The sequence below is a fragment of the Carassius auratus genome, chromosome 20 (assembly GCF_003368295.1).
Source record: "Carassius auratus strain Wakin chromosome 20, ASM336829v1, whole genome shotgun sequence".
Taxonomy (NCBI): Eukaryota; Metazoa; Chordata; class Actinopteri; order Cypriniformes; family Cyprinidae; genus Carassius; species Carassius auratus.
Genome location: NC_039262.1, coordinates 28,011,542 through 28,155,720, shown reverse-complemented (window position 1 = coordinate 28,155,720; position 144,179 = coordinate 28,011,542). Strand labels below are relative to the sequence as shown.

The 144,179-nt window shown below is 39.5% G+C and overlaps 5 protein-coding genes across 8 annotated transcripts; 3 read left to right on the top strand and 2 right to left on the bottom strand.

The window, feature by feature from the left end:
* Positions 1-28,857: 28,857 nt before the first annotated feature.
* On the top strand, positions 28,858-33,679 carry LOC113037715 (uncharacterized). The gene is made up of 2 exons (XM_026195059.1): positions 28,858-31,880; positions 33,144-33,679. Exons 1-2 carry the CDS (start codon positions 29,101-29,103, stop codon positions 33,250-33,252), a joined length of 2,889 nt encoding a protein of 962 aa, XP_026050844.1. The 5' UTR covers positions 28,858-29,100; the 3' UTR covers positions 33,253-33,679.
* Positions 33,680-42,679: 9,000 nt separating this feature from the next.
* LOC113037737 (interferon-induced protein 44-like) lies at positions 42,680-49,226 on the top strand. The gene is made up of 7 exons (XM_026195081.1): positions 42,680-42,864; positions 46,073-46,106; positions 46,191-46,389; positions 46,984-47,130; positions 47,323-47,491; positions 47,694-47,794; positions 48,315-49,226. The coding sequence occupies exons 1-7, from the start codon at positions 42,843-42,845 to the stop codon at positions 48,507-48,509; spliced, it is 867 nt and encodes a 288-aa protein (XP_026050866.1). The 5' UTR covers positions 42,680-42,842; the 3' UTR covers positions 48,510-49,226.
* An 18,513-nt stretch (positions 49,227-67,739) lies between these two features.
* On the bottom strand, positions 67,740-69,834 carry LOC113037714 (protein yippee-like 5). 2 transcript variants are annotated; one of them, XM_026195057.1, is made up of 3 exons: positions 69,700-69,834; positions 68,495-68,640; positions 67,740-68,239 (listed from the first exon to the last, which is right to left on the bottom strand). In XM_026195057.1, the coding sequence occupies exons 2-3, from the start codon at positions 68,633-68,635 to the stop codon at positions 68,015-68,017; spliced, it is 366 nt and encodes a 121-aa protein (XP_026050842.1). In that variant the 5' UTR covers positions 68,636-68,640; positions 69,700-69,834; the 3' UTR covers positions 67,740-68,014. The 2 variants fall into 2 exon arrangements, with proteins under 2 accessions (XP_026050842.1, XP_026050843.1); XM_026195058.1 differs by having other exon boundaries at positions 68,495-68,714; positions 69,700-69,795.
* Positions 68,240-116,187, bottom strand: LOC113037712 (monocarboxylate transporter 10). Of its 2 annotated transcripts, XM_026195053.1 has the most exons (7): positions 115,587-116,187; positions 86,271-86,415; positions 84,188-84,617; positions 80,070-80,213; positions 79,771-79,999; positions 77,909-78,175; positions 68,240-68,257 (listed from the first exon to the last, which is right to left on the bottom strand). In XM_026195053.1, the coding sequence occupies exons 1-6, from the start codon at positions 115,807-115,809 to the stop codon at positions 77,955-77,957; spliced, it is 1,392 nt and encodes a 463-aa protein (XP_026050838.1). In that variant the 5' UTR covers positions 115,810-116,187; the 3' UTR covers positions 68,240-68,257; positions 77,909-77,954. The 2 variants fall into 2 exon arrangements, with proteins under 2 accessions (XP_026050838.1, XP_026050837.1); XM_026195052.1 differs by lacking the exon at positions 68,240-68,257 and having other exon boundaries at positions 76,592-78,175; positions 115,587-116,186.
* On the top strand, positions 88,937-92,881 carry LOC113037713 (zinc finger BED domain-containing protein 1-like). Of its 2 annotated transcripts, XM_026195056.1 has the most exons (4): positions 88,937-89,880; positions 92,012-92,290; positions 92,473-92,563; positions 92,713-92,881. In XM_026195056.1, exons 1-2 carry the CDS (start codon positions 89,019-89,021, stop codon positions 92,086-92,088), a joined length of 939 nt encoding a protein of 312 aa, XP_026050841.1. In that variant the 5' UTR covers positions 88,937-89,018; the 3' UTR covers positions 92,089-92,290; positions 92,473-92,563; positions 92,713-92,881. The 2 variants fall into 2 exon arrangements, with proteins under 2 accessions (XP_026050841.1, XP_026050839.1); XM_026195054.1 differs by having other exon boundaries at positions 92,012-92,563.
* Positions 116,188-144,179: the final 27,992 nt, after the last annotated feature.

Sequence of the window (144,179 nt, the reverse complement as noted above, 5' to 3'; positions counted from 1 at the left end):
GATGTGTGTGTGTGTGTGTGTGTGTGTATATGTGTGTGTGTGTGTATATATTTCTCTCAAAATGTCAGCTGATTGTGAACTGAATGATTTTAGCTGTGGAATGGCACATTCGGAGTAGGATAACATGCACCTTTTATGTTAGACTCTACTTAGCGTAGACCTGCTATCATTCCACATAGTTTCTAGATGTCATGCAACTGGGCAACATCAGTCACCATAAAGTTTAGTGCAACAACTCTGTATAAACGTTTTTTTTTTTTTTCTTTCTTTCTTTCTTTCTTTCTTACTTAAAAATCTAATAGATTGATTTGTTTAGAATATTAGGCCTATGCATTGGGCATTTGCGGGAGCCAGTTATAATTTCTAAAATGTCACTTGTCTAATTTAAAGTTTAGTCAAATACTTTTTTGTTATTGCTCTTTGAGAAGAGGATTGGAAAATTACCTTTTAAACAAAATGGAGTGGCCAATATTTCTATTTTCTCAACCATATATATATATATATATATATATATATATATATATATATATTTTCCTATTGTACATTTAGATACCCTTTTTTTCCCCCAAAGAGCTTAGCATTGTTGTCAAGCATTCAGTTGTGCTTTCCCCTAGTTGGTTACAGAAACAGTCTTACTATGCCAAATCCAGCTCCATGTTTATCCGATTGGTGAGTCAAGTACTCACTTCTGTCTGTCAAAATATTTTTTTCTTTAAGACATAAGGCTGGACTGGAACCTATTGAAAAGCAGATTGAGAATGTTAGTAAAAACACTCAATTTAAAGAAGTGCTCCGAGACAAGTGAATAATCAAGATCAATATAGTTTGACACTGTCACACAGGACACGTTTTAACCTGCTCAATATATTTTAATGATTTTATGTGTATTTGAGTTTTAATATTTATTTAATATTTATTAGTTTTTAATATTTATTCCTTTTAACTATTTTAATATATGTCTTTAAATGAGTCTGGGTTTGAACAGTATAAAGGAGGCAGCATGGTAGACAGACAAGGTCTTTGACCAAAAGCTGGATGAGCAGAGCCGGATTATCCATAAGGGCACTTGGGCCAGTGCCCAGGGGCACCACATGACACAAGCTTTAAAAATATTTGTCGTAAATTGTTATTATTAACTTGAAATTCTTAAAAGACCATGCATAACTCATTTATGAACACTAACTTAACTTATAAATAAATAAAGATTACATGACCACTATCAGTCCCCCCCCCCCCCCTCCCGTCTCCAATCTGTCAGAGTTGAGTTGGTCCACAACAAGTACGCGCAAATTTAATGGCTACAGAAAATGAATCAAAAGGCACAGACGTCAATTGAGTGATTTTGCAAAAAGAAAGTTAAAGACAAGGACGCTAGACGTTTAGCTACAATTCAAAATGTTCCAGGGATCGAAAGATTTTTTTAAAACGAGTAAAGAATGAGCTCAGGACGACAATGACACAGAAGCGATTGACTGTACTCTCCCTGTTTACCATTGAAGTTAAAGTTAAAACATTACCGTCTACAGCCGTGAGAGGGCGCTCTGTGCCGTGCTCAGTGCTCCTGTAGTCTACCCTGAAGAAATGTGACTTATAGTCCAGTGCGACTTATACGTATATGTTTTTTTTTTTTTCTTGTCAGGACGTATTTTTGGACTGGAATTCTTAAGGACTGTATTAATGGTATGGAAAGACTATGTGCTTTTAACAGCCTAGAATTACTAGTTTTATAGTGTTTTTTTTAAGTCTCTTGTGAACATTGTAAATACATATTTGATTTTCACTTTTAACCTTGTTGTCTGACCCATCTTTTTAAACACTCAAAACCCTCACACGGTTTAGGCTGACCCTATTTTAAATTAATGTAATTCGGCTGATAATGCTGATCGTTACAATAGTAAATAAAATAAAATAGTTAAAATTTGATGCAGTCTCTATAGTGTTCATTGAATCTGCAGCACCTGTGCACAGAAGGGATGGAAGTCCTTCTGGTGACATCATCAGCCTGGGCTGTTGCACTGGGTCATCAGTCTTCAAAGACCTGATGTTCTGGTGTACGGTCTCCATTATTTCTCTGCTTCTCAGTCTAGCTTTTGATTGCTTTCTGCCCGAGTTTTGAATTTCATGATGTTCTTTTCACCCTCAGGAAAAGTCTCAAGTGGAAGATTCACCTTTTCCTGCTTTAATTCAGTCTTTCTCCATGGTGAAGAGAGCTCTCCTCTTTCAGGAGGGTATAGCATCCATCAGCCCCTCCCTCTTCTTCTCTCTGCAGCTGTGCCTCTTAACCACTTCTAGACAGATTCCAGTTCCTTGCTTCCCTTTGTCAAGACACTGTTCCAGATGTCATCTGGAATTTAAACACTCAGAGACTGCATTAATCAAAATGAACCTAGTAACTTCTGACAAAATTGTGTCTGAGCAATCAGCTCATTATTTAATTTTCACTTTTCAACCTTCTCTTTCAGTGGTCCCTTAATGAAAACAATATAACTTGGTTGTACACAGCAGTTCTCTTTTTATAGTTTACTAAAGCAAGTTCTTCATTGCAGAAAAATAGCAAGCATTTTTGTCTTTGTAAAATGGAGAAATCAGCTACCTTTATTATCCAAGTATACTGCAATAAAACAAGATAATCATTCCTTTTATAACGGCATGATATGCATATGGTAAAATAAATACTTCAATCATAATTTTTATTCTATATTTCTATACATAATTCAGAATAATCTGGTATTGGTGAATTAATGCTTCCCAACCAACATAAAAAATCATCATAAAAAAACAACATTTTTTTTTATATAGTACTTTTATTGAAATATTTAACCAGTTCTATTCCTATTGTAAAATGCCTATGACTTTTGATTCAATATTCTTATTAACTTGGTCACCCAATCTTGCTCTCATTCAACATTGCACTACACAAGTTATTTTTTAGTTGACTCAAGCTCAAATCTCTTAAACTCTATAATGTAACTCATACTGTGTCCCAGTGATAACAAGATCAACATTTTAGATGTCTTCACATATTAGATATAAAGTTTTAAACACATGCAATCTTTTAAATTCATCTATTAATACAAGTTACTAAATAATAAATGCATATTATTTTAATATTTCTATATTTTGCACAGTCCATTTCTTGGAACATTATTTTTTCTCTAAAACAACATTCATACAATTCACTTTATTGTATTACATGCACTCATCCTTTCTTTTCCAGTGTAACATCAGCCACGCCCATCTCCTTAACCTAATCACACTTAAGTGATTGTCCACCAGAGTTTTTCTCATACAACCACAGATACTTACATTAAAACATACATTAAAACAGACTACTCTACACTTCTCCAGAATGACCTGTCAGTTCTACTCGCACTTTCACTGATGCACTTCCTCAACACAGTAAAGAAGCAGTACTTAGCAGGAATTTTTGCCTTTCTGTGCAGCCTTCTATATCTCCCTTACAACTTCTACAGAGCGGTATCCAAAGGACTTTTCTGTGCATTTCTACACCTGTTTCGCGTTTATTGCTGTCCTTCTTAGGCTCAGTCTTCAATAAACATAGACCCTTATGCAATGTATTTCTGCCTACACCATTTAGTCTTAATTTATATAGGCCTTCCTAACATTAGACCAAATATTTGTATGCAGATACAATTTTCAGTATCAATACAAGATACCTTTTTCTTTTTGTTCTTTAAATTTGGAGGAGCATTTTCGAGTGTCTATACCACCACCAGCCAACTCTGGCAAACAACATCAATTATATAAATAAAAAACCATCTACCATATTGTTTAGTGGCCACTATTGATGTTTTTCATCAAGCCAGCACAAAGTGGTCCTCCACCATCTGCTCCTTTCCATCCCCACGTTGGGCGCCAAATGTGGTGGCTTCTGCCATGTCTAGAAGAATCACTCTCAAAGTCTTGGGGTTTTGATGCCAGAATTTAGATTTTATTCTCAAGAGAAAATAAAACTAAGAAAGCTCTGCAGAACAGTCTGTCGAGTCCGTGTCGGTAGTCTATTTTATACAGTGCTTCTGAAGGCTTGCCCATGTTTAATACATTTCATACATATGGTTCTGTTTATCAACTCTTTTACCTTTTTTGGCTGTCTCTCAAACTTGCTTTTAGGATGTAGAATTTATTTAAAGTGAAACAAGGAGGCCTAATCATATATTTTGTCTTGTGTCCAAATAGGGTGTGCAGTTGCACCATATACTATAACCCTGTACTCTCTGCACATTCCATTCTCATGCAGGCCTCTACACACAGGCAAAATACTGATCAGCTTTGCTTTAACATCGTACACCCGACAGGAACTTTTGGATATCGGTGAGGACTTTTCCAACCATTTGATCACCAATCTTCGACTCATCCCTGAGATCACCAGAACACCCGAGGCTATGCACCCTAACCGGCTGGGAAGAAGTGCTCGCACGCAGCGTCGAGATTGTAAACAAAGGTGGGGGAAGTGCAGAGGTCTAAGAGATAAGCTAAAGCTAACACCGCTCCGGCTCTCTTTACCCAGCATTTTCCTTGCTAATGTGCGGTCACTGGTGCTCACAAAATGGACAGGTTACGACTTCGCATCACCCACAGAAAGAGACTTTTGGACTGTAATGTCATGGTTTTCGCAGAAACATGGCTACACAGCGATGTAACCAATAATGCTGTTGAGCTAGCCGGACGCTACACGCGTCAGATAGGACAGCAGATGACTCTGGCAAGACCAGAGGCAGTGGATTGTGCATTTGTCAAAAAAGCTTGGTGTACGAACACTGTCATTGTTGGAAGACACTGCTCAGCTAACCTAGAGTTTCTCACGTTTAAATGTAAACATTTTTATCAACCGCAGGAGTTCACTTCTACCATAATAACCAGTCTATATTCCACCGGATGCTAATGCCAAGCTTGCTTTCAAAGAACTTCATTCAGCCATTATTACTTCATAATCTCTTCACTCTCTGAGGTAGTAGTCTCCAATCTCATCCTTTCTTATCATCCTATTACTTGCCCGCTTGATCCAATTCCATCTCATCTCCTTCAAGCCATTTCTCCTGTTGTACCTGCACTCACTTACATTGTTTTTTCCTCATCATTTAGACAGGCTCGTATAACTCCACTACTTAAGAAACCCAACCTCAACCCATCTCTTTTAGAGAACTACAGACCAGTTTCGCTTCTTCCTTTTATTGCAAAAACACTTGAACGAACTGTGTTCAAACAAGTCTCTACATTTCTCACACAGAACAACCTCCTTGACAGCAACCAATCTGGCTTCAGAAGTGGACATTCAGCTGAGACAGCCTTGCTCTCAGTTGTTGAAGCTCTAAGACTGGCAAGAGCAGAATCCAAATCTTCAGTACTTATCGTGCTTGATCTGTCCGCTGCTTTTGACACGGTTAACCACCAGATCCTCCAGTTCTTGGACCACTCTTCTCTGTCTAGATGGCATCATTAGGTTCTGTCATTCAGAAACATGGCTTTTCATACCACTGCTATGCTGATGACACTCAACTCTACCTCTCATTCCATCCTGATGATCCGACGGTAGCTATTCGCATCTCAGCTTGTCTAACAGACGTTTCTTCCTGGATGATGGACCATCACCTTCAACTCAACTTTGCCAAGACAGAACTGCTTGTGGTTCCAGCAAACCCATCGATTCATCACAATTTCACCATCAAGTTAGGCACATCAACCACAACTCCTTCAAAAACAGCTAGAAGCCTTGGAGTTATGATTGATGATCAGCTGACTTTCTCAGACCACATTGCTAAAACTGTCTGATCCTGCAGATTTGCTTTATTCAACATCAAGAAGATGAAGCCCTTTCTTTGGGAACATGCTGCACAACTCCTTGTTCAAGCTCTTGTTCTGTCCAGGCTGGACTATTGCAATGCTCTCTTGGCAGGTCTTCCAGCCAGCTCTATCAAACCTTTACAATTAATCCAGAACGCGGCAACAAGATTAATTTTTAATGAGCCAAAAAGAATACACGTCACACCTCTGTTTATCAATTTGCACTGGCTTCCAATAGCTGCTCGCATAAAATTCAAGGCATTGATGTTTGCCTACAAAACTACCACTGGCTCTGCACCCATTTACCTAAATTCGTTACTTCAGACTTATGTGCCTCTAGAAGCTTGCATTCTGCAAGTGAACGTGGCTTGATTGTGCCATCCCAAAAAAATCACAAAGTCATTTATGTACTTTTTTTTATTAAATGTTCCCTCCTGGTGGAATGACCTTCCCAACTCAATCCCAGCAGTTGAGTTATTAGCCATCTTCAATAATCGGTTTAAACACATCTCTTTTAATCTTTTTTTGACTCTGTACCTTTAGCAATTCTTATTCTATTCTTTAAAAAAAAAAATGAACTACCTTTCTAATCTTTTTGTATTCTATTTTCTTTTCATTTATTGTACAATTGTGTGTGTGTGTGTGTGTGTGTGTGTGTGTGTGTGTGTGTATATATATATATATATATATATATATATATATATATATATATATATATATATATATATATATATATTTAAAAGCCTTTGCTACGTGTACTGTGTTATGCTATCTGAGACTTGTTATAGCACTTATATATAATTGCTCTTTTTTTTAGTTTCTGATTGCCTCCACTGTCCTCATTTGTAAGTCGCTTTGGATAAATGTGTATGCTAAATGTATAAGTGTATGACTGCTCACCCGGAGTCAGATTTTTTCGTGGATGAGTTTAATCACTGCAAATTAAAGACAGTGCTCCCCAAATTCCATCAGCATGTTTCCTGCCACACCAGAGGAGAAAAATCTTTGGATCATGTTTACACAAACATTGATGGAGCTTACATCGCAACCCCCCTCCCCCACCTTTAAGTATTCACCCAATCATCAATGATGTAAAGCCATAAGTGAGGTCCATCAAAGTGTGGCCAACTGGAGGAGAAGCTTCACTTCAGGACGGATTTCATTACATTGACTGGAGTATGTTTGCTTCTCAGGCTGCCTGTGGTTCTCACATGGACATTTATATCTATACCTCCTCTGTACTGGATCACATCAACACCACCATTGACAGTGTAACAACAGAAAAACAGATAACAACATACCCTAATCAGAAGCCATGGATGAACAAGGACCTTTCAACACTGCCTTCAGATCAGATGATGCTCCGGCCTACAGCAAATCCAGGGCTAACCTGAAAAGGGGCATCAAAAGGCCAAGTACTGCTACAAGCTGAAGGTAAAGGAACACTTTTCCAACTCTGACCCCCGACGCATGTGGCAGGGCATCCAGATCATCAGTGACTACAAGTAAAGTAACTCCGCTCCAACGGTCACGGACGTCTCCTTCCTTAACAAGCTAAATGACTTTTATGCTCACTTCAACAGCGACTGCCACCAAAATCACATCCTCAGCAGAACATCAACCTCTCAAACTAGCCTCCCCAGATGTCCACACTGCATTGAGCCAGATGAACGCATGCAAGGCTGCTGGCCCTGATGGCATTCCTGGACGTGTGCTTAGGGCATGTGCAGAGCAGCTTGCAGGGGTCTTCACAGACATTTTCAACCTGTCTGAAACCGAAACACTCCTCCCCGATGTGCCTGAATGACTATTGCCCCATAGCACTCACACCCATCATTATGAAGTGCTTCGAGCGACTGGTCATAGCACACCTCAAGGACTGCCTCCCACCCACATTGGACCCACACCAATTTACCTACCGTAGGAATAGGAGCAGAGGATGCAGTATGCACAGTGCTGCACTCTGCAATGACACACTTGGAAAATAACACGCATGTTAGGATTTTGTTTGTTGACTTCAGCTCAGCATTTAAAACCGTCATTCCCTCCAAGCTGACCTCAAAACTTGGAGACCTGAGCATTAACACCTCCCTCTGTAACTGGATTATGGACTTTCTGACGAACAGACCTCAGCATGTTCGGTCAGGCCACACCCACTCCACCACGTCACACTTAACACCAGCGTACCACAGGGCTGCAAGCCTGCGCATGGATCCAACTCCATCAAGTTTGTAGATGACACCAGGGTGATTGGCATCATCAGAGACAACGTTAAGACTGCCTACAAGGAAGAGTTACAGCACCTGGCCATATGTTCCGCATCTGCACCGAAATAACCCGGAACATTTGTACCAGGAACTTTTTTCCCAAGGAACTTTTTCCCCCACAGACCTTTTTTATTGTATAAATTTGCCATTTTATCTTTATTTTAACATATAGATAAATTGGATACAGACCAAAGATAAACTGTTAGATTCACCTAAGACTAATTATGTTATGTTTAACCACTAAAGAGACATCAGAGCCAGCGGCACACATCAGAAGATCTAGCCGAGCTGAGGCTGCTCTCTGTGGATACATGAGGACTGAACTCCCGCTGATCGAGTGGAGCTCACCGTCGCAGAGATCGGCGAAACACATTTCTAAATAGGCGCTGTCTTTATAAATAAACCACAGATTTGAGTTTTAAACAACTACATTCTCTCCTGAAATACTTTTAAAATGACATTTCATGACACAATAACAGTAATATTTTGAAAATGATCCGAATAAATGGTGGTTGAACTCAACCAATGCTGCATGAACTCAACCAATCAGCATGTTTAGTGCCCAAGTCCCGCCCAAATGTTTCGGAACTTAGAAAAAGTACTACCTCGCCAGCAGGGACTTTCTGAGGGGCATTTCTTTACCTGGAACTTTATTTAGTTCCTGGTTCCTGCGGTGGAAACACACCAAGTACCAGCCCGAAATCCCTAGTTCCTGGGGAAAGTTCCTGCAGTGGAAACGCGGCAATGGTTCACTGACAATAACCTGCTTCTTAACACCAATAAGACCAAGGAGCTCATTGTGGACTTCAGGAAGAAGAAAGGAAGCATGCATGACCCCATCCACATCAATGGGATGGTTGTTGAACGTGTCTCCAGCTTCAAGTTCCTGGGACCACCATCTTGGAGGATCTACAAACTAGACTACAAACACTTCCAGCCTGGTCAAGAAGGCTCACCAGCGCCTTTTCTTTCTCAGGACACTGAAGAAGAACCAGCTGTCTTCAGCCATCATGCTGAACTTCTACTGGTGTGCAATCGAGAACATCCTGACCAGTTGCCTCACAGTCTGGTATGGGAACTGCTCAGTGGCTGACCGCAAGGCACTGCAGAGGGTGGTGAAAACTGCCCAGCGCACCACAGGGACACCACCTTCTGCTATTGAGGACATCCAGAGGAAACGCTGCCTATGTCGAGCTCGCAGCATTCTCAAGGACTTTTCACACCCTGACCATGGACTGTTTAACCTCCTCCCCTCCGGGAGGCGCTTCGGGAGCCTCCGGACAAGGACCACAAGATTCAGGGACAGCTTTTTCCCTACAGCTGTCTGCTTGCTGAACCCTTCCCTCTGACACCCCTCAACACCCCCCACACCACACACACAGACTCCTCCCCCTCCTTATCACTACATCTGACGGATTCATTTATTTACACAAAGCAAAAAACAGTAAACTTGTTATTACTTGCACTACTGTCTTTTCATCCAGACACACTGAGTAATCCATTAGCAAACTGGAATATTTTCTATGCTCTAGTGTAAATGATGTTCATATGTTTATAGTTCTGCCTATAGTGTACATACACTTTTACATAATCCATCTGTATAGTATCTTCGTAGTTCACCTATCTGTATATCATGCTGACAGTATTAAAAATCTGTAAATTATGTCCATAATACTTATCTGCATAGTTATTGTACACATTGTAGACCTTGTATATTCTTTACTTACTGCTTATTGCACTTCTGGTTAGATGCTGCATTTTGTTGCCTTGTACCTTACATATGTAGTGTAGCGGTGGTGGCGCTAAGAATTTTTCTATCAGATTAAGGAGATAAATGTTAAATATGGAAAAAAAAATTACATCAATAATCTGATTGGATTAGTTCGGGCGCCAGACAAGATCTGTCTTGTCAAATATAATACTTATCCAGAATAGCTCTTTAAGCCACCGGTTACAAAATTAATCTGAATGAAATGTCCACACACAATAAAGTGACCTGCATCTCTCTGCTAATTACTGCTGCGCGCTCCTGCAGCTCCAACTTAAATACACATTTCCCTAATTCCAGATAAATAATTTCCCTCCTCCACTCATCCAGAACACATTAAAAGTCCTTGTTTGATTTTTCATACTGCCACAGTAGTGACAAAGTTGAATCTAATCTAATCTAAACCCTATGGCAGTCTGCATTTGTCCATTTGCCAGCATAAAAGTTTGCCCTTTACTGGACTTCCACTATTCTCTATGATACAACTGCTTCCAGCATGACTCTTGAATTAATGATAGCGCACTTCCTGTATCTACTATGGCTTGAAAAAATCTGTTACGAAGCAATATGGGTAGGGTGATCATTTTGAACGGTGGTTGTACAGGTTGTTGGACACCTGTTAACAAGTCATGTCTTGAGACCTGTATCCTTATTAGAAAGCACTTTCTTCTTTTGAGACTCTCTGTTGACATTACTCCAATATCTTCTAGCTGCCTTCTCCAAAGTCTCTTTCAATTTGGGTACCAGTTCTCTCTAACTCTGCAACATTCTGTACTGAACTTCGTAGCAAACTAGCCAACCGAGGGCTACCATTTCTCAGGATAGCTTGCAGTATTTCCCGCTCAGGCATATTCCATTTCAATCTCAGACAGAGGCCTCTGTAATGGAAAGCATAATCTCTTATACTTTCTTGCGCCCCTTGCTTCCTTTCTATCAGGCGTCTAGCTGTTTTGTCTGCATAGTCTTCACTCAAGAAGGAACATAAGAAAACATTTAAATTCTTGCCATTGGTGAACGTTTCTTCTTTCAGCAAGCCAACAATCCTTTCAAATTTGCTTTTCTTCCACTTTTCTGCATTTACTTTCTATTTCAGACTGAGGAAAAACATAAATTTTTTAACAGTCTTCCACTTCCACTTCCAGTCTTGTTTGTTGTGACTTGATCTATTAATTGTCTCAATTGTTCTGCAATAGAAGCATTTGGCGTGAGCTCAGATCTTTCTTCCATTTCAGGAGGAGGTGGTGGGAAAGGATCAACCTCATCAATATCCTCGGCATCATCCACTGCTGCCTTTTTTCTCTTCAGAATCAATGTATAACTCACTGAATTTGTTAATGATTTCTTTGATTGGTTCTCTTCTAACTAAAAATGGTTCAGTGGTGAAGTCCTGAATGGGCTGGTACTCATCCCTGTCTCAGAGTGTTGGCTTGCCATATCCTCACCTGCTTAAACAGCAAATAAATGCAAAACTATAACGGTCTCATGTTTTTCTAACACAAAACTAGTTATATAACTTAATTAAGGGGGAGTCGGTTTGCCTAACAACAGTTTAAAAGGTGTGTAAGTCAGTTCTTAGATTATTTTTGTGAAATAATTCGTCCAGTGTAAGTGCTGCTGGTAACAGTGCAGAAGTGTCAGCTAGTGTGTTAGTGTATCACATCAATGCAATTCATGAGATTATGTTCCAGCTCAAAACTCACTTTAAAACAGCATAGAGTGTTTGAAATGTCTGTTTTCTTATCTCAAGATGAGTTAGAAAATGAGTTCTTACTGAAATACCTGAAATGCCTTGAAGAACACAGATAAAACCAACCAGTTGTATGTCTATTGTCTTGGTTTTATCAGCCAAAGCCTTGATAGCTGAAACATATTATTTTTTATTATATATATTTATATATCAAGATATTATTCCTGTGAGCCTCACTTGTGTGTTTCCCGCGCGAGGGCGCCCTCCGGCGTCGAGTTTGAATAAAACAGGCGTTATGAAAGCGTTCAGTGATCCATAACGCTCACAGACTCATCTCAAACTATATCTGAAGTATTCATATGAGAATCGAACATCGATCGATATTTTCCTATGTGCACATCTTTGGGATTTTTCTTCAGTCTATTGAGGCTTGTGTCTTATATTAAAATGAGCTTTTGTTCCTCTTTTGTCAGATTAGATTACATGTAAAAATAACGGACACATGAGGATATCAGTGAGGTTTCTTTAAAAAAGAAGACAGAAAACGTTACACAATTTCCTGAAGTTCCCTCACGCGACGAATTGAAATAATTATTAACAGAAATTATAATCTATCAGCAATAGATTAATAATGAACAATTTTAACTTCATCTGATTCATTAACCTCCACAGATTTAGATCATCTGTAATTGAATAATCACCTCAGAAACCTCCCAGTATCACCTGAAAGGACCAGCGAGCCATTATTGAATCCAGAATAACTGACAGCTCATTAGTTATGCAACATCACAGCGATCTCATTGGTTAGCTTTTATGTTTGTTTATTGTTTAAATACCTCATAATCAAATCGATAAAAACAACATGAAGTAAATTTCACACTTGGTTTATTCACCAGCATCTACAGCTGCCACTCGAAAACACTAAAATTTATGTAAAATATCCTTTAAATATAGTGCAAAATCTTTTAATTTTACAGAAAAAAATATATTTTTCCAGAAATTATTAGGACAAAACACTTTAACTGTAAAAAATTATCAAATAACTGCCCACTATGGTTACAAAAATAAATAATAATAATTTAAAATTTTAATTAAGTTAAAATAAATAAATAAAACAGAAAAACTGTTGTTTTACAGGTGTTTCCTGAATTATTAAAAAACACAAATCTCTAACAGTTGGCATGAAACAGCATGCATGAACCAATACAACTACACAGTTAGTGTCTTTTGAATAAATCAACAAGCATCATAACGTCAACAGTTCCTCTTCTTCTGCTAAACTGAAGCACAGTGTCTAGTCTTCAGCACAACACTAACCTCACAAACTTACAGAAACACTTTACATCCCAACAGAACAATAACACTAACAGATCTCAGCATCTTCACTTATTACAAACCAGTTTGCCCTTTTTCTATCATATAAAAGATAAATAACAGGGTTAAGATGTTGATGTTTTACTAAAAATAATAAAGTTTGATGTCACCATCATGGTGATCAGTGTTTGCTTTATTTGAGCTCCTGACCCTTGTTTTGAGACGGGGGTGGCTGCAGTCTGGAGTAATGGGTGTGGTGAAAGGAGTTTTACTGTGTTGACCAATCAGTGGTGAATATACATTTATGTCATTTCCTTTAGGAAAATGGTTTATACTTGACTAACTGGGGCCCAGGTCAGGAAGCAGACAGACTCCTGGCTAAACCGACCGTCTGCTAGCTGCCTCCCGTCACAGAGGTCAGTTAATTCTCAGCACATAGAGACTCTTTCACCTAGATATCACACTATAAAGACTGTGTCTGTTCCCCGAACTAGAAAATACAAAAAACGTCCAAACCAAGTTAAGGTTAACAATTTAATTGAGGTTCAACAAATAAAAAACAAATGCAATATGGATAAACAAATGATAAAGATTGGCTTATTGAATATCAGATCCATTTCAACGAAAACACTTTTTGTAAATAATATGATAACTGATCATAATATAGATGTGCTCTGCTTGACAGAAACCTGGCTAAAACCTGATGATTACATTATTTTAAATGAGTCCACCCCCCAAGATTATTGTTATAAACACGAGCCGCGTCTAAAAGGCAAAGGGGGAGGTGTTGCTTCAATTTATAATAACGTTTTCAGGATTTCTCAGAGGGCAGGCTTCAAGTATAACTCGTTTGAAGTAATGGTGCTTCATATAACATTATCCAGAGAAACCAATTTTAATGATAAATCCCCTGTTATGTTTGTACTGGCTACTGTATACAGGCCACCAGGGCACCATACAGATTTTATTAAAGAGTTTGGTGATTTTACATCCGAGTTAGTTCTGGCTGCAGATAAAGTCTTAATAGTTGGTGATTTTAATATCCATGTCGATAATGAAAAAGATGCATTGGGATCAGCATTTATAGACATTCTGAACTCTATTGGTGTTAGACAACATGTTTCAGGACCTACTCATTGTCGAAATCATACTCTAGATTTAATACTGTCACATGGAATTGATGTTGATAGTGTTGAAATTATTCAGCCAAGTGATGATACCTCAGATCATTATTTAGTTCTGTGTAAACTTCATATAGCCAAAATTGTAAATTCTACTTCTTGTTACAAGTATCGAAGAACCATCACTTCTACCACAAAAGACTGCTTTTTAAGTTATCTTCCTGATGTATCCGAATTCCTTAGCATATCCAAAACCTCAGAACAACTTGATGATGTAACAGAAACTATGGACTCTCTCTTTTCTAGCACTTTAAATACAGTTGCTCCTTTACGCTTAAGAAAGGTTAAGGAAAACAGTTTGACACCATGGTATAATGAGCATACTCGCACCCTAAAGAGAGCAGCCCGAAAAATGGAGCGCAGCTGGAGGAAAACAAAACTAGAGGTATTTCGTATTGCTTGGCAGGAAAGTGGCATATCCTACAGAAAAGCATTAAAAACTGCTAGATCTGATTACTTTTCTACTCTTTTAGAAGAAAACAAACATAACCCCAGGTATTTATTCAATACAGTGGCTAAATTAACGAAAAATAAAGCCTCAACAAGTGTTGATATTTCCCAACACCACAGCAGTAATGACTTTATGAACTACTTTACTTCTAAAATCGATGCTATTAGAGATAAAATTGCAACCATTCAGCCGTCAGCTACAGTTTCGCATCAGACAGTGCACTATAGACCCCCTGAGGAACAGTTCCACTCATTCTCTACTATAGGAGAGGAAGAATTGTATAAACTTGTTAAATCATCTAAACTTACAACATGTATGTTAGACCCTATACCATCTAAGCTCCTAAAAGAGGTGCTTCCAGAAGTCATAGGTCCTCTTCTGACTATTATTAATTCCTCATTGTCATTATTATATGTCCCCAAAACCTTCAAGCTGGCTGTTATTAAGCCTCTCATAAAAAAGCCACAACTTGACCCCAGAGAACTAGTTAATTATAAACCAATCTCGCATCTCCCTTTTCTGTCCAAGATACTAGAAAAGGTGGTATCCTCACAATTATATTCCTTCTTAGAGAAAAATGGTATATGTGAGGATTTCCAGTCAGGATTTAGACCGTATCATAGTACTGAGACTGCTCTCCTTAGAGTTACAAATGATCTGCTCTTATCATCTGATCGTGGGTGTATCTCTCTATTAGTTTTATTGGATCTTAGTGCTGCGTTTGACACAATTGACCACAACATTCTTTTGCATAGACTTGAACACTTTGTTGGCATCAGTGGAAGTGCATTAGCATGGTTTAAATCGTACTTATATGACCGCCATCAGTTCGTAGCAGTGAATGAAGATGTATCATATCGGTCACAAGTGCAGTATGGAGTACCTCAAGGCTCAGTACTAGGGCTGCTACTCTTCACGCTTTATATGTTACCCTTGGGAGATATCATCAGGAAACATGGTGTTAGCTTTCACTGTTATGCTGATGATACGCAGCTCTATATTTCCTCGCAGCCCGGTGAAACACACCAATTTGAAAAACTAATGGAACGCATAGTCGATATAAAAAATTGGATGACGAGTAATTTCTTACTGCTAAATTCAGAAAAAACAGAGGTGTTAATCATAGGGCCTAAAAACTCTACTTGTAATAACCTAGAACACTGTCTAAGACTTGATGGTTGCTCTGTCAATTCTTCGTCATCAGTTAGGAACCTAGGTGTGCTACTTGATCGCAATCTTTCCTTAGAAAGCCACGTTTTCTAGCATTTGTAAAACTGCATTTTTCCATCTCAAAAATATATCTAAATTACGGCCTATGCTCTCAATGTCAAATGCAGAAATGTTAATCCATGCATATATGACTTCAAGGTTAGACTATTGTAATGCTTTATTGGGTGGTTGTTCTGCATGCTTGGTAAACAAACTACAGCTAGTCCAAAATGCAGCAGCAAGAGTTCTTACTAGAACCAGGAAGTATGACCATATTAGCCCGGTCCTGTCCACACTGCACTGGCTCCCTATCAAACATCGTATAGATTTTAAAATATTGCTTATTACTTATAAAGCCCTGAATGGTTTAGCACCTCAGTATTTGAATGAGCTCCTTTTACATTATACTCCTCTACGTCCACTACGTTCTCAAAACTCAGGCAATTTGATAATACCTAGAATATCAAAATCAACTGCGGGCGGCAGATCCTTTTCCTATTTGGCGCCTAAACTCTGGAATAACCTACCTAACATTGTTCGGGAGGCAGACACACTCTTGCAGTTTAAATCTAGATTAAAGACCTATCTCTTTAACCTGGCATACACATAACATACTAATATGCTTTTAATATCCAAATCCGTTAAAGGATTTTTAGGCTGCATTAATTAGGTAAACCGGAACCGGGAACACTTCACATAACACCCGGTGTACTTGCTACATCATTAGAAGAATGGCATCTACGCTAATATTAGTCTGTTTCTCTCTTGTTCCGAGGTCACCGTAGCCACCAGACCCAGTCTGTGTCCAGATCAGAGGGTCACTGCAGTCACCCGGATCCAGTACGTATCCAGACCAGATGGTGGATCAGCACCTAGAAAGGACCTCTACTGCCCTGAAAGACAGCGGAGACCAGGACAACTAGAGCCCAGATACAGATCCCCTGTAAAGACCTTGTCTCAGAGAAGCACCAGGACAAGACCACAGGAAACAGATGATTCTTCTGCACAGTCTGACTTTGCTGCAGCCTGGAATTGAACTACTGGTTTCGTCTGGTCAGAGGAGAACTGGCCCCCCAACTGAGCCTGGTTTCTCCCAAGGTTTTTTTCTCCATTCTGTCACCGATGGAGTTTCGGTTCCTTGCCGCTGTCGCCTCTGGCTTGCTTAGTTGGGGTCACTTCATCTACAGCGATATCATTGACTTGATTGCAAATTAAAACAGACACTATTTCAACTGAACAGAGATGACATCACTGAATTCAATGATGAACTGCCTTTAACTATCATAACTATCATTTTGCATTATTGAGACACTGTTTTCCAAATGAATGTTGTTCAGTGCTTTGGCGCAATGTATTTTGTTTAAAGCACTATATAAATAAAGGTGATTGATTGATTGATTGATTGATTAGGCAAGAAAAGGTGGTGGTGATAAGACTTGGTGTAATTATTCATACGTTTATCTATGCTTTATATACTACAAATATGTATATTATGATAGTTTGATACTGTACGAGCATATGCATCGGTGAAGCCCTCAGAGTTGATAGTTTATATCATTGTCCTTTTTGTGCAATACAGTACAGAATACATCATGTAATTATAATAATTATCACCACCTCTGCTATTACAACTGTACTAATATCAATTCACAATCTATGAAGATGATTAGACAAAAAACAAAAACAAAAAAAACTCTAATTTAGAGTTTGTTTCTACTTCTCTGCTAGGTTTCCATCTAATGCAGAGTATATTCAAGCTGCCAACACACTGGTTGTGAGGAACCCTTTCCAGAGAAATATAGAAAGTAATGACTGTGTAAGTTGCATTGTTCTTAATCCGTTGATTTATCTCTATCAACATAATCACACACAATACTGTAGTAACAATATATTGTAGTCTTTATTTGCTGGAAAATGACAATCAGTCAAATTTAAAGCAGAACGTGCACCACTTGCAGGTTTGTGTCAAAAGCCAGCTAGTGTAGCAGATGTAAGCACATTGCCTATGCATCCTTTATTTTTGCACTGTTAATCAATTTGACATTTTCACTTAGTGCAGGTCAATGTAAGGAAGATAGTACATACATTTAGATCTTTTTTGTATATACTCCACTTTTTCACTGCCTGACTATCATCTTAATGTTTATGCAGTTCAATGTTTATTTTTTATTTGTATTTTCTTATTTCTAAAGCACCTTGTTCAATAGGAATTTAGATGTTTCGCATCTGTCTTAGCTGTCATTATCTGTCAGGGTCTAAGCATTATCTGTTTCTGTTGTTCTTTTAGTTACAAAATGACTGTCTCAGTGAAGAGTCAGCAGTACAATTGTATTATAATATAATGGAGAAGGGTCTGCCTCTCAGACACTTGCGCATCTGCTAGTGACAACACTTCCAGTCTTTTTTATTTGACATTTTGTTCTACTTATTGGATAATTGTTTGAATATCTCAACATTTTTTTTCTTGTGTAGGTATGGTTGACTGGAAGTCTGAATAATATATATATATATATATATATATATATATATATATATATATATATATATATATATATATAATTTTTTTTTTTTTTTTTTTTAAATGGCAACTCAAACTGAAAGCTAAATAAACGTTTTAATGAATAAAGCTGTGTCTGTTTGCTTAATTGGTTAATGTCACTTAACATTAACAAGGTTACTAAACTCTTGAGTAATTTAAAATTTTTACAATTTGGGTGCTAATTGTACCCAAAAATACACACGAATTAGATGAAATTACTGACAACATGGGCACTATTTTCTCTAATACATTAGAAGCTGTTGCCCCAATCAAATTGAAAAAAGTTTGAGAAAAACGTACTGTACCATGGTATAACAGTATGAAAAACAGTATGTCCAGCTATAGACAGGCTCTAAAAACTGCTAGGGCAGAGCATATACACAAACTCATTGAAAATAACCAAAACAATCCTAGGTTTTTATTTAGCACAGTGGCGAAGTTAACAAATTACCAGATGCCACCTGATTCAAATATTCCACCAACGTTAAATAGTAATGACTTTATGAATTTCTTCACTGATAAAATAGATAACATTAGAAATACAATAGCGAATGTAGATTCTACAGCGTCTAACACTTCAGTTTCATCCATCGCACCCAAAGATAAACTGCAGCGCTTTACAACCATAGGACAGGAACAACTAAATAAACTTATCACTGTATCTAAACCAACAACATGTTTATTAGATCCTGTACCCACTAAATTACTGAAAGAGCTGTTACCTGTAGCAGAAGAAACGCTTCTCAATATCATAAACTCGTCGTTAACTTTAGGACACGTCCCAAAACCATTCAAGCTGGCGGTTATCAAGCCTCTTATTAAGAAACCAAAACTAGATCCTAGTGTACTGGCAAATTATAGGCCTATTTCAAATCTTCCATTTATGTCTAAAATTTTAGAGAAAGTTGTGTCTGCTCAATTGAGCACCTTCCTGCATAAAAATGATATGTATGAAGAATTTCAGTCAGGTTTTAGGCCCCACCATAGCACAGAAACTGCACTTGTTAAAATTACAAATGACCTGCTCCTTGCGTCAGACCAAGGCTGCATCTCATTTCTAGTCTTACTTGATCTTAGTGCTGCGTTCGACACCATAGATCATGACATACTCATAGATCGATTACAAAACTATACAGGTATTCAAGGGCAGGCTCTAAGATGGTTTAGATCCTACCTGTTCGATCGCTACCATTTTGTTTACTTAAATGGGGAGTCATCTCATTTATCATCAGTAAAATATGGAGTGCCACAAGGATCCGTCCTAGGTCCCCTTCTATTTTCAATATATATGTTGCCCCTTGGTAATATTATTAGAAAATACGGAATTAGCTTCCACTGTTATGCTGATGATACTCAGCTATATATCTCAACGAGACCAGATGAAACTTCCCAATTATCTAAGCTAACAGAGTGTGTTAAAAATGTAAAAGATTGGATGACACACAATTTTCTCCAATTAAATTCGGATAAGACAGAGATATTAGTTATTGGACCAAAAAACACTACACAGAATCTTGTAGATTACAATCTGCAACTAGACGGATGTACTGTTACTTCCTCTACAGTCAGAAATCTGGGTGTTATATTAGACAGCAATTTGTCTTTTGAAAATCATATTTCCAATGTTACAAAAACTGCATTCTTCCATCTTAGAAACATTGCCAAGCTACGAAACATGTTATCTGTTTCTGATGCAGAAAAGCTAGTTCATGCATTCATGACCTCTAGACTGGACTATTGTAATGCACTTCTAGGTGGTTGTCCTGCTTCTTCAATAAACAAGCTACAGGTCGTCCAAAATGCAGCAGCTAGAGTCCTCACCAGGTCAAGAAAATATGATCATATTACCCCAATTTTACAGTCTCTGCACTGGCTACCTATTAAGTTCCGTATCAGTTACAAATTATCATTACTTACCTATAAGGCCCTAAATGGTTTAGCTCCAGCGTACCTAACTAGTCTTCTACCACGCTACAACCCATCACGCTCCCTAAGGTCACAAAACGCTGGACTTTTGGTCGTTCCTAGGATAGCAAAGTCCACTAAAGGAGGTAGAGCTTTCTCACATTTGGCTCCCAAACTCTGGAATAGCCTTCCTGATAATGTTCGGGGTTCAGACACACTCTCTCTGTTTAAATCTAGATTAAAAACACATCTCTTTCGCCAAGCATTCGAATAATGTTTCTTTTTAATTGTGAGTGTAGTTGCATCTGTTCAAAGTTGCATTTTTATTCATTAGCTTGGGTTAAACTAATTTTACTTTGTTGGATCAGCAGCTATGCTAATGATGTCTGTATTTTGTTTCTATGTTTCGCCACGGGATTTACATCCGATGGTAACTAGGATTTACACAAGCTCCAGTCTGGATCCAGAACACCTGAGAAGAGATGATGCTGACCCTCAGAGGACCCCAGATGATGCTAACCTTGAATCAACAAACAGAACTAACAATTATTGCTAAATGTGTGACTGAATCATATAATAACTTAATAATATTGATAGTTCATCGTCTAGCTGACTACGTCTTGTATTATTATTATTATTTTTTCTAAAATCCTGTCAAATGTGCACAAACTACTAGCTACTACTAAATATTGTAGAAACATAATTTTCTGTAAAGTTGCTTTGTAACGATTTATTTTGTAAAAAGCGCTATACAAATAAACTTGAATTGAATTGAATTACAATTTAGTGTTTTTTTAAACTAATTTTTTTTTCTCTATCAGACCAAACCTAGTTTTCTAGGGTAACACTTTACAATTTGTTGACACTGATGTATTAAGTAAGGAATAATTGACTCCGGTCCGTTGAATTATTAGAAAAATGATGCACATCTGAGGTGGTGATGCGGCCACGACTTAAAGCTGGTAATGGAGGCTTGAGCCGTTGATAGCATTCTAATGCAGTTATTAATGAAGTAATTAGAAAGAGAGAGAGAGAGAGACAGCGAGCTTGTGTGAATTAGGCTACCTCGTACGTCTCTAAACAGTGCTGTCTCCTCGCTAGTGAGAAATGTGATGTGTAGTCTTTAAGATGCTACACTATACAGTCTAACTGATAAAATCATCAGGGCAGCGCTGACAACAATCTTTCTGTGCAAACTGTCAGAGTCAGACCGTTATTACAGTTAACTATGTGAAGTGATATGGAACTGTATGTTGAGTGTCATCAGCAGCAGTGATATGATAAAACCAGGTTACGTACGTAACCTAGATGTTAATATAGTTAAACCATGGTAAACACAAATTAACCATAGTTTTGGCACACTAACCATAGTTTTACCATGGTATTTGTATTAAAACTGTGGTTACACAAATCAGTCCACCAAAAAAACATGGCTACTACACTACACAATACTATAATAATAATGGTTAATTGATAACTGGTTAAAGGGAAGTGTTATTAAATTTAGTAGTTCAGTAAGTTGCATAAAGCAGCAAATCCTGCATGCTTTCTGAACAGACTAATAAACACATTTTAATATCCACTAGAGGGCTACTGAACACCAGCCAGCCTCCTTTATTCCAGTGAGATCCATCTGCTCATGTAAACACCTCAACGGGACAATCTCTGTGTTGTTTCTGCAGTTTTTATTAATTATTTTATTAAACAGTGTAGTTATCACAATATACTATTTGAAATTGCTATAGTTACTCCACTATTTAAGATTGCTAAAGGTGATGGGGTGTAGTTTACTGTAGTTTATACTGTACCATGCACTGCCCACATTCAGTTTACACACAGCAAACTGACACTCGATTTCAATCTGATGCAGTAACATACAAAAAAAAAATCTAAATTTTGTACCTCTGCATTTGCATTATGGCATATTTGTATTGCTTAATATATATTTTTGTTTATCTCCAAGTCTTAATACTGTGTTGCATCTCAAGCAGCTTCAGTTTACTTGAACAGTGAATTCAGAGATAGGAATGTTATTGTTCTAAGAACGTTCTGGGAGTGTTTTCAGTGGCAAGTTTTATTTTAGTTCCCAGAAATATTCTGCTAAAAGGTAGAATATGATAACATTCTTTAAAAACATTCTAATAATGTTTATTGATAACATTATTAGAACATTACCCCCTAACATTCTAATTAAGATTTAAGTGGGAAACTTTCCATTGGACATTGGAATTTTAGTTGAAAGTAAGGTAACAGTAAAATCCTTAGTGTTAAAATAACGCTGCTCTGAGCTTATATGGTCCCACTCTAAAAGCGTGTTAGAGTAACACTGAAGCAGTGTTAAAGTTAATGAGATAATTATGTGATTAATTAAGTGCTGATTGAGCATTAGTGATGAACAACTGCTGTTAACAAACAGAATCACTGAAGAAAAGAGAAACAAAAACTACAACTGACTTCAGACACAGCCTTAGATGAAATCAACTGAAATAAAAGACATTACATTTCTCAAGATCTCAGCAGAAGATAATTAAACAACATCACCAGCTTCATGCATTACTAACTAATTTTTACATTACTAACTAGACTTTTTTTGTCATGTGTCTAAATATTTCTTATTAAGAATTAACCGAAGTTTAGATGTTAATGTTTATTTAAAATAATAACATTTGAAGTCACCATTATGGAGATAAGCATTTGCTTTAGTTGGGTTCTTTACCCTAGACTTTTTTTTTACTTTAATTCTACTCTGGTTACTGTAAATGTGTTTATTTAAACACATTTGTTATGGTTTTTGTGATTTTTTTTTTTACTGCTCTTTTCAAAAATAATAGAAAAATATTCAGACTTGTTTGTCACCATTGCTGAGGTTTACATGCTGATTTTTCATGTCTATGAGTCCATGCCAGACTTGAAACTTCTTTTTAGATAAAAGATTTAATGTCTTTTATTTCAGTTGATTTCATCTAAATCTGAGTTCAGCCTGCATGATTTCAGCCCAGTTTTTGGCTCATTCTGGGAACTAAAACAAAGCATGCCGCTGAAAACACTCCTAGAAAATGAAACATTTCTAGATGGGAAAGTTAACGCTTGGGCCACATTCCTTGTTTGATTAAAGTCAATGATAAAAATATTAAATGTCACACAAACATATCTGCTCACATTTGTTTTAATTTCACAGCTGTTGTTGAGTGAGGAATCATGTATATCCAGCTTCACTAAATTCTCTTTTGTTCTGCTTTTAAAGAACTTGAAGAAAATAAAATCCCATTCCTGGACCCAGTCCAAAGACTGTTGTATTTTTTACTCTGCTGTAAGCTCATGCACATCAGTCAGAAAGATTGGTCAAATATAACTTTATCATGTCAACAATAGTATCATGGGACGATGATGCTAATGAGGACATATCCACTGGTAAAATGTGACAGGAACTTCAATAATTTAATCTTGTGATGTTTGTGATGAATGCACATGACAAAATATGGGCACAAACATTTTCCAAATCTTTGTCTTTATCAAATAATCGGTTTCTCTGGGAAAATGTTCCAGGAGAAGGAAAATGAGCGTGTAGTGAAATTATTTTATTGTGCACCCACTCAATTGTTTTCAGATGTTTAATAGCATTTGTACATTTTATTTCAGTTCAGGTTTTGAACTGTTGTGTTTAGGCTCCTTAGTAACATGAAAGATATGATATGAATCTCCCCATGAAGTTACACATAGACTTACTTGAGAACAATGACCTAAGACTGCATGCAATTTTGATGGATTTATTTATTATTTTATTTTATTTTTCAAATGTTGAAAAGGAAGAGTGAAGGGGACACTATCCAACTATAATCAACAGCAGAACTCAGAAAACCTAATCTTGTGTCAGTGTTTTTTGTGTAGCAGTTATTTGAAAGCAACACCTCACTGTTCAACTGATATTAACTGGCACAACATGACCTTTCACAAGACTGCAATAATGCAGTTCAGCAGTCGTTAATATTTGTAAATCCAAGTTTTTTTATTTTGATTTACATTACATTGTACATTTACATCACATTTATAACACTACACTTTGAGTTCTATCACCTTTGAATCAAATTACAGATAAAATGTTATCAAACATTTTTTCAACTAAATTTTGATTTAAAATTCAACATTCTAGGAACATTAATTTGTAACATTCCAAAAGAATATACATTTCTGATTTCCTCAATATTAGTAGAATGTTATTTAAAGGTTAGTATGATGTTCCTGAAACATTCTTTCAATCAATCAAACACCTGCAGTGAACAAACACTGTAAAACACAAACTACAACTTTCTTCAGCCACAGCTGAAGATAAAAGACATTAAATCTCTCAAGATCTGATTAAACAACTCCACAAACAGCATTTCCAGCTTCAATTATTACTACCAAGATTGAGTATTTCTGTCAGACATTTTGTTATTGCTTTAGTTGGGCTCTTGACCTTTGGCTTTTATTGAGCTGCTACTTTTACAGGTATTTTCAGAAAACATTTCTGTATTGATAAAACAGATCAACATGTGTGCTTTAATAAGAGACAAAGAAGTGCATTGTAGTGGTTTAAATAACCATTATGAAAACATACTATATTGTTATTGTACTCCAAATGCTAAACATTGATGTTTGGGAGTTCATAAATACAGTCACTATTAAAACTATAAAACATATTTTGTGTCATTAATACAATCACAGACATCAACATTTGGCCTATGAAACACAACAATGGTGATATACTCCATACCAGCATACAAAACACATTCATGGAATGCATTGCTGCAATTTTATTTTATTTTTATTTATTTATTTTCACAGAAAATTACCCGGAACATTTGTACCAGGAACGTTTTTCCCCAGACCTGTTGCTTTTTGTGTTTCCACCGCGGTGTAAAGTACCGGGAAGATTAGGCAAATAGACTGGTGACGTAGGTCTGCATGTATTTCTCAATACAAAGTACGCTGATTTTAGATTTGCATCCTCGGTAGTTCAGACTTTGCACATCTGACTTGGGAATGTGATGTCTGCGATGACTTAATTCTGCAAACAGCAGCAGACTTGATAACATCAGTCAGCTTTCCTTTGCTATTGCAGTTTTGCTCGCTATATATTTACAATAAAATGAAAAGGGGTATCCAACATCACTGCCTCTTTTCATTTTTATTTAAACATAATAGAAAGTCCCTGCTGGCGAGGTAGTACTTTTTCAAAGTTCCAAAACTTTCGGTGCGGGACTTAACATCCTGGTTGAGTTCATGCGGCATTGTGATTTCAACCACCATTTATTCGGATCATTTTCAAAACGTTACGGTTATTGTGTCTTGAAATATAATTTTAAAAGTATTTCAGATGAGAATGTAGTCATTTAAAACTGAAATATGTGGTATTTCTTGCAAGCTCACATCAAATTTACTATTAGCCTTTCTTTTCTTTTTTCTTTTTTAATTTGTCTATAGATGTGCATGTATAAAAAAGTAGTTGAATCCTGTATTTTTCTGTTACAAAAAAAAAATAATAATAATAATGAGGGTTTGTAAATATTGAAGATCTGGAAAGGTTTTTACCGGTTTTTATATCATTATACTGTAGCTTGATATGCAATGTACATATGTCTACACTTTCCTTACTTCAAACTCAGATTAGCCTGATTGGCTACCAATTCAATATAAAATAGATATAACCATTTTAGTCATTACATTTACAAGATTACAAGATTTGCATTGTAGACCCTCCCTCTATTTCAGAGTGAATGTCTCCAAACATATTATCAATGTCTTTATGATTGTCAAATAAAAAAGAATAATAATAATAAATGTTCATTTCAAAGTCTAAACCAGAAACTAAGGGAGGTTTAGCATTTGCTGTTTGGGCACCTAGATTTTGGAACAACATCCCATGGAGTTTTAAGGAACTTTTAAAAACCCTTTTGTATAAATTGGTCTTTACTTAACCCTTAAACAGGCAAGAGTGGAAAATGATAAGCAAAAAAATATTTTCATGTAATTTTTTACATCATCTGAGCTTAAGTAAAACATATCCCAAATAACTTTTGAAATATTTGATATATTTTGGATTTTATGAGTTGTGACTCCCAGTTCACGTTGCCTGATTAGGGTATAAAAAAGGACCAAGTCATTAATCTGTTAACTTTTACTGGCCTACTTGCCACTGCATGCTTAAAACAATTATATCCTATACTTTACCTGATGTAATGTTGATAAATTATATATATATATCATTCAAAAGCTTACAAACTCAAGATTCAGCCTGTGAAAAACATTTTGAAATCATTACCATAAAAATGGTACTCTGTTACCCCCCATTTTTTAAATAGGCATTAAAGTGCACTATCCAAACTTGAATTGCTGTAATTTATGATCACTTTGGAATATAAACCTAAGGTTGGTCTCTTTTTAAAGAAGAAAATGCAGATTTTGGCAAAATTGGAATGTTTTCAAGAAATTGAAGTATCAAAAAGTTATAGAAGTTTAAATGTACTGTAAATAATATGCGCTATATTAATTTTATTATATTTTTTTATTATAAATATTTTACATAACAGCTTTTACTCTAAAATTGGTATAAAATTAAAGCCTTGTGTCTAAATAAGTTATGTTACAAATTTGAAGTTGATATGAAAAAAATTGAGGTTCATGTGAGATATTATTTAGGGCGTCATACCACACACATCCACTGGGAGTAATCAAAACTATTTTGAATTTTGCTTAGTTATATTTTTCTCTAGATTTCTCTGTGAATTTTACTTCTATCTCAAAATAACCACCAAATATGAAATCATGAGACTCATGTTTTCCCTTTCATTGATACCTTTCCAATGATATGTTTGTTGCCAAGAATATAAAAAGTTATGGTTCTAGAAGACCGTAATGCATTATGTTTTATGACACTTGACCCTGCTCACTAAGGTGGAGGTGACCGCCATTAGATTTTAAAGTACCATTTCCATGACAAAGCAATGTCCGATACCAAAATGGTTTTCACAGGATGAATGGGCTTAATTTTGGGTTCATTTATTTTACCAAGCTCCTCACCTAGTGGGTGGTGTCAGGTTTTGTATTACACAATTTATTTGAACTTTATAAAAATAAAAAAAATGTAAAAACTTTTCTAATCTTGACAAAACACGTATCATCGAAAAGTTATCATGGTCCCATCTGCCAACTATTTTTTGATATTGAGACTCAAATGTATAAATCTGATACAGGAGAATGCATAAAAAAACACCCAGTGGCTATTTTTGGTACAACGCCTAAAAATCTCATGGGAAGTTACATTTTGTGATATCAAATTAAAATTTAGAACACAAATTAGTTAGACATATAACTTTGATTTGATAGTAATTTTAGAGTAAAAATGATCTTGTAAAATATATATTTTATATAAAATAATTAGAGTACATTTGATTTACAGTAAATGTAATCATTTTTTGAAGTTACTTTTTTTTTACTTTTACTTTATTTTATTTTTTTTAACAAGACCAAACTTATGTCTATATTCCAAAATATTCTTAAATTACAACCATTTAAATGTAGTGTAATGTTACATATATTCTCAAAATACTCAATATTCTCTTTTTTATACCCTAAACAGGCAACATGACTCAGGAGTCACATACATTTCAAAACGTGCTAAATAACAACATAAACAACATATGACTAAATGTTTTTCTTCAGCACCCTAAGACAATGTTCAGAATTAATGTTAGCAGTAATATTTTTTTTTTCCAAAAGAAAAGTAAGTTCAATATATAATTAACTACCTGAAAATTGGAATGTTCTCCACAACTGGCAGCCATGTTGGATTTAGATCAGTGTGACTAATATACCACTGAAAACTTGAAGCAAATCATGTGACCAGCACACTTGAGACAAACCAGGCATTGATAAATGATAAAATGATTTAATTAAAAAAAAATTCTTATGCCCCCAAAAAAGACAATAAAAACTATGTGACTCATGGGTAACGTTGCCTGATTTAGGGTTAATATCATTATATTATATTTGGGGTTCTTGTGTGTGTGTGTGTGTGTGTGTGTGTTGTTGTTGTTTGTTAAGATTTCCCCTTTGCTTTGTTTTGCTTTATTCTGTGAAGGACTATGTGACAGATTTTCTGGAATACTGCTAAATTACTTTATTTCTTGTAATAACAAAAATTATCAACCCCACTCACACCACCGTTGCTTCATCTGGTCCATGGCACAGATATAGCACACTTATTTTTGTACAGTGTCTTTACATTTAATAAACAATACAGACTAATTTGAGTTTCGAACTTTATTGCTGTTATCAGTGTCTGCTGGATCATTCTGTTTAAATCCTTGCCTTTGCAAGCATATTGCATACATTACTGGTCCAGGGTGATTTCAGTCAGAAGTAAACAACTTGAAATGCTCCAGCTCCAAGCCATTCTGAACTTAATTTAATCTGTACTACTTTTGTTTGTTAAAAGCATAGAAACTAAATTGAAACAGTGACTTAAACTTTTTTTTATGAATATGGTAACCACTTTAGAAAAAAAAACTGAAGTCACTTCACATTTTTACAATAAATTTTGATTATAACACTCACATACTGATAATTCATCCAGAATTCACCAGGAGTAGGCTACGAGGTAATCTAATTAGCAAGATGAGCTTATGGTCTTAAATAAAGCGCATGCGCTTTATTCCTGTAGCGTTACCATATGTTCATGTGGGAAAGACTGGAAGCTTCAGTCCTGTTTCTCAATCTTGGGCTCTCTATGGCATACAAAACATCAACTGGTCAGTGGTAAATCGAAAACGGTCAAAGAAAAAGAGTAGGATAGGAACTGTGGGACTCTGACAGTTAAGGATTTTAAGGACAATTGGTAAGGTGCGCAAACAAAAACCAAGTTGAGGATTTCTGACACAACACTTTTAAACCTGCAGTCGATAAAACTGATAAAAAGGAATAGGTTATTCCCATCAACATGGGCTGCTCTCCCTCTAGAGGTCAATTTTTCAGTAAAAAAGCTACACTGTCTGCATCACCAGAAAACAAGAATGCAGAACTGCTTTCTGATGGGGCACAACTTGTAATCAAAGCAGAGATAAGCTCAGCTACAGAAGGACTAACACCAACTGAGGTACAAGAAAATGAAAAATATGTGCAAGGTAAGAGATCCACAGTAGTTGATGTAGTTTGTGATGCCACTGTGACAGTCAAAGACGATGCTACTGAGCAGATGCTAGATATGCTTCACTCTCAGGATGGACAAAGTGCACAAGAGGGTCTCTTAGAAAACCAGAGAGAAGGAACTGAGAAAACAAGGACAAAAGTTAATCAAGGAAAGCGGAGGAAGCAAAGGAAACACAGACTGAGAAAAAATTCCTACATGCAGTCAAAGGCAGAGTTCATACTGAAAGCCCACCAGGCAGCCTATGCGTACCTGAACCCCAGCATATCAAAATATGAATCTCTTTTAGGGCTCTTGAGCCAGGCTGCTCAGACCCATCTCTCTTTACAGACCACAGCAGCATCACTAGTCTTGCACTATGAAGAGATCAACCAGGCTTTGGAGGAAATGGCCTCTGAGGGTGAGCAGCTACTGAGGGAACACGGACACAACATGACATGGCCCGCTTCACTTAAAGACTATCCACCTACAACAACCAAACCCAGCAATGAACTAAACCTCTCCCAGCTTCCTTCTGAACTGCTGCAGCATATGCTTCTTCACTCCACAGCTAAAATGATCTCTGTAGGAGACTCTGTGAAGTGCCTGAGTGACTCAGCCTTACAGGAACTATCTGAGTACTATGGGTCTCTGTCTCAGACATTAGGAGAGAAGTTGCTTGCTAAGCATGCGGCTGAGGAGCGATTGAAGCAGGTCTTGTCCCATGTGGAAGCTGCTGCTCTGAGGAAACCATGTCCAGAAGATTCTGCTCTTCACAGTGAGGACAGTGGCATAGGTGCAGACAATGAGTCTCAGAATGGCTCGGAGCGTCTCCGTCAAAACAGAGGGAGCTCTGGGTCTGGAGAAAACACTGGAATAATATCTGTCTTTACCACCAGTTGCTCTCCTGACCAGCCGTTCTTTAACACCAACCAGGAGGTTACAGACAATGATGATGATGATGATGATGAGGTCGACGATGAGGAGGAGGATGGAGAACTTGAGAATGAAGTCAGTGGTAGGTTGACCGACCAGACAAGGGGAACAATGTGTGTGTCTTCTGAGCCAGAATCCACCCATCCTCCAGTTCAGGGTAGTCTTCAAAAGCAAGACCAGGTCAAGACCAGAAAAATCAGACGTCCCAAAACTGCAGACAATACTTTTCAGCTGAAACTTAAGTACCGGCTTTTAAGGGGACCAAAGCGTTCACAATCCACTGAGTGTCTGTGTAGCAAAGCAGAAGGATCAGATCCAAATCAGCAACAAGAAAACCCAAGGAACAAGCAAACCCCTCACTGGAGAAGAAAAAATAACTTGTCAGAAGAAAGTGTACATGGGGGTCATGTTTGGACAAAGATTAGAAGAAGTGCATCAGGAGGACAGTGCGCAGCACGGTACTATGGGCTCCAGTATGGCAGCAAAGGGCCTTTCAGGGCAATGCCACCAAGCTCTCCTCCAAAGTTTACTCCAGAACCACCTGGGCGAAATGCTGTCAAGAGGCTTATTAATACTTTTAGCCAAGGGGTGGAGGACAATTCAAGACAAAGTCCTTTAGACCAAAAACCAACAAGAGTCAGGGCCAGCAAGAAAAGCACTCTCCCACTGCTACAGAACAGCAGAGGAGCTCTCACCACCAGCAGGAATATCAAGAGTAGCATCCATCCGCTTCAGCCCAGACCTGAGCAACTGGACATAGACAGCCTCCCACCTCCACCCCCAGAGATGCTTATGGACAACTCATTTGAGAGCAGTTTAGGGTTGCCTACTGAGGAGGGAGCTCACAATGTGCAGTGCAGAGGACAAAGACTCTGTACTTCAACGCAAAAACTGACTGTGCTCTCCAACCAGACAAGTACGCAGCAAGGCTCCATGAGCTTCTCAACGACTCAGCCTGTGAAGCAATATGCTTTGCCGGGTTCATGCATTGAACAGAAATACAAAAAAGTGATTGAGGTGAATTCTGAAAGAGATTCAGCACACACCCTTGACCAGAATTGTCACAAAGCTGTTCATCTGCCGTGTGGAACTTCTGCAAGAACAGCCCCAGCTAATGCAGGTTTGCATGGTTCCACGCCTTATCAAGAATGTGAAAACCACAATGAGGGCGAGACTGCAAGTATTCAAGCAAAAGGTTTTCACCCAACAACCCCACCTTTCTCGAGGGCACAGCTTCCAACCTCATGTCTCACTGTGCACCACACAGTGCCAAGTCCTCCATCCACAACCAGCCCCCCTAGTGGGAAGTGGACTCCATCCACAACATCTGCCACCTCAAGTATACGCAGATCTGCAATGGCTGAAGAAAACAACATTCCTGTTTCTGGGTCACAATCATTTTTTGAAGCTCGGGCTGTGTTCTGTCAGGAGAACAAATTCCACCCTCACAAATGGACACATTCATGTACGTCTACTTTACCTCGGCCATGGGGAGAACCTGCCAGAGGTAGACTGCCAACTACTTGTCTTCAACCTTCTCTTATGGGACACAGTCCATCGGGTCAAAGGTCATCCCAAAGCGAGCAGCCACTGTCATTGCCTAATGCCAAAAAACAACAGGACCAGGACGATGATGTCAGACCATTGACCAGTGAGGGGTAAGTATCTGTCACATGTGATACAATACATAGCAAATGTATGGCATGATATAGATCTGAATAGTTCAAGGATTGAGTGCAGCAGGTGGCCTACAAAACAGATGCAACAGATGCACCTAATACAAAAACAGTAGATGATGACCGAGCCTGTAAATTAAATCATTTTAAATCTGAACCACCTTCATCCACCCATCACCATTTACAATGTTAAGAATCCAGTGTTTCCCACACATAGACTTTACTATAGAATTTATGTGTTTCTGTGAACATAAACTAGTCATTTTTAATATAAATTCTGTTTGAATGAGTTGTGTTTGTGCTGCCAACCTCACACCTGTAAAACATATTTTATATTATTATGTAAATTTACCATATTGCCTGGAAACTGTAAACAGTGTAGAGTAACTGCAGTTAGCCAACTGTATTTCTTGCTAGAAGGAATGTATATTCCAACTACTAATGTTTGCCAATATAACTATTTACTGAACACTGTGACCCGTCATGAAAGCACAATGACTCTTTGTAGAACTGATAATGTCTTTGTCTGTCAACCTCAATCTTTCAAAGGTTTCTGAGAAAAAAGAAAAATAATGTGTAACTGCATGTAAACCATCAAACTTTTAATATTTCAACTTCATATGAAAGTGATGTTAGTCAAGGGGAATAACCTGCAGAAAGCCAGAAGAACTGAAGGAATCTGTTATGACTGGAATTGTCATAATCACAGGTTACAATGACACCATGTCAACAACAACAACAATAAGAGGCTCTCTGAGATGACAAGAAAAATAAAGATGGGGAAGTTTTAATGAAAGGAGAATTGCTCACGTATTTATTTCATAGCACAAGTCTTATATGACAGAAAATGTCTGAAATGAGGGTTTGTGAGTCTGGAGAACTCTTTTCATGTTAATCTCATCAGCAGTGTTAATCTGAGAGAGGCTCAACTCAATCCCTGTAGATTAGCACCAGTGCACCTGTCTGGAGCCCTGAGCTGAGAGATCTACTGACTCACCTGTCCTGATGGCCTACATTAAGAGCAGATACAGTAACTGGCGCTAGCTGTCAGCCCCTAATAAAGTATACTGTAGAGCTTAAAGTATTCAACTAACCTTCAAGTTTCAAAGCCGTTTAGACATTTTGTAGACAGACAAGGCTTTGACAGATCAGTGTCACTGTTTCTAAAAGAGTTTTCTAACACCATTTGGTTTTTGATTCCTTTCTTGAGTTTTCCTACTATGTTTGTTTTGTGTGTTTTCACAGGACAATCACAGTGTCTATGAGAGCAGGCGACAGCGGCACACACTCCGAGCCGTCCACTGCTGATCTGAACACACACAGTGGGTTTGTGGGAGAGGAGATTACAGATTAGCTGGATTAAGGCCTTTTCTCTCTCCTGAGAGCTCTAACATAGATATACATGGAAACATTTCCAGTAAATATAAACACCATTCGTTCTTCTGGTTTTGATACACAACAAAGGATTATTAGGTTTATCAAAAAGGAAAGTTATCTTTTTGTATCCTGTAATTGATTAATCAGAGCCTGTTACTACTTGTTAAAAATACCTAATTGTGAATAATTAAAATATCATTCCACAACTGTCTTTTATTATGTCTTACACATAAATGCTTATTTTGTGGTCAAACCCCGGAGAAAAAAAAGTGCACTTCCACAATATACTTAATGTGCTCTATTTTCACACACTAATTTTGTAAAAATTATTTTTTTAGTCCTTTTTAAGTGTACTGTGCTATTTTGGGACACCATTAATATGAATTAAATGTGCTTTTAAAATATTACCTCTGTGTTTAAAAAAGTGTTTAGTTTCCACTTGTAGTACACTTGAAACCATATTTTTTTTATATACTCTAGTACTCTCAAATGTACAAGTTGTAACTAAATACTTTTCTTATTATTATTATTACTGAGAAAGTTTAGTACGTTAAAAGCACATTTTTATTCATATTTATTGTGACCAAAAATAGCACAGTTGAATTTTTTGTATATTAAGTTCAAAATTGGTGTGTGAAAATGAGCACTAAGTACATTATGAAAGTGCAAGTGCAATTTTTTCCTCCTTGGTAGTAATCACAGTGATTCAGCATTCATGTCATTAATGTGGAAGACGCCTGAACCCTTCAGATTTCAGCATGAACTGTTTAAAAATGTAATCTGATATTAAAAATAAAGAATGTTTCAAACACACACACACTTTTGCATTGTTTGATCTACCGTCATGAAAAAATAAAAATACAAAAATGTTTACTAGCTGCTGGTAAAAGATTTCAGAGGACCTCAGAAAATGAGTTATTAAAGGCGAAGCTAAAAATTATTTATAAATTTATATCAATTTAAACCTTTAAAGGCTATGCTTGTTTTTACAACACAAAAGGAGAATCTGAAGAATCTTAACATAAATCTTTTCCTCAGAGCCACAAGTTTCAAACACCAAAAGTAGCCTACTGTAACAATCACAATAAAAGCATCATACCTTAATCACAATGCCATGTCCACGGATCTTCAGATGAGATCACTATACTGCTGAGGAAAACAAATGTCTCAGAGCAGCACAGTGTAGAGAGCTGAACAAATAAAACTGAACTACTCTGGAAACACATACCATAATGCACCTTTACAAACAATGACCATGGGAACTATACAGTCACCATGATACATGATGCACAGACTGATCGACTAGTCAACTATTCGACTTTAATGGTCTGCCATGACGCTTCATGCTTGATGTCAACTAGTCGCTGGTCCTATAGAGGGCGCAACAGGATAAGAAATCTTTGAAGGACTTCCTCATTTACGCCATTTCCAAACACTTAAAATGACAAATAAATGTATACTCTGAAAGGTCTTTATCTGTATCTGATTTAGAACAAGCAGAAATCTGTGAGAAATAAAATGATCCAAAGGCAAAATAACTGATAAAAATGAGCTGTTATAGAAGCAATAGCCATGTGGGCAGCACTGTGTCATATACCATAGCTGTGCACAAGGTGTTTTTCACAGCTCCAGACTTATTTGTCCATTAATGATGTCATCAGCGACTAGTCAACTTCGACTCGACTTTCATCACATTTAAAGTCGACTTAAAAAAATCTGAAGTCGTTCAACCCCTACATTGTAGAGGTGCTGATGAGCACAGTGTCAAACCTAGCATGAAGACAAGCTCTGAAGGACACTAGGAACCAAAGAGCGCCTCCTAATGGCCAGCAGTGAGAAACACTACTGTTTTGAGAAGGTTACTGTTGCAGACTACAAGAACATACTGGGGCCTGAACTTTTGCACTCGATGGCATATAGCCCCCTCAGGCGACCGGTGATTGTACTGGATAAATACATAACCTGCAGAATTATCTATTTATTATTTGAAAATTACTTTATCCATATCTTTTTACTAATTAAAAAAAAAAACATACTATTACCTGTATACATTAAGGTTTTTAATCAAGTAATGATTTAAAAAGAAACACTAAACTAGTGTGGAATAATGGTTAAGAGTAGGGATAAGAAAATTGCAAACTGTATTTGTTTATTGTATGTCTTGAGCAACGTAGTACAGAAGTGTTCCTCTCAAAAATATATCTAAATTATGGCCTATGCTCTCGATGTCAAATGCAGAAATGTTAATCCATGCGTTTATGACCTCAAGGTTAGACTATTGTAATGCTTTATTGGGTGGTTGTTCTGCACGCTTAGTAAACAAACTACAGCTAGTCCAAAATGCAGCAGCAAGAGTTCTTACTAGAACCAGGAAGTATGACCATATTAGCCCGGTCCTGTCCACACTGCACTGGCTCCCTATCAAACATTGTATAGATTTTAAAATATTGCTTATTACTTATAAAACCCTGAATGGTTTAGCACCTCAGTATTTGAATGAGCTCCTTTTACATTATACTCCTCTACGTTCGTTACGTTCTCAAAACTCAGGCAATTTGATAATACCTAGAATATCAAAATCAACTGCGGGCGGCAGATCCTTTTCCTATTTGGCGCCTAAACTCTGGAATAACCTACCTAACATTGTTCGGGAGGCAGACACACTCTTGCAGTTTAAATCTAGATTAAAGACCCATCTCTTTAACCTGGCATACACATAAGATACTAATATGCTTTTAATATCCAAATCCGTTAAAAGATTTTTTAGGCTGCATTAATTAGGTAAACCGGAAGTTCAAGTTCAAGTTCAAGTTCAAGTCTGCTTTATTGTCAATTTCCACATGTACAGTACATACATACAGAGAATCGAAATTGCGTTACTCTCAGACCCCGGTGCATACAGATAACATTAACATTAAAGCCTAAAAAAAAATAACTAGATCAAATATAAAATGTAGATACAATTATACAATAAGGGAATTATAAAAAAAAGACATAATAAAAATAAAAGTTAAAAATAAAGTTAAATAAAGCAGCGCAAGGTAAATGACAGATATAGTGCAAATCAATGAAGTGAACAACAGTGCAGTTAAAAGATTTTTTAGTGCAAAAAAATCACTTATTAAAAATATCTTAAGTCTGATTAAAGTGACAAGTGACCAAGAGCAGTTATTTAACTGACTGATGAGGTAGTTCCATGCCGAATGAGGTAGTGAGCGGTGAGTGAGCAGAACAATGCTGCACAAGTGACTCGTGCATGTCATCATATAATTAGTGGGGGGGGGGGGTTCATAGTTCAGTGGTGCCTGGGGAAGAAGAGGGGAGGGGGGGCAGGTTCGGGAGGGAGTTCAGCTTCCTGACAGCCTGGTGGATGAATCTGTCCTTCAGTCTGCTGGTCCTGGCCTGGAGACTCCGCATTCTCCTCCCTGATGGTAGCAGGCTGAAGAAGCTGTGTGATGGGTGGGTGGGATCACCTGTGATGCAGAGGGCTTTGCGGGTGAGACGTGTTCCATAAATGTCCTGGAGGGAGGGTAGAGAGACACCAATGATCTTCTCAGCTGCTCTCACCATGTGTTGTAGAGTCTTTCGGCAGGACGCGTTGCAGGCGCCATACCACACAGTGATGCAGCTCGACAGGATGCTCTCGATGGTGCCTCTGTAGAATGTGTACATGATGGGGGTGGGGCTCTGGCTCTCCTCAGTTTGCGGAGGACGTAGAGACGCTGTTGTGATTTCTTGGCCAGTGCTGCGGTGTTTTCAGTCCAGGAGAGGTCCTCTGTGATGTGCACACCCAGGAACTTGGTGCTGCTCACTCTCTCCACAGTCGCACCGTTGATGGTCAGAGGAACGTGCTGAGTGTGTGCTCTCCTGAAGTCAACAACAATCTCCTTTGTCTTCTCCACGTTCAGAGAGAGATTGTTGTCACTGCACCACCCAGCCAGGCGGCTCACCTCGCTCCTGTAGTTTGTCCCATCTTTGTTGCTAATGAGACCCACCACCGTCGTGTCATCTGCAAACTTAATGAAGAGGTTGGAGCTTTGTGACGGTGTGCAGTCATGGGTCAGCAGAGTGAAGAGGAGGGGGCTCAGCACACATCCTTGGGGGGCCCCAGTGTTCAGTGTGATGGTGCTGGATGTGTTGCTGCCGACCCGTACTGCCTGAGGTCTTCCAGTCAGAAAGTCCAACAGCCAGTTGCACAGCGAAGTGTTGAGCCCCAGCTGACTCAGCTTGTAGATGAGCTGTTGAGGGATGATTGTGTTGAATGCTGAACTGAAGTCTATGAACAGCATTCTGACATAAGAGTCCTTTTTTTCCAGATAGGTGAGTGCTGAGTGGACGGCAGTGGAGATGGCATCATCGGTCGACCGGTTGGACCGATATGCAAACTGGAAGGGGTCCAGGGAGGGAGGGAGGGAGGGAGCGAGGGGGGGAGGGCAGACTAGATGTGGTGCATGACTAGCCGTTCAAAGCACTTCATGAGGATGGGGGTAAGTTCAACAGGACGGTAGTCATTGAAGCAGGATGGAGATGGCTTCTTCGGGACTGGGATGATAGTGGTAGTTTTAAAGCATGTGGGAACAACAGCCTGACTCAGTGAGATGTTAAAAATGTCTGTGAAGACATCAGTGAGTTCTGCTGCACAGTCTTTCAGTGCACGCCCAGGGATGTTGTCAGGACCCAGAGCTTTGCGGGGCATTGATCCTGCTGAAGGATCTCCTCACGCTGTCTGGGGTCAGAGTCATCACCTGGTCGCCGGGAGGAGGTGGAGTCTTCTGTGCAGTGGTGCTGTTTTGTTGCTCAAAACGAGCGAAGAAGGTGTTCAGCTCGTTCAGCAGAGAGATGTTGTTGTCACAGGTCCGTGGTGGGGGCTTGTAGTCCGTAATGGTCTGTATCCCCTGCCACAGGCTCCTAGTGTCTCTGCTGTCGCTGAATTGGTGAGCTATCCTCCTGGAGTGCTGTCTCTTAGCCTCTCTGATGCCGCGGGACAGGTTGGCCCTAGCTGTACACAGGCCCACCTCATCTCCAGCTCTGAAGGCAGTGTTCCGTGTCTTCAGGAGTCTGTAGACCTCCCCCGTCATCCATGGCTTCTGGTTGGCCCGGACAGTGATAGTTTTTGTGATCGTTACATCATCAATACACTTATTGATGTAGGCAGTAACAGTCTCTGAGTACTCCTGGAGGTCAGTGGTGTTATTGCATGTGGCAGCCTGTTTAAACATGTCCCAGTCAGTTGTGTTGAAGCAGTCCTGAAGAATCTCTGATGATCCTTCTGGCCACACTTTAATCTGTTTGTAAACTGGTTTGGTGACTTTAATGAGTGGTCTGTATGCAGGCATTAGCATAACAGTGATGTGGTCTGAGGCTCCGAGGTGGGGGAGGGGGAGGGCTTTGTAAGCTCCTCTCTGTGTGGTGTAAACAAAGTCCAAAATGTTATTACCTCGTGTTGGAAAGTTGATGTGCTGGTGTATTTTTGGAAACACACTCTTAAGGTCAGCATGGGTGAAATCCCCAGCTATGATGAGAAAAGCATCCGGGTGTGCTGTCTGCTGCTCACTGATGTGTTGGTACAGTTCATTAAGTGCGTCGTTCCTGTTGCTGGTGATGTTGAATGGGGGAATGTACACTGAAATGAGCAGTATAGCAGTATATTCCCTCAGCAGATAGAACGGCCGGCACTTAATAATCATAAACTCCACCAGGGTTGAGCAGTGTTTGCTGATCACAACAGTATCGCGGCACCACGCGTCATTGATGTAAACACAAAGCCCGCCGCCGCGGGTTTTTCCTCCCGCAACGAGAGCTCTGTCCGCTCGATAGCACGTCAGCTGGTCGAGCTGAATAGCGCCATCTGGAACGCTGTTGCTGAGCCATGTTTCCGTGAACACAAAAACACAACAGTCTCTTACAGTCCTCTGAGTTGAGCGTAGTAAACGAATGTAGTCCAGTTTATTGTCCAACGAGCATACGTTAGCCAGTACGATGGTTGGGACAGATGGCTTGTGTGGGTTAGCCGTTAGCCTAGCCCGGATACCTCCGCGCTTCCCCCTCTTCTGCTTCCTCTCACGCCGCTTGTGGCGCCTCCGCTGCGGGCGAGATGCAGTAGTGGGGGTCGATGATGGTGAAGGCCTCTGTAGCAGATCGAGATCCCGCAGCTGTTCCGCTTGCGCGGAGTTTAACTGTAAAAATGCGGTTCTGCCGACATCGAGCAGAAACTCGCGACTGTATTTGTGCTTACAGACGGGTAGACGCGACGACAACGTGCAAAAACACTGCGACTCACAAGATAAAAAACACGAAAACACCGTTCTGTCGGGACAGAGAGAAGCCGCTGCGTGTGGACGCGCCGCCATCTTGGATCAATAGTTAAAGGCAGTTCATCATTGAACTGCCTTTAACAGTTCCGGGAACACTTCACATAACACCGTACTTTCTACATCATTAGAAGAATGGCATCTACGCTAATATTTGTCTGTTTCTCTCTTGTTCCGAGGTCACCGTGGCCACCAGATCCAGTCTGTGTCCAGATCAGAGGGTGACTGCAGTCACCCGGATCCAGTACGTATCCAGACCAGATGGTGGATCAGCACCTAGAAAGGACCTCTACTGCCCTGAAAGACAGCGGAGACCAGGACAACTAGAGCCCCAGATACAGATCCCCTGTAAAGACCTTGTCTCAGAGGACCACCAGGACAAGACCACAGGAAACAGATGATTCTTCTGCACAATCTGACTTTGCTGCAGTCTGGAATTGAACTACTGGTTTCGTCTGGTCAGAGGAGAACTGACCCCCCAACTGAGCCTGGTTTCTCCCAAGGTTTTTTCTCCATTCTGTCACAGATGGAGTTTCGGTTCCTTGCCGCTGTCGCCTCTGGCTTGCTTAGTTGGGGTCACTTCATCTACAGCGATATCATTGACTTGATTGCAAATAAATGCACAGACGCTATTTAAACTGAACAGAGAAGACATCACTGAATTCAATGATGAACTGCCTTTAACTATCATTTTGCATTATTGAGAAACTGTTTTCCAAATGAATGTTGTTCAGTTGCTTTGACGCAATGAATTTTGTTTAAAGCGCTATATAAATAAAGGTGACTTGACTTGACTCTCGAGGACAATAATGTACTATACTTCTACTGTAAACCAGCTGCTGTCTGTCGGAAATGTTAATCAAACAACAACAGAAAAGGAGAAAATTATTCACTGCTCCTCACTAAATATTGTTCATAAATGGTGAAGTCTATGCAGTGTTTTAGTTTTACATTTGACTGCTTTAATCCATTTCTGTATAGTAGGCTATTATAGGCCAAAGTGTTTGTTTTATATAGGGATGTCCTTGATTGTTTTTTTAGTTTTTTTGCCCCTGATCCGATCCAATTCAAATCAAGCCAGACTTGAGCACACATTGCGATTCTCCTTTCACTTTCCTTTTCCTTGAAATCACTGCATTTATTCAGTCGCTCCCTCCCTCCCTCCCCTCCATTATACAGGGGATTACTGGAACAATTTCCCTCAATTAACAGAAATCAGTTTTCTTGTTTCATTTTCACAATGGTTTGACGAGACATTGCTTTTCATAAGACCTCTGAACAGATGTTCTGTCGATTTGTCCTACGCTGTCAGATTTTCCTACCTCACACTAAAACAGTGGGTAGTACAATTCCACAACGAAATCATACCCTTACAGTACTGCAAATACATTAATTATGTGTTATTCGCGGTTGTAGCTAGAAGGGATACAGCTACAGGAAACCAACAATAAATATTATTTTCTACCAATTAGATTGCGTTTTTATCAAAGTCTACACCTACCCCAACCCTAAACCTACCCTTACAGTAATGCAGATACATTAAATATCGTTGTTTAGCATGAGACAAAGGACGCGATATTGATGTGCGCGTGCGCAGTAAACCCGGGTAGGAAAATCTGACAAGGTAGGATAAAATGTCAGGACACCTGATTATCCATAAGGGCACTTGGGCCAGTGACCAGGGGCACCAACCATTCACAACCACTAGGGGGGCACCACATGACACAAGCTTTAAAAATATTTTTCGTAAATTGTTTTATTATTAACTTGAAATTCTTAAAAGACCATACATAACTCGTTTATGAAAACGAACTTAACAATAATAATAATAATAATAATAAATTATAAATAAATAAAGATTACATGACCGCTATCAGTCCCCCCCGTCCCTGTCAGAGTTGAGTTGGTCCACAACAAGTACGCGCAAATGTGTATATTTTTTTAACGGCTACAGAAAATGAATCAAAGTGGACAGACGTCAATTGAGTGGTTTTGCAAAAAGAAAGTTAAAGAAAGACTACAATTCAAAAAATAGCTACAGTTCAAAATGTTCCAGGGATCGAATGTTTTTTTTTAAAACGAGTGAAAAATGAGCTCAGGACGACAATGACACAGAAGCGATTGACTGTACTCTCGCTAAAGTTAAAACATTACCGTCTCCAGCCGCGAGAGGGCGCTCTATGCTGCTCAGTGATCCTGTAGACGGTTATGTTTTCTCTTGGTTCTTGGTTCTAAATAAATGCAAGTCCAGTGTGACGTATATATGTTTTTTTCCTTGTCAGGACGTATTTTTCGACTGATGCGACTTAAACTTAGGTGCGACTTATAGTCTGAAAAAACTGTAGTTGGACATTTGAGGTATAATGCCCAGGGGCAACACACTGTCTTAATGCGGTCCTGCCTCTGAAAGCACACTATGGCTGCCGTCGCATCATGAAGACTGATGCTGCACACTGGTGGGGGATGAGGAGATCCCCTTCATAATTTAAAGCGTATTTTGTGCTAAGAAAAACACTATATAAATGAAACTAATAATTTATTATTATTTCAAACAGCCAGTAAGACTCCATTGTGCTATAACAAAGCGTCTACACAGTGCAGGAAATATAGTTTTTTTTTTTTTTTTGCCAGTCAGAAAGAAACCTGTACAAAGAAGCTGGAAAACGTCTCACTAAGTAACCCAAATGAGTCTTTGAAAGACTCAAAGACTCAAAATCCTGTTCAAAATACATTTTGTTACGAATATACATTTCTTATGGTTATTTGATATAAACAAAACATACCTTTCATAGAAAGGCCAAATGTATGAAAAATGTGAAATCTATATTTTAAAAAATTTGAATGATCTTAACACACAGATGATCCATTTTGCAAGCAATGTTTTGAGTTTGTCTATCTTTTATCTTGCCTTGAAATTCTCTTTTAATATCAATCCATTACATCTTTTACAGCAGAATCTGTCCAGATTTTTGTGTTATGTCATGGGATGACACTAAGTAGGATACAGGCTGCTTAGTCATAAAAAACATTAACAAGGTGAAAGTGAAAGGCAGACCTATATAATAAAACAGGCTAAAATGAGAGATGCTGTCACAGTGTGCCTGCACATCCCTAAGAGAAGACACTAAATAGCAATTCTCTCTGTCTTGTTATTACTCGATATTGTACTAAAGCCATCTTTGTTTTTACTTTACTGTTTACTGTGTTACTTTCAAAATTCATAAGGAGAAAAAAGCTAACTGAGAAGGAGATCACAATGGGAGCATCAGAATCAACAGGTAAGCATAATTTTAGCATGGCTGTATTGTGTTTACATCAGTGCTAACTGTGCTAATCAATAAAATGTTTAATGTTTTGTAACAGCTGTCAAAAATAATCTAAATATTTATTGCTGTGATTCATGATATATTTTAAGGTATATATATTTTTTTTATTTTTTATATATTATATATATATATTTTATATATATATATATATATATATATAATATATATATAATATATATATATATATATATTATATATATATTTTTATATATAATATATATTTATATATATATTATATATATTTTATATATTATATATATATATATATATATATATATATATATTTTTTTTTTTTTTTTTTTTTTTTTTTGCTTAAACAAATGGTCGAGGGAATTTTTTTTCTATTCTTTTTGAAATTTAATATCTCACAAAAGAAATAAAGTAGGAGAAAAAGTATTGTTGGTGATAACCCCCAACATGTGTGCTGTTGATTTTTGACTAATTTCAGTTCTGAGAATCTGCTGTAAATTATTGATGTATTATTTTCCACGATCGAAGCATACAAATCCATGAGAAAGTTTTAGGGTTTTATGTGTTATAACTCAATGACTAATTATCTTTAGATCTAATTGACAGAAGTAATATTGGGCTCATTTTAATGGGGAGAATTTTCTGAAGTTTACACAATCTGTGTAAGTTTCATGAAGGTATGAATGAAAGCACAAAGTGAAACTACAGTTGTTTATGCTGCTTCACATCAATGCCCGTTGGGTTTTTATGTAGCTCTATGGTGAAACATGCATGGATCATAAAAAAACTGCATGCCGTTATTTTCAGAAAAATGAATTATGAATTATTGTCAGCAGTTAATCAGGGGAAGTTAAAAGCAGATCGTAAGTTTATTTATTTCTTGTCTCATTCGCAGTTGTCGTTGCTAGGAAACGCTTGTTTGTTTACTGTTTTGAGATGTGCTGCAAGGGTTGAGCAAAGATACATTAAAATGTGTTTTAAAATAAAATACCAAATACCTTCATTTTAAGTGTATCAAAATAAATGACAAAATACAGCAACCACACATGTATCAAAATAAACTACTGTACTTTTGAATTTGAAACATATGAAAAAAAAACTTTTACAAGGGAGCATGAAATTTCTTGGCAAACCTTCCATCAGTTGGCCCATATGATCTATCCTTCCACCATTACACTGACTCGGTTAAGTAAACAATGTCAAATCAAATATTCACATATCCCTGTGATCTTCCAGGTGAAGGTTAGCTTTAAAGTAACCAGCAGTTTAATGTTTAACAGTATGTCAATCCTAATTTAGTTGGTGTTTGGTAACGAAGGCCCTTCATCAGCAACACTGATTTAATGAAGTCACTCATAAGAAGACTGATGGCACCTGAACAGTTTTCTGACTAATTAATCATTTGAATGTTAATCATAAATGTTATAGTATATTATGTGTTAGGTATTCAATGGTTTGCAAAATCATGATCCTACTAAACAGCTACTTCCATTAGGGTACAATATTCAGCAATCAAACATTTATTTATCGGTGTCGCAAGGATGAAGTCACAGATCCCGACTCTCCATCTCCACAGACACACCTTTAGAGAGAAGTGCATCTTTAGGTATTATGATTATAGTGAAAGAGTTTTGTTTTATATTTGTTTTATTTTAAGTACTAATTTAAAGCTTTCTGTAGATATATTTATCATGTCTGTGAGGCATGTAGCCTATGTGCTGAGTTTCGGTTCATATTTGTGAAGTGCTCCTGTTCAAGACGAGATGACAGAAAGGGCATCATGTTTGTTTTCTTTATTTTATAAAAGCACAACGTATCCACTGAAAAGAAATGCAAGTGATCTCGTTTGCGCCTCCATGTCCTGCAAAGTGTGCTTTAGATTCCACTCTCCGCACAAACTATTGGATACAGCTCACATTTATCTATATTATTGATTTTATTTTAGGCAAGTTGTGATTATTTGAGAAGGCTACATTGATCAAACAGGCTACGGTCTGCTCACTTACACTGACTGCTTGGTCATTACTTTAAAAAACAAAAACCTATATTTAAACGAAATAAAAATGCTCCAAACATTTTTATAAATGAACTTAAAACATATGAAACTGAACTATATTAATGGCTTAAACAGTAGTATAAGCTGTTGGGGGGGGGGGGGGGGGGGGTTCGGTGATAGGTAATTCTGATTCTGACTTTAAAGCATTTAAAATAAAATTTGCATGAGAAATATTGCTAAAATATCAATAGGCCTGAAGAGATGAAGTGTACTTCTCTGCATTCATGTTCTCTTAAACACTCTCCAGTCAGTGCATGCAAAGCAGTCCTGAAGCATAGATCCTCCATGCTCCAGACTTGTATGGTTTTAAATGATGGTTTTGATCGGCAGAAAAGAGGTCTGTAGGCTGGAATCAGTTTCAGAGAGATGTGGTCTGACATGCCAAGATGCAGAGATGCTGCAGCTTTATATGCTCTTAAGATATAGACCTGGTCCAGAATATTATTGTCCCTGGTCGGGAAGGTGATGCACTTAAAAACTTTGGGAAACACAGATTTCAGTTCTACATGATTAAAGTCTCCTGCTTCAATCACAAACGCCCCTGGAGCAGCCCTCCAGTTCAACAGCCTCACCGGGTATGTTGTTGTTAAGCCAAGTCTCTGTGACAATCATTACACAGCTATCCATGCCACTCAACACAATCCTCAGCCATAACTCTTTGTAAGAAAGAGACTAGTAAAGTGCTGTTCTATGTGGGTTGGCATGTAGCTCCCTTCTCCGCCTCTGGTGTCACTTATAGAAGATGTTAGTAGCTTCACAGGTCCACATTGTGTGTGCATAAAGTTGGTATCGTTTCCCATTAAGTACAGCTCTTCCAAATTGAATAACAGTGTTCAATGTCTGAACTGACAAACAAAACAACAAACTGAGAGCACCAAGCCACTGTTTAATCACACGCCGCCATTTGTGGTCTGTACTGTTCTGTAACATGCTTTTATGAACTCTAAGATTGCCCAATTTCTAATGTAAGTCTATAATTTTCACGGAAGAAAAAAAAAACATTTGAAATATTCCTTTGAATTTTGTCAAAACCTTTGATTTTCTGAGCCAATACACAATAGATTTCCCATTTCATATTTAGCTTTTATTTGTCAGTAATCATATAATCATAAATTATTTTCATCTCTATTACAGAATTTGATAAACCATGGAGGGAAACACCCTGGGAGTAAGTGAAACAGATTTCTTCTTTAAAAAAGAAAAATGATAACCTCGTACAAGCAAATGTGTGAAAAAGTCCCTCTTTCAACAGAAACAGAGAACTTTTGCAGAAGAACCTCAGGGAGCTCACGCTGAGCGATTCAAAGGTTAAGTACGTCAGGATCTTGCTAGCTGGACAAGTGGGAGCAGGAAAGTCCAGCTTCATCAACTCAGTCAATAGTGTTTTTCAAGGACAAATCACAACAGAAGCCCTTGCTGATTGTGTGTCTGGTACAAGTTTTACAAAAACAGTGAGTACATGAACCCATATGTTTTCATTTAAAATAAAATAGCTTACTAAATTACATACTGTGAACTACACACTCCACAACAACATTTGAAATGAACCTATTAAGGCAGCACAATTGTATGATACTACTGTCACACTTTAATAAAAATAAAAAAAAGAAAATACAAAGACATGACAACATTACAGCCCAGTGTCACAGACGGGGCTTAGATTAAGCCTGGACTAGGCCTTAGTTAAATCAAGGTATTTAAGCAGCGTTTATAAAAATGCCTTAGAAGAAAACATCACAGGTGTGCACCTTGAGACAGAACAATGGCACTGACATATTTGAAGATATTTTCAGTTGGGTCTAGCCTTAAGCCTCGTCTGTGAAACCGGGTGTACATGTGTTGCATTTTTTTAAATTGATGAACTACTGAAGTGTGCATCTGGATTTATGCCAACAAGTCCCTGTATTACTACACAAGCAAAAGTAGTCCTCCACATGAAACCGCACAGATGGCTTGTTTTATGTGCTGGTTGCTTTTGCATGTGTCCATGTCACAAACATTTGAATGTTGTTCATTTAAAGTCATATTTCTGCATTTTTCTACAGTACAGAACATATTACATGGGAAATGGACAATCACTTCTGCCTTTTGTCTTCAATGACATGATGGGCTTAGAATCTGGAGATTCAGAGGGTGCCGATCCAGAAGACATTGTCAAAGCCCTTAAGGGTCTCTTGAAGGAAGGATACGATGTGAGGAGGAAACATTTTGCTTATTCGTTTACTCAGATTTAAAGTGGCTTTGGGAAATTGTTTACATTTGATTAAAAAAATTCATTGACATCGCAGAATTATAAAGTAGTGCCTTTCCTCTTTTATCCTTGATCTGAGGAGACAAGATTTATGACCTCTTTCCTCTCATCTCGGTTTTTCTCTTACACTTAGTTCAATCCAACTGATTCTGCTAAAAAGAAGGGCTACAGAAGTAAAGCAAGCAAGTCTGAGGATCTGACACACTGCCTGGTCTACGTCATCGCAGCTGACAAGGTATCGATGATGAATGATGAAGTCTTCAAAAAGATTAAATATATTAGACAGAAGGCCAGCGAACTGGGTGAGTGTTACAGCAATACATTTTAATAATCTGATCAAATCTCCACATGATAAATGCATGACTCATTATTAATTTTCATTCATAGATTCATTCAAAGTTTTTGAAACTTTCCTAATGCCGCAAAAATGATGTAGAATGTATGAAGACTTTAAGGAACATAACGCAATAAATAAATATTTACATTTATGTTCGCATTCAACAGAAATTCCTCAGGCAGTCATCATGACGAGGGTGGATGAAGCATGCCCACTAGTCCGAGACGATCTGAGAAAAATCTACACTAGCAAGAAGATAAAACAAAAGGTAATACTATTACTGTTCTCAGATACAGAATGTATTTTACAGTCCTGTTCCTCATGTACATACTATGTACTTATTATAGTAATTACAATAACTATGTAATAACTAGGTACTAACCCTGAACCTACCCCTAAACCTAACCCTAACCCATGTAGTTACCTTGTATTACCAGAACTTTCTTAGATAAATACACCGTAAGTACACTATAACTACATGTAAGTACACGTACTGTAAAATAAAGTGCAACCCAGAATGTGGTCAGTCCTCTGGGACAGTTTCCAGTTTTGTTTAACATTCTAGGGCTTTACAACATAATAATGATAATAATAAATTAATTAAGTGACTTGCTGCAAATTATTAGTATGGCTTGGAAAAAAAAGTTTTCAGTTTTAATAATTGAAGTCACCCTTTCCACTGACACACACAGATCCATTTCTAACATGTCACAAACACAGATAGAGCTTATTCTGCTTCATTTATCACAACCCCCAGAAGTGTTCAGCCTCTGTTCTTCATTCTTCAGATGCAGGAGTGCTGTAATTTAGTCGGTGTCCCTGTGAGCCACATCTTCCCTGTGAAGAACTACCATGAGGAGATCGATACTCAAAATGACATGGATGTGCTGATCCTGAGGGCTCTCACACAGATTGTGCACATAGCAGACGATCTACTGAAGAAGAGAAAAACTGAATCGAAAAAAGGATGTTGTTTCCTATGAGGCTGTTAAAAATTGATTTATGGTGCACCGGGAAATGGTATGTACTCCAATGGTTGAGCTTACAGAGAGGGAGATGTACGTAGTTATGAATTCTTTGTTCTTTGCCACTTCTCATCTGTCACTTGACAATAGAAGCGCCATTAATAATACAATCTCCACCCTGTCTCTTCATTTATGATCCGACAAAATCTTCACTTGATCAGCCTCATACTGGAGGCTGGACACATAGTGTTTCCATAACGATCATTTGCTGTTGCCAACATGGGAGTAAGCTATTTCTGTGTATTAGCAAGACTTCTGAGTGATTAGCTGCTATAGGTACATAAGAAAAGAATAACAGTAATTTAACTGCAGTAAATAGTAGCCTAAATAAAGCAGCTGATTGTGCAGCCAAAATAATTTGCAAAAATATCTTGCTTTTTTGGCCCTTCGTTACACCCTTGCCAACTTTTTTGAGACCTGTAGAAGGCATCACATTTGAAATGAGCTCATTTAGTGGATAAAAGTGTAAAATTCTCCATTTAAACATTTGTTATGTTCTCCATGTACTATTGTGAATAAAATATTGGCTCATGTCATTTGAAAATCTTTTAGTTTCATTTTATTAAAAAAAAAACAAAAACAAAAAACATTTCCGGAATTCGGTTTGTAAATTCGGGGGCAGTCCTAGGGTGAGCAGATATCTGGGGCAGGCATGTGTGCACAACACCTGCACTTTTCTCCTTTATGAGAAAATAAGTAATTATTTTGAGAACGTTTCTCATTATTTCGAAGAAATAAGTAATTATTATGAGAAAATAATACAATATTTCAAGAAAGTTTCTCATTATGACTTAAAACCTCGTAATAATAATAAACTTTCTCAAAATAATTACTTAATCCACACACACAGAAGAAAAGACTTACTGGACACATGCACAACACAAGAGTGACGGCACACTAGCTACATCTGTTGGTCAAATTACAACAAAAATCACACGCATTTTATGAAGATACACATCTATGCTTCAGCATCCCACACCGCTTCTTGCAGAACATGTGAACATGAAAAAAAGCTTAATGTGGCTTAAAGTACAATGAAAAATTCAGGATGCAATTATCGATTATGCATACAGGCAAGCATTAGAGCTCAGAGTTTAAATACACCACCCAAAGTTGCACGTTAAGCATTTTCCTATAGAAAAAATGCTTAACCATTGCTGTTTTGTGTTGCATTCACATTTAGGGCCCACCTTAATGTCTGTATATATGTTAATCCACGTTAAGCATTTTTCACATATTCACATAGAGAAGGGTAGGTGTATGATGAATCGCGGGTCAAAGACCTAAGGGACGTGATCCAGACAAGGCGTCAGCGCTTTCATTAGAGTGATACTTAAGTATCTACTCATTTCCTTCAGGGGTTTAACATCTGCCTTATCTTCCCCTTCCTAGTTCCCCTATAACCATCAGCTCTCCACCTGACTGAGGTTAGGGAGGGACTTTCTGCATTAGTTTCCTATGCTGAACCTATGATGTTTACTGATGCTCTGGACTGGAGGTTTCTTTGCCTCTAGCGCAGGAACCATGCTGTAGCTGTCATACTGGCTGTAGTATGTTTTGTTTATTGTGTTATATTTTGTGTGTTCTTGTATTTGACTTTTGTCCTTGTAAGATGTAGTGGTATGGTTTATGTGATGCTCATATGTTATTATGTAAGTTGGTGTGTTCTGTTTGTTGTAGATGAGGTTTCTCCTTTTTATTTCTCTTTTCTTATTTACATTTTTAAGTGCTGCCTTTCTTGGCCAGGGACCATTTGAAAAAGAGACTATAGTCGGAATATGATTTCCCCTGGTTAAATAAAGGAACAATAATAATAAAATGGTGGGTGAGTATGATCCTTTCTAGATATATATAAGTTCAAGTTCAAACATTTATTTAGCCATTTCAACCTTAAAGTTGATAGGAATTTGTCTTTGTTGCATTATTCATTTTGTATTACAATTAATACAATTAATACAACTTAATACAATACACTGACATAACACATTCCAAATCATACCTCCCAAAACAACCAATACACAGACATGAATAACACATATTGTGTGCACATTAATTATGTCAGCGAGTTCTGAACCAGTCCATAAGTGCTTAGTCCAAAAGACACAATGCAAATATATTTACAAAGCACAGAAGTTGAAATTGGGGTAAGTAAAAGTGACTGGTGGAGTGGAAAACATCCAACTAGTTCATGAACTTAATTTAATATAAGCAGTCAATGCTCTAACCTCAGACCATGTTTAAATAACGTATGGCTTGGGGGTAGGTACTATCTCTGAAATGTGATGTTCTCATGATGATGCTTCTGTACCTCTTCCCTGAGGGCAGTAGAATGAACAAGTAATGTGCTGGGTCATAGGGGTCAGGGATGATGTTTTTCGCTTTCTTAATAATTTTTTAGTCATAGTGCAGGATGGTTATGTGTGTATAATCTTTCACTGAAATTTCTTTGCAGTGGTTTTCCGGGACGTGTGGGTTTCTGTCCTTTCTAAGGTAGGTATTCTGCGAGTACCCCCCTTGGCTGGATTCAGAATCCGGGTGCTCGACCTGCAGTTAGGGTGACCACCTGCTAATAAGCCCAAGGGGGGACAAGGGGTATGTTTCTGAGGGACAATGTGGGACACCCCACAGGCAGACTCACTGATAGTGGTTTACCCATTTCTAGCACATAGCACCTTACATGGTATATTATTAATGCCCTATTCCCCTGAACATGTGTAATTGATGATGTATGCTCATGACAGAATTGACAGATGCACTTCCACTTTCCACTATTTTATTTATTTTTCATTACAATTTATTCACTTTAAATAAATTATAATATAAAATTATAGGATTAAAATGTATTGTAGTAGCTCAACACCACAGGAACAGTTTTAAAAAAGTCTAACATCACAACTCAAGGGACGGGAATTCACTCATTCACTAATCCCTATATAGTGTACGGCAGTTAAGTTCACTATATCAGGAAGGAGTGAACAAATAAATAAGTGAACGGATTCGGACAGTGACGTATAGCCTACACTGCGCGTGAGACTTGGAGCTGTTGCAAAAACATTGCCATGTGTACTTTTATATTACATGTACCTAATTTTAGAAAATAATACTAATAACAATAAAACTCAAAATTACTTTATATTGCAGTTATACATACCTCCTGCGTCAGCTTTGTGGTTTCATCGATGGTATATAATTATAATTTTATTTTTTTTGTAATGCTTTTATGTTCATAATCATTAATTGCTATTAAAATATCGTACTGAGAACAAAAATAAACACACATAAACGTTCATAATTATGCATTTATTACTTTTAGTATCTTGACACTTGCTCAAGCAGCGTTTTGAGCTTAGATAATAAGATGGTTGAGTGCCTCAGGTGACCGTTAATTTTACATCAGAATACACTACCTTTTATTAATGAAAAAATGTAAATTATCCACCAAATTATCATCATTTTTGTAAGTTAACAACGATGCCACCTCAGTAAATTAGTCAAATATTAAACTGGGTTATTGCCTAGATAACATATTTTAATATAAATAATGTAGGAAAACGTTAAAACAGAAATAATAAAGATGTAAACTTCATCTCTCATTCAAACTGTTGAGCACTTTGCACACTTACTAAAATCCCCATACTGTAAGTGGTAAGTGAGGACTCAAGACTCTGCGCACTTTCTGAAATCCTGCATGGTGGTGTGGGTATACGATTCCCCATAGCGACCCCTAGAGGACGCAGTTTGAAGTCCCTTGAAAGGGAGCATTTCGGGTTACTTATGTAACCATGGTACCCTGTGCAGGGAATGAGTCACTGCGTCCTCTAGCTTCCAGACATAAAGCACTGAGTTCTGTTTATGTAAGTGAGGCACATACTATACAGAGCATCACCAGGGCTGGGTCTTCCTCCTCCAGGGGCAGCTCTTGCAAGTTCACCACCTGATCTCTAAAAGGAGCGGTGAGAACTTTGAGCACATAACCAGGCCCGGAGCTTAGGACCGCCACGCCAGGTGGAAGTGCTCTGAGCATCACAACAGAGTGCTCCAATGGGGGTATCCTCGCATACCCTTTGGCCTCCCCGCCATCGAGGGCAGTGAAGGCGGAGGTAGCACCAGAACAGCTTCAGGCAGTTAAAGGTACCTTCAAATGAACTGGTAACTTCCTGATGCACCTCTAGGAAGAAAGAAACCGGAGGGGGGCGCTAGTGATCAGCGTGTGCAGCCCCTAGAATCATCCAATCATCCAGCCTCAAGTGTTGGGGACTGGGTGGAGCACTCTTCTCGAGCACCGATGCTCTCGGCTGCCTGATAAAGCATGGCTGTCAGCTCGCTGGGAAGCCCACACCACACCTCAGATCACCCTGGCCACCAGCCTAAGTAGCACTCTCGATCTCAACATCGAGATGGTCATGTCCCCACATTTAGCATTAAATACTCCTTGCTGTACTAGTCATAATTTGGTTTTGACTAGTCAAAATTCCAATTCCAGATCTATTCTGCAATTTTGACTCATTATAATTAAGATAACTACAATGTGATTATGACTAGTCATTGTATGCATGCAGGGCCAGCCCAGGCTCTGGTGGGGCCCTAGGCGAGATTTTAGATTTTGCACGAACAAGGGGCTAAAGTCACTTGTTCTTCTTCTGAGATTGTTACACATGCCTACAGTGACAAGTACTTATTACCAGACATGGGGACTTGAGACACAATGACTTGAATGACTTCAGTGTTAATCACATCATGTTTTCAGTTTGAATCTAAAATATATACATTATTTTAAAAAATAAAGTTGATTACTCAGCTGGAGCGCAGGCTGAGAATAGCGTTGTCATGACTGGATCACAACATTATCATCAGTCATGTCCTCTCTTACCTTACGCACACCAAACCCACTTAGATCACATATTATGTCATGTCATATGCAGTGTTTGGAATAACAGAGTTTAAAAGAACGGCGTTAGGTAACAACGTTATTTTTTCAGTAACGCGGTAATCTAACTAATTACTTTTCCTTTCGTTACAACGCCGTTAACGTTACTGAACGTTAAATGCGGTGCGTTACTATGCATTTATTTAATAAACTATGCAATCCGAACGCACCCCTGGCTCACACAGCGAGTGAGCAGGTGGGTAAATGACGAGATAAGCGGTTGTGAAAAAAAAAAAGTATAAATTCTCTGACATGTAGCAACTTTTTTTTATTTTATTTTTTTTTCAGTAACGCAAATAGTTACTTTCCCTGGTAACGAGTTACTTTTATTATAGAGTAATTCAGTTACTAACTCAGTTACTTTTTGGAACAAGTAGTGAGGAACTATAACTAATTACTTTTTTAAAGTAACGTTCCCAACACTGGTCATATGACATGTCAGTCAGAGGGGTACTGAGGGTCGTTGCTTTTGGCTTCAAGAATTTTTTGCAAGATGGCAAAAGAAGAACAGCGCTTTGCAAGACATGCAACATACAAATCTCAGCCAGCCAGGTGACAACCTCCAATTTCCTCCGTCATCTGCTTGTCAATTTGTTAATGTTATCTGGTTAGTTGATAGTTAGCTAATGTAATAATAGCTAAAGCAGCCATTAAAGGTTGCATCAGTGAGTTCAAGGCCAAAAAAGGCCCAAACATGATCACATTCATCTAATCTTTCCTATCGATCCGCTAGCAAGCCGTCAAAAAAAACACGTTTTTTGCAGGGGCGGCACTAGGGCTGGGCTAGAGGGGCTTAAGCCCCAAATATTTTGTTACCTTGTCTTTCTCATAGAGCAAAACAATTAATCAGAAAAACAAATGTGAATAAGACTACTGCTGGCACGATTACCTAATCATGAAAAGTGCATATTACAGTTTTATATATATATTATATTGAGCATTGTAGCTAATCTCAGACATGTCTGTTGAACGCACTGGCCAATCAGAGACGTGCAAATAAGTCGCTGTGCTGAAGATGTGTTTTGTGCGAGTTCACCGAGTTCTACACTTTCAGAAACTTGTCATTATTATTAGCAATAAACTTAAGATGCAAATAAGAGATTCATTGCAAAATATTTGATATTCTTGATGCGGGTCAGATGCACTCCATTAGGACTATGCAACGCTCTGTTTGTTGTTAGGAAGATTGAAAGTTCAGCAGTCTAGCTCATCATTGTCAAAATTATTAAAGAAGTGAACGGATGCCTGGTAAAATATAAGTACAAAAACATTTCACATTTTTATTAATTTATTACATTTTGCCTTTTTGAATTTAACATATGCTATAATGTCCTGTATTAATTTAGGGACAATGCATGCATAATTCAAAATAAAATATTATTTGCAAATAGTTAAAATGATTTCACTAATACAATAAGCCTTTCTTTCTTTTTCTTTATTCCCTTAAATCGCTTTTATAATTAATTAATTCCTTTAAATAAAAATAAACAATTTTAGTTTGGGCTAAAGCCCTGAATAATATCCACTGACCTTAGAACCGCCCCTGCTCTGTAGGCAGCCTAGGCTCTGAGATCTGTACACAAAAACAATTGCTACCAACAAGTGTTAACCAACCAAAATAAAGTGTTCCGACCAATAAGATGTGTCGTGCGTTTAGGAGAGTTTCAGTTGCACGGGAGGGAGGAGGGAGTAGCAAGCTAGCTCTCTATTTTGTTTGAACATCAGCGGAAGTGACGTTACCCCGTCATCGCTGATATTACTTTTAATATCAGGCACAAGTAGAGTCGTCCACTAATAAGAATCATTGTAGAAGGGCCAAGTCTGGAGGATTTTGGTGCTAAGCAAGATCATGTTTACGGTACATCCCATTCTTGTTTTTGCTTCTGTTTCACAGATATGGAGAGTATGAAAGGGCAAGAAACACCTGTACTGATGCTACACAGCCTGCAATTTCCCAGTTCCTCCAGTCTCGTCCTCAGGAAGCCTATTCAGCTAATCGTCCAAGAAAGAAAGCCATAACAAATGCCATTCTAGGAGACCTGGTGATAGGATGTAGCATGCCTCTTTCAATCACTGAGAATGGACATTTCTGACACTTCATGTCTGTGGCTGACTCCAAGTACCAGCCTGCCTGTCGTAGGACAATAACTTCAAAGATAGAATCCCTTGTTGCAGAGACTAAAGAGAAAATAAAAGTGCTTCTTGTTAGTGCAGACCATGTATCAGTTAAAGTGGATATTTGGTCAGACAGGAGAACGGATATCAAAAGCTTTTGATTCCATATGTGATGAATATCAATCAATCAATCAATCTCCTTTATTTATATAGTGCTTTAAACAAAATACATTGCGTCAAAGCACTGAACAACATTAATTTGGAAAACAGTGTGTCAATAATGCAAAATTATAGTTAAAGGCAGTTCATCATTGAATTCAGTGATGTCATCTCTGTTCAGTTTAAATAGTGTCTGTGCATTTATTTGCAATCAAGTCAATGATATCGCTGTAGATGAAGTGACCCCAACTAAGCAAGCCAGAGGTGACAGCGGCAAGGAACCGAAACTCCATCGGTGACAGAATGGAGAAAAAAAACCTTGGGAGAAACCAGGCTCAGTTGGGAGTCAGTTCTCCTCTGACCAGATGAAACCAGTACCCGACATTGAGAGCATAGGCCGTAATTTAGATATATTTTTGAGATGGAAAAATGCAGTTTTACAAATGCTAGAAACGTGGCTTTCTAAGGAAAGATTGCGATCAAGTAGCACACCTAGGTTCCTAACTGATGACGAAGAATTGACAGAGCAACCATCAAGTCTTAGACAGTGTTCTAGTTTATTACAAGCAGAGTTTTTAGGCCCTATAATTAACACCTCTGTTTTTTCTGAATTTAGCAGTAAGAAATTACTCCTCATCCAATTTTTTATTTCGACTATGCATTCCATTAGTTTTTCAAATTGGTGTGTTTCACCGGGCTGCGAGGAAATATAGAGCTGAGTATCATCAGCATAACAGTGAAAGCTAACACCATGTTTCCTGATGATATCTCCCAAGGGTAACATATAAAGCGTGAAGAGTAGCGGCCCTAGTACTGAGCCTTGAGGTACTCCATACTGCACTTGTGATCGATATGATACATCTTCATTCACTGCTACGAACTGATGGCGGTCATTTAAGTATGATTTACACCATGCTAATGAACTTCCACTGATGCCAACAAAGTGTTCAAGTCTATGCAAAAGAATGCTGTGGTCAATTGTGTCAAACGCAGCACTAAGATCCAATAAAACAGGAGGTAGGAAGACTGGATATATATACGCTTGTGTGCTATTTAAGATGATTAGCTAAACGAGATGCACCTGTGCCAAATTGGAGGATTATCTGATCGTGCTTCTCCCGAACTTTGTTAATAAAACCACATTTCACGAGTTCACCCTTACATCTAATCTGAAGGCGAATAGTAGGCATATTTTGGCTTGCTGTCCTGGGGGAAGGGTCCGGGCCCGGAGCACAGCCCGAACCCAAATAACTCCCTTAAAAGAAGCTTAAAGCCATAGGACAGCAGCCAGAGAGCTAAATTTAGTTGCCCCCCAAAATATGCGTGTTGGCAAGAAAATGCAGAGCGTCCGGGAAAGCTCGAGCAGTGTTCGACGAGAGCTGCGGCTCACAACGTCTTACCGGCGACCCCTCCGAGCCGCTTATGAGAGGAGCACGATGCCGGATATGAAGAAATGATGCACCGGAAGGGAGAGTCCCTCTTGCGGCTGAGTACGAGGCGCGGTTTGTTGCATCTGATGGAGGGCTCTCACTGCGACTGAAGGGAGCCAGCGGCTGTACCCCATCGGGAGGGAGATCCCTGGCTGCCATCGATTATGCAACATAACTCGGATGGGGGGAGTTCACACTGCGACCGAAGGGAGCCGTGGGTCTGCTGCACCATAAGGGAGAGCCCCGTCAGATGCTAAATAGGCAATGAGATTCGAGCCGCGGTTTGGCGCATCGGATGAAAGGCTCCTAATGCAACCGAAGGGAGCCAGCGGCGGTACCCCATCGGGAGGGAGATCCCTGGCCATCGTTGAGCATGCAACATAACTCAGATGGGGGGTTCACACTGCGACCGAAGGGAGCTGTGGGTCTGCTGCACCGGAAGAGGAGCCCTAGTCCGATGCTGAGAAGGCAAAGAGACACGACTGTTGGAGGGACTCCCGCTGCATCCGAAGGGAGCTGCGGCTCTGCTGAAGGGGGAGTCCCCCATTGCGGGTTTATGTGAGGCACGGTTTTTTGACTCGGAGGGCTGATTGACGCTAACTGGAATACGACTGTTGGAGGGACTCTTGCTGCGTCCGAAGCGAGCTGCGGCTCTGCTGAAGGGGGAGTCCCCCATTGCGGGTTTATGTGAGGCACGGTTTTTTGACTCGGAGGGCTGATTGACGCTAACTGGAATACGACTGTTGGAGGGACTCTTGCTGCGTCCGAAGGGAGCTGCGGCTCTGCTGAACCGGAAAGGCGAGTCCCCCTTGCGATGCGAGGCATGGCTTGATGCGTCTGATGGAGGGCTCTCACTGCGACCGAAGGGAGCCAGCAGCTCTGTTACACCGGGAGGGAGAACCCTGTCTGCCCTTGAGCATGCAACGTAACTCAGACGGGGGGGTTCACCCTGCGACCGAAGGGAGCCGTGGGTCTGCTGCACCGGAAGGGAGAGCCCCATCAGATGCAGAATAGGCAAGAAGATTCGAGGCACGGTTTGATGCATCGGATGGAGGGCTCCTGCTGCGACCAAAGGGAGCCAGCGGCTGTGTTCCCCCGGGAGGGAGATCCCTGTCCGCCATAGAGCATGCAACATAACTCAGGCGGGGGATTCACCCTGCGACCGAAGGGAGCCGTGGGTCTGCTGCACCAGAAGGGAGAGCCCCATCAGATGCAGAATAGGCAAGAAGATTCGAGGCACGGTTTGATGCATCGGATGGAGGGCTCCTGCTGCGACCAAAGGGAGCCAGCGGCTGTGTTCCCCCGGGAGGGAGATCCCTGTCCGCCATAGAGCATGCAACATAACTCAGGTGGGGGATTCACCCTGCGACCGAAGGGAGCCGTGGGTCTGCTGCACCGGTAGGGGAGCCCCGTCCGATGCGGAGTAGGCAAGAAAACGCGACTGATGGAGGGACTCTCGCTGCGTCCGAAGGGAGCTGTGGCTCTGCTGCACCGGGAGGGATAACCCCGTCTGCCACTGAGCGCGCAGCGCAACTCTATGACAGATAAAAGGCTCACACTGCGACCGAAGGGAGCCACTGCCCAGCTGCACCGGAAGGGAGAGCCCTGTCCGATGCTGAAATAGGCAAGGAGATTGTAACGATGGCTGGAGGGCCCTTACTTTGGCAGAAGAAACGATAACTTCTATTATTCAAGTACACAACATGACTTAAGGAGGAATATTTATTTATTATTATTATTATTATTTTTTATTTTTTATTTTTTTTAAATGTCTGATGAACAACAACAGAGGGCATCTATCGGATTATGTGAGAGGCCCCTTTTGAGCTTCTTAAGTTTAGGGCTGAAACGATTCCTCAAGTAACACGATTAAAAAAAATGATGTAGGTAAATTCCTCTGCCTCGAAGCCTCTTTTAATTTATTCTAAATCCCACGTCATGTTCTTTCGCAATGATTTATTGTATTTTATTTTTGGCGGAAGGAGACAAGCGCTGCGTTCGAAAATCACGTAATTGCAAGGAGTCAGCAATGTTTTGATTTGAGGGCGTAAAGAGAACGTCGTGGCATGTGTCCATTCCAAGATAGAGCTGGCATACCACGACTAGGGCCCTACAATTTCCGCGATGCAGAAAACGTGGAGGGAATCGTGGAATCCAGTCATAAAAACAGAATTTACAGTTGAACGTGGAATGGCACAGAACTTGCCAATTATTTATTTTAATTAATTAAATTTTTTTTTTTTTTATGTAAATGTAAATGCTGCATGTTCTGTGTGTCTCTGTTCATGAATGGAGCAGAAGTGCGACTTCCTTTATCACACGCACTGAAGCGTGCGTTACGCTCGTGGTAATATCTGCGTCTGCTGTCTCACTAAATAAGGACATGAACACATGAACAACATCTCCAGAACTGCTCTGACAGTCAGTTCATGAGCATTTGACCATTTGATTTAAGTAAAACTAGCGTCACATATACAGAACTGAAAAGGTACGTCAACCCATCGAAATAAAAGTCCGGTGTCCTGACATTTTATCCTAGCCGTCAGATTTACTGCGCATGCGCACATCAGTATAATTAGGCAAAAACACATTTTATCTAATTACTCGATGGAATTTTTTTGTTTGTTTATTTGTTTTTTGTTTTTTTAGGCTCCTGCGGGAGAGAGAACTGCAGCAGTAGGGAAGGATGGAAAGGGCTCCTGCGGGAGCGGACACTGCTGCGGCAGTGGTGAAATATAGGCAAATCTGGAGCTGGAGGCCACTGAACAGAAAAATGGTTTGTAGCATGAGGGAGCGGAAGAGTTGAGGGCGCGTTTATGAATGGAGGCGGCCTCACGTTTGCTTCAGCTGCTGTAGCTGTGGGTCGTGGGAAGGGGCTGGGGTGTGTGATTTCTTGAAGAACCTGTGTAGCCTGCACTGCTAGCAGAAGTAACAGGATGGAAATACTGGGATGTGCAGGCCCGTGTTGCAAGTAAAAGTAGCTTCATGCTTGCTTAGGCTGATGTAGTTGTTGGCTGATTTGACAATTGCTCAAACCTTGTCTGAATTAATACAATCCTGTTGGAAAAGCATCTTTTCCTCTCGTTTTGTCCTACAGGCCTTTTTAAACGGCCTCAGATAAATGTGGGATGCTGTTTTCCTGTTGTAGTATGGACTGTGGAAATAGAGGCTTTGAAACGATGTTGTTTTATTTATTTATTTTTTTTAAACCATTGTACCAATAGACATGTCTATAGCAGTAACATTAATTGCATTTATGTGATATTCAAATTCAAGCTGTTTCTAAAGATATTTACTTTGCATGCTTTTCATATTACAGTCCTAAAAAGACGATAGAAAATTTACTCACACTTGCTGTTCTGTTGCCAAACACGAGGCAGTTGCGTATTTATTTATTTTTTTTTTGGTGAAAAATAATAAGTAAGTAATCATGCCAGTAAAAAGTGAAATATGTCCCTAAATAATTGATCCTGCCGGAGTAATTGCATGAAATTTATGTCTGTATCATGTCAGTGAGGTTTAAACATGCACAGTAAAGCAAATGTAATGTCTTTAGACATTTCGGTGTGGATGACAACTCTGGAAAAAGCCTTTGCTTCGTGGTTAAAAAGTGGCATCGTCATCAGACAGAGTTAAGTCATAACGTCGTTTGACAAATTTTGGCGTCTTCATAATCGCATTGTATATATAAAGTATATTTAAATTGTTCAGATAAGCAAATCATGAGGTTTTCTTGCATGATTAGCATTTTAATTTGGTCAGACGGTTCATATATTGGTCTATATTATTCATGTTCATAAATCGGGGATTAAACGTGGAATTATGTTTTGGATGCTAAATATGTAAACGAGCATATGTGCACAGTACCTATAACTGCGCTTTACATTTTGCAAGATTGACATGCTAAATGGCTAACTGACCCGGTTTAATCTCATCAAGTTTGTTAAGATAAGATATGTACCAGTTCATGGCGTTTACAAATGACATGTATCTGTTTAATCAACTGAACATGTATACCGGTTTAGTCCTTTCGTTCACGAATGAGAGCTCTCGATCTCTGAGACTCATATGAAACTCGCTCATTGTGGATGACAACTCTGAAAAATTCTTCATGAATGAGTGTAAACGGAGAACGATTCGTTCGCCTTAAAGGTTCATTCGAAAAAACGATTCTTTCACGAACGACATATCACTACAACGCACGGTCTTCGCCGCTAGTGGAGTCAGCATCGAACTGTGCCACGGCCGAAAAAGCGAGAGAAGCTTACTGCGGTGAGAACTGGAGCATGGCTGCGATCCAGCATTTTAAGAGAGCCCAGTCCTGGCGGGACAATCGTGTTGTCGAGTGAGGCGAGCTCAGGGATTTGCACGATCTTTTGGCCACAACGTGTGGCTTGGCGAGAAGAGCAGCTGACGCGATGATGCTTGTTGGTGTTCGGCGGATAGATATCTTCGTCGGAAGGAAGATTGGGCCTGTGATATAAGATGACGGACAGAGCGAACCGAATGCTGACAAACGGTCTATGCCGAAAATACTGTAGTGGGACAGGAGGTAGGAAGACTGGATATATATACGCTTGTGTGCTATTTAAGATGATCAGCTAAACGAGATGCACCTGTGCCAAATTGGATGATTATCTGATCGTGCTTCTCCCGAACTTTGTTAAGAAAACCACATATAGAGAGATACACCCACGATCAGATGATAAGAGCAGATCATTTATAACTCTAAGGAGAACAGTCTCAGTACTATGATACGGTCTAAATCCTGACTGGAAATCCTCACATATACCATTTTTCTCTAAGAAGGAATATAATTGTGAGGATACCACATTTTCTAGTATCTTGGACAGAAAAGGGAGATTCGAGATTGGTCTATAATTAACTAGTTCTTTGGGGTCAAGTTGTGTTTTTTTGTGGAATATGACATCAAACAAAAACTTGACTTTGTTATTTGTGACAATGCTGCAAATATGAAGCGAGCATTTACAGTGTGTTTTCCAAAAGAGCAAGATGGTGAAGTAACTGATGACGACAATCTGGATGATGCAGAGTTGTGGGAAGACCTCTCCAGAGGTGAATGGGAGACTGTGGACCGCGTAATCAACAGAGGAAGTCCTAAACGTCAGCAATGCTTTGCCCATACGCTGCAGTTAACTGTTTGGTGATGGTCTCAAGGATGCACGGATCATGAACAGTACCTTTGCAAAATGCTCCAAACTGAGCTTTCTCCTGCATACATCCAGCACCTTTAAAGATGCATTTGAAGACAAGTTTGGGCAGCAAATTCAACTCTCCACCAAGTCAAGGCAGTGCTCTCATTCAGTCATCAGGAACTGTGCTGTGTTGTTCAGGACACAGGACACAGTGAGCTGGTCTTCTCAATTAGGGAGTGGAATCTGATGAAGGAGCTTTGTGATGTGATAGAGCCATTTGCCAAGGTCACCGATCTCACTCAGGGAGAGAAGATTGTGACGGTCAGCTCTGTCCTCCCCTGTGTATTGTCACTAAACCACCATTTGGAAAAACTCAAACAGCAAGTGCACTTCCTGGGAAGCGTGATCCATAGCCTGCAATGCTCTCTCAAGGAAAGATTCCGTGGGATCTTTGTTAATCTGAAAATGTTATCAGCAGCATCAGGAGAAGAGCTGCCATTTGCTGACCCACTCTACATCAGATCAGCTGTCCTGGACCCAGCTTTCTCCATGACGTGGCTTCAGCATGAGGTGCTTGTCACCGATGACATAAAGAATGACATTGTTGACATGGTGAAAGGTCAGTGATTTTTTTTTAACATGATATAGTTAGGCATGTCACCATTATCAAATTATGGACATTAAATTCACAACAGTTGTATAAATAATATAATACATTTTTAGAGCTGATTTTGCAAGCATATCAAACTGAGCTGTGAAATAATGAATGAGGAAGTTCACTTTCTAACAATCATGGTTTCACATTGCCCTTTAAATTAAATTAACTTTTTTGTCTTTGTATTTATTAGATCTGATTCTACGTGAGGTGCGACCTGACACAACATCCCAGAGTCCTGGATTCCAAGAGGTTGAAAATGAAAGCCAGGAGGAAGAGAGCACTGGTTTATTCTCAGAGTATAGAAAATGCCGCAAGCACGACACAACCACCAACCCAGAGACACAACTAAATAACTGTTTTGGTTTTTGTTGTGGGCAGGCTTGTCTGTCCTTCTGGGATGCACACGGAGGTATCCTCCCTGCACTTTTTCCTGTTGCAATGAGAGCTTTTTCAGTGCCGGCTTCAAGTGCCCCAGTTTAAAGGGTCTTCAGTCATGGTGGGATCATCACGAGGCCCTCAGACAAGACCCTCTCGAATCTTATATTTTGCAAGTGCAAATGGGGTGTTAAAATTAATCATTGCAGCGATGCGGACCAGGACGATTCTGAATCGATGCAGTAATAGACCTTAATCGATTATCGCCTATGACGTAATTTGCATGTAAGTGTGTCAGTCAGGCGAGTTTAAAATGGCAGAAGGAGGCGAAACACAGACGCGAATATTAAAAAATGCACCTACAAATTTTAAATCCGAGATCTGAGCACATTTTGGTTTTTATGAACGAATTGGTAGGCACGACGAGCTGGACAAAACACATGCAGTGTGTAAAACCTGTCACGTTGAAATAAAAAATGTTGGGAATACGACTAACTTAAGAAATCATGTTAGATGTTTTCACCCTGAGATGCTGACGGCTGCTGGTCCCAAGGCCGACCCAGCTCCGCCAACAACAGTTCATTATCAACAGTATCAACTCTATTGGATACTCAGCTTGGAAAAAGGGAAGAAAATAACCATATCTGTGGCAGCTTTCATAGCGAAGGATCTACGGCCTTAATCTGTTGTGGAAAAGACCAGGTTTCATCACCTTAAAGACGCTAGAGCCACGATATAAGCTCCCAGCACGCAGCCACTTTACGGAAAAGGTAATACCTGAACTCTACCATGAAACCAAAGCCCAGGTAATGGCGTCAATGACCCAAGCTAATCAGGTAGCAATAACGTGTGATTCTTGGACTTCGGTGAGCACAGAGTCATATGTAACAATAACGGCACATTATGTTAGTGAGGACTGGCAGATTTTGTCACATGTGCTGCAAACGAGAGCCGTTTATGAGTCTCACACGGGTGCTCATCTGGCAGAGCTATTGTCTCATGTCGTGGAGGAATGGCAGCTATCAGATAAAGATGTAGTGCTTGTGACAGACAATGCGTCGAACATGAGCGTTGCTGCTCAAGTCTGAAAATTCCCTCATGTAAAATGCTTCGTGCATACACTGAGTCTCGCATCCCAGCGGGCGCTTGTAGTGGCAACGCTCTCCAGGCTTCTGGGCAGAGTCCGACGAATATCAACATTTTTCCATTGCAGTACCACAGCGGGCCACTGTCTGAAAGTGAAACAGCAGTGTCTAGGCCTGAATAACCATAAGCTGATAACTGACGTTTCACCAAGATGGAACAGCGCCAACGACATGGTTGAGAGGTTCTTGGAACAACAACCGGTAATTTGTGCCACCTTGCTGTCTCCAGAGGTCAGAAGAGGAGGGTCAGACCTGTGCACTCTCACTGAAACAGATGAAAGATGCAACAACACTGATGTCAGAAGAGCACAATCCAACAGCGTCTCTCAATGCTCCTCTAATTGCACAACTCCTCCAGAATATGTCAGACACCATCGAAGACTCACCCATGATCCACGAGATAAAGAATGCAGATAAAGAACGTTGGAGGTAATTCCATAATTTTTATTGTAAAAAATGAATACATTTTAATAATATTATTGGTGGCTATAAAGGTGAATTTTTGTACACAGTCTGCTAGTTTAATGCTATCTGCTGTTCAAACACCGATTCAGTGTACAGTTATGAGGATAAATGTGGATGAAGTGTCTGGGGCGCTGCTAGTGTGTTTGCTGGGACAGTCTTTCACTGACATTGAAGGTACAGTACAACCCAAAACACCCTATGTCAGGGCTGAGGAGGAAATGGAGAAATACTGTAAAGCCCCACTCTTACCTTTGACTGAAGACCCTTTGAGCGGGTGGCATGCCCATGAGGTCACATTCCCCCTCTCGGCTCTCAAAGCGATACTTGTGTATCCCAAGCACAAGCGTGTCTGCAGAACAGGTTTTCTCCACGGCAGGAGATGTGGTCACTGCTAAAAGAAGCACTCTTAAACCAGAGCATGTGGATCAATTAGTTTTCTTACTGAAAAACCTACAAATTGCCAAATGCTAAGCAGTGACTGTGATGACTCATGTTGGTGTAATGGCTATAGAAAGTATTGTTCATATGTAGAATTACACAAAAAATGTTCAAACGTGTACCTGATATGCCTGTCTGTGTGTGTGTACCTTCTAAATTTCTGACAGCAATGTTAATTTCTGTCCGATGTGAACTCTAAGCACATGCTAATTGCATTGCATTCTACATTCATGTTACAGAAACGAAAGAGGGTGAATTCACACAGACTAAAAATAATATTGTGTCTTATGAGATTAAAGGAAAAGTTGAGCCGTCATCTGATGTCCGACTGGTCATTTCATAAAAAAGTACAATGCAGACTACACTGGTTACATTAGCATATTCAAGAAGTACCCTGTGCTCAGAGCTGTTATTTTATATTCGTTATTGGCTTTTATTTTGTATGTTAGAGCACTGCAGTGTTTACTAGTATTTATTAGTTCTGAATACTCTGTTGTCTGTTGTGTGCAGACTTAAATTTAGTTTAATGTTTGCTACATTCAGGAAGTGCCCAGTACTGTTATTTTATATTTATTTGACTTTATGTTGTATATTAGAGCTGTGCAGAAAATTTTTGTTTTGAAGACTGTACTATTTATTTTGGGTTATAAATTAACTTAATTTTTATACATTTGTTAACATTTAAATAATTTTTGAAGTAGTACACTGCACTTTATATGCATTCAGTACTTGACCGTTTCATGTGCCTTTAGTATTTATTTTCTAGTGTTCACTTACTTGTAGTGTTCATTTACTAGTGTATTTACTCTGTTCAGACTTACATTTTATTTGAAGCAGATAAAATAAAAAGGGAATTCATATATCTGACTGCTTGTAGACTACTTACTGATGAAAATGTAGCCATGTGCAGGATTATTGAAAACCGAGGTTGCAAGGAATGCATCGTGAAAACGAATTGAATCGAATCGCTGACATGAAATGAAATCAGTGCAAATTCACACCCCTATGTACAATACCTAGTAAAAGAGGTAAAGACTTATGGATATGCTTGACTTGGACTTGACTTGACCTACTACAGGACTTGACTTGCCCAAGAAAAAATACTTGGGACTTACCTGAGACTTGCACATGTGTGACTTGGTCCCATCTCTGCTTATTACAACAAAGAGAAATGAGCAACATTAAATGCCTAAAATACTCTAAATGGCTACATTTTGTAATTTATTTGTAGATGTTAGACAGCTAGTTAGTCTAATTAGCATAAGCATACCTTGCATTTAAATTTTGTGTATAGAGTGGAAAATTATATACTTTTTAGCATTTTAAGAATGCTAGATTATAGACATTTAGATACTTTTGGTGAATTAAAAGCAAGCACTAATGTAACTGAAATTAAAACAGCATTACAGAAGCTTAAATATATTGCAAAAAAAAAAAAAAAAAACCTGATAAAATAAGGTCAAATTAAATAAGCAGTTAACTCGAGGAAAAAGGTTCCACGGTGTCAGTGTTGGCAGTTAAGATCTTCTAAAAAGGCTAATTCAAAATACTACATAAACCTCACGGGCTAACTCACAGCCGTTTATATAATGATATGTTTTCTGCTCCTCTTCTGTGTCGCTTCCTGCCTTGTGCCCGATAATTTTCTTTTTTCACTCATTTAGAAATTATACTTTAAGAGCGCATAAATAAAAACTATTTAAACTGTTTGTGCCATGCATAATTAATAACATGTTGTCAAATCTTTGTTCTTTTCATTGATGTCAATTTTATTTTATTCTAACAGTAATTATGTGAACTGTCAAATTATTTTGCTAAATATACAGTATGGGTGTCACAATGGTCATAAGGGGGCGCACTTCCGAGAGAAAAAAAACAAGAACTTCCTGTAGTGAAAAGAGTGAAAATCACTTGTTTTGTCATTTGAATATTCTAATCTTAGCATAGTCACGCCACTCACACCTGATCGACTTCTGAAATTTATTTATTCCTCAAAGTCACAAACCACATTTTACAAATAATATAAAAAACATAATATTTTGATCAATTTATATGAATAAAGATGGAAAATGAAATTTCCTAGCTGTTTGCTCACTGACCGAACTGAAAAGAAGTGTTTAGTTTAACTCCGAAGTAAACTGTGATATTTACTTCATTCCTCATCTTGAAGTGTTTATATTGTTGAATAAACTGGATCAGACTCAACAACAAAAGAGTCTCTGAGAGAGAATAAAACATCCCGCTGAACTTCAGCTTTAAATGATGTTTTGTGTATGTTTAATGCATAATTCGCACAAAGACATAAAAGAATGAAGTGTGATTTATAGTTTGAAAGCATGTATTTTATTTAACACTACTAAAAGCATTAAGATAAATCTAACTTTTATTGAGATCAAATAATTTCAAAGAATACATTAACTGAAGAAGAAAAGGAAATCTTCTTTACTAAAGACTTTAAGCATCAAGTGAAGTGCAAAACCTTCGAGGAGCATTCAGATGTCTTCCTGCATCAGATCCAGGATTTAAAGTTTGTATGTTTTCCTTCAGAAGTGTGTGGTAGAGTGTAACAGGCCTGCGCTGGCTCTGGTCTGAGGCTCAGGAGGCGTCTGACGGGACGTGCTCCTCGAAGCCCTCTCTCTCACGCACCAGCGCTCGCTCCAGGATCACACGGCCCTCCTTGTAGCGCTGGCTGTCCTCGCTGGCGAACTCGTAGACCCAGCCCAGCTTGCTGCTGCAGCTCTTACAGCTGACGTCTCGCACCATGTGTCTGCCGGTCAGCATCACGCGGTCCTGCACCTCGCTGTACTGCAGGTTCACCACCTCACACACACACACACACACACACTGCTGAAAGACTGATCGCACACTCTCTGAACGACAGACACTTCACTGTTAACAGTATTTTTTGAGAGTTGTTAGCGACAATCTAATAAAAAACTTTAAATAATATATTTCTCAGTACACTCAAAGCTTGGTATTAATCTCATAAATGGCTATGTGTGATTACACAGCCAGGAAAGGCAAGACACAGATCCCGTGAGATACTGACTGTGTCCCAGTGTTAGTGACAGTCACCTTGTTGAAGAGGAAGGCTCGTCCGGTGGCGCCGCTGAAGCGTGTGGAGATCAGCTCGGAGCGGTTGGTCAGGATCGAGTCACAGTTAGCGCAGGAGAACAGACGCGTCCCTCCCACGTGATCCAGGAAGATCCGGCCCATGGCAGCTGTGAGACACCAGAACACCTCACTTCATGACCATTATGAGTTCTAGATCATACTCCATGATAATCAGAGCAGCCTACAGAATCAAATCACACTTCAATGACATTCTCACCGACGATGGCTTCATTACTGTAGCTGGTGCTTGTGGTTAGATATTTGATCATAAAAACATGGTGTCAGCATGAATGTGTGGGCGGGGTTTAATCATGTGACTCCACCCACAATCACTCCTGCGCAGAATCCACATGACGTCTTTAGAGCAAGATTTAGTTACTAGTGACAGTAATCATATTACTTTTAGCAGTAACTAGTAGTGTACCTAAGATTTCAATGATAATAAAACAGCTAGATAATTTGATGCCTCGACTCCGACTGATTTGAGACCCAACAATCCAATCATTCCTTCATCATCATTTATTTTCATAATTTTCACGACTCACAAGTCACCAGAGCATCAGGGGAGCCTGGAATATGGGAAAGCTTACATTCAGCAGATAACTGTTATTTAGTAAATATTAGTATTAGTAATATAAGTAAATATCAACATCACATTGTCTTTGTGAGAAGGGTGTATGATCTGAACAGTGATGTGTAAGTTGTGGATTACATTCCTCTGGTATTACACGGCTGATCCTGATATAAATTATATTACTAGATTTAAAAAAATAAATTTTCTTATAAACTTGTGATTTCTTTTGATAAAATTAAAATATAACCTATTTTATCATGAAATATAATCGTATATGTGTAACAGAGAAATTATAGCTGCAGTTAGCTTCAAGCTACACAATTAAAGAGAATAATACAACACTTTCACTTAAAAGTGACCATCAATCCCCGCTGAGTGTTTCTAATCACTTCTGTCTGCGGCTGAACAGTAGTGACCGTGATCTCTGTGTGAATCACTAGTTTCACAGAATAACTAGTGCGTGGAGCGCTTCAAAACAATACTTTTGCGAAAAACAATTGGTTCATTTGATTCGAAGCAGACTTCATCTGATTTAACACAGTCCTTTAGCACAGAGAAGCAAACGAGCAGCCTGATAAGAGTTCGATCTCACCGTTTCTGTTGCTTCAAACCGGTCAGATGAAGCAGAAAGCTGTCTGTCAGTCTCAACAGAAGAAGACGGCTGTTTGTCAACATCCGGGATTCTGTGCTGCGCATGCGCACGTCACACGTGCACTGATGACGCACGGCGTTAACGTGGATCGATTTACACGTACAGGATATGAATAGTAGATATTATAATGATCACATTATAGTTTTTAATGTCAGGAATGCATTTTTACCGATAACAATGATAATCACGCAAAAATCTAATTACTGATATTAAAACTGAATTTTGAATAGTAAAAATGTTACATAGGCTATTGTAATTGCATATAATTTGCATACTATTTATTAAAAGAAAGTCTATGTTATTATAACTATATTCTAGCTTGGGTTTTATGTGACCGCATCAGTTTATGGTCCTATGCAATTATATTATGATTAAATAATATAGAGTAATGAATAATACAAATAATAATAAAAAATAATAATAACGATCGTGCCTCATTTTTTTTCTGGTCGCTGGTCTTAACCTTTTACAGTCATGGTCATAACAAGTTATCGCATGTTTTATAAAAAGTTTATTAGTGATAGTCTATGTATTCTCTTCACTGCTGAGACTCGCTGCAGCAGGACAGGGCTGGTGTAAATAATGAAACCGAATCCTTTTTCCTTTTTTTTCATTAATACTTGTTAGAATACTTTCTTAATTTAATTATTTCTTAGTTTCATGGGAGAAAAATAAACTGCATTAAAAGCTCCAGCATTCCGTTAGTTATCTAGGTTTCAGATTTGTCTAGACAGCGAAGCCATGAAATAACCTGCGGCTGAGTGTGGCAGCTCTCATCTATAGCTCATCATAGACTATACTATAACTCCATCTCTGTGAACTCCATCTCTGTGAACTCCTCCAGACACTAGGCTACTCTGTGACTGCATCTGAAAACCTCACTGACTCTGACTCTGCAGGCACGAAGGAAGGCACCTCATGAAACTGATTTTGGACAGGCTCTTGAGACAGAGTAATGATTTAATGATCTACAGCAAACTATAGAAAGCTTTGGTGATAAACAAGAGAATATTGCATTACTGCAAAATTAATTTTATCATAGAAATTACATCAAAAGTGGAAAATGTTGATCAAAAACATACATTTACACACAAACTATCCACCGATCGCAACTTTCAGACACCATCTTTATTTTTTGGCTTATCTGTCACAGAATGGACCGCACAGGATTGTGGGATATTTAAGGCAGCGAAGGATACATCTATGCTGCCTTCAAAATCATCCAGATGAAGACATCTCAGCAGACAGGAACTGAAGATTGATGTCCTCCTGTCTTGAATGCGTCCTCCGAAGGCAGCTTTTTTCAGTTTTCAAATCTTCCTGATTGAGATCATCAGCTCGTTAAGAGAGAGAAAACCTGCAGAGCTGTGGATCTGAGAACCACACATTTATCATTAAAAAAGAGTCAAGAAATAATAAAATAGATAAGAAAATTTCAGAAAATTCAAATGCAATTTGGGAATTAATGAAATGGATTTGATAGGGTCTCACCTGGCCTTACTCTGTTCGTGTCTACATTTTGTTAAACGTGAGCCAAAATCATCACAATTAAAAGAACCAAAGACTTAAATTTACACAATTTGAGTTCAATTTCTGAAATAAATAAACTTTTACATGACATTCTATTTTACTGAGAGGCAGCTGTATGTTATGCGTTTACAAAATGATTTGGTTATTTCTTTGATAAATCTATGTTTCAACTATTTATTGCTCAATCTGGACCGTGATGGAGCAGCACTATCAGGCAGATACAATGTGTGTGTGTGTGTGTGTGTGTGTGTGAGTGTGTGTGTGTGTGTGTGTGTGTGTGTGTGTGAGAGTGTGTGTGTGTGTGTGTGTGTGTGTGTGTGTGTGTGTGTGTGTGTGTGTGTGTGTGTGTGTGTGTGTGTGTGTGTGTGTGTGAGTGTGTGTGTGTGTGTGTGTGTGCTGCTGGTTTCTCACACTGGGACAGATCATTCACGCTTTAGAGTCCTGACTGATCAGCAGTGTCTCAAAAGGACTTGTTTCTGTCGTCTCTCTCCAGTGAGGCTTGAAGTCAAATGAACCGAGCGGCACACATCTTCAACACTTCATCTCTTGTTGTCTGTCTGACACGCTCTGATTGTAAAGTGTGTTTGTGCCTCATTCTTTCTCATCACTGACACTGGTTTTAATATTTTGTGTCTATTGCAACAACATATGCACATTTTTAAAGTGTGAATTAAAAGACCTTTTGGGGGTCACTGTAGGAACAAAAGCACGACGCCTGCAGACTGCCTGAGCTGGAAGTGTTAGAACATGAGAACAGTGTTTGTCTGTGTAATCGAGGATCTGTGTGAGTGACAGGGTTAGATCTGGCTGTTCCTCAATGCTGCCATCCTCTGGAGTCTCTCCTGCAGTTTTCCTGTGCTTCTGCTTTAAGAATCGCTGTCTGATGAGGCCTGAATTATAAACCTGAGAACACTTCTGCCAGTGATTAATGCGTGTGAAAGAGTTCAGAATGACATGCTTGCGAAAATAGTTCATCATAGCTTATTCTTTTATTAGTTGTCTTACAATTTCAAAAGTTGTTTGCAAATGTTTGCACAATGTCCAGATGAGTTTTGAGGTTTGTTTGTTTTGAACTCTGGAATAAATGCATAGTGCTGTTATTAAGACGTTCACATTGAGCTCGATGGTGCTCATAGTTCCGAGTAAATCAGATGGAAGTGGTCTAAAGTGGTATCTGTTTAAGACTTTTTATATATTTTATCTTTATTTTTTACTTTTATTTCCTTCTTTCATATCTATATGTCTGTATATTTTAGCCTGTGTAGTTTTCTTTAATAATTGCACTGTCCATGGAGCGGACCTGACTCACATTTCAATGCTGGTTATATGTGCTGTATATAATCATGTACAAAATCTTGAATCTTGAAAGAACAGTTCATAAATTTTTTTATCAAATCTTTCACAGTTGTTATTTCTGTGAGAATTTGAGTCAGGAGATCTTACAGCATGAGGTAATAACATCTCCCAGGTGAAGGAAGTGCAGAGAAATACACTTTAGTTCAGTATAATTGACTTCATAATGTATTTAAAGTGCTCTTTTTTGTACTGAATATACTAAAGCTTTTTTAAGTACTCGTTAAGATAATCTTAAGAAGCTCTATGTGTTCTCAGCTGTGCTATTTTGGGACTCCGTGGATTTGCTATAACTAAAAATGTGTTCTTAACATACTTTCTCTATATTAATAAATGTATTTAGTTACCACTTGTAGTACACTTGTCACAAATCAGGCTTCTGTGGCTCTCTCTGATCGCCACTGTTGGGAAAGTTACTTTAGAAAAGTGATTAGTTATAGTTACTCACTACTTGTTCCAAAAAGTAACTGAATTACTCTATAATAAAAGTAACTCGTTACCAGGGAAAGTAACTATTTGCGTTACAGTCAAAAAAAAAGTTGCTTCGTCAAAGATTTTTTTTTTTCAAGTCAGTTTAAATGAGTAGAACAGACAGGTGTTCGTACATAACTTTCGATATTTATTGCATGTCAACAGACAGCAAGAGTTTTATCCTGCACTTCAAGTATTATCTTTGTAAGAAAAGTGGTTTTGGCCACTAGCTTTGTAGATGCGTCGTAGTGAGATGCTTCATTAAGTTAGAGTTGCTTACAACGGAGGTCAACAAAGTCTTTGCTCCTGGGCATAATGTACACATTACATGCACGTTCTTGCCTTTGACAACAATGAATTTGAAGTAGTCCTTATATCTCCACCTTTAAAATGCCAACGTTTCATCGGATTGCTCCTGACTCGCCATCTCTGCTGCTGCTGCGAATCTCTGTTTATCAGTTTCATGGAGTCCTTCTGTTACACATGCACACACGAAACAAGAGATCCAGTAGCAGTGTTTTAATAGAGGAATCCAAAAATCTAAATCCAAAACAGGCAAAAGGTCAATAACAGAAAAGCAGTCCAAAACAAGAAACATGAAAAATATAGGGAACACGATAAAGCAGGGTGACATAAACCAAGGACTCCATGAAACTGATAGAAACAACAGGGGATATATGAGATGTTTCTCAATGTCAAGGAAGGATCCTCGGAAGCCAGTATTTCGAGGATGCTACGTCATCGACATCTGTTGTAGGACTGTTCCAATGTCGAGGATCCTCGGAATTTCAACCAAGGACTGAGTCCTTCGTTCGAAGAATATCCCATACACAGGAAAGGATGCATATGTGTATCCTTCGCGGTCTTCGTGCTCTCAAATCACCCACAATCCTATGCGCGCAGCTTTGCTATCTAATGTTAGTTCAAATGTCGAACATTAACGTAGTCGGAGCGTTAACGGTTTTTATTTACGTTACCAAACATTTGTTATAACTGTAGTAAATATAAGTAAAGTTTGATGTTTAAATGCCAGTACAAATTACTACCGTATTGATATTGTAAATTATACAAATACAAATTGTTAACTGAACCGGACCTGTCATTTAACAATTGGTTGCGTCAACGGCATTTCTTTTATAAATAACTAGTTAAGTTGTCCAAAGTAATTTAATGATACCATTCACAGCGTTATTCACACGAAACCTTTTCACTGATGTAATGACGCAATTACGTGCACTTGCTAGCCTGTTCCATTTACGTGTTCTCCGAATGCTAAAGAGGACTCTCGCCTAGCCTCTGAAGGAAGTGACTTGGAAGGATCAGTCCTACCAAGGAAGTATCCTTGACATCCTTGAGAAACGCCTATGGACAGGTGTAAACAATGAAAGTGGGAGCAGCTGAGTGCAATTAACCTTGATGAATGGGACAAATGCTTGTGGGAAGTGTAGTGTCTGCAGTTGGGTGACTATGGGGAAGTGAGACCACTAGTGGACACCCATGGAAACACAGACCAGACACTGTGAAAGGCATTCATAATATATTCCACACATATATTGCACACATATTTTTGTAGATTAGAAAATTCATTTAGAATGTAATGTAATAATGTTAACAATCCCTTTATATACTTAACTACATTTATGGTGTCTTTAAATAGTACAATCACGTACACTATTACTATGTCATCAGTAGCACTTCAATACTCAAGTAGCTTTCCACATTAAAAATATAGCACTTTAAGTACTTTATGCTAAAAGCATGCTTACTGTTAAATTGTGAATTTTGGTGTCTAAACACATATGATTGAAAAATCCAATCATGTGATAATGTGCATTAATAGCAGACTGAGCACAGTAACCTACAGGGTTTTACTTAAAGGGTTAGTTCATTCAAAAATGAAAATTATGTCATTAATGACTCACCCTCATGTCGTTCCAAACCCATCAGACCTCCGTTTATCTTCTGATGATGTCTTTTGATGATGTTTTTCTTACCTTTCTGGACATGGACAGTATACCGTACACACAGCTTCAATGGAGGGACTGAGATCTCGGACTAAATCTAAAATATCTTAAACTGTGTTCTGAAGATAAACGGAGATCTTACTGGTTTGGAACAGCATAAGGGTGAGTTATTAATGACATAATTATGATTATTGGGTGAACTAACCCTTTAAGTAAAACATTTCTACTATATTTTTCATGAAAAACCAAACAGAACTCGGTGATGGTATATATAAAAGTCCACAGAAATGGTATGTAAAGTGATCATAGATTTAAGCAATGCAATTATAAAACACTTCTGGTATTAGTATCTGACTACACATCAGTTTTAAAAAAGTGTTTTTGCTAATCAGTGTATTTATATTAAGCTGTCCATTGGACAGAGGTTTCATAAAAGTGTAAAAAGGTTTTTGAAATAAGCATCGTGAACAACATGTTATTAATCTGAAGAACAGTCTCCTGAGAGGATCGCTCCTGAAAGGAAACAAAGTGGTTCCTCGTCAGCATCACTGCGGTATAATTATTAAAACCAATAACACAAACTTTCCATTAATACAACCAAAAACATCTTCTTTATTGTAGTTCAAAACTGTATTTATAACCAACTGTGTGTTACATACAACAACAACAAAAAATAACAAAGCTATAAGTCGTTCAGGTCAAGAGATCAAGGTCACTGAAAAGAAACTAACACGTATTGATAACTAAGTGATTCTGTTTGTGTTATTACTCTGTTCTCAGAAGAACTTCATCTTCCAGCGCTTTTCTGCTTCTACATACTGTTTACTTACTCTAATAATAACTAGTACATGGTAAGTGACCTAAACTATAAAATAAAGTGTTAAAGTGTTGTTTTTATTAAGTTTCAATCACAAATGGATTGACAAAAAGTTTGCAATAAATTCTTCAAGAGCACAAGAGATTACTTTGGTGTTTAGCTGAGAGATGGAGCTGTTTGACATGTTTGATTACCCTGAGTAAATCACAGCTGTGTGCTGACCGTCAAAACAAAGAGAGAGAGTGAGTGTGTGTGTGTGTGTGTGTGTGTGTGTGTGTGTGTGTGTGTGTGTGTGTGTGTGTGTATCATATCAGGACACAACTCTGTATAATGACATGTGTATGACACAGGTATTACGAGGAGAGGGTGACTTATGAGGACATAACCCATGTCCCCATTTTTCAAAACACTTATAAATCATACAGAATGAGTTTTTTTGAGAAAGTAAAAATGCACAAAGTTTCCTGTGAGGGTTAGGGTTAGGTGTAGGGTTGGTGAAGGGACATAGAATATACAGTTTCTACAGAATAAAAACCATTACACCTATGGAGAGTCCCCATAAACCACATATACCAACATGTGTGTGCGAGTGTGTGAGTGTGTGTGTCTGTGTATGTGTGTGTGTGCAGAAAAACCTTCTCTGGTTTGATGTACAACAATGATTTACATGAAAAGTATACATTTAAAATAAAATACAAAAAAAGGACAATGTACAAAAAGTAAAAAAGAGAATCTTCTCAGAAACATGGAAATGGTTTAAAGACAATAAACCAACAGATGTACCAGACAGATGGCTCTTGGCACGTACTGCTTTTGCTGTGAGTCGCACTGAAATAACTGCTTTGGAAGCTGTTGGGTAAGATTCCATACAAATCAATAATTCATCTATCAATAATTATGTCGTTAAGGCACTAATAATGCTAGTTGATATAAGAGATATATAAATCAAGAAACACAAGATGGGACAGGTGTGAAGTATAAGCACTTGATGGCCATGGTTTCAAGTGAGTTTACAGCGATTGCCTTCTCTGATCCGCTGATATTTCCAGAATCATGTTCACTGAGGTAGATCACGAGAGAACTATCTGCCAGAGAACAGCGGGACGTTTACATCACCTCAAGACGTTTCATGTGAACAGGAATCAGAGGACAATCATTTTCAGTCGCTGAATTAAAGCACATGTGTTATTCAGTCAAGGCCTCAGTGGCAGTAAATGTGTGCGTCGCTATTAAAGCTGAGCTCACAATGGCAGTCGATCTAACCAACGGACACCACAGATTCTTAAAACATCGTAAAATAGTGTTTCAAAGAGCAACAATCGCAGTTCATGTCGAACACTGAGATCTGCTCAGGTTAGGAAAAAACACATGGAAACCATCCTGCAAACGTTCCAGAGCAGTGTTCCTCCAACATTAAACACAACGCTCAATACAAAAACAAAGCAAGGCTTTACCGAGAACACTGGACGGCATCAGAAAACATCTGCTTGTGTAGTCATGTCTGTTTGCTCTGTGTATTACAGAGGTCTCCTCAACTCTTATTTCTCAGTGAAAATCAACATCTTAGATACTTGCATATAAAAACACTGTTGTCATGCAGTGATGATTCCTCTAATAAACACTCACGGTGGAAGTGTGCCTTCGTAAAAACCTCTTTCGAGTCTTCCACGCTCTGGAGGAAACGATCACATATGGCACAGCTGACGCTTCCTTCAACACAATATATGAGCTGTTCATGTAGTCTGACATAAAACAATGCATAGCTAGATTATAAGAGTAAAGGAAAGTGTGTTAAAATAAAATCCCTTGATTCTTCTTTCAGGGCTTACACCCATCAAAGCACCAGCAAACATCTTCCCTTCTTGACCGATGATTGTCTAACTTTCACTTCCCTTTTAGAAGCTCAGTACAAAAATATTCAAGGAAACTTTCTGAGAGATGCATAGCTCATAAATCACGTAGGTGCCCTGTTTTATGCCCGGTCTGCATGTTCCTGCAGGGTAAGATAATCACACACACACACACACACATACACATCTGTCTGTCCGCTGTTAACGCTCTCAGATGACGGACTCGGGCTCTTCAGGCTTCACCTTGACCTGTGCACCGTTCTTGCTCTCCAGCATCTTCTCGGTGGCTTCGGCCGCCGGCTGCGCCTCCTTCCTCCTCCTCTGCGCCTCCACCCATGGGATCAGGCACAGCACGGCCCCGCCGATGATCGGAGGAATACCCGCCAGGTAAAAGGCCACGTCATAGCTGCCCAGACGGTCTCTGAGGAACCCTGCACACAAAACCAGACAGACGACCGGCTCAGCTACGCCAGATTTAAGGCCATTGCATACTGAGTCAAAAATAATCATTTTAAAGGAGTTATCGGATGCCTATTTTCCACAAATTGATATAATTATTTCGGTCTTAATGAAAAGTAGGTTGAATGGCCACAATTTTTACCCTGTCAGAAACAGCTCTGTTCACAGCAAGGCGTTTTATTGTGTGCTGTTTTAAATGCAAATGATCTTTAAACTTTAAGTGGCTCTGGATAATCCACAGCTCCTTGGTAAGGAGATGAACTCTCCTTTCTCTCTTCACAGTCTCTGGATTGGATGGACCCAATACTTTCTTTTTAAAAGAGAAAAAGGAGGAGGAAATATTGGGTCCATCCAAGATAGAGGACAACAGACATGGACAAGACTTTCAAATGGATCAATTAATATGCATTGGACTACTAAATCGTACAGATGCTTTAACGCTGCTCAGAGGTGGCATGAATGCATTTAGACTGCAATGACAGCTGTGTGTTTGACACTACCCAGCAGACACAGACGTCAATATAAGGTCAGGCTGATGCTGGACATGACGTCAGACAGATGATGCTTTTTGGTTGAGAATGAAAATGCAATTTGACATTGACTTAACTTTGGATTTTTGGTTACACAACCTAAAACAGCAAATATTAACATCAGCTGGCATCCGTATCAGATTAAATGTTGACACCAAAGTTCAACCAAATATCAGCGTCTTATGGCATTGTGTGCCAGCTGGGTAGAGGCTGAGGTGGCTCTAAGATGGCACATCTTTCATGCGGCATGGCATCTTTACACTGAATTCTGATCAGGCACAGAACAGCACTCATTTGACTGAATTAACTAAATGAACACACTGGCCTTCTGAATAATTGAGTCATGAGTCTGTTTCACACTGAAGTGTAGTTCAACTTTCACCTAACTTTGTGCGCCTAAGTACTTCAAGAAATTAAATTTGCAGCAAAAAGAAAAAAAAATCAAAAATTAAATTAATTAAAACTTTTATAAATTTGACTTAAATGTTGATATGGTAATATACAAACCTCCTGAAGTACTAAAATCTTTTCTTTCTTTTTTTAACTTTACAATATACCAACAACCACCTTAAAACAGTTTAAGAGAATTTAGTAAAGAATAAAGATAATGACACGTGACGAATCAAGGCTCGTCACAAATATGATTCAAACAAACCATAAACACCATCACGGTAAAACACATGATGAACTAAACTAAAATAATGCAATAATCATTTATCTAACAACATGAAATGTTCTGTAAAAACCTAATGTACAAAACTGATGACATCAGAATTCTGGGAATGTCAGTTTAAACATTGTCATTGTAAATTTGAAGATAACTTGTTCAGTTCCACTTCCACAAACTGCATAGTTTAACAGTGCTTTACTGTACAACTATATTGAATGTATTTTTTAGTACGTTAACCAGTTAACATTATTACCACAGCTTTTACAGTGTCTGTGAGTTTCAGATTCAGGCCTCTTTTGAATGCATGTGTGTGAATGTCTGATGGCTCAGTGATGCAGTACCGGCTCCGGCCAGCGGGTGGCATTACCTGCGATGGGGGGCCCGACTGTCATGGGGACGGACATCATGCCCAGGAGGAAGCCAATGGCCTGCGACACGTTCTGGGAGCCCACCAGCTCGAACGCGATGGGAGCCATGATGCAGATGAAGCAGCCGTCGAACAGACCCATGAGCAGACACACGGCGATCAGTCCTCCGAACACGTGACACAGAGGAATCATCATGGACATCAGCCCGATCACCAGGAACGAGGACACCTGCAGAGACACACAGAGAGTGAGTGTGTGAGGGAGAGAGAGAGAGACCAGGTCCAGATCAGTCTCCCACCTGCAGGAAGACTTTGTTGACTCCAGGGACATAGTCGGCCACCCTCCCGAAGATCAGACGACCCACTCCAGACGTGATGCCGATACAGGTGAGCAGAACCTCTTTATTAGTGTCTGCACCGAAACGCTCCTCCACATGCTTCATCTGAGAGACACACAATGATCAGTGAGGACAGCCTTAAAACACCTGCTTTAGAAACATCACTGAATTAAACACCAGTTATTCAGCCATTAGTTACCCTACAGACTCTTTTCCTCAGATGTGTGTTTGTGAAAGCGCAGACAGACCACGAGACATGACTGACCTCAAATAGAGACTGAACTCTCTCTCTCACACACACACACAGAGACACACACACATACACACACTCAATCTCTCTCTCTCACACACACACAGAGACACACACACATACACACACTCAATCTCTCTCTCTCACACACACACAGAGACACACACACATACACACACTCAATCTCTCTCTCTCACACACACACACACACATACATACACACACACACACAACATTCTCAGACCTATACCCAAAAATCTGAAAGAAATGCTTTCTCCAACAGAAGAACATGCTTTTAATTCATTTGGTAATTGAATACACTTTATGTTTATTTTCATAAAGAATAACCACTGTCAACAATACTGTCATCACTATCATGTAAATCATTTTATGGTTACATTTTCCAGGCAGAGTTTTGCTTGCGTCTGACGTGACCGGAGCACATGGTTGTTAGCGATGCAGACTGTTTTAGAAGAATGTGAGTAACCAAATAGTTGTTGCTCCCCATTGACTCATATATTATCATAATTAGAAGTCAATGGGGAGCAACAACTGTTCTTCAGAATATCTTCTCCTGCGTTCAACAGCTGAAGGAAACTCTGCGAGTACTTGTGGTAATATGAAACGTTCATAGCCCTGGTGTTTATTCCACGTGATCATGTTTATCAGACGGAGCGGAAGAGACTCTCAGAAGCATCTGCCTGAAGAATCATACAGATATTGTTTGTACAAAAAACACCATTGGTGCATTTAGAAAGAAGACTCCCGTGTTTCTCAAGCAATCGCTGCTGGTGTGTATGTGAGTGTTTGGTGTGTGTGTGTGTGTGTGTGTGTGTGTGGGACACAAAGGAATTCACCCGGAGTGAACGGGCAGGAAAAGGGGCCTGTTTCAGGGACTGTTCTGTTACAGCACTCCAAGCAGATACCTGAACCCACTTCCTGCACAGCACTATGTGTGTGTGTGTGTGTATGATGCATGCATGCATGCGCAAACACACACACACACACACTTCTTCAGAGAGAAACACATGAGGAGATCAGATCCGGAGATGTGCAATTAGAAGAGGACATGAACCATAAAATACACAGGAGCAGATGTAGACGGGATCCTGGGCGTTCGGGTTCCTCCTCCCAAAACACACCAATCTAAGGGCTGGGAGAGGAGCGGCCCACACCACACACACACACACACACACACACACACACAGTTTCACTGTGTAAAAAATGAAGAACATAATGCCTGGCAGTCTAAACATCAGCAGCAATGCACAACCTGAGTTCATTCTGACCTGTGCTGGACACGAGGAGCTTACAGAAAATACACTTTTAACTCCTGCAACAAAATAACCCACGCATGAATCTTTACATCTTAAACACAGATTTTATCACCAAACTTATGTTTAAGGCATTTAAAGTCTGAAAATCTCTCTTGCTGACTCGCTCGTCTTTATTTCACAGTAGGAATTGAATGTTTTGAATGCATAGCACCGGCTGACACAGATGACGGTTTAAGAGAGAGTAGGTGAACCCATTGGAATTGGTTGGTTTTTTACATTAATTAGTCAAAAAATGTCATCTGATTTTCATCAGTCACAAGTATAGGCAAACAAAATGTGCTTATGCCAACGACACACAATTATAATCTTTTCTTTCATTGAACACATCCAATCAAACATTCACAGTGCACAGTGTGGAAAACGTAAATGAATTTTCTTTTGTGCTGAGTTTCATGAGTCGTTCATGGGCCACTTTAAATATTATAATTGTTTGTGTGTAACTAGCTTACACACATTTAGTCTATACTTATGACTTTAATGAACAGTTTACAACCCACAAATGCAGAAATCCAAACCATTCCAATGGCTTCACAACCACATTAATTATCAATGTCTAATGAGTGTAAATGTAATGTCTTTCAGGCTCTATGTTTTACATTTAAAATACACAGATTGTTCTGGAGTTAGCGTGTCAATCATATTGTTTACATTTTAATACATTTAATACATACAACGCTGAAAATGAAGTGGATTTGCGCATCTTCTCAGTTAACAGCGGCTCTGTGTAGTAACAGCTGCTCGATGTGAAATCACACACCTGATGGAATTAACCGCTGATTAGAGAACCGGCTTTACTGACCAGATGCGCATAACGATCGGCCGATCGTGATCGGAGCACCTCTAGTTTTGAGGAATGAAGCACCAACAATTCCTGTAGATTGCAATCTATCTAATAAGAATTTATGCGAAATAGTATTGAAGGTCGCCGTTAAATCAAGAATAATTAATATAGATACAAGTCCTGATCCAGCTGCTACCAATAAGCCAAGGGCGGTCTCAGTACTACAATGAAAACAAAAATCATACTGAATGTAAATAACATGCAATTAGGTGTCTGAAAACATCACATTCAGTCATCTTTTTAAAATATATATTTCCATAGTAAGTTGTCTTTTTCTAAAGTTAGCTAAAGTGTGCTTTTTTACACAAGGGAACAGAAAGCCAACAAACCACCTTGTGGTTGAAAGATTCCAACAACGTTTCTTGTCCTTTTTGCTCTTATAAAAATGATCAGGAAAAGATGTGTGCCAGATTTGAGCTTTAGTCAATCACACACGAGCACCTCAGACTGATATATCAACGCTTGCATGCTAACAGCCACGACTACTAGAAACTATGTAAACATGAAGTACGTGAAGAAAACACTTCTGGGTGTTAAACCTGCTGTTGATCTGAAGTGAATGGAGATCGCTGTGAGGACTTCACAACAGCATCCAAACCCTGCGAGGCCAGGTGCCCTCTAACCCTGGGGGACATGCTTTTGTTTTTTCAAATTGACCTTTAATTTCGGTCATGCTCACAGCATCAACATCCCTCCATGCAGGAGTCCAGCGTACAGATGCAGGAACCACACTGATACTCTGCTGACGTGGCTCTCGTGGGCCATCTAAGCAAGGTTCAGATACTTCCCAATCAACCTCGACCTTTATTAGAGAAAACATACGTATATGTGTGTCTGTTCCTCACACAAATCATCATTTAACTTGAAAATACATCCATGTGAAATGCTGCTATGATGATCTTGCCAGCTCCAGTCCCTGTCAGTGCAATCTTAAGTATTTTACACACAATATATCCTGTTGTGCTCTGCAGAAGAAAATAAAGGCTGAGCATCTGAACATCTCAAACCTACAACCTTAAAAAACATGCCTGATCTTGTGAGAATGCCTTTCTGTGAAATATGTCAAATAAAACAAACCGACTTTGACTTTTCCTAACTATCATCAGCTCGTCCAGACTGTATATCAGAGCAAAGATCCAATTCAAATTGTTAAGAACAACAAGTTGTTGTAGTGCTATCTAACATAAAGATGGAAGTGATGTTATAGATTGACTCATATCTTAGCTGGAAGCTATAGTTTGAAGTTAAAAACATCTTAATGCTGGATGTGTTTCATCGTGTCTTCTCCACATGTGAACTGAGGGACTGGAGAGCTGTGGATTACTTGTGGATTATTGTGATGTTTTTATCAGCTGTTTGGACTCTCATTCTGACGGCACCCATTCACTGCAGAGCATCCACTGCTGAGACACTGATGCAATGATACATTTCTACAAACCTGATGAAGAAACCAACTCATCTAGATCATGGATAGCCCGAGGGGTGAGCACATTATCAGCTAATTTATATTAATAATTATTCCTTGTTTGGAACAGTGTGAGAGATGGTAAAGAGTGCTCACATTTGGGTAAACTATCTGTAATATTTCTGGGAGGAAGTTCTTGAATCATCGTGAAGTCTAAGGCAGAACACAAAAACTAAGCACACTCACCAGATGAACATAAGGCACATAGTATCCGTACAGCGCTGCAGGGATCCCGAAGGCCCATATGCGGTATCCCAGAGACCTCCAGATGTGCACGTTAAACACCCTCTTCAGCGAGGCACAGCGGCTGCCCGACTTGCTGCTGCTTACAGGTTTGGGCAGCAGGGGTTTGTAGGTGAGTCCTGCCAGCATGAGCACGAACATGAAGATGCTCAGAAAACGCAGCGTGTAGGCAAGTCCGACACGCTTCAGCAGACCGGTCAGGATGTATGGGAGCGTGATGGTGAACACGCTGCTGCCCGCTGTCACAATGCCATTCACCAGGCCCAGCCTCCGCTTGAAATAGTGACCCAGGATCACCAGACTTGGCTGATATGCAAAGCTGCAGCCACATGCAAAGACGATACCATAGGTGAAGTACATTGGCCCGAGAGACCTGCAGAGAATTACGATAAGACCACATTAGCTTCAAAGCCACATTTTAAATCTTTAAGTTTTATCATTAAGAATGCTACTATTACTATAATGTTACTAGTTATTCTGCTATTAAAGATACTCCACCCCAAAATGAAAATGTTGTCATTAATCACTTACCCTCATGTTGTTCCTAACCCGTAAAAGCTTTGTTCATGTTCAGAACACAATTTAAGATAAAACAGTATTCTTATCACTTCATAACATTACAGTTGAACCACTGATGGCAGATGGACTATTTTGATGATGCTTTTCATACTTTTTTGGACCTGGACACTTATTTACTTAGCAGTCTATGGAACAGTCACAAGCCTCCAGGTTTTCATCAAAAATATCTTAAATCAAACACGAACTAAGCTTTTAGGGGTAAGGAACAACATGGGGGCAAGTGATTAGTGACGACATTTTCATTTTGGGGTGGAGTAACCCTTTAATGTAATTCAAAGCACAATTGTGAAATTTTGCCAGTGAATGTTTGTGCTCTCGGAAATATTCACCATCTCTCAGTTTAATGTTCACTGTAGGTAAGTAATTACTAGGTTGATTCTCCTAAGTAATTAACAATTTTAACTACCGTATTTTTTGGACTATAAGTCGCACCTGAGTATAAGTCGCAACAGTCCAACAATACGTCATGATGAGGAAAAAAACATATATAAGTCGCACTGGACTATAAGTCGCATTTATTTAGAACCAAGAACCAAGAGAAAACATTACCGTCTCCAGCCGCGAGAGGGCGCTCTGTGTGTTCAGTGTAGACTACAGGAGAACTGAGCAGCATAGAGCGCCCTCTCACGGCTGTAGACGGTAATGTTTTCTCTCGGTTCATGTCAAATACATTTTGATAAATAAGTCGCACCTGACTATAAGTCGCAGGACCAGCCAAACTATGAAAAAAAAGTGCGACTTATAGTCCGGAAAATACGGTATGTGACGCTTTCAAAACATTAATCTGTTTCTCTGACCAAAGCCAGATGGAAATATATATATTTTTAGTTAGTTCTGCTCATGCTAGTGGCATAAAAAGAGAAGAGAAGAGAAGAGAAGAGAAGAGAAGAGAAGAGAAGAGAAGAGAAGAGAAGAGAAGAGAAGAGAAGAGAAGAGAAGAGAAGAGACCCAAGTACAGAGCCTTGTGGAACCTCAGTGTCAGACCAAAAGAGTACAATGTTTTATGTTTCAGTTCAGCTGATTTAATTGAACTCTGGGTCTCAAAGCACTGGGTATGATGAGAAGACATCTGCAAGATCATCCGCACAGTCTTTCAAATCATGATAATCAGAATAAAAACATTTTATTGTCAGGTGTTCAGGAAGATTTCTATTGATCAGCCAGTGGATAATCAATACACCGTCCATTGCTTATAGATTAATCCATTGCTCTCTTTTCACAGTGAACATAATATCATACAAGAAGGATAGTAGGGTATAAAAACAGAAATCTTTCCATCCTGTTTATAGTCCACTGGCTAAGCACTAGTAAGCACATTTAGCAATGAAGGATGGTCACTTACAATCCAATTCTAATTATATGTAATAAAAGCTTAAATTGATCTGCTTAGCAATAAAAAATAAATGTAAAAAAACGTTAAAACCTGAGGTGAATATAATGCACTTACGTGACAAAGGAACTGGCCAGAAGTCCCACACATGCCACCGCTGCCCCTCCAACTGCTGTAATCCGGCAGCCGAGCAGATCGGTGAACACACTGACGATTGGTGAGCAGAAGAAGATCATGCCCATCGAGAGAGAGCCGACCCATGCTGCATACACACACAGAGAGAGTTTATTTTATATGAAGCCAGCAGTCTGAGTAAATGAAACTTCCTTTAGAAATATTTAAATATGACACAGGCTAGATTGAGTCAAATGACAGGAGTGCATCAGTGTCCATCAATCCAAATAAAACAAGAAAATCAAATAGGATGAAATTTTGATGTTTAATTTGTAAAGCAATTCATTCAATAGATCATACAAAATTTGCGTTGGCTTAGTTGGGGTCACTTCATCTACAGCGATATCGTTGAGTTGATTGCAAATAAATGCACAGACACTATTTAAACTGAACAGAGATGACATCACTGAATTCAATGATGAACTGCCTTTAACTATCATTTTGCATTATTGACACACTGTTTTCCAAATTAATGTTGTTCAGTTGCTTTTTTGTTATTATTTCCAAAATAGCTATTTAGTGATGTATCTAACCCTACTGTGATTTACTGTAAAATGATCCATACTGTGTTACTGTAATTCAGCAGTCTTTACAGGATACTGCATGTTAATTCTTATCACAGAAGCACAGAGAGAAAGACACTACACACAGATACAAACAAAAACATTAATCTAACACACTGGCTTCTATTATATCTCTGTGGCATGACATGCACCAGTTTTACTTCAGGACAGAAATGTTACATTAAACATCAAGGGGAGAGAAAGCTGTTGCACAAAAGTTACTTAAAGCTGCAGTAGGTAACTTTTGTAAATATATATTTATTACATATTTGTTAAACCTGTCATTATGTCCAGACAGTAGAATATGAGACAGATAATCTGTGTATAAATCAAGCTCCTCTGGCTCCTCCCAGTGTCCTATTGCCATTTGCAGAAACTCCATCGCTCCCGGTAAGAAACAACCAATCAGAGCTGCGGTCCGTAACTTTGTTTGTGTTCAAAATGTAGAAAAATGTATATAATAAGCGAGTACACCATGAATCCATTTTCCAAACCGTGTTTTTGGCTTGTCCTGAATCACTAGGGTGCACCTATAATAAATGTTTATATTCGGACTATTTTAGATTGCTTCGGGGATACCGCGGCGGAGTAACCCAGTACCTTTGTGATTCTTCATAGACATTAACAGAGAGAAGTAGTTCCGGCTACGATGTTCTTCCGCAAGACGCGAGCAGTTCTGTTTATTAACCGCTAGGGCGTCAAAAGTTCCCTACCGCAACTTTAAATGAACTTTGAAATGTTTTAGCATGCATTGGATGACAAGTGTCACTCAAACACTAATGTGTTTTACTCGTGAGCCTCTAACATACATTACTGTCCTTGATGCTGCAGTTTCACATGGGAAGTCAAAGCTATCATGTGATGATCTTGGTTATGGAGCGACACTCTCTCTCCGACAGAAACACAAGCACACACACACACATACGTCCATCCAACTTCCTTAATGAACACCACATATTATACTCATGATTTCCTATTTATTCTATTTTATTTCACCAAAACTGCCCTGAATCTGAGTCTGTGTATGAAAAATCTTTTTTATGAAATAAATTCGAATAATTTTATAATAAGGCAAGATCCAGCAATGTGTGGCATCACTGTTAGACAAGGTGTGGTGCAGCTTCATCATGGCCTGTATTTGAATGAATATATTAGTTTCAGAAATCATATTGAAGACTAGAATAGAAAGAAAGAAAGACACTGCTCTACTGATCATGTTCTGGTTACTCCACTGCACACGTCGGATCACTTCCTCCTCACTCTTAACCTCAACATGATCCCTGACACATCACTTACCCCTCCACAGGTCATCTTTCGACGTAACCCACGTACACTTTCACGGCTATCTGCAATGGTTTCATCTTCACTTCCTTCCCACTTTCTGCTCCACTCTTACATCTTGTTTAGACACTGTTTGCCCCTTATCTTCCAGGCCAGCCCGTAACACCCCTTCTTCCCCTTGGATCTTATTGTGTATCAGTCACTCCTATTTTCCTTCTCTGCTAATGTCCCCACTGCTAAAAGGACATACTACCATAACATACTACCACTAAAAAAATTTGTCTACCTCTCGCATGCTTTTTAAAACATTTTCTTGTCTCCTTTGTCCTCCTCCTCCCCCTCCTGCTTCATCTATAAAAGCTGACGACTTTGCCTGATTTTTCTTTAAAATGTAAAACATCAGTGCACAATTTTCCACACCACAATCAGTCAAGCTCATATCACCAGCAAACTTACACTCATTTACATCCTTCTCTTCACTCTATGAGGCAGAAGTGTCAAAACTCATCCTTTCTAATCACCCTACAACTTGCCCCCTTGATCCAATTCCATCTCATCTCCTTCAAGCCATTTCTCCTGAAGTTGTACCTGCACTCACTCTAGGGCTGCACAATTAATCGAATTTCTAATCGCGATCACGATTACAGAAGCCACGTTTATGTAATCGTCCAAAGCCGCGATTACACACAAAAAATATATATATATATATATATCTGCGCGCTTAAGAGGCGTGTTTAGATAATGTCAGGTTGTGAGTGGCGAATCACCACTTTTAATAATAGTCTGTAGGCATGTCATTATCAACGACATTATCCACTGATACGTCTCATGTCATGTTAATTTCATCATGTCTGCTGATAGAGCAACATCCGATTCCGACAACGTGCAAAGTGCTCATCCACAATTAGAACCGAAAAGAAAAGCAACATCAGTGGTGTGGAATTATTTCGGATTCACCAGGGATGATGTCGATCAGCGTGTTATACTGTGTAAATTGTGTCGATCAACTGTTTCTGCACCATCAAGCAACACCACAAATTTATACAACCATTTAAAATTCAACCACAGAGTGCAATACGAGGAGTGTCTCAGCGTAAAAAAAAAAGCGCCAAGTGATGCGAGAACTGCAACACAGACACCCATCACGAAATCTTTCTTTAATGCTACTCCGTACCCGGCAGGTTCCCAAAAGCAGATCGAGATAACTGAAGCGATCGCGCATTTCATTGCAAAAGACATGGTGCCGATTAATACAGTTTGCAGCGCGGGGTTTAAAAAACTCATAAACACACTGGACAAGAGATACGTCATCCCCTCCCGCAATTATTTTTCTCAAGTTGCGCTGCCTTCGCTTTATTCAAAATGCCGGGAAAGCATTGAATCAGATCTTCAGAAAATTGAGTTCTATTCCACCACGACTGATTTATGGTCGAGTAGAACTATGGAACCATATATGAGCCTTACGGTTCATTACATTGATGACGAGTTTCAACTCAAAACCAGATGCTTGCAAACGTCCTATTTTCCGCAAGATCATACCGGGGATGCGATTGCTCAAGGATTGAAAGAGATGCTGGGTGCCTGGGATTTAAAGGAGGAGCAACAAGTCTGTGTCACAACAGACAACGCAGCAAATATAGTGAACGCTATTGCCATCAATAAGTGGAGCAGACTTCAGTGTTTTGGACACAGGCTGCACCTAGCAATTGGTGAGTAGTAGCCTGCTATTAATATTCATTTAGCTAAAAATGTACACATAATTCCATATTTATTTCATTGCAATATCATATGTACTTGGCTAATAATATGTAGACCAGGTTTTTTTTTATTCATTCCTGGATTATAATGCATTCAGTGATTGAACAGTTTAGCATGTAACAACTTCAGTGTTTTATATATATATATATATATATATATATATATATATATATATATACAGTCTTGTTCAAAATAACAGCACAATGTGACTAACCAGAATAATCAAGGTTTTTAGTATATTTTTTATTGCTACGTGGCAAACAAGTTACCAGTAGGTTCAGTAGATTGTCAGAAAACAAATGAGACCCAGCATTCATGATATGCACGCTCTTAAGGCTGTGCAATTGGGCAATTAGTTGAAAGGGGTGTGTTCAAAAAAATAGCAGTGTCTACCTTTGACTGTACAAACTCAAAACTATTTTTTTTTCTGGGATTTAGCAATCCTGTGAATCACTAAACTAATATTTAGTTGTATGACCACAGTTTTTTAAAACTGCTTGACATCTGTGTGGCATGGAGTCAACCAACTTGTGGCACCTCTCAGCTGTTATTCCACTCCATGATTCTTTAACAACATTCCACAATTCATTCACATTTCTTGGTTTTGCTTCAGAAACAGCATTTTTGATATCACCCCACAAGTTCTCAATTGGATTAAGGTCTGGAGATTGGGCTGGCCACTCCATAACATTAATTTTGTTGGTTTGGAACCAAGACTTTGCCGTTTACTAGTGTGTTTTGGGTCATTGTCTTGTTGAAACAACCATTTCAAGGGCATGTCCTCTTCAGCATAGGGCAACATGACCTCTTCAAGTATTTTAACATATGCAAACTGATCCATGATCCCTGGTATGCGATAAATAGGCCCAACACCATAGTAGGAGAAACATGCCCATATCATGATGCTTGCACCTCCATGCTTCACTGTCTTCACTGTGTACTGTGGCTTGAATTCAGAGTTTGGGGGTCGTCTCACAAACTGCCTGTGGCCCTTGGACCCAAAAAGAACAATTTTACTCTCATCAGTCCACAAAATGTTCCTCCATTTCTCTTTAGGCCAGTTGATGTGTTCTTTGGCAAATTGTAACCTCTTCTGCACATGCCTTTTTTTTAACAGAGGGACTTTGCGGGGGATTCTTGAAAATAGATTAGCTTCACACAGACGTCTTCTAACTGTCACAGTACTTACAGGTAACTCCAGACTGTCTTTGATCATCCTGGAGGTGATCATTGGCTGAGCCTTTGCCATTCTGGTTATTCTTCTATCCATTTTGATGGTTGTCTTCCGTTTTCTTCCACGTCTCTCTGGTTTTGCTCTCCATTTTAAGGCATTGGAGATCATTTTAGCTGAACAGCCTATCATTTTTTGCACCTCTTTATAGGTTTTCCCCTCTCCAATCAACTTTTTAATCAAAGTACGCTGTTCTTCTGAACAATGTCTTGAACGACCCATTTTCCTCAGCTTTCAAATGCATGTTCAACAAGTGTTGGCTTCATCCTTAAATAGGGTCCACCTGATTCACACCTGTTTCTTCACAAAATTGATGACCTCAGTGATTGAATGCCACACTGCTATTTTTTTGAACACACACCTTTCAACTAATTCAACTAATTGCCCAATTGCACAGCCTTAAGAGCGTGCATATCATGAATGCTGGGTCTCATTTGTTTTCTGAGAATCTACTGAACCTACTGGTAACTTGTTTGCCACGTAGCAATAAAAAAATATACGAAAAACCTTGATTATTCTGGTTAGTCACATTGTACTGCTATTATTTTGAACAAGACTGTATATATGCTATTGTTATAGTTCACTTATCTATATTTATAACATTATATTAATACAGTATATATATATATATATATATATATATATATATATACACACTGTATTAATATAATGTTATAAATATTATATAAGTGAACTATATAAACTGTAACTATAATGTGTTTACAACTATACTAATATAAATTGTACTGTTACTGTAATTTTGAAATTGTGTCTGTTTAATTGTAATTAAAATGTATAGCATTAGTAAACTGTTTGTGTGTGTGTGTGTGTGTGTGTGTGTGTGTGTTTAGAACATTCTTTGAAAGATGGACGGATTGACTGTGCACTAAATGTCTGCAAAAAGGTGGTAGGGTGCTTGTCGGACTGAGTGTCCGACAAGATGGGGCTCAAAACAAGCAATGATCGCCAGGGTATTGGAACAACAGAGTGCCATTTCTTTTGTTCTCTCCGCGGACAGAAAAGCCAGACACCTTGTCCCCACATGGCAGGATGTAGAGGTCCTTGAAGCGGTCAACAACTCCCTTTCTCCACTTGCTGAATTCACGGATGCTCTTTCAGGAGAGCAATATGTAAGTGTGTCATATGTGAAGCCTGTTCTTCATTTGTTCAACAATAAAATCTTGGCAGAGAAAGAGGGAGAAACAGAACTGTCAAAATGCATCAAGAAAAAGATCCTGGACTACCTGAATAATAAGTATGATGATCCACTGACTCAAGAATTGCTTGACATGGCTTCTGCAATTGATCCCAGATTCAAGCTCAAGTACGTCAATGAGAACAGAGTTGAAGCTGTCAAGACTCGTTTGAGAGCTGAAATGGCATCAATATCTACTACAGTCAAGGTAATTATCATAGGTTGTGTGTGCCATGTATATTTTGTTTGGGCCATTCACAGTATTAATTTAAAATTACTAAATAGTCCTTACTATACTAGTACATGACTTTATATTTTATGAGTTAAACAAAATTTTTGCCTTTGTTTAATTAAAAGCCTCAACCATCGGTGACTGTTAGAGAGGATGCAGATGACCAAAATGCTCCAGCACTAAAGAAGACCAAAAAAACACTGGGCAGCTTCTTTAAAGTAGATGAGGACCAGAGGCCAGCATCGCCATCTCTCAATCTCCAAGACATGGCCATTACTGCAGAGCTACAGTCTTATTTTCTATCTGCTGCTGTTGATAGTGAGGAGGATCCTTTGGTCTGGTGGAAGGAACATGCAAAACAATTCCCAGCACTATCCAAGTTGGCACAAAAGTATTTGTGCATTCCTGCCACAAGCTCTCCCTCGGAAAGAGTATTCAGCACTGGAGGAAACATTGTGAATTGTTTGCGTGCATCCCTAAAGCCTGAAAGTGTGGACAGGCTTGTGTTCCAAGCCAAAAATCTTTAAAAGTCTAACTTGATGTTGTTCATTCCTGAAACCTTGAAGTGTTTTTATGTCTTGTGTTCTAGGCCAAAATACTTCATATGGCAAACTCAGTTTTTTTCTTTTTACAGGTTATCTTGAGTTTTTCTATTGTTTTAATTTTAGTTTTAGTATAATACCATGCATACTATTGCATATTTGCACTTTTTTATTTAAAGAAACCAAACCAATGTAGAAAAGCAATAAAAGTTTTTCAGGAAGAGTGTTTTCAGCTTGGTTTTTTTTATTTTTATATACAAATATGGCATGAAGTTGCTTTAAACATGGTATAAAGCTACTTAAAACATCAATCAATGTAAATTGTAATAATCGTAATTAATAATCTCAATTACAATTTCAAAGGAATAATCGACAATTATGATTTTTGTCATAATCGTGCAGCCCTAACTCATTCACATCATCAACACTTCCCTCCACACTGGTGTTTTTCCCTCATCATTGAGACAGGCACGTATAACTCCACTACTTAAGAAACCCAACCTCAACCCATCTCTTTTAGAGAACTACAGACCAGTTTCCCTTCTTCCTTTCATTGCAAAAACACTTGAAGGAGCTGTGTTCAAACAAGTCTCTACATTTCTCACACAGAACAACCTCCTTGACAGCAACCAATCTGGCTTCAGAAGTAGACATTCAACTAAGATGGCCTTGCTCTCAGTTGTTGAAGCTCTAAGACTGGCAAGAGCAGAATCCAAATCTTCAGTACTAATCCTGCTTGATCTGTCCGCTGCTTTTGACAGGGTTAATCACCAGATCCTCCTATCAACCCTAGTGGCAAAGGGCATCTCAGGAACCACACTTCAATGGTTTGAGTCTAACCTATCAGATAGGTCCTTTAAAGTGTCTTGGACTGGGGTGATAGGTCCTTTAAAGTATACTATCTACTGGGGTGCCTCAGGGCTCAGTTCTAAAAGTCCCTTATAGGCTTGCACTCTATTGGTTTACTGCTTGTTTTCTTTAAAAAGAAAACAATAACACTAGCTTTTCTAATCTTTTCGTATTCTATTTGTTTTCTTTATTTATTAAATAATTAAAAAGAAAACCTTGCTATGTGTACTGCATTAGGCTATTTGAGACTACGTATAGCCAGGGATGGGCAGTATTTCAGATACATGTATTTAAAATACGCATTTGAAATACAAAATACTATTTTGTATTTTAAAGGGTTTGGAAAAAATCAAATGTAATTTGTATTTAAATACATTTAAGACGAGTATTTTTGTATTTTCAAAATACTCAAAATACTTTGAGCCAGTCAACCTCTTTATCAGGGTGCTGTTTTCATGCGTCAACTAGTTCAGACCAGAACTAGATTTATTTTAAATACATTTCCATGTATTTATGCCCATCTCTGGTTGTATAGTTGCGGCTCACGTGGATGAATGTTGGGGTTGGGGGGGTTGGGGTTCTGGTCTGGCAAACTTCTCACGAGACGAGTGTTTGACTAGACAGTATAAGAGATGTTTGACAAATTATTCGGCAAACTACTTCCTCTCATCGCTGCTTTTTCGTGGTTTGGAGAACAATTACTCAGAGTCGCCTTCTGTCGTTTCACAGAATTATACAACGGAGAGCACGTCAAGCATAAAAGCCTTGCAGGAGCGCACACAGTAAGCAGGTTCATGCCGTAGAGCCATGCGAATTGCGAAAGTATAAACAAGGCTTCAACTGCACAAAGCTAAAGAGAAAGCTGAAAGTCCTATGTAAAAGATTTAGAAAAAGTTCCATCGATTCACAATTTATACCATCGCTACGACTCTACGATATTGTCATATGATATCACCCATCCCTAACATGCAGTAACGTTAATGATTCAAACACATTTGACAAGCTACTTTAATCAACAAGTATCACATCCTCACTTTATTCCAGAAATGTTGCCTATCCAAGGCTGGGTTATATCATTGCTCTTTTGTTGATTTTGTTTGCTTCCATTGTCCTTATTTGTAAGTTGCTTTGGATAAAAGCATCTGTTAAATGACTAAATGTAAATGTAATAATTCGTCATACTCCAGTAAGCATCAGAGATGCACAGCAAACAAAACACACTCACGTGCATCTGTCCCGAACAAACACACCGGACTGATGACAGATGGACCAAACACACACTCAGTCTAACTGACAGAAAGGCCACGCATTACACAGCGCTTCACACAATACCGATCATGTCGATGCAGCTTCAGAAACAAAAAACAGTAATTCCATAAAGTAATTCAATTTCAGCTCTAAATGCAGCTCTAAAAGATAGGGTTACATACAGTTCCCATCTGTTCCCATCTGAAGTCCAGACTGTACTGCTGCATAAACACTGCTAATTTTAAAGGAATATTCCATCTGAAGCTCAAATAAAGCTCTACTGACTTCTGTCAAGAAATACCAGAATAAGCTAAAAAATTCAATTACTTGACTTGTTTAATGAAAATTATTCAAATTACATTATTAAATTTCAAGAACTGAAAATGCAAGGAATACAATTAATTATTGCTCACAAATGAGTAGTGATTTGCAGCATATGACTCCTGTTCACACTTGATCCAATTGTTAATAATATACATGCTTTTTCATTTCATGTTTTAGTTAACCGTAATAACCCTGAAAAACAGAGCAAACTAAAATGAGGATTTAATTTTCATTCTAAACAGCTGTCATCCTTTCACATTTGTAGCCAAAACTTAACAGAGCACCTATAGTGACTGATTAAAGTGAGACAACGAGACACACTTCATCTGTCTTCATCTCGAGTTCTCTTTCGTCTCCTTCATAACCGAGGGTGAACACAACCATATCCTCAGATGGTTCTGTTGTGCTGTGTTTTTACTCTGGACCATGGAAACACCAAACTACGGAAACAGAGAAAAAGCGTCAATGTCTCCTCACACAGAGTTATTTCCTCCTGTTCCTGAAAACCAGCTTCCTGAGAGCCGCAAACAAGCTTCCAAACACTTGACTGTGTGACGTGAAGAGCGGACTGAGATCCATACCACTTCCTGTTTCTGTCTTCTGTGAACAGATCCATCAGTGAGTGATACACCCATTGTCCAGCAGTGGCTTCAAAGAGTCTGAGCAGTTCACACACAGGGTCACCTGTAACCAGATCTCGAATCTAATCTATGCTATTAATTTTATATTCGTGACTACAGTATGTGTGTTTCAACTACATAAGTTCACGCAGTTTTAAACTGATTAACTATATTTCTGGCTGTTCATTTTAAATTACATTATCCATAAATCACCTTGAAATACTGAGTGCTTAGCAGTGTTGGGAAGTAACTAGTTACATGTAACAGCGTTACGTAATTTAATTACAAAATAAATGTAACAGTAATCAGTTACAGTTACTAAGAAAAAATGAGTAATTAAATTACAGTTACTTATGAAAATTGTAATGATTACAAAGAGGATTACATTTGAATATTTACACACATCCACATACAGCTTATTTCTTTCCCAAATTGCACTAAGACATGTGTCCCATAATCCGTAGAATTCAGTCATAAAAATGGAATTCAGCCTATAACGCGGACGAAATATGCCACATTTCGGATGAATGAATCAAAAGTAGGTCAGTACACTTGAATAAAAACGCGATATGGACTGGTGTCTGTGAATATTAAGCCGCAAAAAGACTGAATATGAATCCTGCATGTTCTGCGTTTCTGTGGAAATCAGGCGCTGACTGGACTTTGGGAGAACCGGGACTATTCCCGGTGGCCTGGCAGACGTTTTGGCCCTCTACTTTGATATTGTTATTGTATAATTGCAGGCCGAATATACTAAAGCGATTATTTCCGAATCCGCCATTCGGTAATTAAATCTCTAATAAATCATGAATCGGTTAGTTGTGACTGGCCATGGTTGGGCTCGCGCGCTCTCTGCGCCTCCGCTGAACGGTTTGGATCAGACTCCGGAGTAATCAATGCGAGAGAGATAGACCAGAGTGAACTGTGTAGCGCACAGCTGGAGCAGAGAAGCGACACTTCTGTTCAGGGTTTCAGGTGCAGGTCAGTTTCATCTGTAAATATGCTAATGTAGTTTTGTCTTTGTTTAATTAGTCAAGTAGCAGCAGCAGCACATTGCTCACACTCACTCAAAATACTGTATAAACGACGTCATTATTATCTATTGTAATGTTACAGTAGTAATAAAGCAGACAAATCATCATATTTCCTTAGGAAAATTAATGTAGCCTATGGTATGGTACTAACCGTGGTTTAACATGGATTTTGTTGTAAAAATATATACAAGTGGTAATTCATTTGCCAAAAAACAAAACAAAAATGCACCTACAACATGGTAAAAGTCAAATAAAAATCTTCAGTATTAAAGTCATGAGAGAGATGGATGGAGAATGGAAGTGAAGGTGCAGTTCAGGAGAGAACTCTTAATTATGTTGCAAGTCCCCCAACCTAAGGATTCACATTTTTCATGTCAGGTCCATAAAAAAATAAAAATAGGATTGTCCATGTTTCAGAATGGGTTGTGGGTGTATGAGTGTGAGATTTCCCAGCCTATTTTTTTATTTTTATTTTGAGAAACTATCATCATATCATATACAAAGAGACAGCAGTGTTTCAAAAAGACACCAATGTTTCAGGAGTTTAGTACACAAAATAGGACAATAGTTGATGTATATGCTTTTATTTTTTTTATTAACTATTTTTCCCCAAACCACTGTTAGATGCAGTTAGATGGCTGTAATTATACAAAGATTTGGTTTCAAAAACAGTATCTATAAACTATTTATTTTGATTTTAAATCTGCATTGAACTTCAGATCAATCTCAAAGTAAAAGGCAGTACTAAAGTCTGATTGTGTGGTGGATGTGTTCAAATGTGATCATCTTAATTCAAGTGATGAAGGATGGTGAAAGTCTGACAGTGTTGAGCACTACTTTAAGGTTAAACCTGCACGGTGTAAATGGTTGAAGATGATTAACAGTTGCAAATAAACATTCATTAGAAATTTATAAAAGTAATCAAAAAGTACTCAAAAGTAATTAGTTACATAACTTTTTTAAAGTAATTAAAAAATTTACACTACTATTACATTTTAAACAGGGTAACTTGTAATCTGTAACCTATTACATTTCCAAAGTAACCTTCCCAACACTGGTGCTTAGACACACACTGACATCAAGAATCAGTGTAAGAATCTCGCCAATGGTGACATGCATCATGTCGCAATGCATTCTGGAAGTCATGGAGGAATTTTGTATGATGCACCCAGAATACACTGCAGCATGAAGTATGTCACCATTGTTGAGATTTATACACTGATTCTTGACGTTCGTGTGACAAAATTATCTTTGAAGTTTGGTCTCAGTCTGTTGAACCGTTGAGTTGCTTGAATAAATAATGTGCAACTCATACCATAGATTAGATTGGATGAAATCAGATAATCAGAACACTATGTGATGATGTTTTAATCTATAAGCAACCAGCATCATATAACCATGTGTTCTCTTGCTGTTTCTGACATAACAAAACTAGAAAAAAACATTTACAAGTCAAGTGTCAAATTGCTCAACTAAAGCTAACACTGATCACCATAATGGTGACATCAAACTAAACTATTACTTTAAACATACAACATCTAAACCTCTGGTAATCTCAATTTAAAAAAAAACTTTTGTTAATGTATAATAAAAATAAAGTCAACCTGGTCTATAATAAGTTAAGTTGGAAATACAGTTTTTGGAGTTTTAATGAATGTAATGAAGCGGACCAAAGTTGGGTTTTTACTTTCAACCAAAATCTGACATCTGAGCAACATGCGAGTCCACATTCAAGATCCAATGGAAAGTTTCCCATGTAAATCTTAATTAGAATGTTAGGGGATAATGTTCTAAAAACATTATCAGTTAACATTATTAGAATGTTTTTATAGAATGTTATCCCACATTTTAGCAGAACAGTCTAGGAACTAAAATAAAACTTTCCGCTGAAAACACTCCCAGAACATATAATGTTCTCGGAACATTCTTAGAACAATATCATTCCTAGCTGGGACATTTCATGCTAAGATTGTGGATGTTATCATCAAGTCCAGAGTGTGCTGATCTGTATTTATACTGACAGACAGGTGAACTTAACAGGACAAGGTTCTTCAGTGCTGGAAGAAATCTGCCTTATTCCTTCTCATATTTTCCTACATTCATATTTCCCCCTTTTTATTTTTTCTGGATTCAGTTTTAGTTAAAATTTAATAATAAAAAGCATGCCTAATTAGTTTAATTTATACATTTAGTTTTTTCATAAAACAAAATACAATAATATATTAAAAATGTTTCCAGTCATACTGCCCTATGATCAGAAATGTGTTTTATTCTTTTAGATATTATGTGTTGTGTGTATTAATTTTTCTGGATTTTGCATTTTATAATTTATGGCAATTCAGTCATCAAAAGAATGTAGCCTATACAGCTTTAACAATTTAACTTTTTTTATGTAATTAAATGAAACTGAAAAAATTATTAAATTTATTTTTGGAAACAATGTGCTGCACACAACAGAGGTTTACAATTTATATTCAAATAAACAAATTGTGTGACATTCCTTAACATACTGTTTTCATAAACATTATTATTATTATCATGCTGTTATTTTGAGCATCCCAGCAAAAGTGTTTTTAAGATGGTGTCCTACAGTTAAAAATAGTCCAGCTTTTACAGAGACCTTGAAGAAACACCGGACCTCACAGGACTGCTTCAGACTTCAGATCAACAGCAACGGGACGACAATATCAGGCATGTGATTCCGATGAATCAGGATCAATAAGAACTGGTCTGAATGTTTATATAGGTTTAGAAAGTTAGCAGTTTTATAGGCCTTACAGACAGATCTGTAGTACACAAGTACACTTATTTTCCCATAACCTGCTGAATTTCTCTGAATCATATGGATTTGGGCTCTGGAAGTAAAAATCCCATTAATTTGTGTTCTTAAGGAAACTGATTGGAATGGTAAATTATAAGGCTCTGAGAATGTTAACCATGATGTGTGCTTTTGTTAATCTGTTTGCTGTATTTCAACTTGTTTTATAATTAATCATGATTAGAATTCCTGGTGAAAAACTACATTACCCACAATTCTGCAGAAAAATCGTATCCAATCACAGAATCTCCAAAAGGACACTAAAGCCCTGCCCACTCCCATCAACCTCTCAAACTACTTAAATATTTGTATGCATTATATGCATTTATTGCAACAAATGTCAAATATATTTGTTGATATACACACATCAATCACAAATAGCATCCATATTGCTTCATGGGATTGCAGTTCTTTCCCTTAATAAAGCTAAGTCCAAATCTTGTACTTCTGTCTGGTTTTCCAATAATTTCTGTACTTCAAATCAAAGTTCATGAAGTTGTGATTCTCCTCGTAGCTGGCTGCTTTCGTTCATGACTTATAATGCTTTAACAAAGTCCTATGATAAATAATTGTGTGCACTCTATTCCAGCATATTCCACTTCCTGTAATACCAGTTCAACTTCCTACAGCAGTTCTGTTTGATCAGGTCACATGACTAGGTGGGTGGAGTTTGTTTCTGTAGTTTTCAGTACAGAACATGATCACAGGAAAGAGATCAGTGCTGATGTCAGCAGAATTCAAATGCAGGACTGAGCAAACAGTACAGACACATCAGTGTTTGCTTGTAGAAATATCCAGAGCCGTGTGAGTCGATTCTCTGGAAGCACTGCTGTTGACTGACACCCACACACACTCTCTCACTCACAGAAACACACACACTCTGTTAATACTATTACACTGCTTTTTATACTGTACAAACTATTGTCTATCACCCCACACCAGCCCTACACCTAAACCTACCACTCGCAGAAAACTTTCTGTCTTTTCAGGTTTTTAAAAAACTTCATTCTGAATAATGTATAAGATTTCCTCATGGGGACTTAAGTCAAGTCAAGTCGAGGTTTATTGTCATTTCTCTACATGTGTGAACAGTGGAACGAAGAATCGTGTCTCGCAGGACCACGGTGCAACATAAATAAACATAAATATAAACATACAACACTGCTGACTCTCTCCACAGTCGAGCTGTCAACGGTCAATGGGGGGTGGTCAATGGAGTTCCTCCTTAAGTCCGTCAAAACCTCTATTGTCTTACCCACATTGAGGCACAGGTTGTTTGCACCACACCATTAAAAAACATAGGGTGTTTCATCAATGTTGCTGATGAGACCTACCACAGTTGTGTCTTCGGCAAACTTGATGATGTGGTTAAAGCTGGAGCTGAACTTGGTAGTGCAGTAATGGGTCAGCAGCGTGAAGTGTAGCGGGCTGAGCACACAGCCTTGTGGGGCACCTGTGCTCAGTGTGGTAGTGCTCAAGGTGTAGCGGCCGACCCGGACTGACTGAGGTCTTCCAGTTAGAAAGTCCAGGATCCAATTACAGAGGGAGATATTTAGTCCCAGGAGGTTTAGTTTGTTGAGTTGTTATAGGAATATTTTGTTGAATGCTGAGCTGATGTCTATGAACAGCATTCAACATAAGAGTCTTTATACTCTAGGTGGGTAAGAGCCATTTGGAGGGTTGACTAAACTCTCAAAGCACTTCTTCATTATTGGAGTCAGTGCTATGGGACATTAGTGATTTAGACAGGACACAGGTGATTTATTTGGTACTGGTATGATTGTTGTGGATTTGAGAAATGTGGTGACGACTACCTGAATCAGCGAGATATTGAAGATATCTATTAGGACATTTGTCAGCTGTGCAGCACAGTCCCTCAATACACAGCCAGGTATGACATCAGGATCCACAGCCTTTCGTGGGTTAATCCTTGATAGGGTCTTCCTTACATCAGCGGGAGACAGCCAGAGCACCTGATCATTGAGAGGTGAGGGCAGTTTTTGTGCATGTGTGTCATTCTGCATGTCAAACCATGAATAAAAGTGATTGAGTGCATCCAGGAGGGATGTGTCATTATTAGGGTGACCACCTGCTAATAAGCCCAAAGCGGGACAAGGGGTATGTTTCTGAGGGGCAATGTGGGACTCTGCCTTGCACAGCGGTGCCCCCATCCTATGGGCAGACTCACTGATAGTGGTTTACCCATTTCTAGCATATACCACCTTACATGGTATATTAATAATGCCCTTTTCCCCTAAACATGTGTAATTGCTGATGTGTGCTCATGACAGAATTGACAAATACACTTCCACTTACGATTTACTTTAGCTATTTAATTTTATTTATTTATCATTACAATTTATTCACTTTAAATAAATTATAATATATAATTATAGGATTAAAATGAATTGTAGTTGCTCAATATAGATCTTATAATTGCGCGTACCGAGGCGCAGGTTTGCACGCTTTGGATGAGCGCATGCACAAATCTTCTCACTGCGCGCGCGAACTCGCTTCCTCTGGCTCTTAATTGTTTAAACTGACAAAGCTTAAATGAGTTTAGTTTAAAGACAGATATCAGCACCCAGGTGATGACGGAATAAATTACTGCTCATATACAGCATTCGCGTTGAACAAGAGTGTATGATTTGTCCAGGGTTTTTTTTCCCCTCTCATGTTTTTGTAATGCATCAACAGAAACATTTATTAGCTGAACCCTGTTTTTTTACGTGCCATTTATAGCAAGCCATATTACAGATGATATTACAGATGCTTTGTCAGATTTCAGTTGAAGCGCGTGCCGAACTGTGCCTAAATCAGTTGTTTGGTCTGGTTTTCAGTCTAAAATAGTTGCGTCAAGTATAAATGTCTCGTCTGTTTCGGGAGGTGCGCGAGCAGTCAGCGGAAGCTCGCACCTCCCAACTCTTGGAGGCTTGCACCTTTTTTTCTACGAATTTGAAAAATCTTCGCGATCAACTTAAAATGCTTCCAAGATCGACTTGTGGACCGCGATCGACGGGTTGGTGACTCCAGATATAGCCACCAACTTTTTTTGAGCAAGCATTGATTATGCGTGACACAGTCTCAATTTGTGGGACGCATGAATTGGGCTTCAAACGCTGTGTGCGCACGCACTACGCGGGACGGGTGGTCACCCTAGTCATTATCACAGACCATTATCACAGTGATGTTCTGAATGGCTTGCCACAGGCTCCGTGTGTAGCTGCTGTCTGTGAAGTGATTATTGAATTTTTGTGTATATAACAGTCTTGCATTCTTGATTCCACAGGACAGATAGGCTCCTGCTGTTTTGAGGGTTGCTTTGGGTCCTGATCTGAATGCTTCATCTCTGGTCTTTAGCAGCCCAAAAATCTCTGCAGTCATCCACAGTTTCTGGTTTGCAGTGGTGATGGTCTTGGTGACTGTCACATCATCAGTGCACTTCTTGATATAGGTACTCACAGTTTCAGTGTACTCCTGCAGGTCTGTGAGGCTGTTGCAGGTTTCTGCCTCTTTATACATGTTTCAGCCTGTGAACTGATAGCAGTCCTGTAGTGTTGAGGTAGCATCATCTGGCCAAATTGTGATGAGTTTTTGAACCGGATGTCCCAACAAGGACAAAATGTACACACACACTCTCTAGGATCTGCAGCATGCCACCTCAGGCTCTTCCTGAAGATCACAGAGGCTTTATTTCATCATCCAATCCTTCCGTTGAGCATTTCCAGGTCTGAGCTCGTTATATAACCTCAGCTTGTTACCCAGAAGCACTTCTGATCCTCAGCATGACTTTGCAGAATCTGCACCAGGCTTTATGGAGATCCATGCACAGCTGGCACACATTAGTCTGACCGCTGTAGGATCTGGCAACAGACGAGCGTAACTTACAGTGACGTATGGGACAAGAATGCTGCTGCTAGAAAGGAATGTTGCTCTGCATGTTTTACCATAGGCGAAGAAAATTCACACCCATAATGTTTCAATATTGCATTTAAGGATGTCAGACAGGCCACAGGTGTCCAGAGGGAGGCTAGATTGAGTTTAAACTCCAGTGTCCCGTGTTTAAATCTACCCTCCTGTTGAGTTAAATATCTGCAGATTTAATTTGACCCCCATTGATTTCTATGGAATTTGCCAAAAATCTACACTACGGGGAAAAAATAGACTCATCTTCAAACAGAAATCTCGGTCCCACTTTATATTAGGTGGCCTTAACTACTATGTACTTACATAAAAAAATAAGTACAATGTACTTATTGTGTTCATATTGTATTGTAAAACACTTTTGCTGCTATTGAGGTGGGATAGGGGTAAGGTTAGGGAGAGGGTTGGAGGTGTGGGTAAGTTTAAGGGTGGGTTAAGGTGTAAAGTATGGGTCAACAGTGTAATTATAAGTGTAATTACAGAAATTAAATACAGATGTAATTACATGTAGTTTTTTTTAATATAAGTACAATGTAAAAACATGTATGTACACAATAAGTACATTGTACTAAATTATTAATTAAAATGTAAGTACATAGTAGTTAAGGCCACTTAATATAAAGTGGGTCCGAAATCTCTATTGTAGTTCGTCAGAAACTTAAAAAAAAACCCATAAAATTAGATACTACGAACATGTTTTCTGTTGAAAATAAGATGTACAGAAACAAAATAAACCTTTTTTTTTATTTTAATGACTTTGTAGTGACTGTTTGCACACTGAGGTGCAAATGACTACAACTAGGTATAAATAGTATTTAAATGTGTACTTAGTGTAAGTAGTATTTATTGCTGTTTGTATTTAGTGTAAGTAGCCTCTTGTCTCTGTTATGTCTTTCTCAAACTGTTGTGAGGGTAAAATGGCATTCTCAAAGATGTTTTCAATGCTGCAACAGACTAGTAACTGAGATCCAAAAAACACATCCTTTCACAGCTTTCTGACTGAAGCTCAATAGATGAAGAAACAGCTCATTCTCTTGATAATTCAGATAAAGACAAGTCTTTAATTAAGAGCAAAAAGTTTGAGTCTTACATTTATAAACAATTTTTAAGTTCTTATTCATTGCATACTGTAGTTTTTGACAAGCATAAATTAGGTGTTTCTAGGTTAAACATTCAAGCTGTCTGTTATCAAGCCTCTCATTTAAAAAAAACACAACTTGACCCCAAATACCTAGTTAATTACAGACTGATCTTGAATCTCCCTTTTCTGTCAAAGATACTAGAAAAGACAGTATCCTCACAATTATATTCCTTCTTAGAGAAAAATGGTATATGTGAGGATTTCCAGTCAGGATTTAGACCGTATCATAGTACTGAGACTGCTCTCCTTAGAGTTACAAATGATCTGCTCTTATCATCTGATCGTGGGTGTATCTCTCTATTAGTTTTATTGGATCTTAGTGCTGCGTTTGACACAATTGACCACAACATTCTTTTGCATAGACTTGAACACTTTGTTGGCATCAGTGGAAGTGCATTAGCATGGTTTAAATCGTACTTATATGACCGCCATCAGTTCGTAGCAGTGAATGAAGATGTATCATATCGATCACAAGTGCAGTATGGAGTACCTCAAGGGTCAGTACTAGGACCTATACTTTTCATGCTTTACAAGTTACCCTTGGGAGATATCATCAGAAAACACTGTGTTAACATTCAATGTTATGCTGATGATACTCAACTCTGTATTTCTTTGTGGCCTAGCGAAACATACCCGTTAGAAACGGGATGCATAGTGGATATAAAAAACTGGATGATGAGTCATTTCTTACTGCTAAATTCTGAAAAAACAGAGGTTAATTATCGGACCTTAAACCTCTGCATGTAACAACCCATCTAAAACACTGTCTAAAACTTTATGGCTGCTCTGTCAATTCTTATCATCAGTTAGGAACCTGGGTGTGCTACTTGATCGCAATCTTTCCTTAGAAAGCCACGATTCTAGCGTTTGTAAAACTGCATTTTTCCATTTCAAAATTATATCTAAATTACGGCCTATGCTCTCAATGTCAAATACAGAAATGTTAATCCATGCATTTATGAGCTCAAGGTTAGATTATTGTAATGCTTTATTGGGTGGTTGTTCTGCATGCTTAATAAACAAATTTCAGCTAGTTCAAAATGCAGCAGCAAGAGTTCTTACTAGAACCAGGAAGTATGACAATATTTGCCCGGTCCTGTCAACACTGCACTGGCTCCCTATCAAACACCGGATAGATTTAAAAATTTTGCTTTTTACTTATAAAGTCCTGAATGGTTTAGCACCTCAGTACTTGAGCAAGCTCTTATTGCTGTAATGATGGAGGCATCGTAACAACAGAATTGAGGATCCAAATGCAGGCTTTATTAGTAAACGTGGTCAGACAGGCAGGGTTCAGTACCAGCAAACAATAATATCCCAGGCAGAGACAAAGAGGGATCCGTAAAAGGCCAATGGTCAGGGCAGGCCACAAAACAATCATAAAAACCATTTGCAATTGATGATGATTCTGGGCAAAGGATTATGGAAAATGGACTCCAGGATGAAGGGGCAAGAGTCTGGAATGAAGCTCATGGGCCCTTCAGCTAGAGATCATGACAATTGCATTATAATCCTCCACGTCCGCTGCTTTGTCAAAACTCAGGCAATTTGATAATACCTAGAATATCAAAATCAACTGCGGGCGGCAGATCCTTTTCCTATTTGGTGCCTAAACTCTGGAATAACCTACCTAACATTGTTCGGGAGGCAGACACACTCGTGCAGTTTAAATCTAGATTAAAGACCCATCTCTTTAACCTGGCATACACATAACATACTAATATGCTTTTAATATCCAAATCTGTTAAAGGATTTTTAGGCTGCATTAATTAGGTAAACCGGAACCGGAAACACTTCACATAACACCCTATGTACTTGCTACATCATTAGAAGAATGGCATCTACGCTAATATTTGTCTGTTTCTCTCTTGTTCCGAGGTCACTGTAGCCACCAGATCCAGTCTGTATCCAGATCAGAGGGTCACTGCAGTCACCCGGATCCAGTACGTATCCAGACCAGATGGTGGATCAGCACCTAGAAAGGACCTCTACTGCCCTGAAAGACAGCGGAGACCAGGACAACTAGAGCCCCAGATACAGATCCCCTGTAAAGACCTTGTCTCAGAGGAGCACCAGGACAAGACCACAGGAAACAGATGATTCTTCTGCACAATCTGACTTTGCTGCAGTCTGGAATTGAACTACTGGTTTCGTCTGGTCAGAGGAGAACTGGCCCCCCAACTGAGCCTGGTTTCTCCCATGGTTTTTTTCTCCATTATGTCACGGATGGAGTTTTGGTTTGTCTGGCTTGCTTAGTTGTGGTCACTTCATCTACAGCGATATCATTGACTTGATTGCACAGATACTATTTAAACTGAACTGAGCTGAATGATGACATAACTGAAATCATAGCATAGCTATAGCTATATCAATCTTTGGGGTATTAAAGATTTGGTCTCAGTTTAATTCTAAACAATTGAAAATTTTATATTTTACCTCCTTAGCTTGGCACCATATTTGGCTCCTTTGGAAATCTAACAAGCCTCTAAATTTCTTTCAATGGCTAGTGGATACCATGATTTTTTTTTCTGAAATGGAAAAAAATTAGATGATCTGGGAACTTTAATTATTTAGTAAATGGAATAATTTTATAGTTTACTTTAAGTCTCCTGTTTAATATGATTATATTCATATAATTTATGTATAATTTATTTATTGAATGTATTTATTTATTTTGCTTTCTCTCTTTTTTTTTTTTTTGGTTGTGTATTATCTTACACCAAAAAGGGTTAATATTTAGAGGTGAATCGAATCTTTGAATCAATGCTTTGATTCGAGGAGCCTGATTCAACTCGTGGATATATCGTTTACCTGATGTAAGATGCATTTGGTTTTTAGTCAAGCGCTTCATTGTAGTACTACGGTGATATTTCTCCAGCGCACAGCGCGAGCAGGTCGAACTACAATGCAGACTATTAATAACTATGACTGGGACTGTTATATACATACTATTATAATGAGAAGACCATTACACTAAAATGCTATGTTTAGTTTAGCTTCCGTGTTTCTGCAAATTGTTTCGTGAAGAACGCGTCCGCATTCAGAGCCCTGCAGATATGTTCATGTGCATTCGGGCCCTTTTAGCAAATAGCCTATAAGTATTAATATTAACGTTATGTTGTATAAATAACGAAGCGTATTCTATATGAAATTATTAGTTGAATCCCATTTATTAAAAACTTGCTATCAAATGCGTCACTCTACTGGAAATCTTCAGCGCGCAGCTCAAAACAGAAATGCAGAACATTAATAACTACTGTCATATAGGCTTTATAACTTTATAATGAGATTATTGTAAAACTGTTAACAGCTGACGTTTAGTGTTAGCTAGCTGTTAAACAAAACATAAAACATTATTTACCCTGTTTATATCTTCAAGGTGTTCGTTACACATTTTCCCTGTGTGTTATCATCAGTAATTATGTTAGTCGAATGTCTGACTTGACTCTTGTTACTGTATTCTGCCCCGCCCCCAAACAAATGATTCGACTGTCAGTCGAATATCGGCAAGATTCAAAAATTCCGATTTGACTATGAAAATCCTTAGTCGGGGACACCCCAAATAATATTATGTAATATTTGTTCTAATCGACACTGTCCCGAAACACGTTAAAAGGTTGTGGACATGTGGAAACATGGCGGAAACGTTAGTGTTAATGTTAGGCCTCAGACATATCTGAACTCGTGTTCTCTCCGCTCGTATGGGGCCCTTATCAACACACAAGCAGCGGCCACATCTCTTTACAGAGCGCTGGGCTTATAGGGTGATGTTGCCATGCTGTAGAGCAGTGGCGATTGGTTCTCCTACAGGACGCTCCTCACCATTCCCGTGTTTACCCCACCTGTTTATCTGCAGGAACCTTCACCTAAAGCGTGTGTAAACACAGATCAAGTGCTCTGTTGACCATTAACTCACATGTGCGGCAGTGCACGTCTCATCTGTCACCAACTGCTTGACATAACCAAGGCCAGACTCCGCTGCTTATAGGAAGGAGGAACTGTGGAAGAACTGGACACTATGGATACGTCCTGTTCAACGTCTACTTCCATAAACAAATTCACAGAGAATATCCAAGAGGACAAGGGCTGAGCTCACTACACAAAATAAGGCTGGACTGACAGACCTTTCTTCTTTTGTGTCAAGGTAAAGTCAATAAAAGATGCCCAGGCAGAGTTTCTACAGGATCGACAACAATCAGCCTCAAACATCCACTGCTGCATGCACAACACACACACACACATACAAACACACAAGCACACTCATTCTCAGTCTCTCTCACACACACACACACACATGAACACAAACACTCTTTCAAACAAACACACACACACAGAGAGAGAGAGCTACTGACCTCCCATTTACTGCAGTTCATAAAAAAATACATCAGACTGATTATAATAAACATTTTTATGATTAGACTATTTAGGCTAGAGCTCTTTGTCAGTCACACATAAATTAAAAAGGAAGGATTTCTGAACTCAAAAAAATCATGGGTTACAGCTTTTTATTAACTATTTACATCAAATGTGTTCCATTGAAATAATGAATGCATGAAATTAGCATTTTTTTACTTACATGAATTTTAATTTAAATGTTTACTTAAAGTTAGTTCCATTTATTTTAACAATTTTTATTTGGTTTAAACTGCTAAGAATAACAAAAAAATGAACAACAGTTTTCTGAACATGAAGATGGTTAAATGTAGAACAGGGCAATATTCACTCTCATACATACAAATAAGATTTACTGATGACAAATATATTAAATATGATAAAAATATTCATAAAATTGCAGAAATCATGACCTGTTTCATTTATGTATAGCTGACAAATATGCATCATATTAAGTTTATTAGTTCATGTTAAAACTGTGTAATCCAGTTCATTGAAACTTTCTATGACCAGTTTGGTTGGGTTGAGTATCGATCGGGTTTTTTACGATACCGGTCCCATTTCGATACTTTTAAAACAGTACAGGTGCCTAAATGGTCCCTGAACCGATACTTACAAAAAATTTAATAAATAAAAGCCACAAAAAACTATGGATAACATTAAAGAACATTAAAAATATTTAAACTAAATTCATGGTTTTTACACGCTCCTTGGATGCTCTCATTTCAAAGTTGTGCTATCCTTACTCTAAGCCTAATAAATGTATTTCACAATCTGGGTCATTATTTAATACAAAACCACACATAATGTTTCTACTGTATCTCTGTCACTCTCTCTGATATTTAGTTAAGATGAGTGCTGTCTGTCACTGTCTTAAATCAGTTCTGTGAATGACTGTATGCTCATTCTTTATAAAGTAATAACTTGGAGACACGACCACAGTTCTTCTGAATTTAGCTTGTTTCTTCATGTAATCACAGACCGATTCGATGATGGTGAGATCAGGTCTCTGTGTGGAGCACCGTGTGTTGTCAGACTGCTTGTGCATTCAGAATTCTCACTAGATTATTACTAAAATGAATGGCAAAATTAATGTTGGGGAATGTGAACTGATATTTTCAACTGACACACTACAGCAAAATATATAAATAACTGTCCGAACACCATTCTTACTAAAATACTAACGTGCCTAATTTTTTTGCACAGTAGTTTATGTATAAAGTACGTATAATTAAATTAAGTATATTTAAATAAGTATAATTAAAGTATGCATTCATATGTGTTAAGGGCTAGATTTTCGCTGGAGGAAACAGCTGAGGCACCGAAATTTGTGTTCTGATTCGGTCCGGTGCATAGCGGTTCCATAGGTGCCATATTGTTTGGGAATCATCTGGGTTATGAACCTAGTTAATTAGACGATTAGTTGGTTGTGTTTCTCCCACTGTGTGAGTTTGTGTCTCATACTATCAGATATTGTGTTTCATTAATGAGGTGCGTTAAAGATCTTCTAGAGAAAGTGCTCTGGACGCATTCAGTCACTCAGATGTGTTTGACCAAGACGGCAAATGAACCGAGCCGACATCTGTCTGCTGACGCTGGGAATGAGTGGAGATGGATGGGCCCAGTGTCTGGTGTTGTGTCTTATCTCACTGATAACAGCACTGCATGCTCGTCTCATGAAACCTGTTTCTCTGCTCATGAATGCTGGGATGTCATGACTGACTGAGACTGAGCTATGCGTTACACCAGTGAAACTGCACCAAACAGCACCAGCATGCTGCCCAGTCACTTATAACAAACATCACGATAATTACCATCACAGTTAACACGTCTAACTTCCACATCTGCATCCCAATGGCAAAACCAGACTAAAGCACAGTCTGAAAGAAACGGGCTAATGCTGACAGAAAAATAATCTTGCTATATCTGACACCATGTTTAAAATGTTTACACTTCAGAAAACAGGACTTCCCACTGAAAACGGACAGCAAGCATAAAAAGCAAGCACTTTCATTCCTCTGTCAAACTCAAAAGCAGTGCTGGGGAAATGTACTTTTTACAGTAATCAATTACTCCATAAATAACTAATTGCATTACTTAGTAAATATTTATGCAAGGTAATATGTTATGTTCATTTTTCGCTACTTTCTGTCACCTGGACTGGGCTTGCTTATTTACAAAAATAAAATCAAACGGTTATATTTTTTACATCTTTAAAGACACTAAAAGTGAAATGAATGAGCCTCGATCTGAAGGAAGTGTCTCTCAACACGGGACAATAGAGATATCAGTCAATAACAAAGGTAACTTGTGTTACTTAATTGAGAAAGTACTCAGATTTTTAGTTAAAATGTAAATTGTGCTACTATACTAGTTAAAGAGTAATCTGATTACGTAACTGGTGTTAGCACCAACGCTGCTCAAAAGACTTTTAGACGTTTGTTTATTCCAGGTTGGACTGAATCTGGGCTGAATTATTATTATGATGATTATGATTCTACATCCTGCAGTTAGTGTATAATTCAATGTGTCTGAGACGGAGAAACCAGACACACGTCTAACATCATTAGTCACATCATCTTCCAAGACACGCAGTCGTGCTCACACAGGCCTCATGGACTCTTCAAGACTGACCTGAAGGACTTGAGGAGGAGGGATGTGTGCCTCAGTTGCTAAGGTGCTTGGAGTGGTTGCTAAGGTGTCTAGAGTGAGTTTATGGCAGGTCTGTCGTGTGTGCGTTTGTTTGAACTGTTTGACAAACATGAGACTCCGAACATCAAGTCAAAGTCAAACTTACTTGCACAAAACACTTTGTTGCAAGGCAGCTTTACAGAAAATCACAATGTTAAAGTTTATACTGTTTCCAGGCCTTATAGTGCTGATCTTTGGATCTTTCTATTCTTCAGAGAATCCTGAACAAAATGTACTCAACTGTGTTCAACACTCATAATAATCAGAAATGTTTCATATTATTCTGATTTCTGAAGATCATGTGACACTGAAGACTGGAGGAATGATGCTGAAAATACAGCGGTGCATCACAGAAATACATTACACTTTAACAGATATTCACATAGAAAACAGTGTTTTAAATAGTACAAATATTTCACAATATTACTACTTTTGTTGTATTTTAGATCAAATAAGATAAGTTAATAAGAGTAATTAGTGAGGTAGAACTTAAAGGGGGGGTGAAATGCTATTTCATGCATACTGAGTTTTTTACACTGTTAAAGAGTTGGATTCCCATGCTAAACATGGACACAGTTTCAAAAATTAAGTTGTACGTTTGAAGGAGTATTTCTGTTCCAAAAATACTCCTTCCGGTTTGTCACAAGTTTGGGAAAGTTTTTTTCGAGTACGGCTCTGTGTGACGTTAGATGGAGCGGAATTTCCTTATATGGGTCCTGAGGCACTTCTGCCGGAAGAGCGCGCGCTCCCGTATAGCAGAGCACTGAGAGCACAACAGACTTCACTGATCAGAGCGAGAGCGTCGCCAAATGTCACAAAAGAAGTGTGTTTTTGGTTGCCAGGGCAAGACAACCCTGCACAGATTACCAAAAGAGAAACAGCATTAAGGGACCAGTGGATGGAGTTTATTTTTACAGAGTATCAACGGAGTTGTGCAAGTGTTTGTGTTTGTTCCCTGCATTTCGGATTGCACATCGTTTATTTCTTAAGGATAATGCAGTCCCAACTAAAAAGGGTCACGATCGTGTGTTGGAGCCGCAGGCGGTGAGTAAAACTGCTTCAAATATCTCTGTGTTGTTAACTTAGCTATCGGCGCGTAAGCACATCAAGTAAACAACATGCGATGTTGTCATCAAACTGCACTTTCCACATGTACACCTTAAAAAAAAAAAAAAAAAAAAAAAAAAAAAAAAAGACAACATAAAGTGGAACTTAGTAATTTTCCAAAACCGCTAAGCAAATATATACAGTTTCAGTACATACCACATAGAGACGCCTTTGCTGCTGCTGCTCTTGTTCAGTTTCAGCCTCTGGATCTGATTCTGGATCATAAATAAACGGCTGAATCTGACTGTTAGCCATGGTTTGTTTTGGATGATGTTTTTTTTCCTCACGGTAAAGTCACAGCTTCCACATCCTCTCAACTCAAAAGCCTACTGGCTCTCGTGATTCTTTAGCTCCGCCCACACGTCACTCCTCCAGCCACGCGTGTTTTTCCGGGAAAAATCGGTACAGACTATCTTTCTCTTATGAATATAATAAAACTAAAGACTTTTTGGAGTTATGAAGGATGCAGTACTACTCTATAGGTACTCAAGATTAACAGGATATTGAGTGAAAACAAGCATTTCACCCCCCCTTTAAAAGTTCTTTAATAAACCTAACAAGTATGCAGTGGTCACGAGCGTCTGGCAGGAAGCGTTTAGTGAATGAAGACGGCTCAGGTCAGCTGCTCATGACAGGACTGTTTCTCAGCTAGAGCCGCTCTGCTGTTGTGTTAATGACTTTAACAGATCTCTGCTGAGAGCACATCAAGCTTCATTACAATCACGATGTCCTGCTGGGCTTCTGCAGATCTTCTACAGAGCTCCAGGACTTCTTCAAAACATACTGGAAACGGAAGGAATAAACTGTGCACAATACATCGATATGGTTTCTAAATGCAAATATCTTCTATAAGCAATGCTTTAAAGATGTTAATATATATATATATATATTTTTTTTTTTTAATAGAGCCCCATAATTGATTTTACAAAAAAAAAAAAAAAAAAAAACACTTTTCCATCACTAGATGTGAAAAGAATATGGAAATAACTTGATCTCTTTAATTGCAAATACATAAAGATTCTTACATCAAGATACATTCACTGGAGAAGCAAAATTACACTCTTAATTAAAAATAAAGGTGCTTCACAATGATGCCAAAAAGAGCCTGTTTTGTCTAAATGGTTTCATTAAGAACCTTTAACATCTGAAGAACCTTTACGTTTCATAAAGGTTCTTTGTGGCTAACGAGGTTCTTCAGATTTTAAAAAGGCCAGAAAGAGATGCTTCTTCATGGAACCAAACATTGTTCTTCTGTGGTATCGCTGTGAAGCACCTTTTAATGCACCTTTATTTTTAAGAGTGTACATAAAATGAGTCTTGTTTTGCTTGACCATAACTGTCTCAAATGGGACTGAGTCTGTCCTCTGCATCATCATCATCTCTGGTCTTCATCATTTGATCCAGCAGCTGACACACACACATATGAACTCAATGCTTGAAGTGTTTTCTGAGGGCAATGTTGAGTCAAAGCCAGAGTTTGCGTACAGATTTTATTTCTGCTGGCCAGAACAATGATCTGACATCTTTAATATCATAATAATACCATCCACCGGTTGTTTTGTGCTTCACAGAGCTTGAGCTGAAAAGCCTATAATAGATCCCCATATTGTCACAACACACTTTAATATTTTCCTGGACTAGGTTTTCTTGCAGGTCTGTGCCTATTTGTGACCCTGGACCTTAAGTCTGGAGTCTCTGGGTATATCTGAAGCAACAGCCAACAACACAAAGTATGGGTCAAACTTACACAGTTCTCTTTTATGCCCAAATCATTAGGATATTAAGATATTTAGTAAATGTCCTACTGTAAATATATCAAAACTTAATGTTTGATTAGTAATATGCATTGCTAAGAACTTCATCTGAACAACTTTAAAGATGATTTTCTCAATATTTAGATGTTTTTGCTCCCTCAGATTCCAGATTTTCAAATAGTTGTATCTCAGACAAATATTGTCCTCCGAACAAACCACACATCACTGGAGAGATGATTATTTAGATTTCAGATGATGTGTACATCTCAATTTAAAACAAAATAAATACAAATAAATGACCCTTAAGAGTAGACTGGTTTAGTGCACCTGGGTCACATATGATATGATCTGCCTTTCGAAAATAAATCCACTTGATAAACATGCCCTGTGACAGCAAGCTATAGATATGACGCGATTTCCTGTCACTAAAGCACCGTACTATTTTCTTCAAGACTTTGTTTCGAAAGTAGGCGAAGCGGTGTAATGTTTCACTTCTCCACACACACACACACACACACACACACACGTGGCTCGCTCGCTCTCCGGCGTTATTACCTGTTTTAAAGCGGAGGTCATCGTCGGTCTCGGAGCCGAACTCTTTCAGCAGAGACACGAACAGGATACCGAACGCGTTCTGGATACCGAACACCGACCCGTTGCACCACATCGAGGCCAGCATCACCACCCAGCCCCAGCCGCCCTCCGGGGGGTCGGTCTCCCGCTTCTCCTCCGGCTCCTCCGGGGCACCTGGAGCGGGCTCTGACGCGGTCTCCGTCATGCTGGTCCGGTCTGAATGCGGAGAGAGAGCTGAGACCCGCTGATGATCCTTCACTAGAGTTACTCACTCACTGACTGAATGACTGACTGAATGCTGCTGTTGCAATAAGCTATAAATACAGTTCGGGCAGCAGAGGCGGGGCTCCAGCGGGATCAGATGAGTCTCCTGTGCTCCCCACCGAATAAAACACACGAGCATCAGCTCCAGCACAGCGATACGAGTGCATCTGCAGACTCACAGACTGAGTGACTCCTGCGTCACTGCCACACACACACACACACACACACGCATGCTACTACTGCGAGGAAAATGAGCTCTGACTAGTTGTTAAAATAACAGAACGTCTCTGGTTACTATCATAACCTCGGATCCCTGAGAGTGGGTATCAGACATCACAGAGTTTTTCTCCGCTTGTGGGAGGGAACTCCTTCCCTTCCAACTTCTCCTTTTGTCTCACACCAGTCCAGACGACTGTCGCGAAGTATGCAAATACTGACGAGCTCCAGATAATTTTTTTATTTATGCAAAATGCGTGTAAAATGGCCATAAACAGGTTTTCTCATTATATATAATGCATCTAAAATTAAATCTAATTTGCATATTAGTGTGTTTTTGCATATTAGTGCGTTCGTTTGTTATGTTTCCCATAATAAAAATTAACATGCGTTTAGTCCTCATATGAGGGCATGTATGAAATCAACATCCTGTTTCATAAGAGAAAGTCATATTTTTATTTGAATCCCTATTACATTCTCCTGAGATGTTGATTATTTATGACACAATTTAAATTATAATTATATATATATATATATATATATATATATATAAGACCAAAGAGAGGGAGTGGTCATGGTGAAACCTCCAAACATTTAGTGTGTCTGAAAGCCCTGAATGTGCTCTGTACAGGACATCCAGACTTATATAGAAAATATAATGTCCTCATATGAGGAGGCAGGGTCTCAGGAGGTTAAGCAGCATAACATGATGATGGTAGCACAAAGTGAATCAGACACTGAATAACAGGAAGCTGTACTGAGTACAGGGCAGACAATAACAACAATAACACAGAAGACTGCAGAGTAATAACTGTGCAAGGCAGCATAACTCACATGAATAGAGGTGGTGAGCGTGATTTCACCAAGTACTGTACAACATGTTCCTAGATCAACATCATTTTTGATCCTGGAACAACATTCCAATTAACCAATCTGAATTGAGATATAACTGTTCAGGAAATATCTGTTTTAGGCTTAAAATACGGGTTAGGTGCTTCTACACCATTGTTAATCAGCTATCATTTCTCACTGATTTTAGGAATAAAGTCTGGGTAGGGTTAGGTTTAATGGTAGGGATTGGGTTAAGTCTATATTTTTGGACAATAGTGTTGATCTAGGATCATCAAAAGATGTTGATCCAGGAACATGTCTTACTTGGCAAAATCACGGCGACCGATAGAGGTAGCATAAATGTGAATCAAGCACTCACCAACAGCACTCGGGAAGCTATGGACGTCCAGCTTGTAAAATATCCTGAATTGACATACGTCTTGACCACCCCCAGGAAGAAGCTATAGCTCTTGTTGAGTGGGTCCTAATGTGATAAGGGCATTCCAAACCTTCGTATAAGCAGCCACGATAACGTCCACAATCCAGTGGCAAAGTCTGTTCTGACATTGCCCCTTCCTTCATACAACCACCATAGCACACGATAAAGCTGGTCAGTCTGCCGAAAGCTGGCCGAACGGTCAATGTAAATCCTCAAAACCTGACGGGGCACACCGAATCTGAATGTCAGCATCACGCAAGGTCGATGACTCCGAAGACAGGGCAGACAGCGAAACAGTCTGCACTCTGAAGGGAACAGAAAACAATTTAGGCACGTAACCCAGTCTCAGAAGGAGAATGACACTGCAGTCACCAGGCCCAAGGCAAATACAATCACGGTCCACAGAAAATGCTTGTAAATCTGTGCTTAGCCGAAGTGAGGGCTAGAAGAAGTGCAGTCTTGAGAGATAACAATGGATGCCAAAGCCTTGATTGTGGCTGTGATAGAGCTCTTAACACCACCACCCTGGGTCCCTGGGAGGGACTGAAGGTGGACGCAAGGGGTGCAATCTCTTTGCCCCCTTAAAACTCACCACCAGCGCATGCCTACCAATCGATTGAACAAAATGAGGCAATAGTGGTCACATAGACTTTTATTGTTAACAGCAGACATCCATTATCCAGCCTGTACTGTAGAAAACGCAGAACATCTGATACAGAGCACATCACCAGGTCGACGTGAACATGGCACCATTACAGAGCACACAAACGCCTGCGCCTCTGAGAGCATGTCAAGCACAGGAGTGTGCAGAACACTCAGCTCCTCTGATATCCCAAGAAGCCACGCATGAAGGCTCCATAACTTCGGGTTCGTATGCCACACTGAGCCGGTCACTTGAGACAGCAGATCCTTCCTGATGGGGATCGGCCAGGGCAGTGCCACCAGCAGCTCTGTCAGGTCAGGGAACCAAAGCTGGTTTGGCTAGTTCGGGGGGGCGACAAGTATCACCAAAGCCTCCTCCTCCCTGATTTTGCATAACACCATGGCTGCTGGCCAGCATAATGTCAGAGCATCTCCTTCCAGCAGGTAGAGAGACAGAGAAGAACAGCAGGCAATGTGTAATCTCACTCGTCACAAACAAGTCCACCTCCACTCTTCCGTAGCAGCCCCAAATCATCTGAACTGACCATGAAAAACATGTCCGCCCCGCAGTTCACGAGACCAAGGATGTGCATTGCTCTGATGGAGAGAAAGTGAAATGTTGTCGGTGCGAATCAGTACATGACGCCAAGCAGGTGAAACACAATCTGAGCCTGAGGCTTTTCTAGATTTCTGCTTCCTGAAGACCCGGTTCACATCCTCTACAGACCTTAAACGCAGGTTGAATGGTGGAGAAGGGAGAGAGAGGTTTGCACACTGATAAAAATGATTATGTGCTGAAGTATACTACATAAAACCAATGTAATTTCTACATGAAATAATTTAGTTAAGGCAAGAATAAAAAATGTAAAAAAAAATGAGTAAATCCTACAAGTTATTTTTTTTTTCAGTGCAGGGGTGGTAAGTGAATGTGTGAAATGCAGAACAGAACGGATTTGAGGTGGTAGACTATCCTTTTCAAATCTGCAGTAAAACACATTCAGATTTTCAGCCACAGACTGTGGGGGTGGTGTCTTCTACATGGTGATGTTCCTCAGACCAGTCCATACTGACGCTGGATAGTTTGCTGACAGCTATTTTCTCAGCTTTTCAGAGTATTTTTTGAGATTTTGTTAGTTTAGTTTGTTAGTCTGTTCCTGTCCTGGTTATACAAAATTTGATCCCCACTTCTGTAAGCATCCTCTTTTGTGTAATGAAGCTGTTTGAGTTTCCCAGTAAACCACAGTTTATAATTATTAAATGATAAGAATGTCCTGGTAGGAATGCACATATCTCCACAGAAAATGATATATGAAGTTACAGTCTCTGTGAGCTCATCAGGATCGGTGGCTGTAGCTTCAAAAACACTCCAATCAGTGAGGTAAAAACAAGCTTGTAAATCACTCTCTGCATCATTAGTCCATCTTTTAACAGTCCTTAATACAGGTTTAGCTGATTTCAGTTTCTGGCTGTAGGTCGGAACCAAACAGTGATCGGAGAGCCCCAAAGCTGCCAGTAGAACAGAGTGAAATGCATCCTTTATTGCTGTGTAACAGTGATCCAATATATTACTGTCTCTGGTGGACACATAATGTGCTACTTGTATTTTGGTTGTTCACGGGAAAGATCTGAATAGGTAAAATCTCTAAGAATCATTAAAATAGAGTTGCTCCATTTCAGTTATTTGTTCGGCCAGCTGTTGCATCGCGGCGCTCATGCACATATCTTGAGGCATGTATACATTCATGAGAATGAAAGAGGAAAACTCCAGCGGTGAGTAAAAAGGTTTACAGTTTATGACAAGTGCATTCCTCTTTCAGCATTGTTTAATCTGAACTCCAACTTTCGCTGATGTAGAAACACAATCCTTCACCTCTCATTTTCCCCATTAACTCTACGATGCGATCCACTCTGAACAGCTAGTAGCCCGGCATATGGAGCGCGTTGTCTGGAATGACTTCACTCAGCCAGGGCTCAGTGAAGCACAGTGCAGCAGAATTTGAAAAGTCCTTATTGATCTGGGTGAGGAGAAGTTCATCCGTTTTGTTAGGAAGAAAATGGACATTTACGAGATGAATGCTTGAAAGCGCAGTCAGAAAACTGTGCGTGCAGAGCTTCACTAGGATGCCAGTGCGTTTCCCTCTTCTGTGTCTGTACACACATTTGAACAACATAGCTGTAGCTCTGACTAGAATGTCCAACAAAACGTCTGAATAATCAAAAATCTGAAAAATATTGTCTGGGATGTGTTGCTTAATGTTAAGGAGTTTGTCACTTGTAAAACTTATAGAAGAACAATGACAAAACACAGAAAAAACTAAGAAAAACAACAGAAGAATTGCAGATCTCAGCGTCCTGGCTGACATTTGCACATCGGTTGGCTACTTTCCTTAACACTGCAAAAACATGTTGTAAATAGAAACCTTTGGTGCTCGACAGTGCACAAACACAAATACGCAAAGGAGTGTTTGATGAATCTGTTTGGCCAGTATGCTATTACTACTGCTTCAACCTGGGATTTGTAGCAAGCACTAGCACTGGGCCTGAATAACTATCTATCCCTCACACCTCCCTGCCAAAATCTTTCCAAATTCGAAAAAAAAAAAAAAACACTTAAATAACCCACTGTGATATTTGAAAGCACTAAATATTTGTGACACTAATTTACGTTCCTATGGCAGAAGATTGGCAGGGATTGTTAACATGAATGTGGCTGCAGGTAGTGGATTAAAGCTGAAAGTTTCGTTCGGTACTCACTGTTTGTCACTTTATTTTAGACTGCATGTCCTTTGCAACAAAACAACCTCAATAAAGCAATCAAGCATCCACACTACAACTAACAAACAACAGAAGACCTCACGCTCAAGCTAATGGGTGCAAAGCACTCCCGTGTTGTAGATTGCTCATTTAGGGTACTGAACGAGCAATCTACAGGAATCACGAAGAAAACATGGTTACAGTAGACTACTATAGCCATTTCTTTTAACTGGACAAACTAAACTCCACCACGGCTGCCACGGTCATCAGCTAACTCTCGAGAGACATGACATCCAAGAGAATTTATCTTCGACAATGGTCCACAATATTGAGGCAAAGAGTTTGAAGACTTTCGCACACCACCACTAGCCCCCATTACCCCCAGAGCAACGGTTTGGCTGAGAATTTTATTACAAGAAATTGATTATAGGAGTTTAGTATAGGAATACACTGTTGACAACTTTCCCAGAGACATCCTCCAGAAGGTTAAAGCAGCAAGAAAAGTATTATGATCGCTCAGCTCATCCACCATCAAAGCTTCACACTGGACAACTCATTCCCATACAAAAGCACAGCCTATATATATATATATATGTAACCAGCGGGCACAGTGGGGAAGAGTTTGTTTTCAAATACATACACACGTCAGTGACTTAATGTGTTTTTTTATTTTTTTTCCAAAAGAAAGGAGATGTAATATCCACATAAACACTGAATATTCACAACACTAATTTACTGGCCAGCGATTGGTAACAATGAATGCAGCAGCATGTAAGAGATTAAAAAGTTTTGTTCGGTACTCACTGTTCGTCTCCTTATTTCAGACTGCAAGCCCTGTGCAACAAATGTAATCAACTAAGAACAAGACACGCATCATCCAATGTCTAATGCAACACATTTTTTGTGAACATCAGGTCTCAAAAACAAACAGAATAGCCTGCATTTCTAGTAATTTACATATACTTGTATGTTTATTTTGTTATGCTCTATTTGATTTAGTTTTTTACAATTCATTTATTTATTTTTACTGAAGCTCACTTGCACTCCTATTTTTTATTTTAGATCAGACAGAAAGTATACAAACAAATGAGACAAAAAAAAATTGTTTGCTATTTATTTATTGAGAAAAATGACCCAGTGTTGCATTTCTGTGGGGTACAAAAGTATGTGAATCTTTGTTTTCAGTATCGGGTGTGACCAGTAGCATTTTTGCAGCAGTAACTGCAGGTATGTGCCTTGTAACTGCTGATCAGTCCTGCACAATGGCTTGTTTTTTATCTCAGAAGGACCTGGGAAAGGTTATCCATGCTTTTATTTTCTCAAGATTAGACTACTGTAACTCACTTACTATAGTGTTCAATATAGAAGTTTGGGCTGACTACAGCTGGTCCAAAATGCATCCTCAAGACTTTTGAAAGGTACATGGTAGTGATGTGTCGTTCGTGAACGATTCGTTCTTTTTGAACGAATCTTTTAGGTGAACGAATCGTTCTCGTTCACGCAATCCACGGAGTCATATTTCTCGTTCACTGAAGTTCCTCCCTCCACAGCAGTGCGGCGCTATAAGCAGCACATGTGCACCTCGGTATACCAGGTATCTGAACCATTTCATCCTGTCTAAAGCCCCTTTCACACTGCCATTCCGGCAAATACAGGGGTAAAGTGTTCCTGTAATTGTTCCCTGGTCGCTAGATTTGGCACTTTCACACTGCCAGTGATGACCCGGGATATGTGCGTGCTTTCACACACAACCCTTGAAGATCCCGTAACGACACGTGACATCAGCGCGTGACGTGTAATGTACGAGTCGACAAGGCTTGGCACGTTATACTTTAACTGAAGCAAGCAAACGATCTCTGCGTCAGCGCGGAAAGTGAGGAACTAACTGATCTCTGCTTCATTACAGTTTGCACACATGTTTTCGTCGCGAATGTTGATCTTCCTTCAAAACAGCCGGTAAAAGAGTCGCGTGATAACGCGCATCATCACTTCGATACGGCATTAGATCTGGCTTTTGTTCACACAGCGCTCGTTCCGGATCGATTACCGCACTGGTACTAGGTCCCCGACCCGGGTTCGATTTGGTAATCAATCCTGGGACGTGGTTGCTTTCACACAGAAGGCGACCCGGCAATGTTACGGGAATATTGCGGGTCCGACGTGCAGTGTGAAAGGGGCTTAAGAGTTACTCAACCTCGAGCAAATAGCCTTCGAATATGAAATGTGACAGAGTATGTGATTTGTTGAATGTAGTGACCCTTACGAAAATTAACCATGGTTTTACTACAAATAAAACCAAAAAACCATGGTTACTGTAGTTAAACCATGGTAACCACAAATTAACCATGGTTTTGCTATATTAACCATAGTTTAACCATGGTATTTGTAGTAAATCTGTGGTTTTACAAATGGCAGTCAATACGCCAAAAAACCATGGGTTACTACAGTTTTACTATAATAAAACCATGGTTATTTTTCGTAAGGGGAACGAATACGCCCTTCAATGAACGAGTTTCATATGAGTCTGAACGAGAAGTAGAGATCTTCTCGTTCGTGAATGAAATGACTGAACTGGCACACATGTCGTTCGTGAGCGAGTTGAATGAACGGATACGTCGTTCCTGAATGAAATGACCAGTGTTTGGAATAACGCCGTTTAAAAGAACGTTAGGTAACGACGTTATTTTTTCAGTAACGCGGTAATCTAATTAATTATTTTTCCCGTCGTTACAACGCCGTTAACATTACTGGACGTTAAATGCGGTGCGTTACTATACATTGATTTAATAAACTAAGGTAATCCGAACGCACTCCTGGCTCACACAGCAAGTGAGGAGGTGGGTTAATGATGAGATAAGTGATTATGATTGGCTAAGGCAGAGTCATGTGTTTCATGATAGCCAATCAGAGCCAGTGTTTTTACGTCAGCGGCGCCAAACACACACACACACACAGACATGCTCAAACGTACGCAACAGCTAAACAGAGATTCGCAGCAGCAGCAGAGATGGCGAGTCAGGAGCAATCCGATGAAAAGTTGGCATTTTAAAGGTGGAGATATAAGCGCTACTTTAAATTCATTGTGGTCAAAGGCAAGAACGTGAATGTAATGTGTACATGCAATGTGTGACACACGCATCTACAAAGCCAAAACCACTTTTCTTACAAAGATAATACTTGAAGTGCAGGATAAAACTCTTGCTGTCTGTTGACGTGCAATAAATATTGAAAGTTATGTACGAAGACCTGTCTGTTTTACTCATTTCAACTGACTTGTGAAAACTACACAAAAAAATAAATACACATATAGCAACTTTTTTTTTTTTTTTTTTTTTACAGTAACGCAAATAGTTACTTTCCCTGGTAACGAGTTACTTTTATTATAAAGTAATTCAGTTACTAACTCAGTTACTTTTTGGAACAAGTAGTGAGTAACTATAACAAATGACTTTTTTAAAGTAATGTTCCCAACAGTGGAAATGACTGAACTGGCACACATGTCATTCGTGAGCGAGTTGAATGAACGGATACATGTCGTTCGTGAATGAAATGAACTGCTACATAGCTTATCTCGTTCGTGAACAGGGTTAGTCTGCTATTTAGCATGTCAATCTCGCAAATTGCAAAGCGCAGTTAGGTACTTTTGTTTTAATTCAATTCAATTATTTTTACAATACAAATCGTTACAAAGCAACTTTACAGTTGTGAAATTTTATAAATGTACATAAAATTATTTTCTACAATATTTAGTAGTAGCTTATGGTGGTGACTGTCAGTTTGTGCACGTTTGACAGGATTTTTAGAAAAAAAAATAATACAAGACATAGTCAGCTAGATGATGAACATTATTAATATTATTAATTAATAATTATTATATGATGCAGTCACACATGTAGCAATAATTGTTAGCTCTGTTTGTTGATTCAGGGTACTGTGCACATACGCTTGTTTTGATATTTAGCAACTCCATGTTTAATCCCCGATTTATGAATGTGAATATATAATATATGAACTGTCTGACCAAACAATTAAAATGCTAATTAGGCAAAAAAAAAAAAAAAAAACTTGTGCTTTTTTTATCTGAACAACTAAATTAGCCTTTATATATTGAATGCGTTTATGCACACATAAAGCCAGATCAGTTGTTGTAACAAGTGAATACGTTCGTTGATTTAAGACATAACACATAATACACTCTTTTTAACCACCTGCTGGCATATTTTGTGTAATACGAAGAAATGATCACTGAACGAATCATTTTGGTGAACGGACTGAAAATGAATGAATCTCTTGAAAGAATCATAATTTCCACCACTAGTACTTGGGAAAATGACCATATAACTCCTGTTTTTCATATAACTACACTGACTGCCAGTTTCTTACAGGATTGATTTTAATATATTATTACTTGTTTTTAAAGCCTTACATGGTACAGCTGGTATATAGCTAATCTGTGAAGAAACCAGAGAATGTTACGTTCTGAGACCGCTCCTTTGAGCCGCTGCTCCAAGGCTGTGGAATGGTTTACTTCATTTTATCCAGAAATGCCCCACTCTTTGAGATTTTAATCAATATTTAAATTCTTTTTTTTTTACTGTGCATACTGAGCATACATGAGTGTGGTGTTAGCATTAAACAGTTTTTTTTTTCCAATTGCCCTACTGGGTCTGTTAATTTATCTAATTTATTTTTATTTTTGTAATTTATAATTTATTTATCTATTTATCTAATTTATCTATTAATATGTGATAATAATACATTGTAGTAATATATGACAATATACTGAATAATACATCAATACAGGAATTGCCACTTTTCATATATTCGCGAATATATGTAAACATATATGTGAACAAGCTCATATAGCCACATTTATATGTAGGGTGACCACCTGTCCCGCATTTTGAAAAAAACACGCATCTATCCGGAGCTCCCGAGAAGAAAAAGCGTCTTTGTTCGTATAATAAGTAATGGGAGAAAAAATATACATGGTTAAAACCAGTTACAGGTGACCCTAATAAAGGAGATTGCAGTGTATGCCACCGGAGTTTCACCATCACGCATGGAGGTGAGGGGGATGTAAGGAGGCACGGAGATGGGGAAAGTCACAAGAAAAATGCACAACAAAGAAATGCTAACGCTAGCATGACAAGGTTTTTCTCTCCACCGAAAGATGGGAACCAAAATAAAATCACCGCAGCTGAAGTGACAAGTGTCTACCATAATGTGCAGAATGGTTTATCGTATAGATAAGGTGACTACTACTAAACTAGCCCCAGTCATTTTCCCCGATTCAGAAATAGCAAAGAAGCTGGCTTTTGGAAGAACAAAGAGTGCATCTATTGTTACAGGTGTGCTTGCACCAGCATCTTTAGAAACATGCTTGAAACAGTTAAATACGCCAATGATTGCAGATAGACCGGATTCTCTTCCACACTTTTCCATTGCATCTGATGCATCAAACCATGGAACAACCAAGTTATTCCCGTTAGCATTAAGATATTACACACCCGACCTAGGAGTGCAGAACAAACTGTTGGACTTTTATGATGATTGCAATGAAAACTCTGATGCAATTTTCAACCAGGTTGTTTCAAGGCTCGAGGAGAGAAACCTGGGGTTGGAACGGATCTCTGCATACTCAGCTGATAACGCCAGCATCAATTATGAATATCAATTATAACTCTGTGTATAAAAAACTGGTTTGCAACCACTTTTCGTCTTCAGCTAAATGTGTGCAAGAATTAAAGGAAGTGTTTGAGTTTATGGACGAGGAGTACACGGCCCTTTACAAGAATGTGCCGACACGGTGGCTAAGTTTGTGGCCTGCTGTCAAACGTCTGCACGACTCCTGGCCAGCTGTCAAAAGCTATTTTTTATCTCTTGGAGAAGAGCGCTGTCCATCAGCACTTTGGAAATTGCTCACAAATTGTGAGGATGGAGAAGACGTGCCCTGTGAACTCCAGGCATACTTGCTGTTTTTGCAAAATAAAGTTTTCAAAGTTTCTCAAAGTTTTTTTCGACGCAGTGCTTAAAGTTGAGGGAGACGAGACAACTGTGTGTGAACTTTTCGAGTTAATGACCAATCTCAAATTGAAACTAGAGCAAAGGAAAAATGATCGATTCTTTGGATTCGAGACCAGTTCTCTCCTGCAACAGTTTCCAACCGCACAGGTTGCTGTTATAGAGCAGGACTTTCTTATGTTCTATGAAAGAGCGCTTGCTTACCTACACAAGTGGTTTGATTTCACTGATGGGAACTACCTAAAGCACATCTCATGCCTGGCTATCAAGAGGGAATTTAGCTTCCAAGACCTCCGTGGAGCAGCTGAAGCATTAAAAATGAGCTTTAAACTGGACATGAACCAGTTGTATGATGAATTCTGTGTTTTTATGCCGCACGTAAAGGAAATCGCAACAACAACAAATCCAGTTGCATCTAAGTGGACAGTTCTGTTGAAGCACGTCCGTGCCCCAAACATAACAGCTCTGGCATCTTTGGCTTTGAGCATTCCTGTCACCAATGCGTTCGTGGAGAGGGTGTTTTCTCTCATGACTCCTGCGTGGACAGAGACAAGGAACCGCGCAACTGTGGACCTCATAAAAAGTGAACTCCTGGTGAAAGTGAACTACAGCTACACCTGCCGGGAGTTCTACAGACACATAATGAATGAGAAGGCCCTACTCGAAGCAGCCAGATCAGACAAAAAATATAAATTCAAGATGCACTGAATCCAGTAAGAACGCATTTAATCTTAGTCTCTCCTAATGGAATTTATGTGCTTATTTGTAAATGTGCTTTGGAGCGATTGGATTATTATTTTCACTTAATTATTTTGGATTGAATAGAGACGTGCTGTTAAAATAATTTTTTACTGATATTACTATTAACCCTCTGGGGTTCTTCGGTCATTTATGACCCGAAATTTTTTTTTAAAAAAATACTTGGTGACTTTTTTGGTACTTTGGTATGAACACCCCAAAAAATTGGGGACAGGATTTTAAAAGTCTAAGTGGTCGTAAAAAAATAGTCACACTCAGGGTCTTCGGGTCAAAAATGACCCGCCATAGGAAATGAATGGGAAATTTGCAAAAATATGAAAATACTGAGTTTTTTTGTGTGTACAATCTACAAATCAGCCACGATGCAGAAAAAAAGCATACAACAGTGAAGGGGTGAATCTCTAAAACATCAAGAGTGCAAAACAGACAAAAAAATTCACACACACACACACACTTATACACACAAAAACACACACAAATGAAAGTATCATTGCAAAAGCTAATTTTGGGAAATGTGTGAAATAAAAGAAATTATTCATCAATGTAAGAAATAAAGTGCACAGCAATAAAAGCATGAGGCTGTAAGCCATCAAGGTTGCAAAATAGACACACTCACTCACACACACACACACACACATAGGGAAATATGAGACTGGTGAAACTGTAACAGAGATATGTGAGAATATGTGAAATAAAATCAATGAATCAAATAAAGGGGAGACATTGGATCCAAAATGCAAAAGTCACACACCATGTCTCTCTCTTGAACACACACACACACACAAACACACACACACAAGCACGTGTGCACGCACGCACGCACAAACAGAGTAAGGTCAAAGGATGGAATTCTTCCCTAGTAACCTCCAGGCCTATTCGAGCGACCCAGGCCCAGCGTGACACTTTTTTTATTTTTCTATTTTCCATTTACATGTACTGTTTGAAAATGATTATACGTTTGCTGTTATTTTTGTTTTTTGTTCATAATTGCTGTTGGCAATTTTGAAGAGTTACTGTTCATTGAATTGCAAAAAATAATTTTAATGGAAATGTTTATAATAAAAGGTAAATAAAAATATGTTATGATTTAAATAATGTAATTTTTTTATTAAGTTAGAATTAAAACAATGGGTAACAAAATGCTTTCCATTTGTTCTCTTTCTAGTGCAATGTTCAGGTTTGACTGTATTATAAAGTAAAACTGGCACTTGAAATTACCATTTAAATCAACCAAAAAAAAAAAAACTCGACAAAAATAGTCTTTGAGAATCTGTGATTATATATTAAAATCCACAACCTGAAATAAATAGGCAAATATGTGCAAAAATCACTAGAATTCACAAGCCTTTCTACAGAGAGCTGTACATTCTCTATAGTGGTAAAAATGTGCTATTGCATGATAAAAATGCTTAATTTGTCCACCAGATGGCACCAATCTAATTTCAAAAATTGTTTTCTATAGGCCTTGGCTGTACTTTAAAATAAAATACAGCATTAATAAAAATAAAAATAAAAATACATATATATATAAATTTTCTATTATATTCAATGGGAAAAAATGGATCATAATTATTGCATAAAAATTCATTATTATCATAAAATTCTCTCAAAACACCAAAAAAAAAAGAAAAAATATTATTGAACAAAAATACATTTGATTGATTTTACTGAAAAAAAGTATACCTGAATCCCGGCCTCTGGGTCATTTTTGACCCGAAGGTCCTGAGTGTGACTCACAAATGAAGAACCCCAGAGGGTTAAATATTATTAGTGACGTTCACAGTGCCGGTCAGCGTTGTGATTAACATTTTTATAAACCCTTTTAGCAATTTAAAACATGTTCACATCACTGCAAAAAGATATCTAATAAAAAAATAAATATTTATTCACCTAGTATAATAATAGTAATTTCTGTCCCTCGTGTCCCGCATTGTCCTGCAAAATCAGGTCTGCTGTCCTGCAACACAGCAATAGCCAGGTGGTCACCCTATTTATATGGGAATATATATTAGCAATATATGAACACAATTCAAGGTAAATATCTATTTTAATATATTTTATATATATATATATATATATATATATTGTCACGGAACGCTCGACAACGCCTCCTCCTGGTTTCACCAGATCCCTCTCTCCTGCGTATTAGGACTGCCTATTACTCACCTGCTCATTATCTCCTGATTAATCTCCTTAGCTTTGCATTATATTCACCTGTGTATCCTTAGCTCCCCTTTATCTGGACTGCTCTGCTGTTAGTTCATTTGTGAAGTCTTGATTTACCCTACTCTGCCTCTAGATTGTATCTCGTGTTTGTTCTTGTGATTTTGACTTGGAATCTGATCTCCATTGTGAACCTAAGCTGCCTGCCCTTTGACCCACGCCTGTTTAAGTTACGATTCTTGGATTGCCCTTACCTGTGTTAATAAAATACTGCAGATGGATCCGACAGTCTCAGCCTCTTTGTCACAGAAGACTTCACCAAAACAGGATCCAGCAGATTTCCATCGACTGGCCTCTGAGGTATCCTCTCAAGCTAATGTGCTGGCCGCCCATCAGCAGCAGCTGGTCAAATTAACAGCTCTTACCGAGGAGCTTGTGAGATCTGTCCGAGCCCTATCCTCGCCGAGCACGGCTGAGAATCAAGCTCCGAGTACCGCTGCATCCGCTCCCGTTACACCTGCCGTGAGTAACAATACAAACCAGCCTAAATTATCCCTTCCTGAGAAATTTGATGGCTCACCTTCTGCCTGTAAGGGATTTTTGTTGCAGTGCAGTTTGTATTTTAACCAGCAGACACAGTCCTACTCCACTGATGAGAGCCGCGTTTCCTTCATATGCTCACTACTCACCGGCCGAGCTCTGGAATGGGCTACTGCACTCTGGTATGGAGGTCAGCTATCTTTCCCCTCTTATGATGAGTTCTTAACCCAATTTAGAGAGGTGTTTGAACATTCAGCGGGAGGAAAGGACCCAGGAGAACTACTGCTCATGTTACGTCAGGGTAATTCCACCGCAGCGGACTACACACTCTCTTTTCGGACCCTCGCAGCTCAAGCTGGATGGGAGGAGGAACCTCTTAAGCTCCTGTACCGCAAGGGACTCAACTCGGACCTCCAGGGAGAGCTGGCATGCCACGACGATGGTAAATCCTTGAATCAAATCATGGAGCTCGCCATCCGCCTGGACAACTTGATTCGCTCCCGATGCACACCTCTCAGGTCCAGTTTCTTTGAGTGCGCTTCCCCCAGCACGGAGTCGGAGCCCATGCAGATTGGTTACACGCGCCTCTCTACGGCGGAGCGGGAGAGGAGACGCCGTAATCATCTTTGCATGTACTGCGGAGAGGCAGGACATCTGAGAGCTACCTTTCCAGTTAATCCAACACTCAGGAATTCTGCTGCGGTGAGTTCTAATCACTCTTCTAAATTATTCTCTGTGGATAGTTCTTTGAAGTTTAACGGACAAACTTTAAACGTAAAGGCCTTGATTGACTCTGGAGCTGCTGGAAATTTTATCGACCTTGCATTTGCCAGAACTCATCATGTTTCTCTCCTCGCATGTGAGTCTGGTGTGACCGTGGAAGCACTGGATGGATGCCCCCTGGGGACTGGAGGGGTGCATTACACCACGCAACCCCTCACGCTCAGCTTCGGGACACAGCATTCTGAAACTATCCAGTTCTTCACTATTCACTCACCTGGGCATCCTATAATCTTGGGGCTTCCATGGCTAGAGAGACACAACCCCCAAATTTCCTGGTCAGAAGGGCGAATATCCCGGTGGTCCGCATTCTGTCAGATCAACTGTATGGCTGCTGTCCAAGGTTCTGAACTCCACAGCGCTTCCCTCAAGGGAGTGGATTTTCAGAGGATTCCTTACGAATACCACGATCTAGCTCTGGCTTTCGGCGAAACCGAGGCCTCTCATCTTCCGGCTCACCGTGCCGGCGACTGTGCCATTGAGCTTTTGCCTGGGGCTGTACCTCCACGGGGAAGAGTTTATCCGCTGTCACAACCTGAAACAGAAGCCATGAGGGCGTACATTGAAGAACAGCTGGCTAAAGGTTTCATCACTACCTCTACATCTCCGGCTTCAGCCGGATTCTTTTTCGTTAAGAAGAAGGATGGGGGTCTTCGGCCGTGCATCGACTATCGTGGCCTAAATGCAGTAACAGTGAAGTACCGCTATCCTCTCCCGCTAGTCCCAGCAGCCCTAGAGATGCTTCGTACTGCCCGCTACTTTACCAAGCTGGATTTAAGGAACGCATACAACCTGATTCGCATACGGAGTGGTGACGAATGGAAGACTGCATTTTCTACTACATCCGGACACTACGAATATCGGGTAATGCCGTTCGGCCTGTCTAACAGTCCTTCAGTTTTTCAAGCCTTTGTAAATGAAATTTTCCGGGACATGTTACATCAGAGAGTTATTGTCTACATTGATGACATTTTGATTTATTCTGATTCCCTTGAGGAGCATGTCCAAGATGTTCGTGCGGTCCTCAAGCGCCTGATTGATAACCAGCTCTATGCCAAGCTCTCCAAGTGCGAGTTCCACCAGACACGTATCTCCTTTCTGGGCTATATTATCAGTGCGGACGGAGTTTTGATGGATGACAGCAAGGTCAGAGCCGTGGTGAAGTGGCCCCAACCTTCCTCTGTTAAGGAGCTGCAAAGCTTTTTGGGCTTCGCCAACTTTTACCGCAGATTCATCCGCAACTTTAGTGTAATTGCATCTCCCCTCACATCTCTGCTTCGAGGAGGGGGTAAATATTTTAAGTGGACAACGGAGAGCGCTGCGGCCTTTGCTCAGCTCAAGGAAAGATTCACTTCTGCTCCTATTCTCCATCACCCGGATCCTGAAAGGGAGTTTATAATTGAAGTGGATGCATCTAACACAGGAGTGGGGGCTGTGCTGTCTCAGCGGTATGGTAACCCTGCGAAAATGTTCCCGTGCGCCTTTTATTCCCGCAAACTCAACTCTGCAGAACGCAATTATGACGTGGGTGATCGCGAACTCCTGGCAATGAAGAACGCCTTTGAGGAGTGGAGGCACTGGCTGGAGGGAGCTCGTCAGCCTTTTACAGTGCTCGCTGATCACAGGAATCTGGAGTACATCAGGTCAGCTAAGCGTTTGAATGCTCGCCAGGCTCGCTGGTCTCTGTTCTTTTCCAGATTCAATTTTAAGATTACCTGCAGGCCGGGCTCCCAGAACGGCAAAGCGGACGCCCTGTCCCGACAGTTTGATAGTCCCAGTGAAGAATCTGAACCTGAGCCCATGATTTCCCCTGCACTAATCGTGGCACCTGTCCAGTGGGACATAATCTCTGAGATCACGGCGTCTCTACGTAATCATCCCGCTCCGCCAGAATGTCCCGCCGACCGCCTCTTCGTTCCGTCTCGGCTCCGCCACCGTGTGCTTCAGTGGGTTCACTGCACCCCTAGCGCTGGTCATCCTGGTATCGCGGCCACCACACAGTTGGTTTCCAATCGCTTTTGGTGGGATTCACTCCAGTCTGATATCATAAAATTTATTCATCAATGCTCCGTTTGTAACACTGTAAAATCCTCCCATCTCAAACCCGCTGGATCATTACAACCTCTGCCAGTACCACAGCGCCCCTGGTCGCACATCGCAGTGGATTTTGTTACGGACCTGCCTCCATCCCAGGGATTTACGACCATCCTCTCCGTGGTGGACCGCTTCTCTAAGTCCTGCCGTTTTATACCCCTGACTGGCCTGCCCACGGCCTTACAGACAGCCGAGGCTCTTCTCAACCATGTGTTCCATCTCTTTGGTCTGCCCGAAGACATTGTCACTGACCGCGGGCCTCAGTTTACCTCCCGTGTCTGGAGAGAATTGTGTTCCAAGCTCAATATCAATGTCAGTTTAACTTCTGGTTACCATCCCCAGGCCAATGGGCAGGTTGAACGTCTAAACCAGGATTTGATTCGATTTCTAAGAACTTACTGCCACCAGAATCAGCAGGACTGGAGTCGCTTCCTGGCCTGGGCGGAGTAAGCCCAGAATTCCCTGTTAAAACCTGCCACTGGTCTAACGCCTTTTCAATGTGTCTTAGGTTTCCAACCTCCCCTCTTCCCGTGGGCCGGGGAGCCCTCCGACCTCCCAGCAGTAGATGCATGGCTCCGACGCAGCGAGGCCACCTGGGACGCTGCTCATGTTCACTTGCAGCGAGCCATTCGCCGTTACCAGCATCAGGCAGATCGGAGGAGGCGTGGGGGTCCCAGTTACCGACCCGGCCAGTGGGTGTGGCTCTCTGCCCGAGATCTCCGTCTCAAGCTCCCGAGCAGGAAACTATCTCCTCGTTTCGTCGGGCCATTTAAGATTCTACGTCAGATAACACCAGTTTCTTTTCGTTTGGCTCTTCCTGCTCACTACAAGATCTCACCCACATTTCATGTGTCCCTTTTCAGACCCGCTGTCGCCCCCAGGAGAGAGAGGAACCGGGAGGAGGTCGCTCCTGTGCAGACTCCCCCCATTGAGGTGGATGGCGCGGAGGCTTTCCGGGTGCGAGAGATCCTGGACTCCAGACGTCACGGTGGGGTGTTGCAGTACTTTATCGACTGGGAGGGGTACGGTCCCGAGGAGCGTTCCTGGGTCAGGTCTCAGGACATCCTGGATCCCACATTAACTGCGGCTTTTCACCGAGACCATCCAGATCGACCTGCTCCTAGACCCCGTGGTAGACCCCGCCGTCAGCCAGGTCCTCGCTTCCGGAGCCGCTCGCAGGGGGGGGGCTCTGTCACGGAACGCTCGACAACGCCTCCTCCTGGTTTCACCAGATCCCTCTCTCCTGCGTATTAGGACTGCCTATTACTCACCTGCTCATTATCTCCTGATTAATCTCCTTAGCTTTGCATTATATTCACCTGTGTATCCTTAGCTCCCCTTTATCTGGACTGCTCTGCTGTTAGTTCATTTGTGAAGTCTTGATTTACCCTACTCTGCCTCTAGATTGTATCTCGTGTTTGTTCTTGTGATTTTGACTTGGAATCTGATCTCGATTGTGAACCTAAGCTGCCTGCCCTTTGACCCACGCCTGTTTAAGTTACGATTCTTGGATTGCCCTTACCTGTGTTAATAAAATACTGCAGATGGATCCGACAGTCTCAGCGTCTTCGTCACATATATATATATATATATATATATATATTAGAGGTGGGCATAGATTAATTTTTCATAGATTAATTTCCATATTGCACAAGGTGCAAACAACCGTACGCCTGTTTCACACATACTCCATCTGCAGTGCGTATGCGTTGCATTTTTTTTTTACACACCCATGTTAATGGATTCCTGTTGCGTTCCAGCAGCAGTGCAGCAATCGTTTACGTACCGAGTAGTGAACTGCAAACGCGTCCTGTGTGAAAGCACATAGAGTCTGTGCTGCACCACATACGTAACGCACACGGACTGCATACGCACTGCAGATGGAGTATGGGCCGTTTCATAGTCAAAGCGAGAAATGCGAGCAAGCAACGCGAGCGACGCGCTCCCTTTCATATAGTCTAAACAGTGAACGCAAGTGTCACGGGTGATGCGTGTATGCAATACACCGCTCACGCAACAGGGGGTAGTAGAGTCGGGTGATATTAGTAGACTCGGGTCGCGTGATATTCAGATCACAATGGCAACTGAAGAGGAGTGTATTCTGTTGCTGATGAACTATCGCATAAATGTGGATGAATACGTATAAGTTCTTATAATTTTTCCTCTTCGCCCGCCATTGTATTCAAACCTTCTTCTTCTGTAAACACAATATACTTGAATTAATGTACAATACTTGCAATGTCGCCCCCACTGACAACACATAGTATTGCGTGAATCGGCGCGTCGCGTATCAAAAACTAGGACGACACATTTGGCTACGCACCGATTCATAATGGCGGCTGAAGCGTAACGATGCGTAGCCTCGGGGACGCGTATGCGTACAGATGAGTTGACTATGAAACGGCCCTATGTGTGAAACCGTAGCTGGGGTCAGCGGGGACCCGGTGAAGGTTGTACCAGTGGGCCCTGTTTGAAATTGTTTAATTTGTATGTTCGTTTATTTTTATTTATTTGTGCTATTTACACACTGTTTAAGTTTTTTTTCAAGTTTGTAGGTGTCAAGGTACAGAAACTAAATAATTAAATGTAAAAAAGCACTGGATAGTCTTCAATGTAAAAATTAAATATACAATCAAATCTACATTTATTCAGACACCTTCAACATTTCTCACATTATTACAGTTTTGCTATATATATATCAAAAAAATATATCTGGTGTCTGAATAATTTTTGGTTTGACTGTTAAAACTACGAAGTAGTCAAGAGTAGTGAGTGATTTTCATTTTCATTTTCTTGGATTAACATTACAGCAGCCAGTAGTTAAATAAGGCGCAGTCACTTTAAGAGATGATGAACGCATCCAATATAATACTCATCCCATTTTTTTCCTCAACTGTTTACTTTCACTTAAGAAATTACTGACAGTTTTTTCGAGCATAATTTCCAAGGTGGATAGAAGAGTGATGGGGTGCTCAGCCACAGTCACCGGACCTGAATCCAACAAGTTCTAAGCATCTCTCGGGGAACTCCTTCAAGACTGTTGGAAGACCATTTCAGGTGACTACCTCTTGAAGCTCATCAAGATAATGCCAAGAGTGTGCAAAGCAGTAATCAAAGCAAAAGGTGGCTACTTTGAAGAACCTACAATATGACATTTTCAGTTTTCACACTTTTTTGTTATGTATATAATTCCATATATAATTCCACATGTGTTAATTCATAGTTTTGATGCCTTCAGTGTAAATCTACAATTTTCATAGTCATGAAAATAAAGAAAACTCTTTGAATGAGAAGGTGTGTCCAAACTTTTGGTCTGTACTGTGTATTATATATATATATATATATATATATATATATATATATATATATATATAGTGGTCTGGAAATGGTGACCCCCCAGCCTGATCCATTCCTTCTGGTCGGATTATTCTGTAGTGAAACAGAGGGTTCCAGAGACGATAGCAGGTACAGTCTTGTTTAATGAGTGAATAAGGATGGGCGTTCAGGTGACCGATCTTATGCAGCAACTCCACTCACTTCGGAGGAACGCTTCCCAGTCCGTCCTCCAGGATTCACCCAAGCCGCGGGTGAACAACCCCCCCATGTTACTCTGGCATACCCACTGAGTGTCTGCCTTTCCTGACTCAATGCAAAGTTGTTTTCTCCCTCCAGCCGTCTTCCTACTCCAGAGAACGCTCCCGGATAGCCTATGTCATCTCACTTCTCAAGGGAAGAGCCTTCGAGTGGGGAACAGCCGTATGGAATGCAGAGGCTGATTGTCTGACCAGTTACATCCAGTTTAAAGAGGAGATTATGTGTGTTTTTGACCGTTTGGTCCATGGCCCAGAGACTTCTCGTGCTTTGTCCTCCTTACGGCGGGGGGACGCACTGTCACCGACTTTTCTGTGGAGTTCTGTACTCTCGCCACTTCATGTGGGTGGAACGAGGCAGCACTGTTGGCCCGTTACATTGAGGGACTAGATGCTGAGGGGATGAGGTGTTGGCCTGAGAGGTACCAAGTAGCCTTGATCCTCTGATCGATTCCGCCTTACAAGTGGAGAAGTGCTTTGAACTGCGCCAATGGTCTCGCCGCGCTCAGACCACACCTACCCCGTCATCCACTGGCTGCTTTCCATCTACAGCCTCTATCGCACCTGAACCATTGCAGCTGGGAGGAATCCGAATCTCAGCTGTTGAACGCCAGCGTTGGATTGTCAATCAACTCTGCCTCTACTGCAGCTTGGAAGGACACTTCGCCGCCGCTTGCCCCGTAAAAGCCAGAGCTCACCAGTCGTAAGAGGGAGACTGGTGAGCACCTCTTCTCTGGACCCTCAACCGCGCTTCTGGACCACCTTCCCTGTTTTTTTCTGCTGGGACAAATCTTCTGCTTCTTGTCCAGCCTTGATAGACTCTGGAGCGGAGGGGAACTTTATGGACAAGAGCTGGGCCCAGGAGCAGGGTATTCCTCTCGTAGATCTTTGGGATCCCACTTCTATCTTCGCCCTGGATGGTAGCGTTCTTGCCCAAGTTAACTGTTCCACAGCATTAGTGAGTCTCACCATGTCCAGTAACCATAGAGAGACTAATTCCTTTTTAGTTATTAATTCCCCAGAGACCCTTGTAGTTTTGGGTCATCCGTGGTTGTCTGAACATAATCCTCATATTATTTGGGCTAAGAACTCCATACTGTCCTGGGGCGTCATGTCAGATGTCTTGTGTCTGTTCCCTCTCCCGTGTCTTCGGTTTCTGTCTTCCAGGAGGAGCCAGGGGATTTGTCTGGGGTTCCTGAGGAGTACTTCGATCTGCAGGCGGTTTTCAGTCGTTCCCGGGCCACATTTCTTCATCCGCATCGGCCATACGTTTGCAGCATAGAGCTTCTTCTGGTTACCACTCCTCCCCGTGGGAGGCTCTATTTTCTCTCGATCCCCGAGCGTAAGGCTCTGGAGAAATATCTCTCAGAATCGTAAGGCGCAGGCACTATCGTTCCTTCCACCTCTCCTGCGGGGGCTGGGTTCTTTTTGTGAAGAAGAAGGATGGCACGCGGCCCCCTGCATAGGTTACAGAGGCTTGAATGACATAATGGTTAAGAACCGGTACCCGATAACCCTTATGTGATCAGCTTTTGAGATCCTCCAAGGGGCACAATACTTCACAAAACTGGAGTACTTCCTACGAGTGGAAGACGCCGTTTACTACACCCCTTGGGCACTTTGAATATCGTATTCTCCCGTTCGGGCTAGTTAACGCCCCCTCCATGTTTCAGGCTCTTGTTAATGATGTCCTTAAAGACATGTTACACCTTTTCGTGTTCGTTTACCTTGATCTCCAAGTTCACATGCAACATGTTAGACAGGTCCTTCAACAACTATTAGAGAACCCTCTTTTTGTCAAGGCGGAGAAATGCACCTTTCACGCTCAATCTGTTACGTTTCTCGGTTCCGTTAAAACTTCCCAGGGTATTAGTATGGACCCTGTCAAGATTTGCGCGGTTACTTACTGGCCCAGGCCAGAGTCTTGTGTCGCTCTTCAACGCTGTGTTTTCTTTCAACGTTTTATTCGGAATTTCAGTCATGTAGCAGCCCCCCTCACTGCACTTACTTCGGTCAAGACTCAGTTCTCTTGGACGGAGACCACCCAGGCAGCCTTCGAACATCTCAAATCACGCTTTTCATCTGCTTCTATCCTTATCACCCCCGATTTAGAAAGACAGTATATCATCAAGGTCGACACATCAGAGGTGGGTGTTGAGGCCATTGTTGGGCCAGCAAATGCTAAGCATCTATGTAAATGTGAAAACATTCATGTCTGTATCACCAGTGTGCCCTGTACAGAGCATCAATGTAAAAACATTCAGTGTCTGCAGCACCAGTGTGTCCTGTACAGAGCATCAATGTAAAATGTAAAAACATTCAGTGTCTGCAGCACCAATGTGCTCTGTACAGAATATTAATATAAAAACATTCCATGTCTGCAGCACCAGTGTGCCCTGTACAGAGCATCAATGTAAAATGTAAAAACATTCAGTGTCTGCAGCACCAATGTGCTCTGTACAGAATATTAATGTAAAAACATTCAGCATCTGCAGCACCAGTGTGCCATGTACAGAGCATTAATGTAAAAACATTCAGCATCTGTAGCACTAGTGTGCCCTGTACAGAGCATTAATGTAAAAACATTCAGCGTCTGCAGCACCAATGTGCTCTGTACAGAATATTAATGTAAAAACATTCAGCATCTGCAGCACCAGTGTGCCCTGTACAGAGCATTAATGTAAAAACATTCAGCATCTGCAGCACCAGTGTGCCCTGTACAGAGCATTAATGTAAAAACATTCAGCATCTGTAGCACCAGTGAGCCCTGTACAGAGCATTAATGTAAAAACTTTCAGCATCTGCAGCACCAGTGTGCCCTGTACAGAGCATTAATGTAAAAACATTCAGCATCTGTAGCACCAGTGAGCCCTGTACAGAGCATTAATGTAAAAACTTTCAGTGTCTGCAGCACTAGTGTGTCCTATACAGGACATTAATGTACATTTACATTTTACATTTAATCCTTTAGCATACGCTTGTATCCAAAGGGACTTACAAATGAGAACAATAGAAGCAATCAGACCAACAAGAGAACAACAACAGTATCCAAGTGCCATGACAAGTCTCAGTAAGTCTAGTACAGAACATGTAGAAAGTGTCAGGGATCCGGCAAGTCTGGCTTCCACCAATCAACAACTCTCACAGTCCCCTGAGTATTAACCAGCCACACCTGCCACTGTCCGGGCCAGCACTGAGATGGACTGAAGCGCTATGGTTCCAGGAATCCACAATCACCTCCTCCTTACAGAACTTCATCGGTCATTTCAAGGAAGTGTTTGGATGCCCGGTGGGGGATTCATCGGTCAGCGATCAGCTCCTTAACTTATTTAACAAGGAAAAAGAACAGTCTCAGAATACTCTCTTGAATTTTGCACTTTGGCCGCAGTGAGTGGATGGAATGAAAAGGCCCTTTTAACTGCGTGTTGACGAGGATTAAACCCTGCTATCCGACTCCAACTCGCCATTTATGATGACACTCTGGGATTGGAAAAATTCATGCAGCAAGCTCTCCGCGTTCATTTAAGGTCCCAGTCTTGCTATCAGGAAACACATTCAGCAGATAATATTCCCCACCGAAGCACATCAGAAAAAGCTCCAGAACCACCACCCGAAAGAATGCAAGTGGATTCCCAACGGTTATCTCCGGAGGAATGAAATAAACGAAGAGAACAGAAGTTGTGCCTATGCTGCGGGAGTGATGATAATTTCATACGTACCTGTCCATCTCATTCAGTCCTTCCTCAACACTCTGTTTCAAACCCACTAACCATCTTTGTGACTTTGAAGTTTAGAGGCCTCGATGTAGAGGTTACCGCCATTGTTGACTCCGGATCAGCTGGAAATTTCATTTCAGGAAAACTCGTTGAGACCCCCCGTCTCCGGAGGGTTCGAACTACACAACCCTTTTCCCATCTGCGAGGTCAGAGGAGAAATGTTCAATAAGGGGTACGTGACATATCAAATTGCACCTATCACTCTTTGTGTTGAAACTAAACATCAAGAACCATTTACACCACTCATACTTACCAATAGTCGCACAGAACTCATACTCTGCCGCCCTTGGCTGATTCAGCACTATTCTTTTATAGACTGGACCACTGGTAAAATTCTTAAGTGGGGTTGTAAATGCCATAACAACCAAGTCATTCCATGTCCTGTGTAGATAACCAACCTGTCCCAACGCCATTGAATTCCATGTCCATTGAGAGTCCCAAGGAAAACCAATCTGTCAATGTCCCATCTTGTTATGCCTCCTTTGCAGATGTCTTTAATCCCCTCACAGCCTCTAAGCTCCTGCCACATTGTCATTGGGATTACGCAATCAATCTGGTCCCTGGAGAAGCCATTCCAAAAGGAGGTGTATACTCCCTGTCCATCCCGGAACAGAAGGCGATGAAGGAGTACGTGGACGAAGTTCTTAGGCAAGGGTACATCCGACCATCTACTTCTCCAGCAGTGGCTAGTTTCTTCTTTGTTCCAAAAAAGGATGGAGGATTGAGGCCTTGCATCGACCACAGAGCTCTGAACAATATAATGGTAAAATTCAGCAGTCCTCTTCCACTAATTCCATCCTCTCTCGAACAGCTCCGAGATGCCCGTATCTTCACAAAGTTAGATCTACAGAGCGTATACAACCTGGTCAGAATTAGAGAGGTAGATGAGTGCAAGACAACTTTCATCACCCCTGATGGACACTACGAGTACTTGGTGATGCTGTACGGTCTAGTAAACGCCCCCTCCGTCTTTCAAAGCTTCATGGATGAGGTCCTCCATGAGTATCTGAACCGTTTTACTCTCGTCTACATAGATAACATCCTAATTTACTCACCCAATGAAAAAGATCTACTCTAATGAACTATTAAGAGAATTTTCTCTCTTTGTAAAGGCTGAGAAGTGTGTTTTTCCACCAGCAATCCATAGAGTTCCTAGGATACACAATCACCCAGGAAGGGGTGAAGATAGATGACCGGAAAACTCAAGCTATCACCTCATGGCCTGCCCCTAAAACCATCAAAGAGCTCCAAAGATTCCCGGCAACTTCTTTCGCAAGTTTATTCACAACTACAGTATGATAACTGCAACCCTAACCTCCCTCTTGAATGGGAAACCCAAGACCCTGCAATGGCGTCAAGAAGCAGAGAAAGCATTACAAGCTCTGAAAACCGCCTTTACCACAGCCCCACTACTTCAACACCCAGATCCCGAAAATAAATTAATTGTTGAGGTGGACGCCTCCACAACTGGCATCGGCGACATCCTGTCCCAGTATTTGGAGAATGCAATCAGACCCATGCCCTGTGCCTACTTTTAAAATAATTTGTCTCCAGCGGAAAGTAATTATGATATTGGCAACAAAGAACTCCTAGCTGTGAAACGTGTTAGAAGTGTGGAGACACTGGCTAGAGGGGGCTAGACAACCTTTTCTTGTACTTACTGATCATAAGAATCTACAATACCTAAAGGCAGGTTTTTTTGTCAAGAATATGATAAAAAAAAATTATCAAAAGAGTTGTTCAAGAGCCAAGGATCACTGGTGGAGGGCTTCAGAAAGACCTGAAACTAGCAGATACAACTGTTTCAAAGAAAACAATGAGTAATGCACTCAACCGCTGCAGTCTGTAAACACTCACCACACAAGAATCCACTGTTGAAGAAAAAGCATGTTGTAGCATGTTTAGAGTTTGTTGCACAACATCTAGACAAGCCTGTGAAATACTATGATAATATAGTCTGGTCACACCAAAATGAAACTCTTTGGATGTCATAATACAACATGTTGGGAGGTCAAAGGTCACATCATCCCAAAACATCATGGTGTAGGCACTGGAAAAATTCATATAATTGAAGGAAGGATGAATGGAAAAATGTACCAAGACATCTTGATAAATATCTCCTGCCATCTACCAGGATGATGAAGATGAAACAAGACAATGATCTCAAACACAGCCAAGGAAACCCCCGACTGGTTTCAGAGAAAGAAAGTGAATCCAAACTTGAATCCATTAGAAAATAAGAACTAAAGGTCAGAGACCCACAGAAGCTTCTGGATCCGAAGACTGTTTGTGTGAAAGAATGGCTCCGAATCACACCTGATTCTCCTACAGGAGGCTTCTGAAGCTGTCATCACCAACAAAGACTTAAATACATTTCAGTAAGAGTGTTCAATACTTTATCCCAGAGTCAATCTACTTTATTACACACAACCTGATTTCTGAACTTATTGGTATTGTTTCCTTTGTATGTATGGATTACTTGAATTGTATTTAAAATAGTGGTGTTAAATATTTATTTTACCCACGGGATGGGTGTGTGTGTGTGTGTATATATATATATATATATATATATATATATATATATATATATATATATATATATAGATATAGATATACACACACATTTTCATTTATATATAAGCATGAATGTCTGTTAAGGGTAACACATCCAACATATACATGTAAGAATTAAAGCTTTCAGTTTAGCGCATTAACTTAATTAGTTATGAAAAAATAACATGATTGAACTTTTTCACAATATTAAATTTTTTTTTATATGGACCTGTATTTGTACATACATATACACAGGGCCGTGCACAGACATTTTGAGGGGCAGTGGCCTAAACCAAAAAAAGGGGCACTAAGGGGGTGGTTGCTTGTTAACACAAATTATCCAGTTATTACAAAATGTACAATTAAAAAAGAAGACAGTACACGCTCAAATACATTTTTCATCATTCATGAAAAGCCTACAGGTGAAACAGTACATAGCATCATTCTCAGGAGAATACTCTAACCAGGGGTGTTCTTCATACCACTGTCCCTGAAACGAACGTCCTTGATCATTTTTTGGGAACAGCAGGGTCCTACTGAATTTGAGGCCACATTGTATGTTACATTGTATTTCTTTACATGAGCAGGATCTGATGGATTTTGTAACTGAAGCAAAAACTCAAAGTCTTCTGGCTTTTTCTCCCTTGTATACATGGCTGTGGCTGCCTCACTCTCCATTTCTTCCTGGTCTCTTCCCTCTCTGTCTCATTGTATTGCCTTTCTTTCTCATTCTGAACTTTTTCTGTCTCTGGCTATCGCTGGCGCGCTGCTGCTGTAGAGAGAGACCGTTGACGGACCAGGCTCATGTCTTCATTACAACAATATATACTTTTTTCTACACACCTACGCCTACTGATAAAGGACACCGTCAAAAGTATTGACGGCGAAATAGATTATGTTTGACAGGTGCAATATTTGAAAATCGATAATTATTATTATTATTATTTTTAATTACATTTATATCTGAATTTATGTCAACCTATAGACTTTCAAATATCAAAATATCAGGAATTCATATGTATTTGTGTACAAAATGACATTTAAACACATTTTCCTATTATATTTAGCCTGGAAAAGCTTCCAACACGCGCGCGTGTCGCGGTAAAAATAGGCGTCGGTTCTATTTCTATCGAGCAAGCGTTTGCCGCGC

Excerpts from the sequence above, each read along its gene's own strand:
- LOC113037737 (XM_026195081.1), top strand. The coding sequence starts at position 42,843 with ATGGGAGCATCAGAATCAACAG. Across the intron at positions 47,492-47,693 it reads ACAGAAGGCCAGCGAACTGG|AAATTCCTCAGGCAGTCATC; the intron begins GTGAGTGTTACA and ends CGCATTCAACAG. Across the intron at positions 47,795-48,314 it reads GCAAGAAGATAAAACAAAAG|ATGCAGGAGTGCTGTAATTT; the intron begins GTAATACTATTA and ends TTCATTCTTCAG.
- LOC113037715 (XM_026195059.1), top strand. The coding sequence starts at position 29,101 with ATGGGCTGCTCTCCCTCTAGAGGTCAATTTTTCAGTAAAAAAGCTACA. Across the intron at positions 31,881-33,143 it reads AGACCATTGACCAGTGAGGG|GACAATCACAGTGTCTATGA; the intron begins GTAAGTATCTGT and ends GTGTTTTCACAG.
- LOC113037712 (XM_026195053.1), bottom strand. The coding sequence starts at position 115,809 with ATGACGGAGACCGCGTCAGAGCCCGCTCCAGGTGCCCCGGAGGAGCCG. Across the intron at positions 80,000-80,069 it reads TCAACAAAGTCTTCCTGCAG|GTGTCCTCGTTCCTGGTGAT; the intron begins GTGGGAGACTGA and ends GTGTCTCTGCAG. Across the intron at positions 78,176-79,770 it reads AGTCGGGCCCCCCATCGCAG|GGTTCCTCAGAGACCGTCTG; the intron begins GTAATGCCACCC and ends TTTTGTGTGCAG.
- LOC113037713 (XM_026195056.1), top strand. The coding sequence starts at position 89,019 with ATGTCTGCTGATAGAGCAACATCCGATTCCGACAACGTGCAAAGTGCT. Across the intron at positions 89,881-92,011 it reads CAGGCTGCACCTAGCAATTG|AACATTCTTTGAAAGATGGA; the intron begins GTGAGTAGTAGC and ends GTGTGTGTTTAG.
- LOC113037714 (XM_026195057.1), bottom strand. The coding sequence starts at position 68,635 with ATGGGCCGGATCTTCCTGGATCACGTGGGAGGGACGCGTCTGTTCTCC. Across the intron at positions 68,240-68,494 it reads GAGCCTTCCTCTTCAACAAG|GTGGTGAACCTGCAGTACAG; the intron begins GTGACTGTCACT and ends TGTGTGTGTGAG.